Source organism: Lynx canadensis, chromosome C1 (genome assembly GCF_007474595.2).
Source record: "Lynx canadensis isolate LIC74 chromosome C1, mLynCan4.pri.v2, whole genome shotgun sequence".
NCBI lineage: Eukaryota > Metazoa > Chordata > Mammalia > Carnivora > Felidae > Lynx > Lynx canadensis.
The window spans coordinates 163,793,086-163,930,795 of NC_044310.1; the positions used below are offsets into that span (position 1 = coordinate 163,793,086).

The 137,710-nt window shown below is 49.9% G+C and overlaps 10 protein-coding genes and 2 long non-coding RNA genes across 18 annotated transcripts; 9 read left to right on the forward strand and 3 right to left on the reverse strand.

The window, feature by feature from the left end:
* Positions 1–2,461: 2,461 nt before the first annotated feature.
* On the reverse strand, positions 2,462–6,164 carry EVX2 (even-skipped homeobox 2). Its single transcript, XM_030323895.1, has 3 exons — positions 5,738–6,164; positions 4,518–4,813; positions 2,462–3,184 (listed from the first exon to the last, which is right to left on the reverse strand). Exons 1-3 carry the CDS (start codon positions 6,162–6,164, stop codon positions 2,462–2,464), a joined length of 1,446 nt encoding a protein of 481 aa, XP_030179755.1.
* Positions 6,165–15,173: 9,009 nt separating this feature from the next.
* On the forward strand, positions 15,174–16,993 carry HOXD13 (homeobox D13). Its single transcript, XM_030327913.1, has 2 exons — positions 15,174–15,942; positions 16,743–16,993. Exons 1-2 carry the CDS (start codon positions 15,174–15,176, stop codon positions 16,991–16,993), a joined length of 1,020 nt encoding a protein of 339 aa, XP_030183773.1.
* A 5,125-nt stretch (positions 16,994–22,118) lies between these two features.
* Positions 22,119–23,080, forward strand: HOXD12 (homeobox D12). Its single transcript, XM_030328333.1, has 2 exons — positions 22,119–22,692; positions 22,842–23,080. Exons 1-2 carry the CDS (start codon positions 22,119–22,121, stop codon positions 23,078–23,080), a joined length of 813 nt encoding a protein of 270 aa, XP_030184193.1.
* A 3,728-nt stretch (positions 23,081–26,808) lies between these two features.
* On the forward strand, positions 26,809–31,947 carry HOXD11 (homeobox D11). Of its 2 annotated transcripts, none has more exons than XR_004343934.1 (2): positions 26,809–26,898; positions 31,218–31,274. XR_004343934.1 is itself a non-coding variant. In XM_030327716.1 (2 exons), the coding sequence occupies exons 1-2, from the start codon at positions 29,684–29,686 to the stop codon at positions 31,451–31,453; spliced, it is 1,020 nt and encodes a 339-aa protein (XP_030183576.1). In that variant the 3' UTR covers positions 31,454–31,947. The 2 variants fall into 2 exon arrangements, 1 of the variants encoding a protein (XP_030183576.1); XM_030327716.1 differs by lacking the exon at positions 26,809–26,898 and adding an exon at positions 29,684–30,467 and having other exon boundaries at positions 31,218–31,947.
* Positions 31,948–39,124: 7,177 nt separating this feature from the next.
* On the forward strand, positions 39,125–42,308 carry HOXD10 (homeobox D10). The gene is made up of 2 exons (XM_030327715.1): positions 39,125–40,001; positions 41,346–42,308. Exons 1-2 carry the CDS (start codon positions 39,257–39,259, stop codon positions 41,621–41,623), a joined length of 1,023 nt encoding a protein of 340 aa, XP_030183575.1. The 5' UTR covers positions 39,125–39,256; the 3' UTR covers positions 41,624–42,308.
* Positions 42,309–45,134: 2,826 nt separating this feature from the next.
* HOXD9 (homeobox D9) lies at positions 45,135–47,313 on the forward strand. Its single transcript, XM_030325951.1, has 2 exons — positions 45,135–45,996; positions 46,342–47,313. Exons 1-2 carry the CDS (start codon positions 45,198–45,200, stop codon positions 46,581–46,583), a joined length of 1,041 nt encoding a protein of 346 aa, XP_030181811.1. The 5' UTR covers positions 45,135–45,197; the 3' UTR covers positions 46,584–47,313.
* A 4,050-nt stretch (positions 47,314–51,363) lies between these two features.
* Positions 51,364–55,270, forward strand: HOXD8 (homeobox D8). 3 transcript variants are annotated; one of them, XM_030325584.1, is made up of 3 exons: positions 51,364–51,437; positions 53,280–53,427; positions 53,816–55,270. In XM_030325584.1, the coding sequence occupies exons 2-3, from the start codon at positions 53,403–53,405 to the stop codon at positions 54,109–54,111; spliced, it is 321 nt and encodes a 106-aa protein (XP_030181444.1). In that variant the 5' UTR covers positions 51,364–51,437; positions 53,280–53,402; the 3' UTR covers positions 54,112–55,270. The 3 variants fall into 3 exon arrangements, with proteins under 3 accessions (XP_030181444.1, XP_030181442.1, XP_030181443.1); XM_030325582.1 differs by lacking the exon at positions 51,364–51,437 and having other exon boundaries at positions 52,830–53,427; XM_030325583.1 differs by lacking the exon at positions 51,364–51,437 and having other exon boundaries at positions 52,830–53,427; positions 53,819–55,270.
* A 999-nt stretch (positions 55,271–56,269) lies between these two features.
* LOC115520852 lies at positions 56,270–60,146 on the reverse strand. Of its 2 annotated transcripts, none has more exons than XR_003970876.1 (3): positions 59,802–60,146; positions 58,036–58,152; positions 56,270–57,673 (listed from the first exon to the last, which is right to left on the reverse strand). It is a non-coding gene; the product is annotated as an uncharacterized LOC115520852 (long non-coding RNA). The 2 variants fall into 2 exon arrangements; XR_003970875.1 differs by lacking the exon at positions 59,802–60,146 and adding an exon at positions 59,311–59,377.
* A 12,675-nt stretch (positions 60,147–72,821) lies between these two features.
* On the forward strand, positions 72,822–75,873 carry HOXD4 (homeobox D4). Its single transcript, XM_032594443.1, is given in 9 exon segments — positions 72,822–74,366; positions 74,368–74,436; positions 74,439–74,475; positions 74,478–74,596; positions 74,598–74,709; positions 75,247–75,278; positions 75,280–75,364; positions 75,367–75,497; positions 75,499–75,873. Coding segments are annotated over 9 exon segments (768 nt in total). The 5' UTR covers positions 72,822–74,273; the 3' UTR covers positions 75,589–75,873.
* A 14,318-nt stretch (positions 75,874–90,191) lies between these two features.
* HOXD3 (homeobox D3) lies at positions 90,192–94,176 on the forward strand. The gene is given in 13 exon segments (XM_030325585.1): positions 90,192–90,279; positions 90,894–91,516; positions 93,347–93,396; positions 93,398–93,485; positions 93,488–93,544; positions 93,547–93,597; positions 93,600–93,632; positions 93,635–93,732; positions 93,734–93,790; positions 93,792–93,855; positions 93,858–93,923; positions 93,926–94,041; positions 94,043–94,176. Coding segments are annotated over 12 exon segments (1,236 nt in total). The 5' UTR covers positions 90,192–90,279; positions 90,894–91,023; the 3' UTR covers positions 94,106–94,176.
* Positions 94,177–95,530: 1,354 nt separating this feature from the next.
* LOC115520851 lies at positions 95,531–109,115 on the reverse strand. 3 transcript variants are annotated; one of them, XR_003970874.1, is made up of 3 exons: positions 109,039–109,115; positions 98,968–99,428; positions 95,531–98,662 (listed from the first exon to the last, which is right to left on the reverse strand). It is a non-coding gene; the product is annotated as an uncharacterized LOC115520851 (long non-coding RNA). The 3 variants fall into 3 exon arrangements; XR_003970873.1 differs by lacking the exon at positions 109,039–109,115 and adding an exon at positions 108,614–108,735; XR_003970872.1 differs by lacking the exon at positions 109,039–109,115 and adding an exon at positions 108,568–108,735.
* HOXD1 (homeobox D1) lies at positions 109,027–111,125 on the forward strand. Its single transcript, XM_030325580.1, is given in 3 exon segments — positions 109,027–109,456; positions 109,459–109,671; positions 110,043–111,125. Coding segments are annotated over 3 exon segments (978 nt in total). The 3' UTR covers positions 110,378–111,125.
* Positions 111,126–137,710: the final 26,585 nt, after the last annotated feature.

Below are 137,710 nucleotides of genomic sequence, written 5' to 3' on the forward strand. Positions count from 1 at the left end.
CCAACGGACCTAACATAAGATGAATTTATGTTCATTTTACCAACCAGCATTCTCATCAATCATATATATTTTGGGGGGAAATGTAAACATTATTGCCTAGAGTACCTTATATACATCTGATAGCTGATCGTAAGAAAGGACTTTAACAATCTATAAAGGTAAAGCTGATAAAAGGGTACCATATTTTGGTTTATTTTATTTAGCCTTAAATTATATATTAATATTTTAATGTAAACTCAGTAACAGCTGGCATAATCAATATTTAACATAAGTAGTCTCATCTCTTTAAAGAAAAAAGAAAACAAAAAGTTGAGCTGTAGATCATTTCTATTTCATTAGGAAGTTCTCTAATATTTTATGGGAATATTTTAATAGACCCCAGGAGTTTTGAAACACTGTTTCCCCTTGAAATATTTTCCATTTGATGAAAACAATAAATTCTCCTGGAAAATGAATTTTCTCAAAAGTTTCCTGAAAGCCTATTTTTAGGAAATGAATTTTTAAAATCCAGTGTCTTTAAAATAACAAAAATGTCAGAACACGAATTTGAAATAAATCACAGAAAATAGTGCCAATGGGTATATATGAATGTGTGCGCATCTCTTACATATGTATGTGCTTAAGAGAATGGATATATATGTATATACATACATATACATATATACATACATATATACACAAGGATATGTAGGTAGCACACCTACATTTTAATACACACACATACCCACTTCATTGGGTCTAAACATGCACTAGCAAGTTATTTTAGGGCTTCAACTCTTCAGAAAATCTCATTATGTGAGGAGCGAAGTGGCTCTGCGGGGAGCATTATGGAAATATCTGGGCTTGATTTAATGAGGCTGTTCACATTGGTGGAATATCAACTTAACAGAGAAAAGTCTACCCAGGGCGTCCGAGTTACCAAAATGAAAATTGGCAATTGAGATGATAAGAACGTGGCTTTCTTCTGCGAAATCACTTCAGGTAACAGAGATAACATTAAGTAACATACATTCTATGCACCAAGAACAATGTTTTATGTACCGAGTCTCTTATCCGTCTCTCCTAATGACTTCCCTTAGCGGGTTGTTAGTACTTGACAGCAGGTCTCCGTGCGGGGAACTTTTCTCCAATTCCACATTCAAAGGAGGTCCATCAGAGAGCATGATTGGCAATTTTCGTCATAATCTGCACATTATTAGCATCAAAATTGACGTGGCAGTTAACACTGGTGGGTTTTGATGTGCCTTTCTTCAAGTTCAAGGAAACCCCTCCAGTAGCCGGGGTTGGCAGAATGGGTCTCAGCAACCCATCCGTGGCTTTGCAGAGGCGAAAGCGCAATAGACATGCGTGAGAAAGATGCCAAGAACCATTTTGCCCGAGCAAAAGGAAAACGAGGAGGGGAAGGAGTGAGGGGAATCGAGTTCGAACTTAGAAAAGTGTCTAAGGAAATGCTTCAGGATAATATATATCTAGAGATTCAAGTATTTCCCAGATCGAGTGGAACCCGGTAGTTGGAAAACTGAGCTGGAAACGCTTCTTCAAACATTACAACGATCTGTCAATCTTACCCCTCCCCATTCTTTCGTTTCTCTTTCCTTTTCTGGCCAGGCTGTGGCACCCTTATTAGCCATTGCTTTTTGCTTAAAATATGCAAGACGCCTGCATCCCACACCAAAAGATCAAAAGAGAGAACAGCGGAGGGCCGAGAGGGGAGGCGAGACCACCACTCCTTCCTGCCTCGGCTTTGCCCTTCCCCGGGCAGGAAAGACCGCCAGGGCCCCCGCCGGCCTTGCTCCCGCACGCGGTAAACCATCTCACGAACACCCGCAGCCGCCCGCGCTCTCCGTCCGCCCTCCTGGCCTTCTCAGACCTCCCTCCCTCCGCTCCCCGCGGACAGGGCCCCTAACAAGCTCAGGCTGAGAGAAAAATTGCCACCTCTTCTCACCCTCGTGTAAAGAAAAGAAAGGATGGAAGAAAAAGAGCAGCCGCAGGAACCTCGGGGGCGACTTGCCCTTCCGCACAAAGCACTAGCGCACAGCATTCCCCCCTCTCTTTGTTGTGGCTCTCCGTTGCTTCTGGCCACGTGGTTCAGGAGGGCTTACAGCCAGGACCCCAAACCTCTGAGGACCAGTTTGAGGGCGAGGGGATTGTCTTCGGGAAGACCAAGAGCTCCGGACAGAGGCGGGAAACGGGGCATGGGCGGTGGGAAACACTTAGAGGAAAAGATGCTGCTGGGTAGCCAATACAAAAATAGAAATCATTTGAGGGCACACCGCCGGGTTTTTTGCGCGGCTCTTTCCCCCAATTCGGTCGGGGCAAGTTCCCTTCGGCCTCCCGCGCCGGGGCGCCCCCTGGCGGCAGCTTTGGCAGCGGGCAGCGCGCAGAGGGCACGTAGGCGCGCGGAGGGCGCGGGGGCGCTCAGGGGACCCCCGGGCACGGCCCCCTGGCGGCGGCGACGTAGTTATCTGGTGAGCGGTGCCTCGTCCCTCTGGTCCGGCGGGCTCACGGCGGTCTTGCTAAGCACGGCGGCTGAGTAGGGCAGGAAGCCGCTCTCGGAGCGAGGAGCCGCGGCGCTGCAACCGAAGTCCGAGCCGCCGGCGGCCCCCGCGCCGCCGCCGCCGCCACCCCCGCTGCCGCCGCCGCCACCCCGGGAGCCCAGGGCCGCCGCGGCCGCTGCTGCGGCCGCCGCGGCGGATTGACTGCTGTGGCAACTGAGGCACGAGCAGGGCGCGGAGCCGCCGCTGGGGGGCGCCCCGGCCGCAGCGGCCGAGGAGGCCGCAGCCGCCGCAGCTGCTGCAGCCGCGGCGGCCGAGGCCGCGCTGTTGAGCCCCGCGGCGGCCGCGGGCGTCTGGTAGAGGCCCGGGTGGCGGAAGCTGCACAGCAGCTCCGGCCGGGAGTAGGGGTGCGAGAGGGCACGGAAGGTGTCCAGCGGGCGGATGGAAGTGGCGAAGGGCGACGAGGCCGCGGCCGCTGCGCCGGAGGCCGCGGCCGCCGCGGCCGCAGCCGTGACACCCACGTGCGGGTAATAGTGCAGCGGCACGTGCGAGTGGAAGGGGTAGGGCAGGCTTCCGGTGGCGGCCGCGTGCGTCATCATGTAGGTGTAGAAGCTGGGGTCGGCCGGGTGCGGCCACGACATAGCCAGGCGCTGCCGCTTGTCCTTCATGCGCCGGTTCTGGAACCACACCTGAAGGGAGAGCCGCACCGCGGCCCGAGTTAGGGAGTGCCCTGAGGCCTCAGCCCCCTCCCTGGGCCTCTGCACCCTTCTCGGACCTCCGAAAGGCCTGACCTACTCCCCTTCGACCCGGCCCAGTTTGGAGACCCCCTACTCTCCCAGCTGGCAGTGAGGGAGGCAGTGGGAACAGGAGTGGGCACACCTTCCTCAGCAAAAATAATCTTCTGCCTTGTGTCCGACTGCTGCAGCTCCTGCTCCCTTACTCTCCGCTGCGTTTTACGGTTCCCAACGCAACCTTCCCTCTCCTTCCCGCCACCCACTGGTGCCCAGCCTTGCTGAGCACCGGTCTCTCAATCCCAGGATTTGCACGGGATTCTAGGCCACCGTTGAAGAGGGGCTACCGCGGCAGCTTTTCTAAAAGGTCGCCGCTCGAGGTCTTGAGTCCTCTGAGCTGCAAGGGCCTGCCCCAAGGGCACGGGTACGATTTTGATACTGAAGGGATGATTTTTGTTGGAATCGTTTGCCTCAAGTGAGTGGCGGGAACAACATCCTCTTAAACTGGGAAAGGGACTGTTACACCCCTCCCAAGACAGTCTAATGAAGACATCACTCGTCACAACTCTAAATTAAAGAAAGCCCGATCAAACCAAAGGGAGACTTCCACAACCTCCCTTATCCGTTGGAGCTTCCTCTTTGCTTTTTCTAGAGTGTGAGATCCTCCGCCAAGGGTTCGCCAAATCGCCCAACCTCCCAGCTATCGCTCCCAGGTTAATAAAATTAATCACTTAGAGATATATAAGTAAGGACAATTTCGTTGTAGTCTCCCTTCCCCAGGAGGTTGCTTTTTTCCTGCTGCCCAGGAGAAAAAATGTTTAGGAAACTACTTTCTGAACCCAATCGATTTTTAAAATACAGTATTCCTTCCTCCATGTTGTAACGATTTATGTGGAAAATAAATCTCCAAGATCAAGAGCAGATGAAAAGTTTCACCTAGGGTTCGTGCCAGAGGAACAAAGACCAGCCGGCTTTGCCGCCGAGGGGAAAGTGGGGCCATGGACATGGGCTAGGGGCACCTGGGCAGGCGGCTGGGCAAAATTGAACAGAGGCCAGTGCTTCCGGCATCAGCTCCGCCATTCCCCGGGCTTCCCAGGTCAGCCAGGCCGGCCAACCCTTCGGATGCGGCAGCTGAGAAACAAATACACCAATTCCGTTGGTGACTCTACCCCGCAGATTTTCAGGCCCTCAGCTAAATGTGGCCACCCAGGAAAGAGAAAGGAGAAACAAAAACCAACCCAGACCCCCCCCCCCCGGGGAGTCTAGAAAAGGCGCGTGCTGGAATCGATACCTTGATGGTGGTTTCGGGCAGGTTGAGCGCAGCGGCCAGCTCACACCGGCGGGGCCGCGACACATAGTTCTCCCTGTAGAACTCTTTCTCCAGGCGCGCGATCTGTTCGCGGGTGAACGCCGTGCGGTAGCGCCGCACCTGATCCGCGCCAGAGCCGGAGCCGCCCAGCGACGCGCCCCCGCCGCCGCCGCCGCCGCCGCCGCCGCTGCCGCTGCCGCCGCCTCCATGCAGGCTGCCAAGGCCGGAGCCCGACGCAGACGTCGTGGTGCCCGCGGCGGAGCCGCTCTCCGAGTACCCTGGCAAACAAACGGCCGACAGCGCGAGAGTCACTGTAGGGCCGAGATCTCCGCGCTGGAGCTGAGCGCGGATGGGGGAAGCCGGGAGAGAAAGGCAAGAAGCTGCCTGAATTGATGGGGTCTGTCATGCTTACAAATTGCTGCCGTGAATGGAATCAATAAAGTTTGGGGAGCCCTTCTTAACCAAATAATAGGAACTCAATTAGGAAGTTTCTTTTTTTCTTAATAATTAGAAATTTTCAACTCAGGAGGAAAAGTGGCCAAGGGAAAATGCCTACATCTAGGCGTAGTTTGGTAAACTCTAGGTTTACCATGGTCAGGAGATGGCAGGGCAGCTTTCTGTAGGGTTTCCAACCATTCTTTGATGGTCTTTTGGGTTTGGTTAAAAATATTTTTAGAATTCAAAAGACAGCAGCAGCTCAAACCCGAACCATTAGGGGGTGGACTCTACTTTTCAACTCTTTCTCCCGCTGACCCAAGCGGGTCTCCCAGAGGCGCCCGGCGAGGCTCCCTCCGACTTACTCAGGATGCCCCCTCCACTCGGCCTTGGGGAATCAGGGGCAAGGGGGGTTCAGAGCAGCTACCCGGGGCACCCTTCCCTTAGCGCGACTCAGCGGTTGGCTAGAGGTCGGCCAGCTCGCATGGGCTTTTAGACCAGCCCGAAGAAACATTTTCACAGACTCGGGCGAAGGCGGGCGGGCGGGCGGGCCTGGAACCTCCCAGGCCTGCGCCTCGCTGGGAGGCTCAAGGAGCAGAGCAGGAGGGCAAGGTTCCCAGCATGCGTCCCGCCCCCGCTCGAGCCCGCTGGGTGCAGCTTGCCTGCGGAGGGTCGGTTAGGGGCAAAGGCAGTAGGAAGGACCAGCAGGGGCCGCGGAAGAACCGGGAGGATAGGACTAGACAGCGCGGCAAGGGCGGCGCGGTTACCTTTGCCATTGTTTTCCTTGAGCGGCGCGGCAGCAAGGCCGCCAGGGGAGCGCAGCGCCGAGCAGCCCACCTCCACGTCGCTGCTCATGTCCGCCTCGGCGGCCGCCTCTGAATAATGACCCGGCTTTTTACGGCCTTCGGCGGCGGACGAGATTTCGGAGGAGACGGTGCTTTCGCTGCCCGGGTGCTGCAGGTTGAACAAAGTGTCTATTTCGAATTTGCCCTTGGCAGGGAGGTCTCCCAGAGCGCCGTGCAGGGGGGCGGACGGCAGGCGCGGGCTGAGGCGAGCCGGGTGCTGCGAATTTTCCAGGGCCTCGAGCACAGCATTGCCAGCCGAATCGGATAAATTGGAGAACCGCTTGCCGGTCGTGGGGCTGTGCAGCCCCCTCTCCATCAGAATCATCTCTTTTCTTATTCTTTCCATCATCTCAGCTTTCTAAAAAATGTCACAGTGGCCCGGCTGTCCCGTCCTAATGATGGGCTGCGCCTAGGGCTAATTCTCATTCAGCCCCAGCGAGCGCCTCTAAATATTATTATCTCTTTTGGAGGGAGGCGGAAAAATTGTGGGATGCCAGAGCGAGGGAATGACTGGTCAAAATGACCCATACATCCTTCCGAGCCCGAGATGTCATTCATCAAAAAGTAGCGCTCGCTCGTCATTAAGGTACGAATGACGCCGTTCGAATAATCATTTATTGTAACAGGTTTATAAGCAAATAAATACACGCTCCTGTCAGTGGGTAATGAAGGCAGCTTCGGAGCAGACAAATAGATCCAGGTAGGAGGCGAGAAGAGACAAGAAGTGAGGAGGAAGGCTCCGGTCCTTTGCCCGCTCAGAGCCGGTTCTGTTCGCCCGGGGGTTTGGCCTCGGGGGTGAAATTGACAGTCTGATTAATAGAGCGCGCCGCGGCACATTTCCCCCTTCATTTAGGGGCATCATTACGCTCTCAGTTTGCTGGGTTGCCCCTTAGGTCCTAATCATGCAGCGCCTTCCTCATTTTTCCTCGGACACAGATACGTGTTAAATAATAGATAATGCTTTGATTTTCCAGAGTAGATCGTCGGGAAGGTTTTTTTTTTTTTTTTTTTTAACATTTACAAGCGGGAGGGGGTAAGGGAGGGGACAAGAGGGAGGATGTAGAAGAGTTGCGTAAGGAGAAGACCTTGCGCTCCTGTCTGGATTACTTATCTTTCGAATTTTAGAATCAAATATGTATTTTATTTAACAAATAGGATGCCTAATTTTCTCTCTCCCCACTGCTTCGCCTCAGCGTGGCTGTTCTCCTCCCACCCCAGCTGAGAGAGAGAGAGAGAGAGAGAGAGAGAGAGAGAGAGAGACTGGGAGAGAGACAGAGAAAGGGAAAGGAAATATCATAGAGTTTTGAAAGCACTTTAGTGCTACGTGGCTGGGGAGGTGCGTTGGGCCCGCGCCTCCAAACGGAAATCATTAGGTCCTCTCTGATTTTTTAACACCGTTTGCAGAGTGAGTACTGAACTTGAAGTCCTGGGTTTTTTACTTTTATAACCCTGCTGATGGATAGGCTTCTCGCCTACGCATTTTCCCTGGGGGAAATGAACTCGGCTGGACGATTTCATAGTAGAATTCGACAGCTAACTTTAAACACAGTCGCGATTTACAACGCCATATGGGCCGCCCCAGATCCACTTTTTGCGTTGCCAACTTTCCCCCTCCCTCCTCAAATCGAATTATTTGTGGCAAAGTTGCCGAATTTCTAGGTCAAAGGGGGAAAGAAGGGACTTAGCTTCCTTCCCCTACCATCCCGCTATCCTCCCTTCTCCACTGCTCTTTCTTCTCTCCTTCCTCTCCTCCCCCAACCAGGCCTCTTACCTGTGGCCCTGAGTATTCCCGGTGCTGAGCCCGGGCGCGGAGAGTCGCGGACCAGCCTTGCTGCTGCTTCTTGCGGCCTGAGCTTGGCGGCTGAGCCTCTTGGCGATAACTTTGATGGTCATAATGACGCCGGTGGCAACCATTTTAACGAAGATCAATCTTCACTCAAGGCCGTTGCACATCTCCTCCTGCGCTTGCGCCCCACCCTGTCCGGACCCCCAATGCGTGCGGGTCTGCCAGCCAGCAGCAAAAGAGGAGAATCCGCGGCCACAGGCGGGAACGAGAAGATAGGAACAGGACACAGAGGTCGCCTGCAAGCTTCCGAAGCGGCCGAGAGACCCTGGCAATCTGGGCGCCCGGAGCGGGTCTTGCATCCTCGCCTCGGCGCCAATTCAGACCCCAACCCAGCCCCCCTTCTTCCTCCGTGCCGCCACACCCAGCACATTGGGGTGTGTTAGGGGCAAACCCAGAATCTATTTGCCCATCTCTCCGTTGGCGCTTTCCTTTTAACCTTGAACCCGTTGGGGGCGCGTCAGGAATGTAAGGGGAGACGAGGTGTTAAATATATTTATATACATTTATACACATAGTCAATGCCAAAAGTTTCTCTCCTGTTCCCCTCGGCGCCAACTTACTTCAACAACGCGAGCTTTGCTTAGAAAATCAATTCCACCTCTTTAGGTAATAAACGGAATTCTCCCCCAAGGTGAGAAATGGAAAGCTGGATAGGCACGCGGTGGCTACAGAGTTGGGGGGGGGGGGCCGCGGAGGGGGCGTCGGGAACCCAGAACATGACTTGACTCAGCGTCCGCCTCCCACCCTATCCTCGAGGCCACACGACTCCGAGCACTATGACCCCTCCTCGAGCCGGCTTTCTGGCCATTAACGCGGTCAAAGATTAGTCTTGTGGACACCCCCACCTCTCCCTCCTTGCTCCACAGTCCAGGCCCCCAGTTCTGCCACCTCTGGTAGGGTGCTCCTGGCAAAAAGAAGTCGCTGTCCCAGGAACCTGGGAAGGGTACCCTCTCCCTAGTCCCACTTGCTTAGGGAAATGAATGGGACATTTCGGTCCAGGCTTGGGTCCGTGGGTGGCCAAGGCCCTGGCGGGGGTGGGGGGGTGGGGGTGTGATCTGCGGAGGCGCGACCCCGGGCGGAAGTCGCAGATGCCTTTATTGCTGTCGTTTGGCGCCCCCGTCTGTTTTATTCGCGGTTTCGGCAGCTGAGAGCTGCTTTCAATCGCAGAAGCCGCCGCTGGGGGCTGGGGTGCGGACGGCAACCCCTTCCTCCTTCGCTCAAGGCTTCTTCCCTTCCTCTGGGACCTCACGCCTCTGGTCCCAAAGCCTTCGCCAAACCGGACCTCAGGCTGTTGAAAAGGTAAAACACCGTTTCTAGGCGACACCTTCATTCATTAGTGGGTTTGAAAACTATTTTGCACCTTTTAAATAAAAGTAATATTTCATATTCTAGCACGTTTATTATAAAAGGTACACTGGAGACCATGTCAGAGAAACTATTCACAGTAAAAGACACATAATTTTCCCCTAAACCGTGTTTAGCAATGTTTCACGGGAGACAGTGAGCACTCCGTTACAATATTTAATGTTCCTTAATTTATTTAGATTCCATACCTACTAGTATAGTAATATTGGGCAATTTATTTATAGCTTTTACACTAAAATTACATGTGCTTTTTACATATATTATCTCCTCTAAAGCTCACAGCAATTCTCCAGATCCACTCTATTACCCTTTTACTGAGATGAGAAACTTTCCACACAGAGAGGTTGAAGGACTTGCTGATTTAAACTTTTCTCTGATAATATCCAAGTTATATATCCAAGTTTAAAAGCTTTGGGGCAGCATTTTTGGTTGATTTTTTTTTCATTTTACATATTTCTTCTTTAAATACAGGCCCACCTCAAAAACATTGAGCGTGTATAGAGGGTAGTGAGAAGATTAACATTTGTTGATGTTTGTTAATGAAATGCCCAAACCGTGGACCTCTCTCCAGATTGCAGAGGTTGAAACTGAGAATGGGCCTCTCAAGTGTTCCTAGTTTTTAGACGTAGAGTCCGGGCTATATCAAGGCCTCCTACCTACTACCAAGGTACAGGACTCACTCAATAAAACAAGACAGGAATCCAACCCATGCCCCCGTGGTTTGGCAAGAATTTTTAAGGTGCATTGGGGGGGGGGGTTGGGGGGGAGGAGGGCCTGGGAAGGGCTTTCTCCAAATGGACTGAAAAAGCACTTTTTGGTCGAAAGGAGGAATTACATGAAAGAGGTCTAATTTTTGTCTGTGTGTTAGGCTTCCAGACTAAATATTTGTTTCTTGAGCAGCAGCAGGTCCTCCGAGGTGAAGTGGTAAACACTTTTGGCCTTCGACTGAAGGTAATAAAAATTTGTCCAGGCTGCCCGAAGGGAGGGCGCCGGTAAAACCGGAGTTGTAACGGGAGATCCGCGTCCGCCCGGGCCTGGCTTCGGTCTTCCGCACGGTAGGCTCCCGGCCAAGAGGGCCCAAAACCCGCGGGCCCGCATCGGGACGCAAGCTCGTTCGGGGACTGGGACCGCCTGGGTGTGGTGGGACCTCAGAACCGCTAAAGCCTGGGCTTCGAACCACTGGTACATTTTCTTTTGGGTAAATGCAGTCCCCGCGGCTTAAGGCTCGGAGGTTTCGGTTTATAAGGGAAGGAGCCTCGGCTTCGGCGACTCCAGGCCAGACTCCTTAGTGGCAACTTTTTGCTGCCATCCCTCGGCAGGTCGTCCTCACGTTGTCTCTTATAGGTCTCTCTGGCTGCTTCTGGTTGTCCTCTTCCCGCTACAATTGCGCACCCTACCAGGGATGACCAGGGAGTGGAGGTAGGGTACTTTCTCCCTGGACTCTGGGGCTGGCCGCCTGAAGCTTGTGCGCCCTCGGACGCTACAGGAAAACTTGCAGGGACATCTAGCGCCAGGCCTGAGGAACTGCGAGCTGCCCGGCCGGGAAACTAAGCCTGACCACTTGCCCCTCCCCCTCCCTTCCTGCGCGCCCCCCCCCCCACCTTCGTAGTTAGGCATTTCCCTATCCTTCATCCCTTCTCCCTGCTGGTGACCACACGTGGATTCCTCATAGAGACCGCGGGCTCTGCGTAATAGACACACACACACACACACACACACACACACACACACACACGCAGAGAGACGGTGGGGAGAAAGAGAGAGAAACATTTATTTTCTTTCATCTCCAAAGGCCCACAGAGTGAGCACTTACAGGACTTTAGTTAACAATGACATTGCTAGAGAAGTGTATCCCGAGAACAATCCCACACCTTGAGATACAGGACAAAACAGTAGAAGATTGCAGTCCCAGCTTTTGTTGTGGAAAAAAGCAGCAAGTCACCAGTATCCTCGAGCTCTGGGCCCACCCTCCAATGCACTCTTCTCCAGGAGATTAGTGTTTCTCTAAGAGGGAAGACTCTTGCTGTGTTTAATTTTTGCCAGGGCTGAAGGTGTTGTCTTCATCCCAAACAAGGGCCCACTACCCTGTGGGAGGCAGACCTGGGTTCATCAAATAGCGCTTCAGGTTTAGAGAGCGTTCTGTTGTCGCTGTTGCAGACAATTTACATTTAATATAGACTAATTGTATTGTCAAATTCAAATGGAATACATCTCAGACATAGAAAGTGCCCAAACTGAGGATTCCACTGTCTGGCTTTTGCTAGAAACCCCTTTCTTTACCCTAGATTTGTTGTTTAAAATTTAAAAATTATATATCCAACCCGAAAGAAATTGGGTATTGCCTACAGAGAGAAAATTCACTTCAAAGTTGGCAGGGTACAGACTTGGTTGAGAGTTAGGACATTCTCCAGCCAGTTCCGCTGGATTTAAGACTTTATTTTGGAATTAAGACTTTATTCCTACACTGAATTGTTGGCTTCTTATGAGTTAATTAGGAAGGTGTCTTGCCTTTCCCGGTGTGACCATCAAGGAAAACACTTTCAAAGGAATTTCCAACACCCCGCTCTGATGGGACTTGGTAATTGTTATCCTACCCTAATGGTCAGGATTATGTGGTTAATTGAGCTCACTGCTGTCTTGGCTAGCAGAGGAACTTATGTTCATCAATAAATCTAAATCGCAGCCTTCACCCACCCATTCCCCAACCCAGGACAAGGACATGATTTGAAAGATCGTCTAAAAGGAGGACAAGGGAGGATGTAACTTTCAGAACCTTATTAATTCCCAAAAAGGGTGCCTATGGAAAGAGAGGAGAGAGAAAAGCAAGTGATGGGAAAGGAAGGCAGAGCTGACCTCTCTCTCCCTCTCCCTGCTGCTCCCTTCCCTCAGTGGGACCTTGGGCAATGAAGCGTTTCTCACTCAAATCAGGAAATGTGACAAAACGGGTTTCACTGAGTAACACATCAGTGTTTGGAGACATTTCTGTCTGGTGGCAAAGGATTTTCATTTAACAAAGATTATGCCTGTTGTTAAAGCCCCAACATGATGCACCTCCACACATACACAGGGTTCAGTCTGTGCTCCTGGCCAGTAAAGAAAATTATTCCCATTAGGTTTAAACCTAAGATCAACTCGGACACAAGGGTACACAAGCTAAATGAAATGTTTCCACAAATTCAGCCTCAAAATTCCTCCACTACCTACCACCCCTGGCTTGTAACCTATGTGTCTTATTAGTTCATAAACACAGCAGCCCTGACTTTGCTTGGTACTCAACCACAGCCCTATGATCCAATAGTAGCAGCTGCCCTGGGGTGCTGGGTCCAGTCTGAACCTCTTTCCTAAGGGGAATCCCAGTAGTGTCCAGTCTGAACCTCTTTCCTAAGGGGAACTGGCTCCCCCAGTGCCGCGACTTCGAAGGCTGTACTGGAAACAGGTTCAGCGGCAGGGTAGCAAGAGCCAAAGCTCCTTGTTGTTCAAAACCTCCGTCATCCCTGAACATCCACCAGGATGGGCAGAGAAACCCCAAATCCTGTGAAAGTCCCCCAAGGCAATTGGAGGCAGGGCCATCATTGAGAAGCCTCTTTCAATTAGAGCATTAATGTCTTTCAAAAAGAGCATGAATTGGAACTTTACTCCCAGTCCTGCACAATTTAATTTGCTGCATGGAAAATCAAACCAAAATTGAAGGGCTGTCTCAAATCAGCAAAACCTGACAAATTCTTCCTTCCTAGCTTAATTTCATTTTCTTCATTTTTTTGGCGTATAATCGGCTAATAAAGTGTATCAGATAGAATATGGCATAGAGGTCCCGGTGTGCAAAATCACAGGGATATTTAGTTTTAAAAGACTGAAAGTTCATTGGTGCCTGTTATGTCTTAGAAATTATTTCAACAACTTTGCTTTTTGAGGTCGCAGGGAAAAAAAAACTTTTAAAGATGCCTGTATTTTCTCTGAGAAAAAGCAAGGAAGACAAAGGAAAAATAAGTGTTTCAGGGCAGCATTCCATGACTGGTTTGGTACCAAAATTGTTGGGTAAAGACGACCCAGCCAAACTCTTTCAAAAAGTCCGCAACTCTGTCACCTGGCCCCGCTGGTGTTTTAAAAACGCCAATTCAGCTTCCGTTACTAACTTTTGCCTCCTTGTTTCAAGTAACCAAAATTGCTCTCACCAGCAAACTTCTATTCCCTATGACTTTCTAAAAAGGCTCAGCCCCCTCTGACTCAAATTTGATCATGAACACATCTAGGACTTCAAAAAGGTCAAATTCCCCTGCTTTTCCTTTCCAGCGCCCCTCTCATAACTTTCCCCTTTATTTGAGCCTTTTATGGTTACTGCGTTTTGCGTGTCAACACTCCCAACACCAGCAGCCCACCCTGCAATGCCAGGCCAGGCCCAGGAGGGCCTCTTTGGCGTTTTTACTTGCCCCATCCAGTCATGTCTTGGGTCCAGGAATGGCAGGGCTGGGTGACAAGCTGGCTTCACCAATCAAGGCTCAGGGGAACAATTTTCTTGGAGATGGGCTGACCTGGGGAGTTGATGCTACAGAACCAAATGGGCTCACTCTGAGGGCTCCTGAACCCCACCCAGCACCTTCAACTCCTCAAATGAAACGTTGCTCCTAAGGTGTAGCCTTAAGTCTACAGCCGGACACATACCAGCTCCCCATTAATGGCTAAGATGGGGGGGGGGCGGTGCTGGGGCTCTGTGTCTGAGAAATGGCACGAAGGGATGAATCCGGTCAGGGCTGTGATGCTTGTCACAGGAGCCCACTTTATCCGGGAGACCAGACCCACTTGCTCTGGCTGCTCCTATCGGGAGCCCCAACTTTGCTCGCGGGGGAAAAAAAAAACTACCTTCCTAATTTGCCCCTCTCAGTTCTCTGCAGTTGGCAGCTTGGAAAAGAAAGCGAAACAAAGGTCCCTGGGAAAGTGAAGTTTTCAATTAATTGGTGTGAGTAATGGGCGGGGGTGGGTGGTGGCTGCAAAATGCAAGAGGCAGTTGGGCTGCAGGGGAGGCGCAGAAGTTTCGTGGCGGGCAGCAGAGTGGCTTTCTCCAAGAGCTTTCCACAGGGTCTTGCTGCTGGCCAGGGGAATCTGAGCAAGGGCCGGGGAGCCCAGTTCGGGAGGCGACTCCCGGCAGGCCTGAGTGTAGAGGCGAATAGTGTGGACCAGGCATCCGTCCTTTTCTCCCTGGGGCAGATCGTCACGTTCGCCGCGTCAAGGCCGAGTCTTTTCGTCCGCTTGACTTACTTGTAAGTCTCTGTCCCGGCACCAAGGGCGCTTCGTGGGCATTTTCCTGGTGGACGGGGTGTGTGTGTGTGTGTGTGTGTGTGTGTGTGTGTGTGTGTGTTTGTGTGTGTGTAGGGAGGGTCTGCTCCAATTGGTCTTAATTCGGAGGATCCTTTATGAGAACATGCGTGAAATGCCTTTGCCCGGTAGCAATGCTTAACGTAGGGAAAATTAGCTCCCTCGGGTTTGGGGTCTAGGTCAGCTCATCCAAGGGATCAAGCAACAGGGTAAAAAATCTGGCTGTTTTCACATCATTCTGACCATCTCTGTCCTTCGCCTTCGTTTAGTTGTACGGCTCGGGGATCCGAGGAGAGGTGGCAAAAACAGCCGTGGCCGAAACAAGCGGCAGGCCTCGGCGCCCTTCTCAGTCGCAGACAGGGCCTAGGATGGGCGGTCGCGCAATCAGCTCGTGGGGGCTGGCTTCGGCGCAAACGCCAGGGTCCAGAGGAGGGCGGGAAGGGGCGGTGGGCTGCGCTAGGGGCTGGGAAGGGGTAGGGGCCGGGGTGGGTGGGTCCTGCGGGGCGCGGGCCCGGAGCCAGACTCTCCCGCGCCCCCACCCCCACGTGGCCCCGCGCAGCCAATGGCGCGGCCCCGAGCGGGAGCCCTCGGGGAGGGAGGAGGCCCCCCGACCGGCCCAGGCCCCCTCCCAACCTGAACTTCGTTTTTATAAACGTCCCGCGATGAGCTAACCTGTTGGAGGGCGGGCGGGCGGGAGGCGGGAGGCTCGCAGAGGGAGAGAGGGCGAGAGGAAGAGGGCGGGAGCCAGAGAACGAGAGAGAAAGGGGAGGAAGCGCGCCGCGCCATGGTGTCCTGCGCGGGGCCGGGGCCGGGGCCAGGGCCGGGCCGGGCCGGGCCATGAGCCGCGCCGGGAGCTGGGACATGGACGGGCTGCGGGCGGACGGCGGGGCCGCCGGGGCGGCCCCAGCCTCCTCCTCCTCCTCCTCCGTGGCGGCGGCCCCCGGCCAGTGTCGCGGCTTCCTCTCGGCGCCAGTGTTCGCCGGGACACACTCCGGGCGTGCGGCGGCGGCAGCGGCGGCGGCGGCGGCGGCGGCGGCGGCGGCCTCGGGCTTCGCATACCCGGGGACCTCGGAGCGTGCGGGCTCCGCCTCGTCGTCGTCATCTTCGGCTGTGGTCGCAGCGCGTCCAGAGGCTCCCTCCGCCAAAGAGTGTCCCGCGCCCGGCGCGGCCGCTGCAGCGCCTCCGGGCGCCCCAGCTCTGGGCTACGGCTACCACTTCGGCAACGGCTACTACAGTTGCCGCATGTCGCACGGCGTGGGCTTACAGCAAAACGCTCTCAAGTCGTCGCCGCACGCCTCGCTGGGAGGCTTCCCGGTGGAGAAGTACATGGACGTGTCGGGCCTGGCAAGCAGCAGCGTACCGGCCAACGAGGTGCCCGCAAGAGCCAAGGAGGTGTCCTTCTACCAGGGCTACACGAGTCCCTACCAGCACGTGCCTGGCTACATCGACATGGTGTCCACCTTCGGTTCCGGGGAGCCTCGGCACGAGGCGTACATCTCCATGGAGGGCTACCAGTCCTGGACGCTGGCCAACGGGTGGAACAGCCAGGTGTACTGTGCCAAGGACCAGACACAGGGCTCCCATTTTTGGAAATCCTCCTTTCCAGGTAGGGGCGACGGGGGAAAGGGGTGGCCGGGAGGGAGGGAGGGAGGGAGGGGAGGGAAGAGGGAGAGAGAGAGCGCGAGAACGAAAAGAAAGCGCTAGTGGTGTATGCCCCTACTTGGGAGCTGCGCTAGTCCTCCTGGCCGGCCAGGGTTAACCTATGGAACAGTTCGTCCAGTTTGCCTGAAATCTGTACATTTCTCCTTTGATTTCAACTGTCTTTCTCACAACCCTTTTCTTCTGCGTGCGGGTACAAGCCTGTTTTTCTCCCACAGTTGAAGGTCTTTGCGTGCCCTTTGCCCAGGCCTTGGCCCCTCCTCCCCAAAGAAGTGTCAGTGTTGGGCCCCACTTTTGAAGCACAGGTCTGCCCCAGGGTGACCACTAAGCTTCTAAGAGCTCACAACCTCCAAACACAGGAACACAAGAAATCAAAGCTTGAACAACAACAACAACAAACTGGATTTTTAAAAGACTGTTTGTATGTATGCCACAGGCATTTGCAGAAACTGTCCTTGTAACTGTCCACAATAACCATGCCATAAAATTGAAGGCTTGTTAAGATGCTGGTTTGAGAAACCATGATGATCCATCAGCATCAAATGGCCTTCACTTTGAAGTGTAAATAATCTTTCTTTAATAATGTGTAAATAATATGTCTGTGTAAACAATAATAAAATGCAAACAGCCTGGTTTTCTTTATTCTCCATACCCCTTCCGAATGTACACACACAGTCCCCAGTGGTGCCCCCAGAAACCCTGGTCTAATTTTTTTCGTGCTTTTTTTTTTTTTTTTTTAAATACCAGGGGATGTGGCTCTAAATCAGCCAGACATGTGTGTCTACCGTCGGGGGAGGAAGAAGAGGGTGCCCTACACCAAACTGCAGCTCAAAGAACTGGAGAACGAGTATGCCATTAACAAGTTCATTAACAAGGACAAGCGGCGGCGGATCTCAGCCGCCACGAACCTATCCGAGAGACAAGTGACCATTTGGTTTCAGAACCGAAGAGTGAAAGACAAGAAAATCGTCTCCAAGCTCAAAGACACTGTCTCCTGATGTGGACCAGATTGGTCAAAGAGAATTTAAATGCTTTCAGTTGTCTCCAAAAGACCTTCGGAAAGACTTGAATATGTATTTAATTCCTCCCACCTCCCTGCCAATCATGGCAAATTTTGTGAATTGTTTTTCTCTCTTCCTCTATCAGGCTCTAAAACCTTTTGCTACCCCAACCTGACTTTGTAGTTCTGTTTCTTACTTGCTTATTATTGATTTTGTTCTTGTCTAGGTTTATTTTTTATGATGTTTTTAATGTTCTGTTTCTCCCTCCAGGCCAGTATAAAGGACTTGAAGTACTTTTGAATAATACCCCCCCCAAAGAATTTCAGAAGTGCCATTATGATTTTAGGGTTTTATTCTCTTAAATTACTTCAAATGCCTGTTTCCAGCACTGATTATCTTCATAATCTATTAGGGCAGAACGATTTGCAGTCATTCATATCCTGTGATTGGGCAATTTAATCATTAGCTCTCAGCAGTCACCCTGAGGCAAGTGGAAACAGCTCTGGGCAGGCAGCGCTCTAAGGTCACTGGGAAAGTCTAAAAACAGGCGGCTGGAGGTACTCTGATGGCTTTAAAAGCAGCTACCTTATTAAATAGGGTTTGTATCGATATTGAAATGAAGACAATCTTCCCTACTTCGGATCTTTCATTTGCTGTTGTACTTCTATGTGTTTAGTATATGTCGTCGATTTGTGCTTTTATAATCTTTAATTTGAAAATAATTTGTCCTCACGGATGCCTTCATTTCCCCAGCTCTGAATGCAGATATTTAAATGGCTGCAAATGTGAGAGTAATCCATGGATGGTATAAATGCACACCTTCTCCTTGACCCTGGGTCTGTGGGACTAGAACTGAAGTGATCTCCTCAGTCCCCTGAAAGAGAATGAATCAATGTGGCCAAGGGTGGGAACTTTTGTCCAGAACCCAATGAAGAACTTGACTGTCTGAACAAATGTATTGAGCCCCTCTTGGAATTTTAAAACATCTAACAAATATGAAAATGTGGAGCTCTAAAGTTCAAGGTGGAAAAAAAATGATGTGATGATAAGTAACTACTTTTTAAAGTGCTGCATATTTATACAACCAAGAGATATTTTTGTAGATGAAATGTCTGTGAGCTGGGATATGTGTGCAGTGCTTCAGGCATTTAAAAATGATTTTTTTTTATTCCTAGGGAGATGCAAATAAACAGAACTCTCTTGTTTCTTCGTCTTTTATATATTTTCTTTTTCCAAGCTTGTGTTACCTCTTGTGTTCTTATTTATTATAAAATCTTGTTGTCCTCAATATTATGATGTTCGCTATAGATGAAGGAAACTCAATACCAGTTCTACTCTCTGAAACTCCACTCCATTTCCGCCACCCCTCTCCACCCTTTTCCCTGTGGCTTTAACATAAGTAGTGATGTCTTTAAATGAGAATATAATTTGCGGTGTCTGAAATGGTATTTTTTACCGGACCAAAAAAAAAAACATCTCCAATAAAATTTTACTTCTCTTTCAATATTATCACTTTATTCAAATAGTTTTATTTTTTTAATCAGTATGTATGTTTGTGTCTGGGTGTAGGAAATTGTGCTCACTTGAAGGTGTTCTTCCTAGAAAGGCTGTTATAAATATCTACTCTTGGAAGATCCTGAAATTAGACACATCCATATTTGGCAATTGAAAAAGAAACATTTCAGGCTGATCCCTTATCGCCCTTTCCGAGCAGCCTCCAAACAGCGTTTGAGGACTGAAAACCATAATTATACGCCCTAAACCTCTAGACGCAATTTTTAGGCCCAATGAACTTGCTTTTTTGAGGCCTTTTTGCCACTCAGGGAAATGGCCGCTGAGGAGCTGGGTGCCTCGTGTTGTTAGCGCCTAGGCACAATCAGTTTAGTGGTTGCTAACTTTTTGGTATGTTGGTTAAATACGCATGTTTAAAACCTCACACAATATGTAAACTCTTATGGCGGGAGGGCTCCCTTATGGATCCGCTAGAGAAAACGCAGAGACCCAAGGTCCGGAGCTACTTTCGTTTTCTCTGGCCCGGCTTGATTTCTTTCATATCTTGCATCGATGGTTGGCTATGGGCGGCCAACTTCGTTTTAACTGGCAGAGATAGAGAGACACAGAGGGAGACAGAGGCAAACAGAGAGAGAACGGACTACGACTCAAATTCTGGAGAAGTAACCCTGAACAGAACTAACCCTGGACATAACTACCCCGACCTTCCACTTTAAGGAAGAGTTTCTAATTAGCATGTTGCTTTCCTCGCAAGATGTGCTTTCATCTGAAGCAGGCCTGTTTTCCCTTCTTTTCCAACGTCGTTTTCCCTCCTTTTTGGTAAATTCCAGACTCCAGGGCCGCACTCCATTTCCCAGGTCCATTTCTGAGGTTTCCTGTCGGATGCGGGGATTGCCTGGAGGTTTTCCTTTCATCCGTAGTTTGCTGGTCAGTTTACTCTGCCTAGGAGAAATGGGGAGGTTTGCTGAAGATTAAAACTGCTCAAATGCTCTCCGGTGGAATTTGAATTGATGGCTAAATCAATAACAGATGAAGACGTTGCTATTTATATGCATTCCTTTTATATTCCGAATTGAGGAGGGAGGAGAGGAGCCGGTAGGTGGCCGGAGCGCTGGTAGGGAGGCCCACAGGGAGCAAAGGCGAAGGGAGCTTGGGAGAGAGGCCTTTCTTCGGGCGGAGACCGAGAGGCCGCAGGGAGGACGCGTCTGAAACCTAGCAGGTTTGGAGTGCCGCTGGTGGAGACTCCAGGCCCGCGCGTCTACGCGTGATCCAGGAGGCGAAGGAGGCGTTTGCAGCCGGGACGCACCGCCAGACAAAGGGGCGGCCGCGACACTTCCCCGTGTCTGGCAGCCTGCCGGGTGCCTCTGACTCCGCTGTCCCCGCCAGCCTTGCTGCCACGATCTCCGGCTTTCCGAGACGCTTGGCGGAGCCTGGCAGCGGGCCGTGACCGCACGGGCTAGCGACCCCAGGCCGGCTGTGCCGCCCTTCACTGTTGATCTTGACCGTGCGGCGGCGCCTCGCCAGGCGTGGAGCTCGCTCGCCATCTCCTGGGCGGTCGGCGGCATTGGCAGAACTCGCGGTTTAGCTCCGCGGCCAAATCCTCTCCCATTCTCCAGCTCACCAGCCAAGCCTCCTGCCCTTCCCACCAACACCCCCACCCCGCCCCCGCCCCCGCCCCGCCCCGCCGGCAGTCCTCAGCTCCAAGCTCTTAGCTCCCAGCGTACAACTTTGCCTGCTGGACCTCGGAAATTACAAACCCAGGAGATAAGGTGGGGCAGATGGACACCATTCTGAGCCAAAGAGAAACGGAGGGAATCTAATTGTTCTAGTCTTTCATTGCTCACTTAGTGCCTTTATGTCTTTAGTCCCCAGGAGTAAACCGCTGCTGTGCGGCTGCCTAAGGGTCCGGAGAAGACACCCTTGGACTTGGAAATACCGGAGCATCGCTGCATGCTGAGACGGGAGGAGATGAGACTCCAGGGATCCCTGGAGCTGGAGCTTTTGGGCCTGGGGAGTCTGTAGCTCCTGGAAAACAGGGAGAGTTTCCCAAAACGAGAGCCTGGATCCCTTAAGCCCCTAAGAACTGAGGTTGCAGCTTATGGCTACACCTCCCCACGCCCCCACCCCCAAGGACGGGGAGTGGAGTTTTTTTCCCTCTGTGTCTGAGCTGGTAAGGAAACTCTGACAGAACCCTGAGGAGTCTCGGACATCCCCATCCTGACCCCATACCCCCGCCCTAGAGCGGGAGGAAGAGACCGACTGCGTTCCCCAGAACCGCCCAATTGGTCGCCATAACTCACAATAAAGTCGCAGCGCGGTGGTCAGCCTTGCCCTCCGGCGGCGCCTGTGTGGTCTCCGTGCCGGAGCTGGCGGTCTAACCAATTCCAGCTTGGCTCGGGGACCACGAGGAGGGCTGCAGGTTGGGGTGGCCGCCAGTCACGCGGCCGCTAGGTTTCTTGGGACCGAGGCAGGGGAGGAGGACCCATAGCCCTCTGGCCAAGCTAAACCGGAGGGCCTGCGGAGGGGGCTGCCGCATTGCCCCCGACGAGGGAGCGCCGCCCCTCCTGCTCAGGCCCCTGTTCTCCAGAACCCCGAACCCGCCAGCGGCCTTGGAGGCGCTGAGCGGAGCAACGCCGCTAGCCTGCTGCCTGGGCGAGCCGTGCTGTTCCCCGCCGAGTGACTCTGGCTCTTCTGTCCTTCCACACCAAGTCCGGGGAGCTCGTTCTGCTCTGCCCGCTGCAGAGGAGATGAACAGCTTGGAGTTCTGGTTGGCAGGACGTAGTCGCCAAGGTGACTCCTGGCAATAAAAGGAATGTAGCCTTTGGCCACGATTGGCCAACGCAGCTGCCCCTTCCTGGGCCAGCATTCTCCACGGACCGGGATGGCCGCAAATTTCCTGGGAGCAGAGGACTTGGCCATAGAGAAGCACACCAGAATTGGTTTGAAACCACCTTCCTGGGCACCAAACTTGGGCAGAGTTTGTGATGCATTTCTCCTCCATCAGCAAACCTTTGGAGCATGCCGGGTTGAGGCCGTGTGTGGGTCCTCGATGCAACATGACCAGTGCAGAATCCTCTCCAGAGGGACAGGGGCAGGAAGAAATCGGCCTAGGAGTAGCATAGCTCAGGCCTAGGGACAGAGCTGGTGGCCCCACCAGACAGTGGACTCTCTAGACAAGCCTAGCCAGAGGTGCACAGCGCTAGAAAAGGCCTTGGCTGCAACTTAAAGCTCGTGGAAGCAAGCCTGGTCTAGGTAGCCAGTGGGAAGGGGGAGTGCAAAGCCAATCAAGACCAAGAAGGATCCCAAGGGACATTGGGGCAAAGGCACCCAATGTCCCCCGCTCCTGAAGCTGAGCCCGGAAACTCACAGTGGTTTCACCTTCGTTCCACGTTCTTCTGCCTGGCAGCCTCCTCCTTCTCCATCGAATATTGCGGGAGTTATCATAATACCCTGAAGGGGGGGAAAACGGGTCGGGGGATGTAGGCGGTGCTGAAATGACCGGCTTTGAAGAACCTGCAGGCAAAGTTTCGTCCAATCGTCTGAGCCTGTCCTCTTATTCCCGGTTGTAACTAAATACTGCTGCGAGCACAGCCGAAGCCCTTTGTTGGAGATGTGTGAGCGCAGTCTCTACAGAGCGGGCTATGTGGGCTCGCTTCTGAATCTGCAGTCGCCTGACTCCTTCTACTTCTCCAACCTGCGGCCGAATGGCGGCCAGTTGGCCGCGCTCCCCCCCATCTCATACCCGCGAGGGGCGCTGCCCTGGGCCACCACACCCGCGTCCTGCGCCCCAGCGCAGCCTGCCGGTGCCACCGCTTTCGGCAGCTTCTCGCAGCCCTACCTGGCCGGTTCCGGGCCGCTTGGTCTACAGCCCCTGGGCGCCAAGGATGGACCCGAAGAGCAGGCCAAGTTTTATGCGCCCGATGTGGCCGCTGGGCCGGAGGACCGTGGCCGTGTGCGGCCGCCCTTCGTCCCCGACTCTAGCCTGGCCCCCGCGGCCGCTGCTCTCAAAGCGGCCAAGTACGACTACGCGGGTGTGGGCCGTGCGGCAGCGGGCTCTGCAGCCCTGCTCGAGGGGACCCCCTGCGCTGCCGGCTTCAAGGACGACACCAAGGGCCCGCTCAACTTGAACATGACAGTGCAGGCGGCGGGCGTCGCCTCTTGCCTGCGACCTTCGCTGCCCGACGGTAAACGGTGGCCATGCTCCCTGGGCCAGTCTGGGCTGGGCTGGGAGGTGGGGTGCAGGGGAGAGTGTGCAGAGGGAGGGAGCCGCTGGGGGCGGGCAGACAACTGGGAGCAGCCGGCAGGGCTGACTTGGGTTGGGGCTGTGTTGCAGGCCTGCCGTGGGGGGCGGCCCCAGGGAGGACCCGCAAGAAGCGGAAACCCTACACCAAGCAGCAGATTGCGGAGCTGGAGAACGAATTCCTCCTCAACGAATTCATCAACCGCCAGAAGCGCAAGGAATTGTCCAACAGGCTGAACCTCAGCGACCAGCAGGTCAAAATCTGGTTCCAGAACCGGCGTATGAAAAAGAAGCGCGTGGTCCTGCGCGAGCAGGCGCTGGCGCTATACTAGCCCCCCGCGTGGCCTAGGCTGGCCAGGCCTGCCCTTTTAAGCCGAGGCCTGGCGTGGAGGAAGAACTGGGACTAGGGGCTTTTCCTTCCGCTCCTTCTCCGCTGGTCCCAAGTACCCTCCCACTAAGTCTACAGCCCAGGAGCCCTGGCCAGTTGGGCCTCCACGCTTTCCGATCTCTGGGAGGGGCCTGCAGAAGTTGCAGCACAACCTTGGCCTTGAGGCTTCCCAAGTGGGGGCCTGGGGTCACCTGTCCTAGCTCTTGTCCGGGGCATTTACACGGGGGCTCACTCTAGCACCCTTGTACTTGGAATTCTGCTTCCACCTAGACTCCCTTTCCTCTCCTCCCCAGTTCTTTTTGAATTTAGCAGGCACCTCACTAGAGCGCAGAGTGGAATTGAATTTAGGAAGGCCTCCGGGAAGGAGTAGAAAGGGCTGCGGGCCCAATTCTCTTTGCCACCAAAGCCGCTTGTGGCAAAGCCAGAATCGTGGCTCTGGAGTGAGGAAAGGGTGCCGCCCCTCTCCTGTCTGCCCTGGCTGCTTGCGGAGGACAAAAGCTACCCTAGACCTTCAGACTTGGAGAGGAAAGGCAAGGGGAAGAAGGCTGGGGTGGCTGGACAAACTCATGGACACCTCGGAGTTTGGGCTGGGCTGACCCTTCCAGCTGGGCAGAATGGGGTGGATACTTCCTTCCCATGGATTCAAGCAGGGAGGCTGAGGCTCCACCACAAACTGAAATCTCTAGACTGTACTGGTAAAACTCCCCTACGTCTCCTATCTCCTCATACACGCCTAGGCTAGAGCCCTGCACTCTGTAACTGGACTGAGCTCTGGTGAGGACAGCTGCTAGTCTGCTTTGAGGCTGGAGTGCACTAAGAGGTGGGGAAAACATCCAGGGGGAGGAGAAGGGAGTGAGCAAGGATAAGGTTGTCCTACATTCCAACTGTAAATATGGCTGTCCTGTCGAGGTGGGTAAGGGTGCGGACATGTCTTTCTTGAATTAGGATAATTAGGCAGAGGTGAGAGGCCCTCCAGTAGTCAGGGGGTGAAGGAGGAGGCCCTTCAAATCCTCAGCCCCTGGTCACTGCTCTAGACCAAGTAGAGAGAAGTTCCTCTCTCTCACCCTCATCACCACCAGACAACCCCACTGGGGGCCTTTCTGTGCCTCAGCGCTATGCCCTTCCTGAGCCCATGCCTGGCCTGCCTCCATGGAGCCTGTAAGGCCCTGGGCCCTGCTGGGCTTGCTTTGTTGCAGCTAGGGTTCCTGAATGCCAGGTAGAGGTGTTTTGCATGTGCTGGGGTGTCCTGTCTTAACCTCACTGAAACCGAGCACCCCCCTCCAGCTCCTTCTACCATCCCCTACCTCTTTTCCCTCTCCTTCTGAGAAGTAGCGCCCCCCAACTTCAACTGAGATGTATGACAGCCAAAGAGTTGATTCCTTCCCAAAGTCCGATGACTTGTTTTTAGTGGGGGACTAGGCCCTAGATGGGGAGTGGGCACCCCACATAGCCCCAAGCCTCAGCCCAACTGACCTCAGTTGATGTTTTGACTAATTGCATTTTCTCTGCTATCTAATAGTTGTTGTGCATGTTTTATGTTGTTTTGATTTTGTCAAAAAAAAAACCCACAATAGCTTGTACATATCAGATACATAGAAATGTTTTGAATGGAAATAAATATCCAAGTCCCAGCCAAGTTGTCAAGGGACTGATGTCAATTTTTCTAAACAATTCAGATTCCCTCCTAATGATTTTAGGCCACCAAATTCGTTTTTCTTTTCTGGTTGTGGTTTCACTGTGGGTGTTGACTGTTCATTAAATGAGAAAATGGCTTCCAAGTCGGTCAGAAAATGGTGCATAAAAGCCCATGAATAAAATGTGTATGAAACATCCAAGTGGGAGGAAAGGGGACTGTAGGCAGACTTGAGCTCGTCTCCAACCTTAAGGGAACTCTCAGCTTGTTGCACACCAGGGCTTCTGTATGTTGCCTAAATTCCTCAATTTTGAAGCTTGCTGTTATGGGGAGGGGGTGCTTGCCAAAATAGGAGGTTCCTCAGATCTCAATACAAAAGATCTCCTTGCCATGTTTTTGGTCAGGCTTCTTTCAAACAGGCTATGCCCTGTGGAAATTCTCCATGCTGGCACCTTTGCCTGGAGCCCAGCATGGTCCCTTGGGAAATGTGGCCTCGGCACCCTTATACGCCTTAGGAGCCTCCAGCTGAGGCTGGGAAAGCTGCCATCCTCTTGCAGACCCCAACTCCCAGCTAGCTCTGAGATGGAAACCAGAGAACTGTTAGCTTTAGCAAGTGGAAGAATTAGCAAGAACCACTAAATCTCTAAGACCAAGTGTTCATGGGTTCCAACTCCCCTTTCCTGAAGCCAGTTTGATGTGTATGTTAAAAATATTTTTAAAGTAGCTCCTTTAAGAAAAACACAATGGTGGGGGGGGGCGGGGGGTGGGTAGGAAGCCAGAGGCTCCTGAGGCCCTGTCTTTAGAAATGTTTTCCCACCTGATGGGGCTCAGGGAAGTGGTGGTACCCGGAGCCGGATCTCTCTCCCAGAACAAGGGAACAAAGGCGGAGGCCACACTCAGACCTCTCAGACCTCAGGTCCGGAAAGCTGGGTAAAAGACTAGGAAATCAGACTTAGATGCAGACCCTACAGTAACACAGAGAGACAGTTTCTTTCCCATGTATACCATTAAATCACCATGTTCTTTCTCTTTAGCCTGGGATGTGGGGTGGGAGGAGAAATTCATGGAGACCACTCCCCAAAGAGATCGAAAGGATTCTAAGTGTAAAATCTTGACTGTTGGTTGGGGCTTCAGCAGTGTTTTTTCAAATCTATCCCTTTTACTGACCCGCACAAATACAAAGGCAGTGGTGTCCTCTCTCCTTTCCTAGCCGAAGTCCTATCAGGGATTTGGAACCACGACGAAATTCGTAAGAAACAAACGCCGAGAGAAATGATGCTGAAATCTGAGTGCTCAACATTCCCTCGCACAAAGACAAATGCGTCCTCCGAAATGCGGCAGTCCAGGCAGGCCTCTTGATCAAGAAAAAGGGTTTTAAACGAGAAAAAATGGCTTCGTCTGGCATTCAATCGGCTGCGAGCTCAGAGGGCCGACCGGGGGACTCTTAAGGCCTGGGGGCTCTTCCCGAGGGAGGCGGGCTGGGGAGGCTTCCGGGAGGCCGGCGGGTGGAGGAGAAATTCAGAACCGTTGTAAATATTCATGTCTGCGGGGGTGGGGGGGAGGGTGCCTCTTCACCCCGCCTCTCCCAGCTGCATTCACCACCACCCCCCCTTCGTCGGGGGGGGGGGCACAGCGCCTGTCCGATCGTCCTTGGACAAAGGTGATCTCCCCACATTTTTGTTCTCCGGTCATTTGACTTAGGGAGTCCATTCCAAAGGTTCTGCTGGGAAGGGACTGGCTCTGGGTGTTTTCCCCCCGCGTTTCTCCTCTTCTTTCGTTTCCTAAAAGAGCATAAATAATTAAAGTTTGGCAGGGAGGAAAAGCTTTCTTGCAGAACTGTAGTGGCAATAAATGAAATGACTCAGAATCCCTTCCCCAGTCAGCTTTTACGAGGGCTGCCAGACAGTGTCTGTTCACGTTCTCCAGATACCAGGGGCGCCCTGACAAAGTTAAGGTCAAGTTAGTGTCTTATCTTGGGTGGCTCAAAATTACCGCATCGCGTCTGGGCGCTGCGCGGAAAGCTACCACTCGCGGAGCAGCTGGATGTGCCGGGAGGGTCGGATGCGCTCTCTGTGCTTCGAGTGGGGCCGTGCAGGCAAGGACAAGGCCACAACGCCGGAGTCTTCATGGTAGGTTCTCGCGGGACGCGCGGGTCGGGAGGCTGCGGTTTTCCTTAGGTTTTGGGGTGAGGATCGAGGAGGGAGCTAGGGCAAAAGGCCGTAGCGGGCCGGGCGGAAAATGAAAGCCCAAGGTTGGGTGTGGGGGCGGGGGTCCGCGCTAACGCGCAGAGAGGGGTCCGCTGCCCCTTCCCCTGTGCACCCGCGCGCCGCTGCAGATGGCGCACCCTCCCCCGCCAAAGCGCGGCTCCAGCCGGAGCCGCCATCGCCATGTCGTTGAACTTGAATGGTTCCGTCCTCCCCATTTCCCTCTTCGGCGGTCAGCAGGCTCCGCTTTGGGGGCAGCAGGCTGCCTGCGCCCCACCCCGTACGAAGAGAAGGTGCGAGAATTTTCCGCACTCCCAGACCCATAAAGACTCGGCTGCGGGGGTGGGGGGGGGGGTGCAGCCGCTGCCCTGGGTCCTGAGCGGCCGCAGGGCCAGTGTGCAGTGTCCGGGGAGCCATTTTAGGAGAGAGATCCAGGGGCGTCGACCACGAACGAGCCCGAAAGGGAGAGGCTTGGGCGGGGGATGGAGATAGGAGGCAGATAAGTGTGCTGGCGGTCTGGACTGAGGAGAAAGGGGCGAGCGGGAATCTGGGCGAGGGTGCCAGCTGGGAGGAAGGTGCACAAAACGATGGGTAGTTTGGGGGGCTGGGGGAGCCTCCTTGCCCTCCAGTCGCCACCGACCTGTTTGCGCAGCGTTCGGAGGAAAGCAGAGGTGGGAGGGGGGGCGGAGGAAGAAGAGTGGGAGGGAGAAAAGGAGGGAGGAGAAAGAGGAAGAGGGGGGGACAACGGCCAGAAAATAGATATGAGCTCCGATCACCCGCCTTTTCTCTGTCTGTCGGCATGGTGGGCAGAGCTCACCACACGGGCACTGCGGCAGCCGGGGCCAGGGAGGGAACCAGCTTCTCAGCCTGCGTCGCCCGCCCTGAGCGTAGGGTTGAGGCCCAGAACCCAGTTCTGGGATTGCCTGGGCAGAGGAATCTTGGGTGCAGGGGCAACTTCTTGCCCTCGGTTCTGGGATTTGGGTTTGGGGAGCTTCTTTCTGAGAGACTGATTCTTTCCTTTGGAGAGCGCTGGCTCTCCCAGAGGCCGGAGTCCAGGCCTCGCCCGGCCCCACGGGCTAGGAAAGAGGGACACAGCGGCAGCGGAGGAAAGTGAGGCCTTGGGGCAAATGGATGGGGGGCCCTGGGGGTCAAGTGGTACAGGGAGGCTCAAGCAAGGAGGAAAGAGCTGCTGAGAGCACTCCCCCCTCCCAGAGCCACCGGACCACCTGGAGGAGCCCCTCAGTGATCATGCCGGCCCCAGGGCACCGCAGGAGCCTGGGGGAGACTCGGCGGCGTAGACGCGTAGGCCTTGGAGGGGCTCCGAAGCAAAGAAGGGGCTGGATGTGAGGCGGGCTGGTCCCAGTCCAGGTCAAAAAGCAGAGAGGGTGAGGAGGGTGGAGGCGCCAGTGGTTTGTCTCCGGTTGGTAGGGAGTGGGAGGCCAGGCACCTTTAGAGTAGGACTCCAGATCCTTTTGTTCACCAGACCCCCCACCTTCTAGAGGGGCATGGGGCGTCTCCGCTGGCTGAACTTCCTCCTTGCGTTAGCATTGGGAGAGAAAAGGCAGAGAGGCGACAGGGAGAGCACAGAGGTGGTGACACACAGCTAGGGCCAAGGAAGAGAGAGGATCAGGGGACAGAGAAAGGAAAGGAAACGAGGAAAGTAAGAGGAAGGAAGAAGGCAAGAGGATCGAGAGTCAGATGTTCTGCTGACTGAGCCAGCCAGACACCCCAAGGAAGCAAGAGGAAACAAGAAAAGGGAGTGGGAGAAGAGAAGACAGGAGAGAGAGATGTGAGAAAACTGAAGGGAGACGAAGGAAGGAGAAAGAGAGACAGGAACACAGAGAGGAGGAGAGAGGGCGAAAGATCCGAGTGGGCACCGAGGCCCTGGCCTGGGTGAGCTCCTGGTAGGGTTTTGGCGTGGGTTTTTTTCTGAGGCTGGCACTCGCGTTCCCGGGGTCAGGAATGGAGAGAGCCAAGTTATTCCGCGATAAACGCGCAGGGCTGAGAAATATGTAAATCAGGGCTCCTCGCGCCCCGAGAGTGGCGCAATTACGCCCCTTGAGCAAGAAGCAACAAGCTCCTGGCGGGCAAGCTGCAGAGGGTGGCGGCGTCGCGGGGGAGGGAGCGGCTGCAGGAAGAGGTGTGGGGGGTGGGAACCTCACAACCTCACACCTAGTCCCCTGTGCCCTGGGCTGGGGCTCCCCCCTCCGCTCTCCGCTTCTTTCCCTTCCCCCTTCCTCCCCCTTCCTCCCCCTCCCTCCTCCTCCCCGCCGGCTTCGGTCCGCGTACTTAAAGCGGCGCGGGCGGGCGGGCGCGGGCGGGCGGCCCAGCCGGGCGGTGGCAGATGCACCCAGCAGTGGCAGCCGCCGGCGGCGCACAGGTGACCGGCCTGCGGCGCAGCCTGGTCAGGGGGCGCCCGGAGAGTGCCGGCTGGAGAGGAAGACCGATCCGCCCCCAGCGCGCGCGTGTCTCGGCGCCAGGAGCCGTCCCGGGGCGTGTTGGCGAGAGCTGATATAGATATAAGGACATTTCTCTCCATGGCGTCACGTGACATAATTACCACCAGAATCAATCAAGATGAATTGCACGTCAGCGCCCGGTGGGGATTTTTGCTTAGTTGATCCTGGCCCAAGCCTCTTGTGCAATCGATGGCTCAGGTTGGCGGCGCGGGGAGCGGCCCGGGGCTCGCCGGCGCGCACGCCGCGGAGCCATGAACGACTTTGATGAGTGCGGCCCGAGCGCAGCCAGCATGTACCTGCCGGGCTGCGCCTACTATGTGGCCCCGTCGGACTTCGCCAGCAAGCCGTCTTTCCTATCGCAACCGTCGTCCTGCCAGATGACTTTCCCCTACTCTTCCAACCTGGCGCCGCACGTCCAGCCCGTGCGCGAAGTGGCCTTCCGCGACTACGGCCTGGAGCGCGCCAAGTGGCCGTACCGCGGCGGCGGCGGCGGCGGCGGCGCGGGGGGCGGCGGCGGCGGGGGCGGCCCCGGCGGGGGCGGCAGCGGCGGCGCCGGGGGCTACGCTCCCTACTACGCGGCAGCCGCGGCGGCGGCGGCGGCGGCGGCGGCGGCTGAGGAGGCGGCCATGCAGCGCGAGCTGCTCCCTCCCGCGGGCCGCCGGCCGGACGTGCTCTTCAAGGCGCCCGAGCCAGTGTGCGCCGCGCCCGGGCCGCCACACGGCCCCGCGGGCGCCGCCTCCAACTTCTACAGCGCTGTGGGCCGCAACGGCATCCTGCCGCAGGGTTTCGACCAGTTCTACGAGGCTGCTCCTGGGCCCCCGTTCGCCGGGCCGCAGCCCCCTCCGCCTCCTGCGCCGCCACAGCCCGAGGGCGCTGCCGACAAGGGCGACCCCAAGACGGGGGCCGGTGGCGGCGGGGGAAGTCCCTGCGCCAAGGCGACCCCCGGCGCGGAGCCCAAGGGGGCGGCAGAAGGAGGCGGCGGCGACGGCGAGGGGCCCCCGGGGGAGGCGGGGGCTGAAAAGAGTGGCGGCACAGGTAGGCACCCGGTGCGGGGTGGGCGGCTGGGCCGGGGGGCCGCGGGCGCGGGGGGGTGGCGGGGGCCTCCCTCTGCTTGCGCCGTTTTATGTGCTGCTTTATAAGCGTTCGAAGGGGTTTATACATCCTATAAGATTTCCCGGGCCGTTGTAAAGTGTGTTTACGATAGGAAACCAATTTAGGTGGGCTTAAGGTAGACTTCGAGGGGACATTAATCGCTACAGAGAGCTTTTCCCCAGTTTGGGGGGGGTGGGGTGGTGCTAGAGACCATGGAGTGAGGGAGGGGAGATTTCAAGCCACTTGGTGAGTGTGGACACTGGAGCCTCCTGCTTCTAAGGGGGGTGGGGTGGGGAGATCCTTGAACTGGACTTTATCCAAGCCTCTGGCTGACGCGCGCTGCTGGCTGGAGTCGGAGCAGATGCCCCGGCGCGCTCGTGTTTCTCTCCCTTAGGGTTCCAACTCAGAGCCTGCCTTGCCCTCTGCTTCTCCGCCTCTGTGCCAGTGTGTGTGTGTGTGTGTGTGTGTGTGTGTGTGTGTGTGTGTGTGTCCGGGCGTGTACACACGTCCACGCCCGCACTCTCCTGTGCCCGCCCATATATCATCCCCCACGACGCAAGCAGGGTCTTTCAGCTGCGGCAGGGGACGTCCCCAACGGGCCGAGGCCTGGCCCTCGCTTGGGCCTGGGCCGCAGGGCGGGTGGGGGTGGGCAGTCAGCGGTCTCTCTCACCTCTTGGTTTCTTTGCCTTGCAGTGGCCCCCCAGCGGTCCCGGAAAAAGCGCTGTCCCTACACCAAGTACCAGATCCGCGAACTGGAACGCGAGTTTTTCTTTAACGTGTACATAAACAAAGAGAAAAGACTCCAACTCTCTCGGATGCTCAACCTCACTGACCGGCAAGTCAAAATCTGGTTCCAGAATCGAAGAATGAAAGAAAAGAAACTGAACAGAGACCGTCTGCAGTATTTCACTGGAAACCCCTTATTTTGAGAGCTCCAGGAAGCACCCCTCTCCCCGAGCCCCACTCACCCACCCTCCTCCCCAGCAACCTGCCCTCGGCAGGCCCAATGTCCTTGGGTTTAATGACGCCTCTTCTCTGTGGAACTCCACGATTCCTTCCCACGGTCAACTCGGGACCTCCCAGCGACCACTGCTGCCTGCGGACGAGGCCGGGGACTTGGCCGAATGGATCCTAATAAGGGGAAAATGGTAAATGCAAACGTCCCTTTACAATTTTACCGCCAATGTGCTGTTGTTCTCCCTCCCTCACTCTGAGTCCCCGTGGGGACGCTGTGGGATCTGTAGAGAGTTTAGGCCGCTGGGTTGGTTGGAAGGCACTTGTTTTTGTTCTGAGTTTAAGGGACCCGACCTTCCCCTTTGGTGAATGCAGATTATTTAAACTCTGGGAAATGTACCTTTGGTCTGTCGTATCAAGGCATAAGTCACTGTGTTTTGTGTGAATAAATGGTTTCTAGTAAAATGGAGGTTACAGCTTCAACACACTATATGATTTTTTCCTCTTTAAAGAAGTTTATTGTCTGATTAGGGTATTTTAGTAGCCAGAACCTTCTCCCATATGCAACTGAAAATCCAAGTGAAATGCTTTTTGATCCTGCTGAAATAAGAGTAGCTCTCTCTCACCTTCTCTAGGTTACACTCATTTTAAAATTCACTCTAGAGATGAATTTCTGAATCGAGGGTGGGACCCAGCCATGGTGGTGCTCCTTCCTCCAGGCAATGAGGCTGGGAGAGCAGGACCTAGGAAGGACGTCTCCTCCCCCCTATTTCCCAGCTTAGTGAACTTGGAATTTCTGAAAAGGCAAAAACCATTTAAAAAAAAACTTGTTAGACAATCCAAATTCACTCTTAACAAGCTGTCAAGGAGCCAGGGTCCCCCTCAAAAGAAACCAAGATTAGAAACCTTCATTGAAAAAAAAATAATTTGCCACAAGGAAGTTACCAATGGTGGAGAGGGCTTGGGGTCCTTGCTAGTGTCACAGCGGGCCTGCAGGAGAGGAGGTAAGACCCCTCCCTGCAATAGGGCCTGAGGCTGCAGACCCACTCCTCACTGCATTTATCGCTTCAAGTTAAAGAATGTGGTGGGGGCTGAACAGCACTTTATGTTGCAGGGCCAGGCCAGGCTGTTTACAAAACCTTGAACTGTCTAGACAACACCATAAAAGCCAAAGTTCTAAACAGCTTAATTGGGTTATATTATACACCTTCTGGTGGGCCCAAAAGAGATTTCCGCAATGTGCAATAAACTGTAGGAGTGAGAAAAGCATCTCTTTCTCTGAAAAAAGTAAAGTGAATCTTATGACTCTTAACCTCTCCTAAGCCCAAAGTCAAAAACAAAACAAAACAAAACCATAAGGTGTACAGGACCCCATCCATCTTCAGAGGAGGTATGCATTTCCAAATGCAAAATTTTTTTAATTGCCAAAGTTTGGGGGGGGGAAGGAAAAACATAAGTGCATAAGTGTATGCCTTTGAACTTCCAAAATGTCAAGGTCATCACCTTTAACCTTTCTGAATAATTAGGCGCCTTAAGGTTCTTCTGTGATATTCAGCCGCCACCCACTCTCACACACACACATGCTTACACATATCCAGACCCCCACATACATTTATGACCACACAGAATCATAACAGGGGCTCACCATAAATCTAAGCAAATTCCTAATTTCAGGATCAATAACCTTAATTTCCCTTCAAACATTTGTGTAATTCGATAGCAATTGACTTCTTTTTTAAATACTGGTTAGATTAAAATGTCTACCAGCATGCTTTTTATACAGCTGGTATATACTGAGGTGGGTTTTTTCTGGGGGGGGGAGGGTGTCATAGATAGCAGTCCCCTTTGCTGTAATGAAGAACCATGACTTTAAAAGCAGGCGTCTGAAAGAGGAAGCTCTAGTCAGATTTACACCTTCGCTATATTTGGGGGGGGGGAACTGTTGCCCCGTCAGATAAATTATTGTACTTTATGGAACAAAACTAAAAATATTTGTGCTGTTTTCTAAAGTGCCCCCTCAACCTTTGGTGAAAATTGCAAGAGAAACAAAGCCTACAATTGAATAATTTCGTTCGGAAGGGGATTCCTTTGTGTGGATTTCTGGACGTCCGTTAAAATGTCAGTGCCCTAGTAGTATGATCGTTGCAGGATCTTAAAACTGGTTTATTTCTCTCTCTCTCCGTCTGTCTTTTTTTTTTTTTTTTAACTGCGTCTAAATGTAGCAAGCTTGTGTGTCCACCCTCTTAGGTAAGCCCAACCGAGAGATACCGTTTCCCGTTTGCATGGCCTTGGAGAGCCACACGGGGGCGTGCTCACGTTCCAGAAGCCGCGTTTGGCGGAATAGGCCGCGGTACCGTATCTTTCCAATACTGGATTCTAATAGGCAATCTCAGCCCGTTAGAAACCGGCGGCCCCTAAGGTATTTGTTTGCTGTTTGTTTGTTCTCAGCAGCCACGAGGTGTGGGAAGTTGTATAAAGATAGAGAAAAGGGAGCTACCCGGATTCCTGAAATAGACAATCACCTAATCGTTGTCTTCCTAAAGATAAGGCTGTCGCAAAGAATACCGTAGTATAACCTGGTGGTGTCGAGGAGAGATTTTTTTAGAAGACAAATATGTGCATTTCGAAATAAGCCATGCCACTGCGAGTTAATTAAATTAGAGAAAATCCATTTTCTTGTTGGTTTGAGTATGAAGAAGGATACAGGGTAGGACCAACTCCTCCCCAAAACAGCATCCGCCTGGTACGCTCTCCGACCGCCTGAGATGATTAAAAGGCTTTTGTTTAAGACAGATGAGGGCGCCGGCAACTTAGCTGAGTGTGGTCTCAGAGAAAATGAGCCATGAGCCGCGTTGGGACTGAGGGGGTCGTTCTGGGCAAGGGAGTGCCCCCCAGTTGAGCCGTGCCTGGCGCCCGGTGATGGGAGGCTCTGGCAGAACTATGAGTTGGGGCGACAGGGTCAAGCTGGGCTTGGTGGCTTCGGGTAGCGGCAGACCATCCCGGGGAAACATTTACACTACAAGGTGGCAGAGAATGGGGGTTGCATTTGAAGCAAACGAGCTTTGCCTTTGACAGAATCCTGGACATTCTTCCCAGCTGCCTGCTGGCCTTGAGCACGGAGTTTGATTTTGGCACCAGCTCTTGGAAGCGGTTTTCTTGCTGCGTGTCCTCCTTGTGCCCCATCCCCCTTTTGCAAAGCCCCTGACTTTGGGAAGGGTCTCTGTCACCATCCTTGTCCAAAAGGGAGGTTCCAGAAGGGAGGGCTGCAGGACCTGGGCCGTTCTAAGGGAAGGTGGCTATGCCTTCTTTCCCGAAGTTCATTGTGAAGCGCCTCCATCCCCCAGAATTAGTGCTGGCCTCTTCCGCTCCGCTGTCTCTCTCTCCTTTCTCCAGACCCTAGACCAAAGGCCCTGGGTCCACCCCTGGGAGCCGGCATCGGCTTCAGTGGAGGCTGGGGCGCCACGAGCCCCCAAGTGAGGCATCAGCCAGAGGCATAGGTGTTCCCCGCGGGCACCCCTGACTCCTGTCTGTCTGACCGCGGGTCGGTATCGTGAAGCGACATTTCTCGGAGCCTGACCTGGGCCTCAGTCCAGGTGGGGCGAGAACTCTCCTCCCCAAATGTCGTTGTGTTCCTCTTTAGGCAGCAGCAGCGGGGGTGCACGTGGCCTTTCGGGGGCGGGGGTCTCTTGGCCTTGGCTGGCAGCCTTCCTCAGACAACGGGTACTCGGCAGTCCGCAGTTCCCTTCCTACCAGCAGCGCCCTACATGGGCCTGAAAAAGGACAGAGGATTGGACCAGGACTTAGGGGGGCTGCAGAGCCAACCCCTCCTGACTGTTCAGAGCTGGTGGCGCTCGTGGAGTGTGGCCATGTATCTTGAGTCACCGAGGTCTCAGATCCTGAAGTGGAGGGAAAATGAGCCAAGTAGGAGTCTTTTGTGTCTGTAACGGAAAGAGGCTCCCCAGCGGCCAGCCTTTTTGCACAATCTCCACACACTCTTCATTGAGGTGGTGGTGGCTTCCACAGCCTCCCCACTTGCCCCCCTGATTGCTTTTCACGTTGCCTGGGAGGTGCACAGTGCAACCCAGAGGGGCTCCCTGGGGAAGAAGCCTTTAAAATTTGTCCCCATCCGCTCTGCCCCCAAAGAGTGACACAGCCCTGAGGCCACTCAGGGCCCGAATTCAGGGTGAACCTAGGAGTCCCCAGGTCTACTCAGGCCCAGGGTCACTGCTCTTCTTCCTGGTGACAGAGGAGCGCAGATGCAAGCCACTTCTTGATTACAAATGCTAATTTCTTGCTAAAGCGACCCTATTAATTTTTCTCTGGGAAGAGCTGTGCCAGGGAGAAGGATGTCTCCGCACAAATATGGATATTCATCTCCTTTATAGCGCGATATTGATTTATTATTAATGGTAACTGCTCCAACTGATCTAAAGATGATCGAAAACAGCAGCTATGGACCTACATTAAATACTCGTAAGCAAAATACAGGCTGGCCCCGAAAGCCACTGCCTTTTCATTCCATTTGCCCCATGTTAGTTAGCCTTAGAGTCTTAGCCAGATGTTCCAGCCTCCCAGGTCCAGATCATCCTCCTGTATTCTATTTTGCTCAATTTTTATGATAAAATCGCCCTGAAACACTGGAGTCTCTGGCCTCAAAGAATTGGTCTGAAGGCAGATATTTGAGAAAGAATAAAATAGAATTTTGTGGTAATAGATTCAAAATTATATCTGATACACATTTTCTGTGAATGAAGAGGACCTATTTAAAGCTTCCAGTGCGGGGGTGACTTAGAGCCCCAAGCCACTGAGAGTTGAAACAGAAAGGCCCCCAAATTCGGAAGGCAGATCTTGTTTGTTTTGGCTCACCGCTAGACCTACCCGCTCCGCAAGGAATTGCTGGGTTTTCGCCTAATGTTTTCTTCGTGTATAAATAAAGATTATGAAAGGGCATTTGATGGGCATAAAATTCCCGATTAGATTAAACAGTCTTGTCTCACGAGTGGGATAGGGAGAATTGGACATCCGAGTTCCAGGCAGCTCCCCTGGCTGAGATGCAAAGGGACGACAGTCCTGGAGCGCCAGGCTGGCGTCAGGGTGCCTGCCGAGAGTGTGTGCAGCGGGCACTTTGTCCAGCCTTGGGCACGCTTAACCGTGGCCGGGATCATGATCTCCACCTTGTGATAAAACCATTTTGGGGGTGATGGTCAGCGGCTGTTAGCTTTGAATAGGACTGTAGCAGGCTAGAGTGAAAAGTTGGATTTTTTTTTTTCTCCTGCTTTTCTCACCGCCACCTCCCCATCCTCAAGCTTAAAATCAGCCACCCCTGCGGAAAGGTAATGTTTAAACCCCGGGCTTCGCCAGCCGGCATCCCGCAGCCGGAGCAGTTAGAGGCGCCAGGCTTTTAACCTGACAATGATGTTGTATTTGAACAGCTGCGTAAAGGTTTAAAAGGTCTGTCTCATTGCCACCGTGGAGTTTTTTAAAAGGGGTTATTGTTTGGGCGAGGGCACTTAGAGGGGACAGGCAAAGTGGTCCCAAGGCCGAAAATAATGTTCAGCGCCTGTTTCCACCAGGCCAGGGGAGATTCCTTTTGGGGAGGGGGGACAAAGGGTTTATTGGAAAAGGTTTTTGTGAAGGAGTGAGCAGGCTCCTAGTTCCCCAAGAATGCTGAGACGCGTTAATGAGCATCGGGCTCCAAAGAAATGTTCTGCTGAGGCGGAAACCCAATTTGCCCACAAGTTCAGTCTCTGGGCCTGAAATCCAAGGCCAGCCCGCACAAGGCGAGTGTGGAGAGAAGAAAATACAGACGCCTTCCCGGACCGAGAGAAACTGGTTCCCAATCAGGGTTTCTGGGGCCCTTTTCCTCTCTCAGATGCTGGGAAGGGGATCTGGGAAGCCCGAGGACGGCTCCTGTGCCCTGGCCCGGCCCCTCGCCTAGGGCAAGCCTTTGGAAATCAAGGTTAAAGCTCCCCGCTGCTGCCCCGAGGCCGGGGCTTCCGAAGGGCGGCTCACCCGCCTGCAACCAGAGAACAAGAAAGGAAGTTGTTGGAGAAGTTTCTCATAAAACTCTGAGTTTCCATGGTGGTGATGGTGGTTGTTCTTTAATGAGCTCGACCACAACCCCAGACCAAATCCTCTTTATAGAACTTTCCGTCACCAAAGGAAACAGAGGACTAAGGTTCTCCCACCTCCTTTTTTTCTCCCTCCCCTTACCCAAGCAAACCGGTGTCAAATAATTTTAGGAATTGTCCAAAACTATAAAACTCAACTTCTGACAAAAGTATAGCTTTTAATATTTGACGATTTGTGTTAAAACAAAAATTGACCTTCTTGGTTAGTAGCGAAGGGGAAAAATCAATAGTATAATTTTCAATAATTCATAAAGCGAACGCCATTATGCTAAATCTTAACTATTAATCTTATCCTTTACAAAGTCTCGATTGATTTGTTAATAAAATATCTTCCCGTGTGTGGCAACAGCGGGTATAACTCTTTAAAAACCTTCAGAAGCAAGAAAATTACCAAGTAGCCCAAGAATGTAGATGAGAATTTTATTGATCGCCCTGATTCTTCTTAATATGTATTAATAAATTCCACAACCTTTTGTACCTTGCACTTGTCAGAAACCAATGCTTTTACAAAATCCATAAAAGGAAAACATATTTTTCTTTGCAGAAGAACCAAATGACACCTTTGCATCTCTCTCTGTCTGCTACTCGGCCCAGTCAGTTTTCTAAAACTTCTGGAGTCTATGGGCGAGAGTTTTCCCCTTTCCTTGCAAAAAATTCTTTTCTTTCTCCCTCCCTTCCTTCCTCTTTGCTCATTATTATCAGGGTGTGTGGGGAGGGAAACCTCGGTTTCGTTCTCCCGCCGGGAACCGGAGGGACGCTTTCCAGGATAGCCCGCTGCTGGCGAGGGATTGTCTCCGGGCTGAAAGCTCCCAGCGGCCCGGCCGCAGAGGTCGGGGTGTGGTTCCTCCGACTGCCGAAGGCTCCAAGGCTCGGAGAGCCCACTGGGGCGCGGAGGGGCCGGGAGCCCGCATCTCCCTCGGGCCGGAGGAGGGAATGGACAGCGCCAGAGCCGGCCGGTCCTCGGGGCTCCGGGCTGGCCAGCTGCTTGGCCTCTTAGCCCTCGCGGCTCTTCTCGCCTCCGCTCCCCACCATAACTTGGCCGCGTCTTTGCGTGAGAGATCTTTACTGTGGCTCCCTGGGGTGGGGTGTCGCAGAGCCCGGGGAATCCGACTCACCTTCCCAGGCTGCCCGGGAGAAACTGAACCAGCCGGGCACCCACCCCCCGCCCGTGCCCCCGGCTCTGGGGCGCGTTCTGCCTGGGTGTGTGCGGGGAATGCTTCTGTGAGCTGGCGCCACGGCACTGCGGCTTCCCTCCCCGCGCGTGTCCTCCCGGAGGCCCCTCTGGCCGAGACTTTCCTTCCGCCAGCGGGGCCCGGCGGCCGGAGCGGGGGGACGCGAGTGGGGCTGGCCGGCCGAACGAGCCCCGGGGAGGCTGGCGGGCGACGGAGAGCGCTGGGCCGGTTGTCTCCAGCGCGCACTATCACGGGCGCGTAGTAGATGTCGCTGTTGTCCGTGCTTACGCGGCCGGCCGGCCGGGCTCTGGAGCACGTGACCTGCGAGGAGGCTGCGGCTCAAGGCCATTTTCAAATCTCATTGGCTTGGTTGTCATGTGGTCGGCAGAGGCATCCACAATTACACGGGGAATGTTTTCCTAGAGATGTCAGCCTACAAAGGACACAATCTCTCTTCTTCAAATTCCTCCCCAAAATGTCCTTTCCCAACAGCTCTCCTGCTGCTAATACTTTTTTAGTAGATTCCTTGATCAGTGCCTGCAGGAGTGACAGTTTTTATTCGAGCAGCGCCAGCATGTACATGCCACCACCTAGCGCAGACATGGGGACCTATGGAATGCAAACCTGTGGACTGCTCCCGTCTCTGGCCAAAAGAGAAGTGAACCACCAAAATATGGGTATGAATGTGCATCCTTATATACCTCAAGTAGACAGTTGGACAGACCCGAACAGATCTTGTCGAATAGAGCAACCTGTTACACAGCAAGTCCCCACTTGCTCCTTCACCACCAACATTAAGGAAGAATCCAATTGCTGCATGTATTCTGATAAGCGCAACAAACTCATTTCTGCTGAGGTCCCTTCGTACCAGAGGCTGGTCCCTGAGTCCTGTCCCGTTGAGAACCCCGAGGTTCCTGTCCCTGGATATTTTAGACTGAGTCAGACCTACGCCACCGGGAAAACCCAAGAGTACAATAACAGCCCCGAAGGCAGCTCCACAGTCATGCTCCAGCTCAACCCTCGCGGCGCGGCCAAGCCGCAGCTCTCGGCCGCCCAGCTGCAGATGGAAAAGAAGATGAACGAGCCTGTGAGCGGCCAGGAGCCCACCAAAGTCTCCCAGGTGGAGAGCCCCGAGGCCAAGGGCGGCCTTCCGGAAGAGAGGAGCTGCCTGGCTGAGGTCTCCGTGTCCAGTCCCGAAGTACAGGAGAAGGAAAGCAAAGGTCGGTATGAGCAAGTTGCCACCCCAGCGGGGCGTGCAGCCCGGGAACCCGGCAGAGAGGGAGCGCCTGGGTGCCCAGCGTCGAGCCGGGGCAGCTGAGGCGGGGCCCGACTGGCAGGTGCTGCTCCTCCCGGCTTTTAGAGGGGCAGTCTCAGTCTCGAGAAGGTCCCAGCTTCTCCCCGGCTGCCCTGGCCCTCCTGGCTAGTCCTGGCCCCACGCTGATGGCGCCTGGGCAGAGGAAGGGCTTGCCGGGTTTATTTTTCCTGAGCTAGACCTGAAATGCAACAAAAGAGGGCAAATGAGACCTGCGGCTCGTAAACACGGCCCCAGAACCTCCTTTCTCCCGCTCAGATTTGCAGTCCCAGCTTTGCCTTTCACCCAATGATGATTTTAAGGTGGTCCAAGGCACCGTGTTCGTGTTCAAGTGTGTGCACCCCGCATCCTGCGAGCTTGGGGGCGGCAATGGGAAGGAGATGACTGGGCTGATTGGCGCTTGGGCTGGGGAACAGGGCTCCCTACCTCTGCGGGGCTGGGTAACCTTGGCTTTGTCTGGGGAAAGTGCCGCAAGCTTTGCAATCCATTTGCAAAGGGGGCAAAGGCTGAAGGGAGGAGAATGGAATCTGCATGGGCTAGGGCAAAGAGCCAGGGGCTCTGGCTTTTTGAGGAGGAACCCTGCCCCAGAGCCTCTCCCCCAGTGTCCAGAGGTGGGCCACAGTAAGAAGCTCGGGGAATGCTTTTGTGTGGAGACAAGAAGGTATGAGAATTCAAGAAATTCTGGGGAGTACCTCAATGCCCAGGCAGGTCGGAGAAGGTGCACTCAGTTCCTTGGTTATCTTTTGAAAGAGAAGGGCAACTATAAACCTGGTTGTGGGGCTCCCCGCCTGCACAGGAGAAGTGGGGAAGAAGTGGCAGCCTTGGGGATGTGAGGCAGCAGTGGGGTTGGCAGTCTTGTTCAGGCTGTGGTTTGTTTCTTCCACTCCAGCCCTGTTGTGAGCTGACCACTTAGAACGTTGCTGGGGAGATCCTGAAAGTTTACTATTGTACTAATGTTTTGTGCAGGTCAGAAAGTTGAGAGAGAAAAAGAGAGAGGGAGAGAGAGACAACCCTACTAGCATCGAGGGCGAGAGTACCCTCCATCGTGTCGTTGTGGGCATTTAAACTAATCTGGCATCAATTACAAATCCCTTCCAGGGCCCACCTCATAAGAGGAATGTTTAATACCAGCATTTCCCAAAGCGGCCTGGCTGCCAGCGGGGTCATGGCCAAGGGTACATTTGAACAGGCTGAGAGAGAAAAAAAAAAAATCTTGATTTTTTTTTTCTTCTTCTCCCTTTAATTTTGTTAGAGGAAATCAAGTCTGATACTCCAACCAGCAATTGGCTCACTGCAAAGAGTGGCAGAAAGAAGAGGTGCCCTTACACTAAGCACCAAACGCTGGAATTAGAAAAAGAGTTCTTGTTCAATATGTACCTCACCCGAGAGCGCCGCCTAGAGATCAGTAAGAGCGTTAACCTCACCGACAGGCAGGTCAAGATTTGGTTTCAAAACCGCCGAATGAAACTCAAGAAGATGAGCCGAGAGAACCGGATCCGAGAACTGACCGCCAACCTCACCTTCTCTTAGGTCCCAGGCCCGTCGGAGGCCAGGATCGGAGAGGGGGCACCGCGTTCCAGGGCCGAGTGCTGGAGGACTGGGAAGGCGGAAACAAAACCTTCATTGCTCTTTGTTTTTTGTTTTGTTTTGTTTTGTTTCCTGCTAGAATGTGACTTTGGGGTCATTCTGTTCGTGCTGCAAGTGATCTGTAATCCCTATGAGTATATATATTAAAGAAAACTAGCACGTGTAATTTATTATTTTTTCATCGTAATGCAGGGTAACTATTACTGCGCATTTTCATTTGGGTCTTAACTTATTGGAACTGTACAGCCTCCATCGGTCCATTCATCCATCCAGCAATGTGACTTTTTCATGTTTTTCCTAACACAAAAGGTCTGTGTGTGTGGTTAGTCCATGATCTCATGGCGTTTTGAATACATCCAGTACTTTAAAGTACTTAAATTACATATATATTTAAAAAAGATTACGAAAACCCACAAGCTTTGGGGGGAGGGGGACTAAAAAAGCACATTACAATGTATCTTTTCACAAATGAACTTAGCAATTGTCCTTGGTGAGATGGAATATTGACGACTTATGCCTTGTAGCCTTCCCTTGTGGTGCATCTGTGGTTTGGTAGAAGTACAACAGCAACCTGTCCTTTCTGTGCATGTTCTGGTCGCATGTATAATGCAATAAACTCTGGAAACGAGTTCGCTCCCTCTGCTTTCTGAAACGGATGTATGTTTCGGTGGAAATGAAAGCCTTTGGTGAGATTATCTTCCTGTTAAACTGCTTGTTTGGGGGCAGTCGGGGGGGGGGCGGTGATAGAGGGCAGGGGGAGAAAGATAGGAGAGGCTGGAGGAGGCCTAGGGCGCTAAAATTTGGCAGTGGCTGGGGGAATGATAATCCAGCCTGGGTGTGCTGGCTTCATAGTTGGGAAGAAGGGGAGTCTTCTCCCCGCCTCTCCCACCCTCCCCCCCCCCACCTCCCCAAGGTAGTAACAGAATTGAATTCTAGATGGGTGTGAGTTCCCCTCTAACCAGAGCCTGGTAAGTAAGCCTGTGCCCACGCTGCTTTTTTCTTCACAGCACCTCATTTGTGTGTTTTCCTGTCTTTGGTTTTGGTTGTGTTATTTTTTAATACTTTTAGTGGGGTCTTGGCGATTTCTGGCTGGCACGCCATCGTCAGGGGCTAGGTTGAAAGCGGTCTTGCCCACCTGGAAGCCGCCGGGCCTCCATTACAAGAACAAGGACAACCAGCAGCTAGCATTGCATCGGATCCAGTTCTGCTCCCCCTTCCCTCACCCCCACCCCTATCCCAAGCGCAAGACAAGCCAGGCCACAGCGAAGCCGAGGATGGGTGAGTTTTCCCATCCCACTTTGCCCTGGTTTCCTTGTGGAAGGATTTTATGTTCAGTCATTACCTTTTAGGGTCCCACACGAAATTTTCTTAAAGGAGGAAATTTTTTTCCCCCAGGTAATGCTCTCTCTATTTAATTACAAAATGCTGGTTGGAGCCACTGTCTCTGGGAGGCAAGAAAACGTACAAAAGGTGACTGAGAGAGAATTTGCAAATGAACATGACTTCCCATGAAGGCCAATGTTCCAGCTGCCGACACAGCTTGGAAAACTCCAGCCAGCCTTCACCGAGAGAGTCCAGACTTATCTAGTGCTGCCTGGGAGAAGGGAGAAGAGCTGACAGAGAATTCGTTTCCCCAGGTTGTGCTGTGGTTGCAAAAGCTCTCCACCAGCTTCAAGCAGCCTCACAGAACACGGCCTTTTCACTTCTTCCTTTTTCTCCATAAAACTATCTATTGAGGAGCTCTAGGCCTTACAGTTCTCATCCAGGGAGTCAATGGGAGGCTCCGTATTTATTCAGGGTTGTAAACCTCCTCCTGAAAACCAAGAACCTTCCTCAGTTCCAAGACAGAACCCTTTAGGGGAGCCATTTCCTAGGGGTGGGAGAGAGAAGGCTCGGAGTCAATGCCAGGTTGGGAACACTGGGATAGATTTGCCCAGACCTCCATTGGTTGGGCAGGAGAAGGAGGGCAATTTTAACTTATCCGTTTCCTCCGCAATGTGGGGAGCGCCATTAGTTGTTGACAGGGGGCCGTGTCTCAGAGGAAAACCCGTGCTACAGGCAAAGGCATCTCTTCTGGAACAAAATCAGAAAGCCATTGGCAAAGGCAATCAATCAGGCCATAAGTAGCCATTTACCCCCTTCCTTTCCGGGGCTCGAGGTGGGCTGGGATCCCTCCAAGGGTGCTCTGAGCAACTTGTAGAGTGAGGAATATATTCTCTGCCGCCTGCTCTGGGGCTGCTTTTGTCTCGGCTCCCAGCGGCGCTTCCGAGGCTTTGTACCATGGATTTGGGAGTGACAATGGGCATTTCCCTCAGATTCAAGGCTGCCCAGCCTTACCTCTGGGGGGGGGGGGGGGGAAGGAAGAAGAAGAATTCAGAAGACAGTGGCCCAAGGACAACCACAAGAAGCGGTCCTGGCCCCGGGGAGATGCGGTTCCCGCTGGCCTCTTCAAGGCAGGGTTGGGGCGGTGAATGGGAGCGGGCCTGCGCTAGCATTTGGGTTCTGCCCTATGGCGTGTTCTCTTCCAGGGCCTTTCCGGCAGCCCCGGAGAAGACAAGGCACCCTGGCCGCCACTGTCTTCGCGGTGCCTCCTCGACAGCCTGCCGGCACTTCCGAGGGCACACAGAAGCCCCACCGGTGGCCAGCGAAGCACCCAGTCGGCGGGCCAGGCCGCCCCAGCTCACCCTTCGGGCCGCGGCGTGTGCTCAGCCTCACGTCGGGGGTGTGTGTGGCTGCGCGGGCGTGTGTGAGTGTGGTAGGGGGAGGAGGCCCTCGAGCTGCTCCATCCGTCCGTTTTATTAGGGACACATTAATCTATAATCAAATACACCTCATAAAATTTTTATTGAAAGGCATAATATCATTACAGAGGTCTTCCACCTGTTTTAAACAACACGACAAGCTGTGAGAGAGCGTGTGTGGGTATGTGGAGGGAGGGGCGGGTTTGGGTAGGGAGAGAGGCACAAGGAAAAAACTCCCCTCGGGCGCCAGGGGGCCGCCTCGGAAGGCCGGCCCGGCTTGGGCCTCATCCCGCCCTGCGCTCCCCGGGCTGCTCCGGGCTCTGGCCAAGCGCTCGGTGCGCCCTGGACACGCTGCCGGTGGCTCGAAGTCCAGGCGCCAGGGAGGCAGCGTCTCGGTTCGAACTGCAGGACCGAGGACGGCTAGAGGAGACGAACAAATAGTCCCCAGCGCCTCCTCCGGCCACGGTCGGGCGTAGTGGTTCCAGCCACCGCCCGGCTGTCCGAGCCCGGCCGGACCGAGCCGGGCGCACGGACCGGGCTCACGCGCTCTAATTGCGGCGTTTATGTTGATGATGATATATATATATTTTTTAAATCACAGCAGCCCCCAGTTTAGCGGACTGATTTACTCCCGGTATTGGTAAATATGATCACGTGGGCCGCGCGACCAATGGTGGAAGCTGCAGCCTGCGAACTAGTCGGCGGCTCGGGCGCCGGCGGGGAGCGGCGCCGCGGCGGGCAGTGTAACCTTGGGTGGGAGCGCACGGCGCCTCAAAATGTCCTCCAGTGGCACCCTCAGCAACTACTACGTGGACTCGCTCATAGGCCATGAGGGCGATGAGGTGTTCGCCGCGCGCTTTGGACCGCCGGGGCCCGGCGCGCAGGGCAGGCCCGCAGGTGTGGCCGACAGCCCGGCCGCCGCTGCCGCCGAGTTTGCCTCGTGTAGTTTTGCCCCCAAATCGGCCGTGTTCTCCGCCTCGTGGTCCGCGGTGCCCGCTCAGCCCCCGGCGGCGGCGGCGATGAGCGGCCTCTACCACCCGTACGTGCCCCCGCCGCCCCTGGCCGCCGCCGCCTCCGAGCCCGGCCGCTACATGCGCTCCTGGATGGAGCCGCTGCCCGGTTTTCCGGGCGGCGCGGGTGGAGGCGGTAGCAGCGGCGGCGGGGGCGGAGGTGGCCCGGGCCCTGGTCCCAGCCCCGGCCCCAGCGGCCCACCCAACGGGCGCCACTACGGGATTAAGCCTGAAACCGGAGCGGCCCCGACCCCTGCCGCCGCCGCCGCCGCCACCTCCACCTCCTCCTCCACTTCCATGTCTTCCTCCTCCAAACGGACTGAGTGCTCCGCGGCCCGGGAGTCCCAGGGGAGCGGCGGCCCCGAGTTCTCCTGCAACTCGTTCCTACGGGACAAGGCAGCAGCTGCGGCTGGGGGAACCGGGCCCGGGGCAGGGATCGGGTCCGGGTCTGGGGCAGGCGGCTCTTCGGAGCCCTCGGCTTGCAGCGACCACCCCAGCCCAGGCTGCCCACTGAAGGAGGAGGAGAAGCAGCATCCGCAGCCGCCGCAGCAGCAACTTGACCCAAGTAAGTGCAAAAGAAATTGCCCCCTGATTTATTGCTGAAACCTGTAAGGCTCGAATGTGCAAAACTGATAGTTTTACTAACCTATAAAAACGTCTAGACGCCTACCCTAGCCTAGGCGAGCAACACGCATCCATAAAAAGCTTCCCATAACCACCTACCCTAGGCGCGCGGTTTGTACGGTAAACAGAGCGCGGGCATTAAGGCTTTTTATGATAATTCCCCCCAAGTTGTGAAAAGCGGCCATCCTTGGTGAAATTAATTTAACGACCTCTCTCCCCCACCCTGTCGTCTCTCCTTGCCTCCCCTCCGCCCTCGATCCCCTTCTCCAAACCCCCCTCTTCGTAGACAACCCTGCAGCAAACTGGATCCACGCTCGCTCCACCCGGAAAAAGCGCTGTCCCTACACCAAATACCAGACGCTAGAGCTGGAGAAGGAATTCCTCTTTAACATGTACCTCACCCGGGACCGGCGCTACGAGGTGGCAAGGATTCTAAACCTCACAGAGAGACAAGTCAAAATCTGGTTCCAGAATCGTAGAATGAAAATGAAAAAGATGAGCAAGGAGAAATGCCCCAAAGGAGACTGACCCGGCGCGCCGCTGGCGGGACCACTCTGCGCTGCAAAAGCAGCGGGTTTTTTTGGTTTTTTTGTTTGTTTGTGGGTGCTTGATTTCCAGAAACTCTCCAGCGATTCGGACATTCCCCCCCCCCTTTTTTTTAGGTAGAAGTGACTGTGCGGTTGGTCTCTGTGAGGTATTTGGGGGACTCTGTATTTTGCTCGCTTATGTGTTGGAGAAACGAAGTGGCTTTGGGGTTTCGCCTTTTCCCGCTCCCTCCCTTTCCTGACCCGTTGGTTCCATAGGAAATGCTATATTTTGTGAGTGCACGCTGGATTGAAGAGCCCTCTCTTGTGTAAATGTCCCCTATGTTTCTGAAAAGTGCTGTAGTTTAGCCCCCAGAGCTGCTCAAGCAAGGGCCAAGTGCGCCCCACTTCTGAGAATGAAGGCAGAGCGACAACCGTGGGGGGCCCGCCCAGGTTGCCCACCAGTTAGTGAAGTCCTCTTCCCTCAGAGAGCCCGCGGGCCCTCCGCTGAGACCTGAAATGAGGCCGAGAGAGGAGCCCAGGGCCTCTGGTGGGTCGGGGGTTTATTCTCAGTGCACTGGAGGAGCCGCTCTCTCCTGGGGAGGGCTAACCTCGCGTGGGCGGCCGCGGGTGTAGGCCCTCCGGGTTCCTGCCTGAGGACCAGTTGTAAATGTTACCGCTTCCTACCAATAAATGCTGACCTGATCAAATGGAGCCCAGACGCTGGCCCTGAACACTGTGTGCCTGCTTTCTCTTTTTCTCTGCAAAATATCACCCTCACAGGACTTCTCCCCCATCTCTGGGAGGGAGACACTGCTAAAAATCTGGAGCCCTTACACCTGAGAGGTCTGTCTGATGTGCCTCTGAGTCTCCCTTTGTGTGGGCAGAGGCAGCCAGAGCACAGCCTCTGGGGGGCCCTTGGCTGCTCTGTCTTTCCCCCAGCCTGATTCCAGCTTCTCGGCGAACTCTGTGCCCTGGGCCCAGTGTCAGCCTCACGGCAGTGCCCAGCAAAGCCCACGCCACCCCCCCCCCCAAGCCAGGCACCCTCTCGCTGGAGCTTTGGCACACTGCACCCCACCTCTCCCGCTGCTGATGAAGTACCAGCCATCCACTCTCCTCTCTAAACAAGGGAAAGGCCAACTCTGTACTCGGGAGCAACTCCCCCCAGCTCATCAGGCTGGCTGGCTCCCGGAGGGCTGAGCCAGTTAGGCTGGGAACTTCCGCCCTACCCTCAAGAGCCCCAAAGTGACCTTAGCAGATCGAAATGGTCAAGTCTCTCCTCCTCAGCTATCCCCACCCCTTCTCAACGCCCCCTCCCCCCCAACTCAGTTTCGGTGACTGTTTAGCCCCCAGCTTGGCCCTCAGAGGGCCGCCTTCAGAGACTAAAATGAAGGTCATTGTAAGTGAGGGTTCGGGCCCAGCACAGCCTTTGCAGGCCTGAGGGGCGGCGGCGCCGTGTGGCCTGGGCTGGGTGGAAGGCGGGGGCAATGGCAGAGTTTGGGGGGATCCTGATGAAAGAGGGGACTTGAAGAAAAAGCAGAGGGGGGCTGGGAGGGAAAGCCAAGGCCCAGATCCGGCAGAAGGTGCTGCTTACTCCCGCCCCGGCGGCCAACCCGATACCTAGGGCTCTTTGAAAACAGGAAGAGCCAAGGTGTCATAAAGCCATCGAGCCGGCGAGACGTCTGGAGGTAATGAGTTTACGACAGGCTCGGCGCTTCGCTTTGAAACCATCTCATTTTGATGTTGTGTTTGTGGGAGGAAGGGAGAAATGCAGACAAAACTGGGTCTTAAAATCTGGACAATAAAATATAAACAAGACTGTGTCGGACCAAGAAGGCAGGGGCTTGGGAGCCCCCGGTGAGGTGTGAGCACCTAGGAAATAAAAATGGGGGAGGGTAGGAAGGAGGAGATGATGTAGTTCTGATTTTTAAAATGGGCCTGGTATTAGAATTAGCCTACGGCGGGTGTCTCTTTACAATATTTCACTGTGGTCTCCGTCTAGCTCGTTCTTTTCTTTCTTTCCTTTTTAATTGGCCTGTTATTTGGAGGTGTGAGAGTTCGTGATCTTGAGTCATTTACTCCGGCCGATGGGTCTCCCAGCGGCATGGTTGCAGAGCCGGCAGGGAAAAATGAAGTTACTTACGTGTCCTTTCATAAAAATACCTGGCCCTCCACTCCAAACTTTGCTGCAAAAGTACTGTTGGAAATTATATCTACTTGCTTATAGAAAATGTAATTCTTACAGCTGAATTAGAAGAAAACATTTTTGAAATTGAGAAAAAGACTAACCTGGAAGGAAACAAGCTGATTAAAGCTTTGCTTTAACAAAAATTCAAGTGGAATGCTTAGTCAATTCCTTTCACTCTGTGACTTTTGATGTAAATTTAAAATCTCATTTATTGTGTATAGAAATTCCAATAAACACAGCCCAACAGGGCCTTTCCAGATAGCTGCTCAGAGATCCAGCAGAAAGCTTTTAAATTGGTTTCTATTTCTGCCTCTCCTGCCCCCAGATTGCCCAGCGATATGGGCCTGAAGGATTAAAATTAGGAAGTTAAAGTAGCAAATATTCAGGTTTTAATGCTAAGAGTAACATCTTTAAAAGAAAATAATAAAATGAGCTTGGGTCATTTCTTCGTTTTCGAAGTGCTTGGCTCCTCTGACCAAAAACAAAAACAAAACATGTTACAGTTAATATTTAGAACGTTGTAATTTGTTCGGTCTAGCCCGTCCTATAATTGTGGGCGATTACGGAATGGGGACCTACTGTGTCTGGCAAAAGAAGGGCTGGAAGCTTTTGAAAAAGACTATTGGAAGCTCTCGGGAGTACAAATATGTTTGGCGTTCAGAAGCCCCAGCTTGTTGCACTTGACTTGTTGACAATCAAAGGGATGAAGCATTATTAGTGTCAGCGATCCAAGCCCCAGTCAAACTAAAGAACAAGATTAGAACTGCTTTGAGTCGAATAAAGGGAAGTTAAACTCGGTCAGTTGGAGGCGGCATTTTGCCACTAGAGGGCGCTGTTGCTCCACTTTGTGATCTCGTAAAGCTGGCGTTGCGGCGGCGGATGGTTTTGATTTAATATATTTACAATCTTATTTTTAATTTCAAATTAGGATAAACTTAAGCAAAAATAAGCAATGTACACTATTAAGTTCTCCAGCCGTGTTTTTGTTAGGTATAAAATTTTGGATTAGTCAGGATTTCAGAAAATTTGAACTCCGGCACGGCTGAAACTATAAAATGTTATGGTTAAGTTAATGCATTCTATCAAAACAAACGTGTAGAAGCATAGATCTTTATTTCCAAAGTTAATCGTGCCCTTTTCCCATTCAGATTATGAATAGAATGCTTGGGGGGGCGGTGAAACTGTTTTGTCCCAAGAGGAAATGTTAGTTTGTAATGTTATCTTAATTAGGCCAGAACATGTAGAAATGAATTTCGTAGTGCTTGTGTTTCTTTTTCGCCCCCCACCCCGAAATCACACAGTTCTGGAAGGTGCCTTGTATAATTGACATCTGGGCTCGTTCTTCTTTTTCCCCATTCTATTCCAAAACCCACTCACTGGTCCAGAGTTTTAGTACGCATACACACACATGCCAAACATTGAAGTTAAAAAAAAAAATTACAAAGTTGGTTCCAGGGCTTTATTGAGAATACTTCTCTTTTAACTGGGTATTTGCAAGATTGGAGTACAAGTCGTTAACTATCAGAATCTATTTGTTCGCCTTCGGATCTCAAGGAAGTTTTACCTGGCGATATCCAGCAGAAAACAACCCCCCCCTCCCCGCCCCCAGTCTCCTCCACTCCATGCTAATTTAAAAAATAAAGCATGCCCTTATCATCTGGAAATTCATTAACAATCCGTTTACCTTAACCATTTCCAGGCATTCCCAGTAGAAACAATTGAATGAGTATTACATACTATCTTGTTATGCCTTTCCATCTCGACTTCATTTTCTCCATTTGCAAAATATGATTCAGTCCTTTTGCAAAATATGATTCAGTCCACAAGGACTGACCTCAGGATCGCACTCCCAGACTGGACCAACCCACGAGTAGGGGGTAGTTGAAACGACTCGCCTGCTGCGCTTTTGGGGGCCGTCTCGGGTTTTTAGACATTTGTATTTGGCGTGAAAAGCCGGCGTGCTGTTTTAGTTTTAGCCGGAGCGTCCTCGGTGGGCTCGGGGCGTGTTTCCGAGGAGGTCGGTTCCCAAGGCTGGTGTGGGCCTGGTGCCCTCACAACAATGGGTTAACCCTGAGTGAAAAGGGTTCGTCCGTCACCCAAAGAACCCACGGAAAAGGCCGAGCAGGCGAGGGAAAACTCCCTCAGCATAGACTCATTACATTTATTGGACATTAAAACGGGAGTAGAGAGGGGAAAAAAAGAGATGTGGAGGTCAGAAGATAGTTGGTGGTGTAACGCCAAGCGGCATTAGACTGAGCTTCTAAAATCAGGAATATTTTGCCGATTCACACTGGACTTGCCCACATGACTCGGGACGGTTCTCTTCCTCACCGCTCACAAGCTAGGATCAGCCTTCTCTTTCCTTGCTTTTGGAAAAGTTAGTAACTTTTTAAGCTGAGTCTAGCGCCCGCTCTCAGCAGAAAGTTCACAGGCTTGGCAGATGGACTAGAATCGTTAGCAGACGATGGGCGCCGCCTTCAGCTGCCTGGAACCGGCGCGATCCGAAAGCCGGCCCGGAGGTTCGATGGGGGGAGGGGGGTGGGGGAGGCACTTGCAGGCGTCGGCCCCCTGTGCTCCGCCCGGGGCCACTGCCCGCCCTGGTCCGCTCCGTGCCGGGGCTGGGACCCCGGAGCCGCGCGTCCTGCCCGAGGAAACACCACCCACCCCAGCGTGAGTTCTCCTTCCCGCCTCGGAACATTTCTGTCCGCTTTTCTATTTACTCCCTCAGCAATGCTAATGCCTGTTTCCCCCCCCCCCCCGCCCCCACATTCTTCAGCTTCCCCCCTGAGCCTACTGCTGACGTCTATCAAGGGTGAAATGATGGAAACTATATTCATGGGCATGATTTCCATTAAATATCAATTAACCTGGGAGCCTCAGCCAGGCGTGCAGTGCGTCAAGGGTAAATGTACATCTCATTTCCACAAGGCCTGCTCGCCTGGAAAAGAAGGGACTAGATTCGCTTTGATAATGCCAGGTTTTGGGGTCACCCTTGTGGCCTTTAATCAAACCACTTAGGACCCAACCCAACTGTACGCGGTCCGGCCTGTCTACACCGTTTGCCCTTGTTCCCTGGGCTGCGCCCGCGTGTCCTGAGGTGCAAAAGCCACGGCCAACCTCTGGGGGGCTGCTCTAGGGGCCAAGGGAGGGAGTCATTTGCTCCTGTAGCCTCTTGGGAGTGGCCTCCCTGCCTCCCCCAAGTGTAAGGTTCTCTCGCGCCCCCGCCTCGCCGGCCGCGGGCCGCTTTCCCCAGGCCCAGGGGGGCAAGACGAGCCCTTGGCAGTGCGGCTTTATGGGCCCCCTTTAAGGCCGGCGGAGGCATCTCCCGGCCAGCGTGAGACGTCCCGTCGGGAGCGACGGTGTCGCCTCCGCGCGGATCCCTCCGCGCGGTTATCTCGCCCCCATCTTCTCCTCACAGTGGCGTGGTGCGAAAATGCCTCGCCGGGGCGCACCGGGGCGGCAGCCTCGGCGGCGGCGGCGAGAGCGGTGGGAGGGGGCCGCGGGGGGGCCGAGGTGAGAGGTGGCGGCGGGTAGAGGGTGTTTTTTTCTCTTCCCTCCAGAGCGGGGGTTTGTAAACCGAAGCCAAAGAGTGTCCCCGTGGGCCGGGCGCACTTTTTTTTTTTCTTGTCCCGGTGCGCTCAGGGCCGCCTGGTGCCTGAGAGGAAACAGTGGAGGCAGCGGGGCAGGTCACCCGGGGCGTCGGCGATTATATTGTGGCCCAGCCGGCGCGCGCCGGGAAAGGCCGGGCGGGCGTGAGCGCGGGGGCTGGGCGAGGCCCCGCGACCCGCGAGGGAGGCGGTGCGAGGCCGAGTCGGCGGGCGCGAGAGCCGGGCATGAACGCCCAGTAGCCAAGTGCCCGCGGCTGCCGGGCCTCAGAGGCGACGCGCGCGCAGTCGGGCGGGTGGCAGCAGCAACGTAGCCCGGCGGCCCCGGCGGCGGGAACAGCCGCCCCAGAGGCCCCCGCGGCAGTGCGGCCGCGCTGAGGCGCGCTCCCTGCCAGCTCCGCACCGCCCGCCCGGGGCCGCCCTACCTCGGCCCCTGGCCGCCGCCGCCGCCGCCCCGATGAGCTCTTACTTCGTGAACCCGCTGTACTCCAAGTACAAGGCGGCGGCCGCGGCGGCGGCGGCGGCGGCCGCGGCGGGCGAGGCCATCAATCCCACTTACTACGACTGTCACTTCGCGCCTGAGGTCGGCAGCCGCCACGCCGCCGCCGCCGCCGCCGCCGCCCTGCAGCTCTATGGCAACAGCGCCGCCGGCTTCCCGCACGCGCCCCCGCAGGCGCACGCGCACCCGCACCCGCATCCGTCACCGCCGCCCGCCGGGCCGGGTTGCGGTGGTGGGGGCGGCCCGGGCCCCGGCCAGGACTACTTCCACCCCGGCGGGGGCAGCCCGGCCGCAGCCTACCAGGCTGCCCCCCCTCCTCCTCCGCATCCTCCGCCTCCGCCTCCCCCCTGCGGCGGGATTGCCTGTCACGGGGAGCCCGCGAAGTTTTACGGATACGATAACTTACAGAGACAGCCGATTTTTACGACCCAGCAAGAGGCCGAGCTGGTACAATATCCTGACTGTAAATCGTCCAGTGGTAATATTGGCGAGGACCCAGACCACTTAAATCAGAGCTCGTCTCCTTCTCAAATGTTTCCCTGGATGAGACCACAAGGTTGGGATGCATTTTTTTTTTTTTTAATGCGGGGAGAGGGGGAGAAATCTGCTTTCATCTCACGTTCTAGCTTTAAAAACTACCTTTTCCTCTCTCTCTCCTTTTCCTTCTTGTGTAGCTATAGTGGCTCTTATTCATAAAGTAATACTTTTTTTTTTCCCTTAAAGTAGAAACCGCGTAAAGATGATGGGGACAGTAATTGTGAAGATCTTCCCTCTGTTGCTCTTGCCTGCATATCCTATATATATCAGAGCTAAAAAGACTTGTGTATGTTTCATCCTTTAGACCTGTTCCAGAAAGCTCCAGCAACCTGCAGAGGCACCATTTCATTTCTAAAACGTTTATTTTCCTCTTTTTTTTTTTTTTTTGGTTTGTTTATTTTAATCAGCAGCTCCTGGTAGACGAAGAGGAAGACAAACCTACAGTCGTTTCCAAACCCTAGAGCTGGAAAAAGAATTCCTTTTTAACCCTTATCTGACCAGGAAGAGAAGAATTGAGGTCTCCCACGCCCTAGCCCTCACGGAGAGACAGGTAAAAATCTGGTTCCAGAACAGGAGAATGAAATGGAAAAAAGAGAACAACAAGGACAAATTCCCAGTTTCCCGACAGGAGGCAAAGGATGGAGAAACCAAAAAAGAAACCCAAGAGCTGGAGGAAGACAGAGCCGAAGGCCTGACAAATTAACTTCTACCTTTAAATTTTTACCACAGACTATTAAAACTAATGATCAACACATGCTGTTGGACACCATCTATTTTCTTTGTTGGAAAGAACTTTACCTGTATTTCAAGCTACCTTCATGTCACTGCTCTTGAGGTTTCTGCGCTTTGAGAGGGGCTTGGGTGTTAAAAAAAAAAAGTTTCTAGTATCGAATAGAAGCAGCCCTTGAGCTGTCCTATGTAAGGGTAATTTGATACTGACCTTGTTGCTATATTTTTATAATGGTAGTTTTTAATGTCTGAGCTGGTGATTCGCCTCAACAACATAAACTTCCTAATGATTAGCACTAAATAATTGAATATAAAATGCTTTATTAATCAAACAAGTGCACTTGAACACTTAAAATCATTTCTTTATGGTGAGTAAATTAAAAGAGTCTATTAATTTTTTTAAGAATTATGCCTGCAGAATATTACTTTATGTTATTAAAACATATTTATGTTTTATTTCTGCTTTTATAATGAATGGTTCGGGTGCCTTTTGTTTACTCCTTAAAGGTTTCTTTGGGTATTTTGTAAATGTAATATCTCTGGGAAAAGTCTGGGCCAAATATTGAAAAAAGCACATGTTAGCTGAAGAGTGTAATGTGTAGTTCGGCTCTGCAGCTTCCTTAAACTTGGGGAAAAACGTTGGGCCAATGAGAAAGTTTCAGGAAAGTGTCAAAGTTGACATTTGATAATTTTTCATAGTGTATACAAATTATGGCAATTTAAATCATCTAGAGTGAATGATACTTGAAAAGCCAATATAACATTTTCACTCATTAATTTTTCACTCTGGCTAGTCGCCTTGTGGAATGGCCCCTCATTTCTCAACTTGCTTTCGTTTTTGAACTGCGCTTGGCATTGCTGAAATCGCTAGGTCTCTGTGTTGTGGCCGCTGCTGTGATTCCGTTTCTCTGAATAGGTGCCATATTTATTTGTATTCCCTTCGCTCTGTTGCACGCCCATTTTGAGCCATCTTGTGTGCGTCTCAGATGTCGGTTGGTACGTCCTCTGCTGTTCTCCAGGGATGGCCCTCACCTATTGAAACAAGCCCCGAGAGCAAATGCAGAAAAATTTGAGTGTAAACAACCGCTCCAGAACATAGCTAGCTCCTTAATAAAGAAATGAATCTTTTTCTAGAGCTAGTGTCTTTGAGCGCCGCACATAAACCCTTTCCCTGAGTCAGGAAATACCTCCTGGGCTCACTAGAAGCTGTAAAGCTTCCTGTTTGATTTAAAAAAAAAAAATAGTAGTGGGGATTACAGGCACTGCGCTGCTATAAAGATAAATAAATAATGCAGGGGATGGGGTCTCTTTTTTCATTCCAAACAGGGCTGGCAAGGCTATCCTAGCTTCCTCTTGCTGTAAATAACCTTGCCAAGGTACTGTGAAAGCTTTGAACTTCGCAAAGGATTCAGAGTTGTGGGACCAGTGGGGAAGACCCAGAGTCCGGTTACACCACAGCTTATTCCGCTGAGCCTGTCGATGCTGGGGTTTGGGATGTGTTATTAACAAGATATCCATTTTCCATTGGAGCTTCTCCTGCAGCTGCCATTTTATGAGGGAAGAGGAGGGGGAAGAGGGGTAGTGGAGAAGAGAAATTCAAGGTGTACCAGTATTTCTGCCCCCCAAACGGACAGCACCTCATCAGAATAGACATTGAAGAGTTCTTTGCTTTCTCTAGATGTTTTTATTTTTAAGGAGGTACATTTTGATTTCCAAAGTGGTTTTTATTGCACAGGTGAAAAAAAAAAAACCCGAAATCTGTTTTGGGCCTGAATCAGCCCCTCAGGCATTGGGGGGCTATTTGCCTGCCACTTCAAGGACCGGGGAAATGTCGGCATGGGTGGGGCCAGAAGTGAGGCACCACCTAGCTTTCCATCCAGGAAGAGGCCGTAGCTGTGGCATTCGCTGACCTGAGCCAGAAAAGGACAATTTTAAGTCCACGGGCGGCCTGCGGCTTAAGAAACATTTGCACAAGAGGAGACAGCTGCAAATGTCCATGCTGGATTTGGAAACGTTCTGCTGTGTGCCGCCTGAGACTCTGCTGTTGGCTTCTACAGAGCAAGGGTGCCAAGCGCCTGAAAGCGTGGCTAGAGAACAGCCTGTGGGGGTGGGGGTGGGGGGGGGTGGCGGTGGTGGGGGTGGTGGTAGCAGCGGCCGTGGTGGTGGCAAGTGGCTAGAGCTTCTCGCTGGCTAAACTCCGGTGCCCTCCATTTAGGGGACTTCCTCTGTTAGCAAAATTCGCCGTCTCCTGCTCAAGAATATTCCCCAAATACCAGTTTTAGAGTCACTGATTTGGGGCAAGACTCAGGTAGGAGACCTGGTACGTGAATGGATGTGGAAATGAAGGAATGAAGGGGAAGTAGTAATGTCCTCATTTCCTCCGTATTCTGTGTTGCTCTGGAAGTGTTGTACCTTCTTGTCCCATTGGCCCCAAATCCACAGTAAAATGGTAGCTCTTGTACAGAAAAAAACTCTGTTGCAGTAATTGGTGCATTAGAGAGTATTTGTACATACACAAATTTGGTATTCTGGGGGTATATATTTGGTGTATTTGTACATAAACATGGATTACATATTGCAGAAAGTATTGGTCATAAATGTAGGTATATATGTTTCTTTTTGTAGCTGGGAAAATCATAGATCTGCTTCCAAATAAAGAGTTTTGAGGAATTACACATCTGTCTCTCTCTGTCTTCCTCTCTCTCTCTCCCCCACACACACACCCCACTGTCTTTCTTACAGTGGCTAGAAATCCCCCCCATCATGGTATTTCATGCAGCCGAGCACAGAAGATACCCTTCTAATTGGCTCAAATCTGTAAACATCCGAGGGGTGCGGCAAAAAGCGAGCAAACATTTTTGCTGCAGAAATTTGCATAAACCTTCAGAGAATCCTTTGCAAACCCAGACGATGCTTTTCAGCCCTGGATTGCTTAGAGTCTGCTTAGAGAGGTCTGTAAACCGTTCAGAGAAAAGGACCCTCCAATGTTAACACTGAATGAAAGAACCAAGCCTTCGAAATGATTAGGTCTCTGTTTTTGAGAACCAGGAACACACAAAAGAGGGTGTGGGTCTCAATGGTTTCTAGAGAAAAGTCAGTTCAGGGACTGCCATTTTGTGAGGTTCCACAAAGCCCAGCACACCCCGCTTACCTCTGCACAGGAGAAAAAGTACAAATATGGCTGCCTATTCAACAATGCAATGTCTTTTTCCCATCCCTCCTTCCCCAAGCTGAAAAGGAGGGTAACAAAGCTCCGCTTTTATTCGGGCAGGAGGAAACTGACAATTGAGATTATTTCTTAGAATATTTTAGAAGTGAACAATCTCTGTTCAGTTCCACATGTACAGACCAGTATAAAGTGTTCTAGCTTAGAAAGGGCCCCCAAAACTTGCCCCACGTATTTTTACACTTTTCTTACACATTTTCTTTTGTAATTAAAAACATTGTTTTATTATTCTTCAGTGCAGAAGGTGTTGCTATTTCACATCCAAGCTTGTGTCCTCTGCTTCCCTGGTGTTTGCTGAATGTTCCGGCATCTGGGGGTAGACAGGGGAATACAGAGGACATTTTAATGGACTTTGGCTACTGCTGTGGTTCCCTCCAGCAAAACTAGAGCACACTGTTTCTAGAAGGAATATGACTTTTGCTGACAGATGGCAACAGAATTCCTTTAATAAAAAACATCCAAGGTCATCGGAACCTTTTCAAGGGATACAAATGGCCTGCTCCAGAGGGTGCTATGTATTTCCTGCTTAGGTCTACGTCCACTGAGGTACTTACTGGGTGTGAGGATGTTAATAGCAGAGAACCTACACATACACATCCAATGAAAATATTTATAAATGCATTACTAGAAGTTCAAAGACAGTGTCCTTGAAAGCTTAGAGGGATGGGTTACCTCTTTCACACAGGTTCTGAAGCCTGGATGGCCATGCCTATGAATGCATTAATGATGAGGAGAATGCTGGGGACCTCAAGGACATTTACTTTCAGCTGGTGTTCTCTGCAGCAGCTCCTATCAGAAGTGCAAAAGGAATGTGATTCCTGCCTTTGAAGAAAAAAGACTATTTTTTTCCCCCAAGGTTGAAATGGGGATCAGCTCTTTTCCCGAACAAATGGAACCCCTCTCCTCTTCAGTGTTGCATTGCGCAGGCTTTCCAATGGTCAAACATTTTGGGGACAAGGCAAGAGGGGGAAATTAAATTGCATAGAAATAAGAAGTGCACTTAGGGGAGACACAGCAAGGGGTTTCATAGGGGATCCAGAAAGACTGCTTCTCCTTTAACCCGGTACTGTCCAGGAGGATATTTCTGCCAAGATCAATTGCCAAGCATTGGGAGTTCAGACTGTTATCTTGGAGAACCTGACAAGTAACCTAAAACCATCACCAGGATTTGAGCTGGTTGGTACCTCTCCTACCCCCAGAAACCCAAAGAAATGGGAGGGACCCCAATTTATGTTGGAGAGGGAAAAGGAGACGGCGGGCTTTCTTGGCCTGCAGAGCCCAGGTTTTCTGCGCAAGATCGCTGGGGGGGCTGGCTTGCCTGCAGATAGATGAGAGGGGCAAAAACCGAAAGTGCTTGGCTGCCGCTCCGGAGCGGGCCTTTCTGCGAGGGGAGGGGAGGAGAAGCCAAGTGACCCGCGCAAGGAGAGTCAGAGGGGGGTGACTGCCAGGATCAACTCCCCGAGCGCCTGGGCAGTACACCGCATTCATTTCCCCTCTAACACAACGCCCTATTCAGCAGAGGTTTCGAGCCAAATCAAAAAAGAGCAAAAGAAATACTTCCTAGAAGAGGTGAGAGTCAGGACCCATGGAGGCAAGAGACGCAGAGACAACAGAGGGGAGCAGAGAGGAAGAAAGAGGAGAGGAGGAAGGAAGGAAAAGGAGGAGGAAGAGAGAGAACAGAAGAGAGCGGGGAGAGAAAGAGAGGAAAAAACATGGCGCTTGCGAGCTGTATGTGCAAAATCCGCAAGGAATTGCAGCAAATTCCTTTTTGTTTGAAGAAAATTTACAACTTGGTAATAGACCTTTTTATGACCTATTTGCGGTCGTCATTGGCTGCGGCTGGTCATGTGCAGGCGCCGCTCGCCTTCACGGCCTTTTTCCTGATTTCCCAGGCGAATTTCCCCCCGCATTCTGCCTTCCTGGAGCCTCACCCCCTCTTTTTCTAACCTTTGTCTCTGCAGAGGTGGGATCCAGTCGCCGGCTGCGGGATTGCGGGGTCCGCGGCGGCCTCCGCTCCCGCCCGGCGCCCAACGTGGCCCCACCGCCGCTTCGCTCGGGCCGCGCCGCTGCCGCCTCCGGAGCCGGTGGGGAGCCCGGCGGGCGGGAGAGCCCGGAAATAGCCCTGGGCTCGGAGGCCCCCGCCGGCGCCGACAACGCTCGCCGGGAGCGGCCGGCCTGCTCCGGGTGACTGCAGCCGCACGGTTCCGACGCGACTCCTTCCCCAACACGAGCGGATCCCTGCCGCCCCGAGTGCGCGTAGCCCGGCAGCGCCCAATGGATTACTGCAGCCGCCCTGGCCGACCGCCGCCTCCTGCTCGGCAGCCTCCGGGTAAGAGTCGCCCCTCCCCGCGCCCCTGCACTGCCACCGAGGAGCTCCAGGCGCCCACCCCTTGGGCAGCCCAGTGAGCCTGCCCCGACTCCCTATACTTCTCCGGGACCTTGGGGTGACTGCGCCCCCGGCTTCCTCTTCACTCCATCTCTGAGCAGGCATCCCCTGGGGCCCCGGATGGGGTCCAGCTGAGCTCAGAAGTCGAAGGGAAGCCCCATTTCCTCTCGAGCTTCCGAGAGGTGGAGAGCAGCAGATAGGACCCCACTGCCTGGATGGAGAGCTCCTCAATCCCCACCCTGGGAAGAATGGGTAGATGGTTCCTGGACGGCTTAGCTTTGCTGTGGATCACTTGAAGGCATTCTATAGTATAGAGCAGTGTTTTGCGGCTTGTCTGTGGTCAAAGGTATCTGGGAGGCTAACAGGTGTTTTTTGAGGGTTGGGGCTTGGGGTGGGGGTGGGGTGGATTCTGTATACCCAAGATGTGTTTGGTTTGTTAATCTAGGCTTTGGTGAGTGATGCTGGCTGATTTCTAGGCTTTATTGAGCTTTATGTATGAGATGGAATTTTAAATATTTTAAACCGTTTCTCTAGTTTTTAGAGAATTTTTGTAACGAGAACGTTTCCCCCCATATCTAATAATCTGTTAGGTGAAATTGGATTATTTTATGTCGCAAAATGTATACATGTTTTGGGAGGTAATAGTATCAGAAAAGCTGGTGCAGGTCTTGGGTAAAAAGCAATAGATATTTAAGAAATGCAAACCATGTCTAAGTTCAAATATCGCGTGTCTTTCTTATTTGCCAGAAGAGGAAAAGAGTAGATGTTTTGCTTTCTAAATGCACTGTCGTGGTGTTTGCCTACAAATAAACGTTGTATAGCAACATTTTACCCTCTACTTCAAAATTACTGAACTGAAACATTATCTATGCATCAAAAGAAAATCCTTTGCAGAAAAAAAGAATGCTTTTATCCCACCCATTTTGAACAGTACTTAAGGATGCAGTTCTCAAAATCCTCTTGACTCTTCCCTCTTGAACACCTTGCGAAATATTAAAACCTGTGGACAATCTGCCGCATTGCGCATGGGATGGACCTGCGCACCGCTGAATATCTTCCCCAAAGCACCCAGCGGCGAGTCCTAGTAGTCCAGATATTCCTTTGTAATCGTTTTGACCATAAATGTATTTCTAAACAATAAATGACATCTTTGTAGAAAGGTATTTTTAGCAATTCACGATGGAATCACGCTGGTTTCAAAATGGAGGGCCACTATTTGTGGCCAGTTGATGTCTGAGGGATTGTGGTGGATCACTATGATCTCACAAATAAGAAACTGAATGATATTTTTTATTTGGAATGTCTGCATTTTGTAGCTATTTCGCCACTACGGTACAATGGCTGTTGAGATCATTGTTTCATATTGGTAAAAAGCATTGCCTATTGAAAAGCAGGCCCCTGGTCAGGCACGTAGGCCTGTCCCCTGGCCTAAGGAGCCCCCTAGGTGGGCTGGGACAAGTGTGGGGGTGGGGAGGAGTTGTGGCTGTGATGGCCAAGCCCTAGTGTTCACTTTTCCCTGGGTTCGGTGGCTGAGTGCGCCCAAGTGACTAAGAACTTAGGCGGGCTGCAGGTCCTTTTAAGAAGCAGAGGGTGAGGTCATGGGCAGATATGGAGGACTGAAGGGTTCTTTGTAACTCCTGTGGTAGCATTAAGAGTTTATTGGAACTAAGTGGTCGGTTGCATTTAAGGGAGTAAATAATCTGCAAATCACATTTGAACTCGGGCCAGAAGGAGACCAGTTAACGCTTTTGCTACTGCCGGAAATGCCCCCATTGTTCCGGATAACCCAAAAAATTAAACCCAATTTTTAAAAATTAAATAAGAAACACTTGGATTGTAAGAGCTCACAAGCCGGGAAGTGTAACTCCCAGCGTATTCAGTGGGAACCTCCATCCGTTTATAGTTCAGGCAGCCGGTGGCATGTCCGGGCCTTGGTGTTTACCGGTCAGGCTGTGAGCTGGGCTTGCACTCTTCACGGGGACCAGCGAAAAGAACGAAGCTCGCTCTTATAAATGTGGCCAAGCACCAGGGCTAAAAACCAAACGTATTTTCTTATCAGATGCTCCTCCAAACAAGTATATTTAGCCAGAATTCTTTCTGAACTAGAGAAGCAGGGGAAAATCGGAACAAAGACAGTATTTCACTCTGGGCAGGCAGGCAGCTGTTAGAGGTATTTACGGCCTTGCCGCAGTGCGGCCGCGGGGCAGGGCACGCGAGGGCACCGGAAGCTAGGGAGAAGCCACCAAGAACTCGGAATTCCGATGTAAGTCCAATTTGGGGCCACTTTTTCCGGAATTGGTGTGAACAGATACCCTCTTTCTAGGAAATGGTCCCTTAGACTTGATGGCTGTGCAGAATGAGGGATAAGTTGTGCTTTCTGACCATAGGGGGTGATTCCCCCCCCCCGCCTTGATTAACGACTCAAGAGAAGCCGTGCAGTAGATGTGAAATTGCTAATCCAAATGACAACCTTGAGAGTGTTCGTTGACAACATGGCGATTTTGTTGGTTTGGCGGAACAGAGCTTGCAAATCAGAAAGGACCGTTGGGGGTTTTAATACAGGTTTTGCTGAAGAAAAAAAAAAAAGGAAGGAAGAAAGAAAAAGTACGTTTTCTGCCTCTCTCAGACGGGGTGTCCAAGCTGCTCTGCAGGTAAGCACGCAAGGAGTGCGCGGTGGCACACACCGCAAAGCGCTGCGCACGCTGCGCTTACCGTTCAGGGCTCTAAGCGCCTGCCACGCACGCTCGTTTGGCGTGTGGCGCATGTGCAGTGAAATAGCCCAGCCCGGGGATCCAACCATAAGGCGCAGATGGGGGGAGGGGTTGAGCGGACTCAGAGCAGGAAGATATAACCTGATCTCGCCACTCCTCCCTCCCTCAGAATTCGCTACTCATCTTGCCTTTATTCCTGCCTTCATTCTAAATATAGCCAACCACATTGTCGTTGATTACGTTATTTTCAAGCATCTTGACTCACCACCCCATCCCAATTTAAGTCTGTACTTTAGAAACAGCCTGCAAATAGGAACTAGTGGCCAAAGGGAAGCCAAATCTTTCAAGGTGTTAAAAGAAACACACACACACACACACACACACACACACACACACACACACACACACACTTTTAACACTTAAAAGAAGATTTATATGTGTGATCCTCGGGGAAGTGTATAGATTTTTTTCCAGCTTGGTGCCTCTGCTTGGGAAAAGGCCTTTCCTCCTGGCGTCTACTCAAACCGCCAGACTTCGGGCCAGTCCTTCAGGCGGACCATTCCCGGATTTTGTTACCCTAGAGCAGCACGTTTGAGGGCTCTGAGGGGGCCAGTGGCTCAGCATAGAGCGGCCAAATAAATAAGTAAACGACAAACTGGAGGGATTTTCCGCCTGGACTCGCCTAATTAATAAGGGATGCACTCTCCTGGGCCACAAGCTGGGACGAGGTTGGGGGTGGCATGGGAGGCATTCTCTGGATCCTTTCGACTTCTGGTCGCCCCAGGGGACACTGAGGGACCAGCTCAGAGCCTTTGGTGCGGAAGACCTCCACCCGCGCGAAGAAGCCTCAGAACGCGGTTTCCCGGGCAGGCTCAGTCCCCCTGCTCGACTGTCGGCGCCTTGTCCAGGAGGAGGCGCTGTAGGACAAGCGTCTCGCCCGCTGCAGCGGCGCCGGAGATGCCCCGGGCGCGGGCGGGGGTAGGGAAAGACATGTGACTCCCCTCCCTCCTCTTCTAATCGCAGGGTGCTTTCGGCCTCGGAGGAGGGTCGGAGGTACGGCACCCACCCCCAGAGGGCCGCTTCCCTGGAGGGGCAGCCGAGGCAGAACTGAGGCCGCGGAGCCTGAAGGTAGTGGTGGCAGGCCACCTCACTTCCTCCGCCTTCCCGGAGGTGGCGCGATTTCTGCGCACTGGGCTAAGAGCAGGAAACCAGGGTCCCGCGGTTGGACAAGCCGCGTTTAACCAGTCCCCTGAGGCTGGGCTGCTGTTCTTGCCACTTTTCCTTACTGTGATCCCTGATACCCAGAACGGACAGCCTTGAAAAGCACTGCGTTCAGCGCCCCCCATCCCGACGCGGTCGGAAGGGCCTAGATTTGGCTTTCCTACGACCGGGCTTGGGTTCCGGGATTCCCTCTGGCCTTCCTTGAGGCTCTCAGAGGGAGAATCTCATTGACTTTGCAGGTTGAGGACACTGCAGATTGTCATCTCTACTCTCTTCCACACCCTTTTTTCACCACTGCGCCCATTTCAGGACTTTGGTGGGCTCCACGGGGTGTTTCTGGCACCACTGTGACACCCACCTTCAACATCGGGCTCTGATCCAACCCCACTGATCCTCCATGGCAATGCAGTCTTTTTCTTCCCTCTTTTCCCTACTTTAGGCCAACGATTCTTAATGAAGGCCTGCATTCAAATTGTTAATAATTTAGGTTTCTGGGTCTCAGGCCAGACATTAAATCAGAATATCTGGGACCTGCATTTTGTAAACACTCTCTCCCAAGGCAATTAAGAAGCATGCTTACATTTGTGAACCGCTGGTCAAGAGTCGCTCCTGATTCTTCTATGGTTCTTTGGTGTCCAGGCACCAAGTTCCCTTTACTGCTCAGCACCCCCATAGTTCCTGGGGGTCCCTCCCTAATCAAGTTTTTAAATGTCACTACCCCATAGGCTGATTAATTGCTCCCATTTAGGGAAGGGGAACACTGACTTCTTACTAACTAAAGATTTTAAAGAGAACAAAAATGTTCTCAGTCCGGACTGCTTAGGTTCAATTCTTTACTACTAACCTACTATGTAACCTTAGGCAAGTAAGGCCTGTTCCCTCATTTGAAAAGCAGGAATAAGAGTACCTTCAAGGGTCGTTGTTATGAAGATTTTTACTTATACAGCAATGCTATGTACCATGCACTATTCTCACCACCTTGCATACATTAACTCACTGGTTAAGTACTTAAAAACAGTATTTTGACACATAACAAACATTCAGTATGTGTTATTTATCATCAGTATCCTTTTCCTGCTCAACAATCAGGCCTAGACTTTTAGAGCTGAAAGAGACCTGGTTCATTCACCCAATTCTTGAATTCTACAGAGGAGAAGACAGGCCTAGGCTGGCTCACCCAGGAGAACATAGATCTGGAACTCTTCCTATTGCTGTGGTGGGCCTTGTAGGCCCTGCCCCCTTGGGTCTCAGTATCTGGCATCTGCCTATGGGTAGACTTCAGGGCCACATTCAGAAGGAAAGTGCCCCTAGCTCCTCAGTGGGCAGATGTCAGGTTGAAGAGGCCTTGCACCCACACAGGCACATCTCGGGCTTCTACAGAAGGCTGCAGGCCTCCCACTATGCAGCTCCTAGAGTCACCTTCTCCACCGCCACCTATCACTGACACCCACCAGAGCAAGTCTCTTCTTTCTAGTCTCTGACATCTGGGATGTCAGAAGTGTTCCATTCCCTCTTAATCGGCTTATGTTTCAAGATCTTGGCCTCAGAGCCATGGCTGAGCCACAGCTCCCAACTTGGGCCACAGTGATGCCAAGGTAGATCTTGGAGTGGCCTTATCCCCCCAGATTTCCATCAGCTCTTGCAATTTTTTGAGATTCCTTATATCTTTTAAGAAGAGCTATGTAAGTGCTACTTCATGCTACAACCCATGTACACGCACACACCCCTTGTAACCAGGTTCCACCCCCTTAGTCCTGGCTTCCATGACTTATACTTACAGATTTTTCCTAACAGGGCTTCTGAAGCCATTGGCCAAACTGCTTCTCTTGGCTTAACCAGGAGTTCATCTGGGTCAGATTTTCTCTCAAAACACACATGGTCTCTTTAGCTATCAACCACATCAGATGAGGTTTGGCCCATGGCATAGGGCAGTGCTGCATTCCCAGCCACACCCAACCCCTGTGCCATCTAACCTCCACTCTTGTTTCTCAAAGTACTAAGGTGACCACCCCAGACCCTCCCTTTCTTGGGACCACTGGGGGCTTCGTCGCCCCCGGCTCCATCATCAGAGATCTCAGGGCCCATTCTTTTGGATCCCATCTCTCACTATTGGAGTTTTCTTCTGGGGGTCACCTTTTCTTCCCAGAGAACACCAAGCCAGACCTCCAATGAGAAGACTCCATTGTAGGGGGCAGGGGTGAGGGTAGTGGGAGAAGTGTTCCTCTTCCAGTGATAGAATACAGGGCCAGGAATATGGGATCATATTTCTCCCCTGCTCGGGACTTCCTGCTCAGCCCTTCTCTGGCTCTACCCCCATCCTGTGTTCCTAAGTGCCAGGCCTGTGTAGTCTCCTTCTTCCAACTGCCCCCCATCCAGGGATTTCATTCAAAGTCCCATCCCTACCTATCCTGGTTATGCAGACACTTAGCTTAAGAGGAGACAGGACACCTAGGTGGCTCAGTCAGTTCAGCATCTGACTTTGGCTTAGGTCATGATCTCAAGGTTCATGAGTTCAAGCCCCACATTGGGCTCTGTTCTGACAGCGCAGAGTCCGCTTCAGATCCTCTGTACCCCTCTATCTCTGCCCCTCCCCCACTCATGCGCGCGCGCGCGCGCGCTCTCTCTCTCTCTCTCTCTCTCGCTCGCTCAAAAATAAACATAAAGAAAAAAGAGGAGTGCTCAACAATACCTCTGGGCAAGAGGCCTCTTAAAAGTCAATGTCAGAATATTCTTTCCTGGAGCCACATAGCAAGGACTGTTAGGGTGGGCAGAGGGTAGGCCTCATTACATTTGGACTATAGCTGATACCTGCTGGTGCGCCTTCACTTTCTCCTCCTTCCTGGAAAAGCTGCTCTGGCTTCTAGGTTGGTGGAGTCCTACACGGGACCCTACCTCATGGGAGCTCTCTGGGCAGGAATTCCCAGGACTGGCTCTTTCTAGCCAAATGGGGAGGGGTAGTGCCCAGAGTCCCACTTTCCCCCAAAACTAATTCCTTACAAGTTGTAAAGAAGGCTTCAACCTCTCCTTCCCCACTTCTTCTTCCATTACCAGCACCAACACCACCATTGAAACTCCTTGAGAAAACTCCAGCAAACTGGCCCAAGTTAGTATGTTGTTAACCCTGATACTCAGTCTTTTTATTAGATCAAGTTTGTTCTTCCCTATCCCCACTCTCTCATTCATTCACAGACGCCCGGGACACTGGGGGCCCTGGGGAAGCAAAGACTGTAGGAAGGTGGACACTGTCTCCTTAATCATGTTCCTGGCTGCTCTAAGATTAGAAAGTAATTGAAGATGTCTGCCTTAATGTCTTCCTTTCCTCCTTTTCTGTATGCATAGCTAGTTACTTTCCTGTTATTATCTAAATATACAGAGTAGTCTGTGTCATTTTATTAATCTTCCTGTGTAAGCCGCAGTAAAGACTGCAAGCCCAGTCACCATCCTTCATTACCATTCATTCAGAAAATATCTACTGAGCCCGGATTAGGTGCCGGGCATTGTTTCAACCACCTCCTCAGCCTGGTCTCCGCCTTATATCCCACCCCCCATGAAAAGCTCATCACAATTGCCTGGAAAGTCATATATCCTTTGATTAATTCTGTTTTATTAACCTAAGGAGAAATAAAGCTTTTTTCAACCTCTCAAATTCTAATTATTTTTTTACAGTGGATTAACTGGGACTTATTTTGAAACTGCTCACCTAGTCCTAACAGAATCAGAAATCAGTTTTTAAAGGGTCGATCTTTGCTCATACTTTAAAGACAGATGCTACCAACTGTAAAAGAAAAAGGTGGTCCTGAGTGGCTAATGGGGGAGGGGGGGGGAGAAAAAATGTCCTACGGTAGGTAGGTCGGAGCTAACAGCTCCTGCTTTCTAGCTGATGAAAAGTCAAACCAGGAAATGGGTTTAGAAATACACAGCGAATGGGTAGAAATTAGGATGCAAAGAGATCTTTGTAGAGAGGGGTTTCTTTCAGGGGCTTGGTTGGACTTGTTGATGAGAGCTTTTGCAACTGAAGTTGACTTAGAAATCATATGTGTGTGGGCTTTACAAACCTACACATAACACCTATGCTTTTTTAACCAGAATAGTCAAAAACACACGTATTTTCACACTGTTTGGTGGAAACTCTGGCGGGCTATGGAAGGGTGCTGGGGTCACTTCTCGTTTTATTTACCCCCCTTGGTAGGAGCTGGGGGCATCTTTCCCACCCCCACCTTGCCCAGCACAGAATGTCACATCCTCCTGGAGAGCAGCGCTCAGGCCCAAGCTCCTTTTCTGGGCTTTCTCAGCAGGAAAGTGCTCTCCCTCCTCCTCTCTTAGGCTCTCCCTCCAGTGGGAGTGGCGGCGGCGTAGGGGTGTAGCTTTGTGCTCAGGTTTGGGCTCAGGGACTCCAGCCCTGTGGGAGTAGGGACATCTGACTTCCTGGGCTTGGGTTCCTTGAGAGCCTCATTTGCTTCCTCACACCCTGTCCCCTTCACACCAGGGCTGTTTTATTGTTTTATAACCTTCTTTAGAGTTTCAGTTGCCAAAGATTCCGATGGGGCTATTCTCCAGTTTCTCACTTTACCAAACCCCAAGTCTTGCTGTTTTAAGCAGTTTGGTCACTTGCAAAGGCTCCCCTTTCAGATCTAAGCAAATTATAGAAACCTCTAGGCATGTGGCTACCTTCACCTTTCTCACTGAGTCCATCCACAACAATACAGATCCAAGTGTTAACTCCAACTGCCCCCCACAAGCCCACCCAGCCTCTCCCTCACCACCCTTTTTCTGTTGAAGTTTGAACAAAATCTCAAATAACTTCTGGTATAAACAAGTAAGAGGTAACCTTTGATTTTCCTCTTTATTTACCACATCTAGAGCTAGAAAATGATTGAAATAAAGGAGCTGATGGTACTCACAGTGAATGCAGCCAAAGAATCATAAGACATGCCCACCAACCAGTCTTTTCGAAATAGCCCTATCTCCCAACTTAAAGAGACTTCTCTGAAAAGATGCTATTTGAAAAGCCCAGGGTATTGATATGAATATGACCCCCCTTGCATCCTGAATATTTGGAACTATTTAAGTGTGAGAGAACAGTTTCAGTGAACCTTTATTTAGTGAATAAAAGTTTAAAGCCGAAGGTTATTTATGGTTGTGCAGAGATGAGACCTGAGTGGCTATTTACGAGCACGTGATTCCAATAAACTTTGTTTTATGGCTTGAGAGTTGACAAGCCAAAATATAATTCCCACCATAAATTAGGTTAAGAGCATACAAGTGCAGATGCTTGGTTCTTGGAGCAGCGATAGGGAAGTGAGAGGCTCCAGCTAGCGCCAGGCTCAGAAGGAGACAGTTCGACTCCCAGTTCCCCTGCCCACTGGGAGAAAAAAACAGTAAGTCACTTACTACTTTTTCCAGGACAACTCCAGGGGTGGGGGATTTCTCTGCCTTGTCTTTTCTGCCTGGGGTGAGGAGAAGTCCCATCGAAATTAATGTTCATTTTAGCCTAAACCTAAATTAACAAATAGAATGGGACTCCTGGGCTCTTCCCCTCCCTTCGGGACATAGAAAGTTAGGAACTGAGGGCTCCTACCTCACAAAAGGGACTTACTGTCTCTCTCTTCCTCATAATGGAGCATCTGCTTCAGACGGGAATGAAACTGTGGTAGTCTAGGTGGAGAGAGTGGCGGGGGGGAGGGAGAGAGAGAGAAAGGATAAGGATGGAGATGGCTTTGCCTCTGAGATTTCACAGGGAAGACTGCCATCATAGAAGGGATGAAAACTTAAAGCTGGACACCAGCCCCTGTGAGGATCACCGCTTTGCTTTGTGGGCTCTCCAGAAGCAATACTGACAAAATACTGCCCGGTCCATAGAGCTGCATAACAATCTAAAGCATTGCCATTTACCTTCAAACCCATCGATTTTCCTCCTCCTTCGTTATCATTTGAATCCTCATTTCCCTTGGAAATTGCTCTTTGTTTTGAATTGGAGCAGGAGTGGGAAGGCAAGTCCCAGTCATGCCTGGTCCTTCTTTGGGAAGGAGAAGACAGGTTTGGGGGGCGCTAGTTGGGGCTGAGGAATTTGAAACTAATCTGAAACTGGCAAAAGGGGTTGAATTGCTCCCAGCGCGAGGCAGACAGGGCGCTGGGGCAGGGGACAGATGCAGCGGCTGCCCCCTCCCCAGTGGACTTGCGCCCACCCGGCTGATTGTGCAGAAGGAAAAACACAAAGGCCCATTTTCTCCTCGCTTCCCGTTTTCCCACTGGGGAAACCCTGTTACAGGCAGCCCGAGTCTGGCCAAGCAACCAGTAAGGTTTTGCCCAAGGGTGCATGGAGTGGGGGAGGTGTTGGGGACCATACTCTGCTACTCCCCGGGTCTGCCCTTGAGGACTGCGGTCTCCCGCTCGGCTCCGCGGAGAACTTGGCGCAGTTCCTGGGGGCGGCACCCGAAGCAGGGAGGTCTGGGTATTGGTGGGGTGTCTGGGCCTTGTCATTTTTCTGTGTATCCTGTACGTCTGCTTCATTATCCTGTGGAATTTAAGTGACCCCCGTTTTCATTGCAACAGGTTCGGGACCATGAGAGGCTGCGGCTGTAAGTACCTTCCCGTTTCTTCCGAAATGCGAAGAGGCGGTATTGATAACTGGGGAGGTGTCGGCAGAAGGGCCGCGCCAGAAGAGTAGGCGGTGAAGAAGGGCCCTGACTGCCCTGGCCTGGCGGTGCAAGGGAAGCTCTCTCCGGGGTTGGAGGGCTCTAAGTTGATTGAGCTCCTAGATGGATTTTCTGGGGCCTAGTTCACAGTCACCTATCCAAGAGAGCACACCGCAGGCTCTCACCCTTGTCTCCTTGGGCCTCTCTGGACCTTCTGGGCCTCCCCGGGCCTCCCCAGCTCGCACAGGTGCAGCTCCGCAGCAGCCTATGCTTCTGTTAGGAGCTTGCAGCTAATTAGCAGCCCGCTCCATTAACAAGTTGCGGCGAGCATCGCTTTCTGCTTGAACCAACCTGCTAAACACCAAAGCAATGCGATTCTCTTCCGCCCCCCACCCCAGCCTAGCTTAACCCGTTCCAGCCTGGCGCAGTCTTCTCTTGTCTTCTTTTGTTTTAATAAAAAGACGAAGGAAAGAAAGAAAACGTAACCCTCTACGGCTCCGGGTGTGTGCAGTTGGCCCGCTTCCGGGAAGGAAGGGCTGCGAATTCTGAGCTGTAAGTGGGAATCCCTCCTCGCGCCCCTCCCCCGGCCACAGCTCCAGACGTTTGGGCTGTGGGCTGGGGACACGGGCTGAGCAAGGAGGGAGAGATACGAAGCTTCTGGTTCACTTCTGTTTCTCTGTAACTGCAATTCGAGAATTTTCGCTCCAGAGCCGCTAGTGTCGCAAGCAAACGTGGTTTTGGTGGTGGTAGCGGTGGTAGAGTTGCGGTGGGGGCAGAGATTCTTGGGGTCCTGGGCTCAGAACTTTGATCTTTCTGAGTTGCATGTGCCGCGGAGACAGGTACATTTCTGAGGAGGCCTGTGGGGTCTCCAGGAAGACTACCATTAAGTGGATGGTAGTGGCAGGAGAACCGAGGAAAAGATAGTGACCCTTCCCTTACTGCAAAATGGAGATGACTTTATTTTAATGGGAGATGGAATGAAGGAAGGCGGTAGGAGCCAGGCACCCATCCTCTCTGGTGAGACACCCTCTCTTCAGGTGGAAGAAACTGGTGCTTGGCTCGGGGCCAGGTTTCTTTGCCTTCCAGGATGGGCAGCCTAGTTGACTTCCTGGGGGCTGTGTTCACTCCCAGGAGTGGAGATACCGCCCAGTTCATAATTCCTCTCTATTAATCAGGCTGGCTTAAGTGAAACCGACTCTGGCTCCAGGCTGGAAAATCTGGTGTCCCCAGGACACCCTGGTTTTGCCCCCTTCCTGCTGCTGCCCCTGCTCTGGGTGCTTATCTCTGCCAGGGCTCTTCGCTTGCAAACCCATTCGGCACCCTGTAGCTGAACGCAGCACAAAAAGCCCGAGAGATCAAAAGCATTTGTATGGGCAGTTGAGCGGGAGGTGAATATTTAACGCTTTTGTTCATCAATAACTCGTTGGCTTTGACCTGTCTGAACAAGTGGAGCAATAAGGTGAAATGCAGGTCACAGCGTCTAACAAATATGAAAATGTGTACCCTCACCCGGGTCCCCACCCGGCCCAGCAGGCTCCCCCAGTTTGTCTGGATAAAGCCTAGGCCCAGTGTCCCCAGGCAGGTGGGTATGTGGGAGCACTCGGCATTAGGGGAAGTTGGGGGGAACCACCCCCTTCAACAAGGAAATTTGGCTTGGGGCAGCCTCAGACTCTGGTTAGAATTGGCACCCAGGAAATCCCTACAAAATAGCCACAGCACTGGAACCAAAGGATGGGGGGGTGGGGTGGGGAGCATGCAAAGTGCAGAGTAGAAGCAGGCAGCCAATTTTGCCAGGCTGAGAGGCAGAAAGGCGTTTCTCTGCTCTACCCCACCAGATGAAGGCTGAGGCTGAAACTAATTTTTGAATCACAAGGAGGAAATTAAAACAATCAAAAAATTTTTTCTAGCACCTCTGGCCTATGCTCACAGATCCAAAAGCCGGACTGAGCCTGGGGCATCCTTCTGCCCCTGAAATCCATCCCGGCCCTGAAGTGAGTCTGTGTTCTTGGTGCCCTAAACCGAGGGGTGAGCCCTAGACAGCGCTGAGGCACTGGGGCGGGCGGGTGCAACTCATGAACTTTTGTACTCTTGTGTGCTGCTGTCGGCAAAGCAAAAATAATGAAACTTTGTGATATGTTTGTAAATGATTTCGAATGACCCCTCGCCCTGCCCTTCACCATTAGCACGCCGACCCCAGCCCAGGGCAGCTTGGTGCCTGCAAGCAGTGCCTGCCGCAGGGTCTGCAGCTCAGGACGGAGAGGCCAGCCGGCACAGGGCCCAGGAAGGTAAATGCAAGACCTCTTGGGGAACTAGCTTTGTCAGCCAACCTGGCTTGCCCCTGCACTGGGAAGAAGAATGGGCAGAGGATATTCTCCTCTTGCATCTTTTCTCCTGCCACTAAGGGCATTTGCTCCTTTCTGGAAAATACCACTTGATAAGGGGGAGGGGGTGGATCTAGAGAGGAGGGTAATAAAGCCCCCATTTCTGGGATGGATTATTTTTTCTTCTTTTCTTTCTTTCTTAAGAAGAGTGTCCTGTCTCCTTGGCTGCTCGGTAACTCCGGCCCTGGTGCAAGGATGGGAACTCGTTGCTGCAAATTGTCACCGAGCTCTTCAAGCTACCTGAACCCTCTCTGAAAGTGCGAGTGGCTGCGTCGGGCCGGTGATGGCTCCGAGGAAGAGGCCGGGGCTGGCCAGCGGTCTGGGTACCCACTCTAGGTGAAACCCGGAGGTAGTAACGTTGTCTATATATACCCTGTAGAACCGAATTTGTGTGGTATCCACATAGTCACAGATTCGATTCTAGGGGAATATATGGTCGATGCAAAAACTTCATGTTTCTCCGAAATAGCCATAGTCGGAAGCTGAGGCCAGAGGCAGCCGGGTGCGGGTCAGTTTCCTTTCTGTTTTATTACCTTAGACTCCAGGAAGATGGACTGAGCCTGGTGACACGGGGGGGGGGGGGGGAGCCTTTTCCCCGAAGCCCCTCACGTTTAAACAGAGGTTCCCGTGTAAACCCTTAATTGGTTGCAGAATGCAGGGCCAAAGGGCTAGCTTTTGGGGAACTGGGGAGCAAGGTGGAAAGCCAGGTAGCCCCAGCCCCAACTCTGCCCTCAAGGAGCATGAAGTGAGGTCAGAGGGTGCCCAGTGAGGAGGCTCACAGGTCGTTGACTGCCACGTGGGAAAAGGGAGTGCAGGGTCCTTTGGAGCCTATCTGGGTGAGGTGGGGGTACCATCATCACCTTCCAGGCCCACCCCTCAGCTGTATGAGCTGGGTGGAGGGCGGTCTTGCCATACCTGTAAGACCGACTTTGGCTAAAAGCACTCCATCCTGGGCACTCACAGCAAGCTTGGCAGTTACTCATCGCCTGATTTGATTCGGGCCCGCCAGACTGTTGTAACTTTTGGGTGACCCTGAGGAAGACAAAGCCGGGACTCGGCCTTTGTATGGCAGAGTCCCCGTTCCCGCGGGCGGGAGCCCTGCCTGCCTGGGGTACTCTGCCCAACTCAGAGGCTGCCTCACCCACCGGCCTTTTGTCATTCTGCAGCCTGACAGAGTTGGGGTTTCACTCCCCCTTGAACTGTACCCATTTTGGGGGCTGTATTTCAGCGGGGGTGAGTGGAGAGGACACTGGAGGTTAACAAAGTCAGTGGCAGACAAAAGCTGGGATTACCTGCCAGGAATGAGGGTACAGGGAATTGGAGAACTACACTAACATCTGGCGGGGGCCCTCAAATGTGCCATGGCGAGCCACTTGATTACACGTATGTTATTTAGTTAAATTTGTGAAAATTATGAGATGCTCACCAACCCGGTGATAAACTCGCTTCCTCGCTATTGGCTGGCTTGGTCACATGGCCGCCAACTTTATTCAGTTGACAGCAAGTAGGAGGGCCCTATGGAAGGAGAAAAAAAGACAACACGAGAAAAATTAGTATTTTCTACCTTCTGAAATTAATGGCCATGAGTTCGTATATGGTGAACTCCAAGTATGTGGACCCCAAGTTCCCTCCGTGCGAGGAATATTTGCAGGGCAGCTACCTAGGCGAGCCAGGGCGCCGACTACTACAGCGGAGGCGTGCAGGGTGCAGACTTCCAGCCCCCGGGGCCTCTACCCACGGCCCGGACTTCGGTGAGCAGACCTTCGGAGGCGGCGGGCCGGGCCCGGCTCGGCGCTACCCACGCGGGGTCACGGGCAAGAACCCGGCGGCCCCGGTGGCCATACGGCGCCCCAGGAGAGCCGTGCCCACGCCGCCCCGGCGCCGCCGCCCGCGCCTCTGCCCAGGCCAGGGCCTGCAGCCAGCCGGGCGGCCCCAAGCAGCGCCCCCCGGGACGGCACTCAAGCAGCCCGCGGTGGTCTACCCAGGGATGAAGAAGGTGCACGTGAATTCGGGTAAGGCATGGTCCAGCGACCTATCAGTCCCCACCCAGCCTGGAGGCCTGGGCCCCCGAGAGGGGGTGCGATGTGGGTGGGGGCTTGTGGGGTTCAATGGGCGCCGCAATTACTCTCTCCCATAATTTTTTAGATGAGGGAGCAGGCGGGACCATGTGGCTGGCTGCTTGGCTGTGGGCGAAAAAGGGGGTGGAGATGGGGGTGGGGTGGGGGAGGACTCCATTTCAGAGCGGACGGAACCTGGTAGAGGAGGAGAGGGGGTTTTTCCAAAATGCTAGGGAATTCCGGAGCTCTCGGTGGGCCAGGGAGATGGGAGCAGTTAAGGGGATCCCCGCCCGGAGCCTGGGGGAGTGGGTGGGTGGGAGTGAGCGGGTGCGGGGTACAGAGGACGAGAGGGCGGGAGGGAGGAAGGGAGAGGGCTGGGGAGTGCGATGGGAGGGCGCGGGCCTCGGGCACGCAGGAAGTGAGCGGGCAGTGGCGAGGGCCCTAAGAGGAGCCGGGCGCTGACCTGACCGTGCTGTCTGTTTTGTCTCGCAGTGAACCCCAACTACACTGGCGGGGAGCCCAAGCCGGTCTCGGACGGCCTACACCCGGCAGCAAGTCCTAGAACTGGAAAAAGAATTTCATTTTAACAGGTATCTGACCCGGCGCCGTCGGATGAAATTGCTCACACCCTGTGTCTCTCTGAGCGCCAGATCAAGATCTGGTTCCAGAACCGGAGGATGAAGTGGAAAAAAGACCACAAGCTGCCCAACACCAAAGGCAGGTCCTCGTCCTCGTCCTCCTCTTCCTCCCTCCTCCTGCTCCTCCTCAGCTGCCCCAGGCCAGCATTTGCAGCAGATGGCCAAGGACCACCACACGGACCTGACGACCTTGTAGAAGTGGGGACCCTGGGCCCATTCCTCCCTGCGCTCCCGGCTGAGCCGAAGCTGCGGGGGCAGGCCAGGCTTGCTGTCACCTCCCTGGGCTCTAAGGTACTGTGGGGTGGACCTGGGATACGCAGGCCGCCCTAGGACCTAGGTTAGCATCTGCCCGAGGGCAGCCCCCTCCCTGAAGCGGGTATGGGGGTGGGAGGGGGGCGGGATTCTCTCTCTAAGTATATTATCATATGGCAGGAGCTACTGAGAACATAAACCTTGGCGAGTCATTAAACTTATGAAAATCTCTGCTGTTGGATTTTGAATTTGCAAATGAAGGTTGGATGCTTTATCCCAGTGTGAATTTTGAACATCCTCCCCCACCCACCCCTCCAGGGATCTTGGTGGCTTAATAAAGTGGGGGAGTTGAGGCAGCAGGTTGGCCATCCCTGTGCTAGGTGCTTTCAGTGGAAACAGGAAAGCTGGGCCAGGATTTCTGAACTTTCTGGGTTATCTGTATAATTTCCGGTGTGAAAAAATATTTGCTCCCGGTGGCCCCATGCCCAAAGAAATGAGTCTAAGAAGGAAGTGGAAATGGGTTGGGTTATTTTATGTTTAGATATATTTGCTTAATATTTATTTGTTGGGGGATGGGGGACAGAAATAACTGACATCTTAATGCCAAAAATCTTAAGAAGGTGAAAGGGGCTGAGTTTCAGGGAGAAGAATCAGAGATGTGTGGACTAACTTCTGGCTCTAACCGGCATTTTGAACTCCACCCTCCCCACTCCCCGGAAATGTGGTAGGGGGCCCTTAACCCTTTTTAGAGGGAAGCAAAGGGTCCACTCAAAGTTGAGTTCTTGAAAATATATTTCCACATGTGCTTTTTTCAGCACTGTGCTTACAACTAGTTCTGGGTGATTAAAGGAAAGGGAAAAGAGAAAGAAACAAATGGTCCAACATTTTCCTTCTGGGGAAAGAAAACAACACCTCTATGTTCTGGGTCATTAGATAGTGACTGAATTTTCTATTCCAACTGGATTCCAAATGCTGGATTCCAAATAACCCATGTAGCAGTATTTTTATAGGAATTGGTGTACGGCCTCTATGGGAGAGGGGGTGTGTGGTGGGGAGAAAGTGGGAAGGTGGGGAAATCTTGCTGTAAAAAAGAAAGAGAACACTAATTGAATCTAGAAGCCCACAACAGTTGGTCTTAGGGTTTTTTTTCCTGAAGTTTTTTTTATTTTTTAAACAAGTGTAAGAAGTTTTTCTCAACCATGATTAGAAGCAGAGATTGTAAAAGTATAAAAGTTTTAGGCCCTCCTCCTTGCCTTAAGAATAGTGGTTTCATAACAATCACTCTCAACAACAGAGGAGTGATGTCTTTAGTCATTTTTCTTATGCCTTGCCTGAGGATTCAAGGCTCATTTTTCTAAAATGCTGACCCTTAAGGCTAAGGGGTGGGGGGGGGAAGAGTCAAAGGGAATGGCCAGAGTTCATATACTCAAATGAAACAGACTTTCGAAGTTTAACCCCAAAGCTGTGGGCTCCAAAAAGAAACCCCTGGTTGTAGCTACCAAAAAGTGACAAAAGAGGGGAGGGAAAAAGGATGAGCTTGAAAGAGAGATTAAGAATTGGAGCTATTTTTTTTTCAGTGCTTCAGAATGCTTTATAAAGTTCAGAGATAATTTTTTAAATATATTTAAGTGGAGGGAGAAAAAAAAAGACTTTTTCTGCACTCATGTTCTTTGGTGTCTCCTGAGAGCTGAGAGCAGGTATTCACTGGAGTCCCTAGGCTGAAATTCCACTTCTCTAAAGTATCTTCCAAGCCTTGGTCTTTTGTATTAGACCCTGGGGACAGCTCTTTGTTCCTCCTTGGGGTGAGCCTGGCTCTCAGACTTGCACATGGCAATACTTGAATATCGCCACGTCGGGATATTAAAGATGGATATTCCTGCATTATTCGCATCATTGTTTCTATGACAAAAGCAAAGAGTTCATACATAGTCAAGACGTCTTTTTTTCTGACGCCCTCACGTTGAGAAGCTGAAAAGGTATTTTACTGAAGTTCGGCTAAATTACAGAATCAGGTTCATCCAGAGGACAAATTTTCTATTCGATTAGCTGTATTTCAGCCGGGAGGACTGACCTCTAAACCCTTAACCTTTTGGACTCTAACTACCCTTCTCTTCTTTTTTTCCCCCTCTAATGGGGGAGAGCAGTCTTTGGATGTAGCATTTGAAAAGAGCCGCTATCGTTAGAGGCAAGTTGGAAAGTTGCTAAGATTCTTTCCTAAAGCCCAAATCTGTGAATATATTGAACCTTCTCCTTGGGAGGAGGGAAAAGTATATATTTTCACGACACCCAACTACATATGTATTATAAAGATTATTATATAGATTTCCCCATTCCAGAAGTTCAGGTTATCTACCCAGCTTCAGACCAAATGCCAAAACTGCTTCACTGACTTCACCCATGTCCCAGAGGAAAGCCAAGAGGCATGTTTTGATGAAGAAAACCCACCTTCTTCTCAAACATAGCTTCACTACTTTGAAAAGTAACTTAATCAGAGAAACAACTTCTTTGTTTATAAGTCTCAGTTCTCCTCAGTTTCCAGGGATTGTCTTTTGAAATGTTAATGGAGCTTGGATGGCCCAGGGGGCAGTCCTCAACCCTGTGGTCCCAATCGGACCCCAGCGTCCATTTGGGCCCACAGGAGTGGGGCAGGGGAGAAGCAGCAGCACCCCCCCCCTCCCTTCTCAAAACCACCTAGGGCAGGGAAGGAAATGAGTTTCCATCTGGGAACATACTCTGGAGAAACCTAGATGTGGAAAGGCTCAGTGCCCATTTGCTTTCATTTGTTTCCAGTTTGTTCCCCCAAATATGAGCCAGAAGTGTTTGTTTTGGTGTTGTTTTTTTTTTTTTTTTAAGCTGTGTTGGGGTCGTGACTGGGGAGGAGTGAAGTGTTTACCGAGGACATTGCTCCTCAGACTCCATCTCACTTTGTCCATTGCAGCCTTTTGTTGGGAGAGACATTGTCTGTCAGCCCATGGTGTCTGTTCACACAGGATGCTTTTTTAATAGAATTGACCAATGTTCTGCTGCCACTGATTAAAGTATTATTTATACTAATTGTTGCCTGTAGTTTTGATGTAATTCATTGATCTATATTTGAAATAATAAAAGGTGTAGCGAAACTTCCATCCTGTTTGGTGCCTCCAAGAAGCATTCTTCATTAAGTCTTCTAAAAGCTAACATTCAATATAAACAATTTATTATTTTCTGCATTGTGCCTGACATGTGAAGGTTAAAGTGTGTAAGGGTTAGCAAATCTGTCATTAACCTCTCCCCCACACATACACAGTCCCAATTTGGCCACCATGTTTTGTGAGCATTGGGAAGCCTAACGTTGCATTCAGGCTGCAGGGCGTTATTTTTTGGAAGAAAAAATAAGTAACTTCCCAGGCTAGAAGGAGGCTCCAGGTTGGCCCCGGTTAGCTCCAGACACCTCCAATCTCTCTTTGTCTTGTGGTGGGTGAGAGACCTCCCTGCCCCCAACTCTGGGAGAGTGCTGGGTTCTGGACCAAGCTGAGACTGGCCAGTGGCTGCTGGGACCAAACCCCTCTGGTCTCCAATCTTGGACTCCTACTTTCCTTGTGCTATTTAGTCCCACTGGGGCCTCCAGCACCTGCCCCTCCTTCCCCCAGAGCCCCCTCTGCCCTCCAGACGACAATAAACACTCCCCACCATAAAAAGTGGCGTGCGCTATTTTTTTTTTTTTTTCTGCAAAGGCTTTTTCTCGTCTTTGCCTTGCCTTGGAGAGTGGGCCAAGACAGGAGTCCCAAAATAGCTGGGGGGGGGGGGATTGCTCGCGACAGGAAATGAGCAGAATGCATAAAATCAGACATGTGTCCTTAATATATGGAAGGGCTCGCCTCAGACGCGTGGACATGTGTATTTATAAGTGCGCAGACAGAAGTTTAAATATTCAGACACATTTTATGATTGTCCTCTGCCCGTCTTCTGGTTAATGGCTCCTCCTGTGCCCACCAATACATCAATACCGTTGTGTGTATTGAATCACGGGCAGGGACGAGGAGGAAGCGAGTCCATAGCCGAGCCCGCTTGAGTACAGTACAGTAAATCGGGACCCTCGGCAGAAGGCGCTTCCCGCCCGCCCGCCATGTTGGGGAGCCCTCCCTGCCCCCCGCGCCTGGCTGGGCGGCCGGGGCTCGCCGGCAGCCGGGGGAGGGCCTTTCATAACCCGGAGAATTTTCAAAGTGCGAGGAAGATGATAAGAATAGATTTCTACAAGTCCCGACCACGTGATTGGCGAAATAATTAATTCAGCACGTCCCTTAAGAAACACGGAGTCGTCATTAATCTGCCACGCAAAGGGCTCTCTCCGACTTGGAAAGTGCAGGGATCCCAAGAATATCACCCGCCGAGGGGGGCTGCGCGGCGCCCCCAGCCCTCCACCCTCGGCCCCCAGTGGCGGGCGCGGGAGCGCGGCCAGCAGGTAAATATTTTGGCGACTTTTATTTCTTCGGATTTAAATCCTTAATGAACTTAGCTGTCAGGGCCGCTGACAAATAGTTCCCTTTGCTTCCTGATTTGGAACCGCGCGCCGGCGAGAAGTTGTAGTGGCTTGGATGGTGACCTTTGGTTCAGCAAAGCTTTGCACTTATGAAAAATTACTGAGAGCGGCCGAGTGTGTGTATGTGAGCGAGAGAGAGGGTGTGTGTGAGCATGTGGGGGTGGGCGAGGGGCGAGGGGGCGAGGGGCGAGGGTGCGCGCGGGCTGCTCCGAAACAACAGGAGTTGTTTAAAAAAAAAAAAAAAAAGAAAACCCGCCCGGCTGTGGGGACGCGCCTGGCGCACGCGGGCCGAGGTTGCCCGGTCGCCTGTGTCTACCGGGAACAATGGTCGCTGTCACGGCATCTGCTGCCTATTCTTAAACCGGTGAGAAAAGGCCCCGGCCCTCTTTTCAAGCGAGGGTCGTAAATTTTTCTTTGCGTCATAATAGAAGGCTATAAAATCGAGTTGAAATTTTACCCCAGGCAGGTTTTAACCAACAGATAATGATTTCCGAGTTGCTTCTCCCACTCCCCTCCTTTCCCACCCCAGCTCTGCTGTTTCGGCCACCCCAGCAAGGAGTTTTCTCCTTCTTCCTCTTTATTTTTGTATTTTTTAATTTGGGGGAAGATGGAAAATAAAGGCGCGGGTTAGAAGTCCCTGCCGGCAGGGTGGGAGACCCTGGGGCGAAGGGGAGCCTGGGGCAGGGATGTGCGAGAGAGGCCAGGGAGAGGTGCAAAAGCTGTCTGTCCGGTTGCCTCCCATTTCAGCCTTTCTTCTCCCACACTCCAAGGAGATTCGAGGTCCCACTCGCCACTACGCTGCCACCCCACCCCACCCCCAGCTTGCCGGGGTCTGGGTCGGGGCGGCAGCGGGCATTCTCCTCCTTCAGCTTGAAACCCAGGGCCGGTGCCGGGGAGGAGAGCCTCTTTATTCGCCTCCTTCCCTGTCGTTGGCTTTGAGGATGATTTCCGCTAGCTGGGGCTGGCTGCGTTGGTAGTTGTTGTGGGATTGTGTGTATGTTTTGATTTCTGTTTTGGTGTGTGTATATTTCCCCGTCAGGACAGAGACAAAGTTTCCTCCGTTATGAATTATACATTCAAACAATAATACATTAATTCAATTATTCAAAGATGACAAATGTTTATGTGCTTTGCAAGTGACTCCGACGCAGATTCCGGGCGCTTTCTTTGAGCTGCTTGCGTTTTTCTCAATGAGAATTGGCTCCCCTCCCCCCCCAACCCCACCCACCCCAAGCCACCACACCATCCCCTGGTAGGCCCAGAGAAGGAACCCACAAAAAGCCTCCCCAGCCCCGCTGGCAGCCCGGCAGCCAACAGCCTCCCAAGTCCTGGGCTTGGCGGGCACCGGCCCGGGCTATTTTATCAGTGTGACAATTGCCCGGGTTGATGTGATAATCATCGTAAGTAATTCCTGAAAGGGTGCGAGGCTGTTGGGGGCCGGGCGAGGACTGTAAATCTTTCCGGTTTATTGCTCTATGAACATATGCTCCGATTGAAGAAGGCTTAGATCCTTTCCTGGAGACAAATTCCCGCAAAGCGGCCCCCCTCTTTGGCAGGAGATTAACACTTGCTGCGGGCCCGTTGCTCGGCCCCTGGCGGGAGGCTAGGGGGCGGGATACTCCGGTGGGGGTGAACTGGGGGCACCCACGGTCCGGCTCCAAGAGGCGTCCGAGTGGGCCTCCAGCCAGGCCCGTCCAGGTGAACAAAAGGAGGAGCTCCCTCATAGGTCTAAAGGGCTCTGAGCAGCCTGTGACCTGTCTTCCGGGACTTCCTGTGCCTCTGCAATGGGGATGAGGAGGACTTTACCCCCTTCTCCCCGGCTCTTCTGGGGCTGCTGAGCACATTCACAATCGCCTTCGTCGCTCGGAGACCTCGCCGGCGGCGACAGGGCATCTGCTCCGTGCCCGATGCCGTTGGGAAGCAGAACTGGCCGTGAAAACCAGACTTCGGGGATGGGGTGGAGACTTCCGCATGGTGCGGGATTCTGGGGAGCGGGTCGGGCTGGGAGACTACCTTAGGGACTCGCGGCAGGCCGGGGACCTGGAAGCCGGTCGCTCACCCTGGCCGGGAGCTTAACTCTTTCTCACACGCAGAATTGTTACCGTAAATTCCGCCTGACCACTCGGAGAGTGCTGGGAACAGGTCCCGATGTAATATTTCTAAAATAGAAGCTCCCAGGACTCCCAGATAAGCCCGGCTAGGGCTGATTTCTCAGCCACCTCGCCTTCTTGGAGGCGCCGCAGGAAGCGGGAAGCCGCGGCCTGGCAGTCGCCGGGCCTGCGGATTCCGTGAGCCCTGCACAGGTTTGGAGGCGCGCGCTCTCGGCAGACAGCAGCTCGGCGCCTTGGCGGCTCCACGCCGCGCGGAACCCGAGTGGAGCGCGCAAGACGCAGAGCAGGGAGACCGCTACGGGTCCGGTCGGCTGCTTATGCGCCCTTTCTGGCTCTGGGGAGTGGCGGCTCCTCTGCCGAGTCTGCGGAACGAGCCAGAGCCCCAGCGGGGTGGGGGTGGGGGTGGGGGGGGGGTTTCCCCGAGGTGACCGGCCCCGGTCTGGGAGCTGGAGTCACCCACCTTAGGGCTGGAGCCTGCGCTGTGCCACAACTAATTGCCTCGACCGGGGAGGGGGCGAGCAGCCCGTCCGCCTAGGCGGAGCCTGGCCCGGGTGCGTGCGGATGAGAGGTATCGGGCTCGACTGGGGAGCTAAGGGAACCCTGGGCCTCCGAAGCTCCATAGGCACCTCCGGAGACGCCTCTGAAAGGCAGCCTCTAAAATTTCCAGTCCGCGGGCTGGTCCGGTGGAAGGCTGGGCCAGGGTCAGAGGTCGTGGGGGGTGAGACTCTCAGCGCCCCTCATGCCACTGCCGGTGGCCGGACTGGGGCTGGGTTGGACTCGAGCTGCGAGATGAGGGCTTTCTTTCAGCTCCATACCCACTCATGCCTGCTCCGGGGAAGGGGCCCGGATCCCACGCTTCCCGCCCCTCCTCCTAGCCCCCAGGCCTGGCTGCGCTCCGGGGCTGGATGGCGTGAAAGTTTCAGCCTCAATCAGTACAATCTTCCCTTGGGGTCACGTGAACAAATATGCTCGCATTTGAAGGCAGCGTCTGTATTTCCCGACCATGAGGGGGTTTCCGGGGCTCTCTCCAAATCCAGAAAGGGCCCATTCCGAAAGCAAAACAAACCCCGAGCTCTGGGGGGTCTGGGAGGGCTGGGCAGGAACCCAGGAGTGGGTGGGGGCGCGGGTGGCCGCCGCTCTGGGCCTGGGAGCGGACAGGCGGGCGGGTGGACCGACGGGCGCGCATCGCAGGCGAAGCCAGCTCGGGGACTGCGAACTCGTTCCTCCTGCGTTTATTGGTAGTTGAACCTCAGCCTGGTTCCGTTCTACCGGGAATTCCGTGTGCTCGGGTATATGGCCGCGTCTGCGAGCGCGCAAGACCAGGGTTGGGACAGTGTTGTCTGCAGACAAAGGGGGGAAGGCTAGCTCTGCCCCCCACTGGCGCCCACTCTGAGGCCGAGGACACCAGGTTTATGATAAATTGGGATCCAGGTAAGCAATTGCATGACAAAATGGAAATCTTTGGGCACCGGGCTGCTTGCTGCCCTGAGGCGGGATACTAAATATGATTTATTTTGTGTAATCTGTGATCTTGATTATTGCCAATTGGTGAGGCAGTCCGCGTAGACCTAGATACACTTCTACATATACATTGAGGACGGTGATTAATCGTAAGGAGGTGCGCTTTGTGGGGATGCTCCCCGCCTACCCAAAGGTTAGGAGGACACACTAGCTTGCCAGGCTTGGGGGGTGGCTGATGGCATGGTGGGGGGGATGTGGCAGTTTCAGGAGAGGGTCGGTGAAGGGGTTGGGGGCTGGAGGAACTATTTTGGGGTAAATGTGCAGTTATGAAATGGGCTGGGAAATGAAATGAATAAAAAGAAACTTTTTTTACACTGTCACTGCCAAAGTAAGATGGAGCGTCATATTAATTCTGTGTCTTGGGCTGCCTGGCCGGGCATAGGCAGGTTGATTTATATGTATTTAAATAAACTCTGTGACCAGCCAGCTCCCTGCATTGTTCTGGGAACTAGCTCCATATACGCACGCCTTTATCTCTTGCTGTTGGCTTAATATTTTTTTCCTTTAGAGGTTAAAGTGCTTCTCCAGCTTCTCCCCCAAATTCATGAGAACCCCCAAACTACTCAGAAGAGTTTGAGAGGCTCCTCCAGTACATGCTCCCTCAGTAATCTGGGTTTTGACTTCCAGAGTGGCAGAGAAAAAAGGTTTAGGGCTCCTGGTTTCTTCTCCCCAAAGAACCCAGGATGAAAGCTAAATCATTATTTTGGCTCCTGCTTCCCATCCATCCTTTTGTTTATGGGATCCTGTGGCTCCTGGCTGGAGGAGGACAGGACAATTCATCCTGGATTTTTCCGGGGCCAAAGCCCAAGTAAGCAGCTCCATGAGTCCGAAGGAGCGGCTCCAGGCTCATGGGAGCGTCACACAGCCGGGCCAGACTGGGCCTCTGTGGGGAAGGGTCCCAGAAAGCAAGGAGCAGTCCCTTCACCTACGATGGGACAGGCCCCAGCTGGAGAGGGACCGACTTCCAAGAGGACATCGCCATCAAAGGAGAGCAGTAAAGCTGTTTTGTCAATCGCCTGCTCTTGGCTCCATCAGAACTTAAAGTCACTGGACATTTTTCTTCGCCTGCTGCCTTGGAGCAGCGCGCCTGCCAACTTAGTCAGCTGAATCCAATTACCGCGAGCAGCATTCATTTGGCCCCGTGGAGCACTCACTTATAACTTCCCCGAAAATTTCAATAATCCGCACCAAGGCTCCCTATCCTAAAGACTTTTCCCGGGGATGCTGGTGGGGGCTGGGGTATAGGGCCCGGCCTGCCGCGGACCAGCTCTCCGTTGACAGCTCCCAGATGGGTCTCCCTCCCGCTACCCCAGTTTCTGGCTGTGGAAAGGGTACTTGAGCTGGTGGCCCAGAGCCAGCAGGGTTAAGCCCGCGATTCTGGTCAAGCAGGAGGCTGAAGTTGGGCTTGTGCTGGAGGGTGGGTGGGCTGAGCAGGGAGCTCGAGAGAAGGCAATGGGGACTCTGGGTGGCCTAACGTTGGCCACCTTGGGGTCCTCTTTTCTTTCCCTTCCCAAGCCTCCTGAGCCTAGAGCACAGGGTGCACAGGGCATCCCAGAATGCCCAGGAGCAAACTTACCCTGATCATCCACGGCTGGAAAAACAAAATCTAGCTACAGGCATCGTGGGATCAGCCCTGGTGGTCTTTCAATTTAGCCCTCTTCTGAGGGGGAAGATCCTACTTTTAAAGAACCCCCTTTTTAAAAAAAAAATAATAAAACATAGTCAAGCGGCGAAAGTTGATGTCTGTTCACGTGAACGTATCATATAAAGTAGCTTCCGGCTCGCTGATCAGGTCTGAGTACCTGCGTACATCGCACACCCACTGCACAGCCCTCAAGGCGGGCCTAGCGGCCTGGGCCCCCTGGGCCCAGACCGGCTGGGAAGCTGAAGCCTGGGCTCGATATTAGGAGCCCTACTGGCTGGGATCTCTCCGAGGCGCTTCCGTTGGGTGTTCATTAAGGGGTGAGTTATTGCTGTCTAAGCCAAAGGTCACTTCAAAGGCTTATGACTGTGCGCTCTGGTCTTTAGAAGGGACTGGAATGCTTTGTGTGGGGCTTTCTCCTGCCCGGTTTAGTGTTTGCAAACTACTGAGTCGACAAATTGCACAGGGCAGATGCAAGAGGGGGGATTGTGTCTCTCCTTTCACCTGACCTGCATGGGCACCCGCTAAGTGCCCGTAGTGGTGGGCAGCTTGGTCTGTTGGGTGGAAGGGATGTGTGTTTCTTAGATTGTTTGCAGCCTAATCCCGACCCAGGAGTGGGCAGCCCAGGCCAGGATTGTGGTGGGTACCGACTGGAATAAAATAATTCAGAGGAACCATGCAAGATACAAAGTACAAATCAGGAAATAGCGCCCAGCTCCCTTTCCACTGGGGCTGAGTAGGGCAGCCATTGACTAGGACCCACCCAGGCCCATCTTTTTCAGGTGTCCTATGCTGTAGCCTCCCGCCCACGCCAATTTTGTACAGTCCTTCTCCTTTACTCCTAGGAGGTTTGGGCTCAGCCTGGGAGACTAAGGCACCTGGAGCACTAAGAGCTTGGCTGAAGCAGGGGGAGAGGACAGATTCCCCTTGTGCCTTTGACCCACTTGGCTCACCCGTTGCTTGAGGGTCTGGCACTTCCCTCTGGTCTGAGCTCCTCCTTCCCCATCCAGCCAAAGATTTTGGTGTTAAAGGCCACTCACTCCCTAGAAGCCAATCAAGTCTCCCTTTCTGCCAGGGAGAAGGTGCCTGGAATGGCTTTGGGCAACATATACAATAGTCACATTGATTATGACACCCTTAAAGGGGAAAGCCTCTCAACATGTGTGCGTTAGAAGCGGCTGCCACTGAGAGTTTTCCATTTTGTTCCAGATCCGCCTCAACAGAATATCAAAAGGACCCTGAAGAACCTAAAAAGAGTTACAGACAAAATTCAAGAGCTTGCGCGGGCACACACACACACACACACACACTGTGGTGAGTAGTGTGATTTAAAAAAATAATTTCCACTACATTTCCATCTGTCCTGCAACTCAAGGTAGCCATCTCAGGATTCATACATCAAGACATAAAACAAAGGGCGGCTTTGAAGTGGATCACCTCCGTGTGAACTGCTGCCCGTTACATGATAACCGATCATCGGCCTTCAAATTTATGGCGCTTTAATGGGGTGAGCCCAGTGCCTTAAATGGAGGGTGTATTACGTATTGAGTTATCTGGGCTAAATAAGAATGATTTAGAAGGCGCGTCCAGGGCTTCCCATAGGGTAGAGGAGGCTCAGGCTGAGAGATCGAGAGAACTCGGGCAGAGAGCGAGCCCAGCTCTGCAGCAAATATATCCCCACTGAGCAAACCCGAAAAGGAGTGGTTTCGGAATCCCCCAATAGTAAAGCCAACAGGGAGTGAAGAATCGTTGCTATGTTCCAGTGAATTAACGGAGGTGCCCAGCACAAGTCTTGTCTGCCAGAAAGAGATGTGTGGGTTTCCGAGGCCCTGGTTTAGGAAAAACAAAAACAAAGAGAGGAGCCAACTACAACCTTAGAAACATTTGAGAGCAACAGAAGCAACCGGCACATCATCGCCTCCCCCTTCTCTTTCAACTTGCCCTGACTCTACCGGCCCATAATTTAACTGCGACTGCCGCGCTAGTCACAGCCCAGGCGACTGCCGCCCCCTCCTTCCCCGAGCCCCTCGGTCTTTGACGGCCCCGGCGGGAGAGCGAGCGCCGGGCCGGCCTCTGAGCATCCAGCGAGCTTCCCGGCTTCCCAGGCAGCGGCGGGCAGCGGGTCTTCGGCCCCGGCGGAGGTGCGCGCGTCCGGTCCTACGTCCTGGCCGTGCAGCGGAGCTGTTCGGAGAGACCGGCACCGGCCACTTTATATAATCCCCCAGCTCGCGGGGCGCGGGGCCGGGAAAAGTGCGGAGTAGGGAATTCTTTTGCCGCTCTTCCTCCTACGCGGAGCCTGTTTTCCACTTCTGAAAAGTGCCGGGCCTTGGGAAGTGTTTTTCTTTTCATTCCTTACTGAAAGCGTTTACTGCCGCCGTGCTTGGCAGTCATAAATTTTGTTACAAACCACAATGACAGGTGCATTGATATGCACCCGTGAGAGCTCCAGCTGCTTAATAACCCCGTCCTCTGGCCGCTGTGAGCGCCTTTTATTTATTCGGTATCATATTAGGTATTGATCCCGGGCAGAATTAAGTGCAGTGAGCAAGTATCAGGGTTCGGCTGTTTCAGAGGGCGCGGCGAGTGTGGCGGTCCAGCGCGGCCCAGGCGGCGGGCGGTGGTCGCTCTGAGGCCGCCTTCCTTCCGTGTGGCTAGGAATCCTTTGGCCCTGCATTCCAGCCTGCGGTTGGGCCTCCAAGCTGAGTTGGGCAACTTCCCGGGACCGCAGGAAGGTCGAGTCAGACCCTGTGTAGTGCCCTTACTCTAGAAGGGGCCAGGCTGGTGCCGGCGGGGTTCTGGGGAGCTGCCCTGGCTGGTGCCCTGGGGGTTGAGGGGAGGAGGAGGAATGAGAGAAAAGGGCAGCTGAGGACTTCGAAGACTGCCCCTCCCCCGACACGGGCTAGTCTTCACCCCAAGGCATTTGGGTCCCCGAGCAAAAATGAGCAGAGATACCAAAGGGCCAGGAAAGAAAGCCTTTAAAGGGGGGGGGGGGGGATCGAAAAGATGAGCCAACTGAACAGTTGACCATTGTCCAAGTGATTTATGACCCATTCCTGCTTTTTAGGTTCAAGCAGAGTTCACAAGGAGTAGGATGTCTAGAAAGAAATAGCTTTTTTATTTTTTTAAACCAGTTTTGTAACAATATTCTCAGGTTCTGTTTTAGGAGAGGTGCTTTTTGGGGGCATTATACTGTGGAGGTGGGGGGAGTCTGCAAAGCCTTCCTGGTGAGGAGAGGGCTACTACCCTTGCTTCTGGGGCAAATAGACATTGGAGTGGTGGATCATCACTGAGTGGGCCTTGAAATCCCTTAAGACAATGAAAACACAGGCAGAACAGACGCTGTGGTTATTCATGAAGCTGCCAAATATTTACACTTTAAGGCCCAGGACACAGCTTTTCCTAAGAATATACCATAGGAAAAATATATATGTAAAGCCATCTGTTTCAAAAACCTGGTCAGTTCCTAAAGAAGCTATTTTAATGTGACTGGTCCACCTATCAAGATAACCTTGGTCAACCTGGGAGGCAAGAGGGAAAGTATTTTGCTTCCACACTTGTAAATGAAATGACAGAAGCAGCAGTGACTTCTGGTGGGTTGAGTGTCAAATGTGGCCATTCCGATATCCAGAGGGCCCAAGGTTTAAGACTGGAAGTAGGATCCCAGAAAAGTCCAGAAACAGCTAAACCAGTCCTTTGGCTTGGGGGCAAACATATATAAATGTTAGACAGAGGATGAGGCTGTAACTTTCTATTTGATATTCAGGAACTTTAATAGTCAGAATGACATAGAAATTGAATGAAAGAAAGATTACGTCAGCTTTGCTAGGTAGATATCTTAACCGCATACATTTCAGAACAATAATAGAAACAATTCCTAAACATAACATCCTAGTATTCTATTATCCCATTGAAAAGGGTCTGTGTCTTATCAAGATAAATGCCATATTCACTTATTCTTTGTAACAAAATGGGCAACAATACTACCAAACAAAGGCTAATATAAAGGATTTTAAAAATTGGGTTAGGCTGTTTGGTGAAAGTGGAGGGAAATGAGTGAATGGCGAGTGGTTTTGGTACCAGTGGTCAAATCCTTTAGGCCACGTAAGTTGTCTAGACAATGTGGTCCATCATGATGACCATGATGGAAGCCCAGGGAGTTTTGAGGAAGGAAAGGTGCCTGAAAGAGGAGATCAAGAATTAAGACTAGGGAGCTGACCTATGAGTTTTCTTTATCAAGCACACAGAAGTGGTTGAATGCTATTAGTTATACTTTAACTCCTTAGGAGCCTTTCACGAGATGGGGGTGGAGTGGTTGACAAGGAAAACTTCCATCAAGAGTCAGAGGACACAAAAGGGAAGAATTTTTCTTAGTTTTTTTTTTTTTCTTCTTCTAATTCTGGGTCCATTCATCATGCCATGAGAGGTTCTCTCATTGGTTGTAGAGTGGGTGGAGGTGGGGTGCAGTGTATGATCCAGAGCAGAGGTCAATAATATCTGTTCACACAATTAGATGCAGGATAAAAATGATAAAGTTGTAACATGAAGCATTCTGCATTTACCCATGCTCCATGCATTTCAAATTCTAATCTCTTTACCAAGTTCTAGTGGTATCCACTTAAAAGTAGTGGAGGACAAAGTAAGAGTCTAGAAAAATGTAGATGAAAGAGAAGAAACATCTTTCTAACCTCAAAATAAGTTTGGGAGTCTTTAAGTGTTCTTGGTTTTTATCTCCTGGTAGATTTCACAGTGCTGACACACAGAGTTAACTGGGTGGATTCTCATCCCGGCACCAGAAAGTGGACTGTCTGGTCTCCATGAAAGATGCTGTGATTTTGAAACCAGGTGGGGGAGATACTTTTCTTCTTCTCCTCCTTCTCCTCCTTCTCCTCCTTCTTCTCCTCTCCTTCTCCTTCCTCCTCGTCCTCCTTCTTTTGAGAGTTCTGGCTGTTCTGAACTTTCTTTTTTCATCAAAACTGTGGGATGACCCAAAGATTGATTGATAGGTCCATTATTCACTCATTCAATAAGCATTTATTACACTTACTACATGTAGGGCACTGGGCTGGGTGTTAAGAATATATAGATGAATAAGACACAAGGAGCTCAAAGTCCAGTGGGAGAATCAGCCATTAAAATGTATGAATCCATAAGTGCTTTCCTATGCCATATCAAAAGCTATTTGACAATCTTGAAGAAAGAAAACATTATCTGGGGGGGGGTGGGGGAAGCCCCTTCTCTTGGATGGAGTTGAGCTAAAGAGTGGGAGTGGTCTTTTCATGTTTATAAGAAATTCCTTCTGACTTTTTCAAAGGTTCAAATAAGTTGAACTTCATAAAATCTCAGCTCCCCACTCTGAACTGGGTGGGCAGCAGAGAGCCTGGGCTAGCTAGTCCTTATACATCGACTGTCCTGTCAGTTACAGTCTCTCTGGGGCCTTTCGCTTTTCTTCTCCACAGGTCACCTGGTGCCTGCGGCTACCCCAGCCCTCTCGGGATTCGGCAGACAGTGGAGGTGGTGGTGAAGGAGACAGTGGTGGTCAATGTTATTGAGCAGGGTCAACAGACCCTGGAACTTCCTGAGTGCACGATGCAGAAGGCTGCTTACTATGAAAACCCAGGACTCTTCGGAGGCTACGGCTACAGCAAAGCCACTGACACTTATGGCTACGGCACTCCCCATCAGCCTTACCCACCCCCTGCCGCTGCCAACTCCCTGGACACTGATTACACGGGCTCCGCCTGTTCCATCCAGAGTTCCGCACCTCTGAGAGCCCCAGCCCACAAAGGAGCTGAACTTAACGGCAGCTGTATGCGTCCTGGCACTGGGAACAGCCAGGGTGGGGGGGGTGGCAGCCAGCCTCCCGGCCTGAACTCAGAGCAGCAGCCACCACAACCCCCTCCTCCGCCACCAACCCTGCCCCCATCCTCGCCCACCAATCCCGGAGGTGGAGCGCCTGCCAAGAAGGCCAAGGGTGGGCCCAATGCTTCTGGCTCTTCAGCCACCATCAGCAAGCAGATCTTCCCCTGGATGAAAGAGTCCCGACAGAACTCCAAGCAGAAGAACGGCTGTGCCGCTGCAGGTAGCTCTCTGAGGGGGCTCATCCCGGGCTAAGTCTCCTCCCCCCCCCCCCCCCCCCCCCCCCCCCGCACTGAGCCCCAGAGGCTAGCTCAGGCTCATCTAGGAATCAAGAGACTGGGGGCTAGAAGCGCAACTTTGGAGGCCACATGTCTAAATTCCTACTCATGCAGAAATGTCCTTTCTTTTTAGTGTCCCTGATTGGACCCATGCCCTTACAGTGACAGGGTGTTCCATTCCGGGCTGTTGGTGCCATTGCTGGACAAGTCCCATAGTTATTAATAGATAGCTCTTCCATATATTGACTTAACATTTGTTTTCCTGGGTGGCTGGTCATAACTTGGCTCCTTCTACCATCCAATAGCTCTTCGAAACTTGTGATTCCCCAAGCCTGGGTTTTAGGTATCTTACATCACACGAATCCCGTTCCCTTAAATTAATAAGAACTAAAGTCTGTGGAGGGCTATGTTAAGAACCATGGTAAGCGCTTTACAAGCACTATCTAATTTTCCAAAGAACCGTTTGAGGTAGGTATAGCCCCCATTTTACAGATAAAGGGTTAGACAGTGCGCAAGATCACAAAACCACAGAATGGGGCACTCGAATCCAACCGGAGCCTGCAAGACAGCCAGACTCTACTTGGTCCACGCCAGCCCAGTTCTCCCCATCCCAGCAAATCCATAATGGGGAGGAGCATATCTTAAGGGAAGGGGATATGCTCTAAAACAGGAGCAGCCTTGGATTTCTCTCCCTGAAAAGGGAGACCCCAGAGTTGGGAAGATCTTCTGTGGGTCTATTCAGGGTGGGCAGAAGAAGATGGGCAGGGCCAGGAGCTCTGAGGCCTACTGCCTCTCTCTGTTTAGCCTGCCTGGTCCCTAAATTTTCTGGCCTCGTGTCGTTTGATGCATTTTATCTTCAGATAGATGAATATGCTTCCAGGTCCAGGGCCAGTTTGAGGCATGGGATGTAACTACCTTGTTATCAAATCTCTGGTTTGCCTGCAACTCTCTGGGGCTGCTGCTCTTGGGGGAAAGTGCCTTCCAGCCGGTAAGCTCCTTCTCCTGCCCTCCCTCCCAGCTGCAAGTCCAGGCCCCTCCCTCCCAGGAGAAATCCATTTGTGTAACCAAGGAGGGAGTGGACAAGCTGCGGAGAGGTGGCAGGGGTACTGGAAACCAGTGTTCAGACTGCTGCTCCTAGCACTGCAATACTCAGAATGCACCCAGGCTGGTCTTGAAGCCCCTGAAACTCTGGAGAAGTATTTTTATGGCTTATCACTTCCCTGGGTTTGGGTGCAGCTGAGCTGGGGTGAGGTGCCATGATCTCATTCCATGCTTCCTGGGTGCCTTGCCCAGAGCCAGCCCCTCAGCCCCGGCAGAGGCTGGGAAGAATATTCAGAGAAGTCTGTTCCTTCTTTAAGGGGGTTGGAAGAGGGGGTAGGCCCTACCAGCTGCTACAGTTTCTCATTAAACTCCTCCACAGCCTTAGCCTTAGGGACAGGATGATGGACTAGGCTGAAGGGGAGGGGGTGGCAGAGTGAATCGGGACCTCAGAAGGCAGATGTGTGTGTGTGTGTGTGTGTGTGTGTGTGTGTGGCGGGGGGCGGGCGGGGGGGGGGGGGCTGGAGTTCAGGTGGCAACTCATAGGTATGGCTGGGGCCTGTGAAGTCCCGATTGGAATCTTACGTCGCAGACGCCCCTCCCTCATTCCAGCCAGCATTAAGATGGGAGGAGGGGGGAGGAGAGGAGGGATCCAGGGAAGCACCCGCTTTGGCCCGGATTGTCCTCCCCATCCCCCGCTCCCGCTCAGCGTCCCCTCTGTCTCCCTTCCTGCCCAGGAGAGAGCTGCGAGGATAAGAGCCCGCCGGGCCCAGCGTCCAAGCGGGTTGCGCACGGCCTACACGAGTGCGCAGCTGGTGGAGTTGGAGAAGGAATTCCACTTCAACCGCTACTTGTGCCGGCCACGGCGCGTGGAGATGCCAACCTGCTGAACCTCACGGAGCGCCAGATCAAGATCTGGTTCCAGAACCGGCGCATGAGTACAAGAAGGACCAGAAGGCCAAGGGCATCCTGCACTCGCCAGCCGGTCAGTCCCCGAGCGCAGCCCGCCTCTGGGCAGCGCCGCCGCCACGTGGCCTACTCGGGCCAGCTGCCGCCCGTGCCCGGCCTGGCCTACGACGCGCCCTCGCCGCCCGCCTTCGCCAAATCTCGACCCAACATGTACGGGCCTGGCCGCCTACACGGCGCCGCTCAGCAGCTGCCTGCCACAGCAGAAGCGCTACCGCGGCGCCCGAGTTCGAGCCCCACCCCATGGCCAGCAACGGCGGCGGCTTCGCCAGCGCCAACCTGCAGGCAGCCCGGTGTACGTGGGGGGCAATTTCGTCGACTCCATGGCGCCCGCGTCCGGGCCCGTCTTCACCTGGGCCACCTCTCGCATCCGTCTTCGGCCAGCGTGGACTACAGCTGCGCCGCTCAGATTCCCGGCAACCACCACCATGGACCGTGCGACCCTCATCCCACCTACACAGATCTCCTCGGCCCACCACTCGTCCTCAGGGACGCCTGCCCGAGGGCCCCCAGAACTGACGCATCTGTAGCGGCCGGCCACCGCCCCGAACTCGCGGCGCAATTACCTCTCTTGCTTTGGTGGCGGGGGTGGCGGGCGGGGGCCCGCGGGGGCAGCTCTGTGACCCCCTCCCCCTCGCTCTGGCCCGGTTGCCGCCTCCTGGGTCTCGGGCCAACAGCGGCCGAGGCGCAGGCGACTGGGCCTCCCCTCCAGGCGCTCCCTCCTTTGGGTGACTCGCCATAAATCAGCCGCAAGGATTGTCCTCTGTAACCCTGACAGTGCCATATACTGCGGACCGAGGGACTCTAATCTGGTAATGGTGTCCCGAAGGTAAGTCTGAGATCCACCGGCGGCGCGCTCTGCAGAGGGACCAGAGCCCGGACAGCCCCGGGCCTGGGCCCGCGTCTAGCTTAGTTGCGGAGACCTTAATTATATGCTCCTTCCCGTCCCGTAAGGATTGCATCGGACTCAACGACCGTATTTATTATTTGAAGCGAGTCATTTCGTTTCCCTGATTATTTATCCTCGTCTTAATGTATTATGTGTATATTTGTAGAATTCTCCAGCCGAGCTTAGGAACGCGCTCCCAGGCCGCGGGGGCCACGTCTCACCTCTTTAGTCCCCTTGCTCTGAACTAGTTGAGAGAGTAGTTTTGAACAGTTGTAACCGTGGCTGGTGTTTGTAGTTGTAAAGGATTAAGACCGCAAATTGTCCTCATGGGTATAGAGTCAGGCGGCCCCGTGGCGTGGCACGACACCCGTTACTCATTTCTCACAGCCGCAGCCCTCACCACTCGACACAGTTTATTGATTTCAAATTGTCTGGTACTATTTGAACAAATATTTAGAATAAAAAAATTTCTCAGTCGGAGTGTATCTGTGTTAATCAAGCACACTGGGAAGTAGATCGCTCTGCCTTTTATCTTTTGCACAATCCAGCAGAAGGCCCCCGAATAGGCTGACTCTTTGATATATCTATTTTTCATTTATTGGAATCTGGTATACGAATTGGTTCTGGGGATACTTGATTACATTGCAGCTATTGACATTGGTGGGGGGTGGAAATCTGAGGATGCAAACCCAGAAATGCCCCGGGGACGGGGCGGGGGGGGGGGGGATAATCTGGGTAGGGGCTTTGTGCTGTGCCTGCTATGCTATTTCCACCACCTTCTTTTTAGACATAAATCGACTTTTTAAGGTTGCATTTACACTGGGGAGGCCAGCTCTCACGTTTTCTGCGCTAATAAAAAATAAACTTTGAAAGAAAACTGACAATCAAAGAAAAGACACAAGAGAAGTTGTAAGAAAGAACTGAGCTCTGAAAAAGCTAAGGTGCACAAAAAGAACGATCATTTGGAGACACGCACCTAAGCTTTTTCTCTAGGAAATGCTGTCAGGACTTTTCCTTTATGATGGTTGGTGGTTCATTTCTCAAGTAAACAAACGTCCCCACGATGTAAAGTAATAAAAGTTTAATTAATGGAACACAACAAGTATAAACACCTTGTTATTCCGGTTTCTTTGTACAACACACGGGCAAAAATGTCTTCAAGGATTATATCCACTTTGTAATATTAGCCTGGCTTCGGCTAGGGGTGGACAAATGTCCACCCGCTTCTCTAGGAGGATACACTTGGAAAGCGCCTTCAGATAAGGTTCAAGTCTTTGTATTTCAGCAAAGTCAGCCCACGCATCTCTATTCGGTTTGACAAATAATACAGCTCCTACTACATCCCCCCCGTGACACGAGGTGAAATTCCCATTGTGTGGAAATAATTTAACTTCTAATCTTCTGGTGGAACAACAGTCGTTTCTATTTGGATGGTTGTGTTTCGCTAAATAATGATAGCTCAAATAATATCTAGTTCCCTTGTTCCTTGTTTTTAAAATGGCAATGTTAGATCGGGGTGGTAGGGATTATCCTTTGTGCAAAATTTCACTTTATCTGAGCAGGTTTAGAGTATACATGTTGTACAAGTGTATCAACAGAATAATGACTTCAACTGAAGGGATATTTTACCCATTTGCAAGGTTTAAAATTGTTTTCGATGAAACTTGCATCCATAGGCAGAATTTCTAATTGTCTTGTAAGAAATTATTTTTAAGCTATTAGGGAAGTCAAAGAAGAGCTTGCTGCCTTGCAGGGATTACAACAACCTTTCTTAACTGGCTAAATATTAAATAGATGAATTATCGGGCTGTTTAGATTCAGCCCGGTTTTCCCTCATCTCCTCTTCCTACCATAAATAATAATAAAAATACATAATGCATTATGGCTCCAGGCGTTTTCCAGCGCGGTGTGTTACCGCAGGAGTATCTGCTGAGTCTGCGGGTGTCTGCAAGGCCCCAAGTGTCATCTGCGGCTTAGGTCTCATGGATTAGACTTTAAACGGTGTCTAGGCCGGCTGACATCAGCTTCCTCTCACACTGATGCTCCAGAGAGGTGCGGGTCGGGGCTCCCTCTCCGGGCAGTTACCCGGAGGCACCCCTCTCTAACGGGGTGGGGGAGTTCGCTTGGGACAAATTGACTTTCTCTCACCTTTGGTGACAGGTTTCCTCGGGGCTTCCTAGAATGGCTTGGATTCTTTCCTGCCCTCGGCGTGTCATGTGATGGGCACACTCCCGCCGCTCCTGGCGCGGGGAGGAGGGCGCGGTGGCGAGTCTGGGGAGGCGCTTCCCGCGCGGCCGCCGGCCAGGGCGAGAGGAGGGCCTGCAGCACAGCCATTTAAAACTTCATAAATTATAAACAAGCCGCCTTGGCCTTCGCCATAAATTCTGCTCCTTTTGAGCCCGCAATTAGTGTTAGGAAGCACCGGAGTCTAAACACAACCAAACGCCCTCTGAGGCCCAACTGCCCAAGGTTGCAAACCTTTATTTATTTCCCAGTACCACCCCCCTCTGCACCCCGAGGTCTGCGCATACAGTCGCCTCCTCCCCCGCCAGCGGTACACTCGGTTGGGTTCCCGCTCGGCGAGGGAAGGTCACAATAGCTGCTCTATCGGCGGAGGCGCCCGCCTCCTCCCTCCCGGGCCTCGGGAAAGCAGAAAGAAGAGCGTGGGGGAGGGGAGCACCGGCTGGGCAATGGCGCTCTGGGCCCAGGCCTCTCCTTCCCGGGGAAGTGGGGGGGAGTGTGTGACCTGGAGCGGGAAGGGGCATGCTGGCAGGAGACGGAAACCTCCACCCCAGCCGTGACTTTCGCCCGAGACGGCCGCGTGGGGTACAATGGGGGAGCGCACAAGGCCTCGACTGTCCGGCGCTAGGTTGAGGGCGCCGAGCAAGCCGGGCTTCCAGGAGCGGCTGCGCCTTTGTGTGCGCAGCTTCCCCAAGGGCTCCGCGTCGGGAAAAGGCCTCACAATGGCACTGTTGGGCCTACGCCTGGAGGTGGGGAAAGGCCGGGCCTCGCTTTGGGCATCGGTCTCTGGGAGGTTTCCCCCCTTTGCTGCTCCAGAGGGGGACGTGGCTCTCTGGCTCAGGCCTTGACCAGCTCGCTTTTTTTTTTTTTTTTTTTTCCCTATAGAGGCGGCGGGGAGCGCTGGGGGAGGGGAGGGATCAGCGAGGTTGTGGGGGATCATCCTGAGGCCTGAAGAAAGGGTCCATGGATGGGGGTGGCAGCGGTTTGGGAGCCCCTGTTGTTCTGTCCAGGCAATCAAATGTTAATTAATTTGGGTAGAGAGGAGGCTGCAAAAATGGCCCGCAGTAGAATGGGAGGTGGGAGTGGGAAAAGATTTAGCTATAAGGAGACCTTGCCGTGGCTACCAGGAGAAACTCAGGCCCAGCCAGGAGTGGGGTAAGAAGACCCAACTGAGCTAGCCAGGGGTACGGGACGTGTCAGAGGAAAGGTCTGAAGAGCAGTCCTGGCCCCTGGAAAGGCGGTAAGAAAGGGCGATTAAGTAAATGTTCTGCCTCCTGGCTTTCAGACCTCAGCCTCATCCTGGGTCCTGACAGAGAAAAATCCGCCTCTGATGGAATCATTAAGTTAACCATCCATTTGTACCATTTCTTTGTACAGGCTTTCAAATGAGAGAGAATGATAGAATATAGAGTGAGTACTTTCCCCCTGGTGCAGCCCCAAGCCTAGTCCCTATCACAGACACATCAGCCAAATCGGTTTCCCAGGCCCCAGAGGCTGCTAACAGGATTTTTTGGATTTCTATCTGTAAGGAGTATTAAAAGACAGTAATTACCTATACTAGCTTCCCATTTCTTCTCCCTCCCCCCATTCTGTACAAGCCAACCCACCTTGAGTGAAGTGCATCTTCTCAGTCATAAGTCTTGGGAGCCTAGGCTCTCCATCTGTTGAGGTTTGTTCATTAGGGAGGGACAAGGGGATGTATGTGGGTGTATGTTTGAATAACAAAGAAGAAACCCAACATTCTAATGAAAAGTGTTGCTCTGCTTGACCTGGAGGAGCCAGAAGCTTGTTTACACTGTCAGTGTTCAAGGGACAGTCACAGGCCTGTTTGCTTTTATCCTGAGGATTAGTTGAAACTTTCTCTCCCAGTAAAGAACTGGTTAATCCCAGTTACAGATCCAGGAAGGTCCTCTTCATCTGGGAGTTCTTGGTGTTACTTCCGTCCTTCTTTCAGAAACTGTAAGGGAAAAAAAGGGGGGGAATGAAGAGAAGTTGGTGAGTATTAAATAAAATAAAAAGAGGGGCAGGAGGCCCCAGTTCCCACAGGCCTACAGCCTCACCACTTTAGGGCACTGTGCCTTCCCAGAGAGGATATAGCTACCGGTGAGCAGACTTCTCCCTAGACACTTTGGACACAGTTGAGACACAGTTGAGACTGAGTCACCAGCCATACCCTCCACCATCTCTGAGCACTGGCTCACTCTTGCAGAGGGCCCGGATGGAGAGGAAAAACGACTGGGTAGGTGAATCCTCTGTACTTACAGCATTGTTTGGTACTGGTGGTGGGTGAAGATCATCACAGAGGGTGAAATTTTAGTTTTCACTGTTCCCCTCTCTTCTGGTGCAGCTACACATGCCCTTAATCCTTGGGGCCCAAAGTTGGTACCAAATGGATTTACACACCTGGCCCAAAGTCCACGCCTAAACACCTCCCTCAGGTCTCATAAACCACCTTGGCAAGTTGGAATGGTACAAGGGGAATTCAAGGACCCACTTTCATGCCATGGGCAGCCTGAAGCACAGTGAACAAAAGTTTCCTTCCACACATGAAGAAGAGGAAATGTAAATGGATGTCCAATCATTTGCAGTAGCAGAAGCAGTGAAAGGTCCCTAGGAGATTTGCAAGGTGGGCAATAGTAGGTAAATCCTCTTGTCCTAATCCTGTGGCAAAATATCTTGACTGGTTCCTATGGTAGTCTGGATCAATTTATGGAAGAATAAATCTGGAAAATAATGAAAATGGGATGTTTACATCAGTAAGAGTCCAAGGAGGAGACTTTAAATAGGATTTGTGGATAACAGATGAAGTGTTTTTACTGGAAAGCAGGCCTAAAATCAGGCCAAGAGGACCTGTTGGGCCACGGCCTTTCCGAAAGAGGGGAGAAGAGCCTAGCTGCCTTGGAGGAGACCAGGGAGAAGGCCTTTTGATGGCTCTATTGTTCCAAGCGCATGCCCTACAAATACCCCATCCCTCCCCGTCTCTTCCGCAAGGGCAGAGCGGGGAAACTGGGTCGGTCGGTTGGGCCGAGCTCGAAGTAGCGACAGCGCTGGCACCAACCTCTCGGCCCTTCTGCGGCCCCTTGGGGCGGCAACGGCGCGCCATTCCGTCGCAGGCCCAAAACACACAAAGGAAGCCCCCACCCGTCCTCAGATGTGGGGACACTCTGGGGAGGAGGCTGGCGTGGACCCCGAGTCTGAGCACCTCCCTCCCCCGCGGGGAACAATAGCCGCCGCCTCCCCGGGGCGGCCGGGCGGTCGCGCGGCACAAAGGCCGGCTCCGGGCCGCGCCACCATGTGACGCGCGCGCTCGTTCCGCGCTCTCCGGCCTGCAGCCCGGCGCAGTCAGCAGAGAGCCGGAGCGGCCAGGCTGCCTCAATCCACCTGGCACACTTTCCGAAAGACAAACGGTGAGTTAATCACCCAACCGGCTGGCGGCCGCGTCCCCTCTCGCCGGCGACGAGGCCTGGGGAGGGGTGGGGCGGGGGGGGGGCTTGGGTGAAGGATTTCTCAGTGTGTGTCGAGGGTCGGGGGGGGGGGTGGGTGGCGGGAGAGGTTAGTCCTATTAGAATTCATCAATCACCCGGTGTGCACTCTTCACTCGACAGCGGTTCCTCCTACTTCAGAGCAAGTCTGGGCCAGCTGGGAGCCGACCAGAAACCGCAAGCAGAGGAGACACAGGCACCCGGGGTGAGCGCTCACGGAGGGCGCGACCCGCTGCCCCAAGCTCTGCGGCGCGAGGCCGGACACCCCCCCCCCCCCCCCACTACCCGGTACTCCCGGCCGCCTGCCGGCCCGCCTCCGGACCCCTTGCAGCCCACGGCTCTCCTAAGGGGCGGCCCCCGCGCCCGCCCCAGACGCACGGAGACTGTATACCCTGCCCCCCCCTGCTCCCCGCCCCCCGTCACACCCTTAGCGCAGCTGTACCCCTGGAAAGGGAAGAGGAAAATCCCAGGTTTCACAGACACTATGTAAGAGTCTTAAAAAAAAAAAAAAAAAAAAAAAAAAGATTCCCAGGGGACTAGAATTCAGGGATGGGGCAGAGCTAGTTTAGTTCTCTTATTTACCTGCAGGAGTAATTTATTTGGAAGGAAGCAAGGGTATCCCTGTTAAACTTGGAACTAAACCTGAATGCCATATAAAAAGAACAATTAAATATACGTAAAATGCCAACCATAATGATATGCCTCTCTCTTTTCAAGTGTGAAGGAAGGACTGGAGTATTTTTACTTCAGCTCTTTTGGGGTTCATTTTAGAAATACCAGAAAGGGATAGACTGAAAACTGTGAGCGTTGGTGGAGGGAGAGAGAAGGAGGTCATTAGCATTAGAGCTGTTTGCAGCAGGAGGTCATGGGTAAAGTGGGTGGTGAAGCGTTCTTACGGTGGTGCTTGTAGTCCTCGGTAAGTTCTAAGAAAGTTTCAGGCTACCCCCTCTTTTACCCTCTTTTTGAGTGACATCAGCTGAGAAATTTCTGACGTTAGTTAAAAGTTGTTGCCTTAGCCTATAGGAAGAGCCCCTGAAAGACAAAATCCCAGCTCCTCCCTCCCTGTCTTCTCTCTCAGCATCCTCTCAGGTGGAAATTAACTTGCTTTGGAGAGATGTTCTACTATCATTTTACTTTAGATAGATAGAAGCTGTAGCATTAAGTCTTGCACAGTGTCCTGAATTCTTTAAGCAATTAAAATACTGGTCCTCTTGTCCTTGGGTCAGAGTCTCTCTCTCTCCTTGCCTTTCAGCAATACCTGCTGAACAGCTCCTGTGTGCACTGTGTTGGGCTTTGAGATCTAAAAATGGGTCACTAATAGTGTATGCCTTTTGATCTACTGGGGAAGAAAAAGAATCCTAAAACTGTGACAGACGCTAGAACAGAAGTATGGCCTAAAGGTTCCTGGAATAAAGAGAAGGAGCCACTAACACAAGTGTAGTGTCAGAAAAGGCTTCTCAGAGGAGGTGAATTTTGATTCCTGAAGTATGAGCTTTTTAGGTCTAGGAAGGAAGGACATACTCGGTGGAAAGAGCAGCACACGCAAGCAGGGAGGGAAGAAAGAACAAGGTCTAGACCTGGAACAAAGAGAGTTTGGAGTAGAGTATCTGGCTGGCAAAAGAGGTTGTATGAGGTCCGTGGAAAGGAGTCTGGAATTAATCTGCAGGCAGTGAGAAGCCACTGAAGTTTTTAAACTGGGACATGACGTTATCTATTTGGAAAGCTTGCTCTTTGGGAGGGATGCTGTGTCTGACTGGAGGAGGGATAGGAGGCAAGAAGGAAAGAAGAAGGGGAAGCTGCTGCAATAATCCAGCCTAGGGAGGAACTAAGGTAACGAGGATGAAGAGGGAAGACATTTAGGAGGACAAATTCACAGGACTTGCTGACAGTTGGACAAGTGAAAGAGGAGTTATGGATGTTAATCCCTAGGCTTCTATTTAGAGGCCCTGATTGGGTAGCCAGGTCATTCACCAAAATGAATACAGGAAGGGGAAAAAGAAGATTTTGCAGGGGGAAACTAAGGACTTCTGTTTTAGGTCTACACTGTATTTTCTGTTTTGCTGATACATTGTATGACCCTAAACAATACACTTAATCTTTCTGGCCTTCAGTTTCATCTTCAGTGAAACAGTCAATAGATATCTACCTCATAAGTTTATCAGTAAAGTTGCGTGTGTGTGTGTGTGTGTGTGTGTGTGTGTGTGTGTGTGTGTGTTATCTTCACCAGGTATCTTCACCAGGTCTAAATGAGAATCACAGGCAAAGCTAAAACCGAGGGAAAACATCCTCTTACCCACACCATGCTGATCAATAACTTAGATCCTGGATGTCCAGTGAGAAATAAGTCTCAGGAAAATTAAAAACAACACCTACTGCTTCCCAGATATTGAACACAGGCTAATGCTTAGGACTAGGTCAGATCATATTGCTAATTAGAACTCCTCTGCTTCCGGAGGGTACTCTCCAGGGACACATGCAGAAATGTGGTCTTGGTATCAGACCACTAAGGAGGAGGCCTCTTAGCAGATGTCGGAAAGCTTTTTTATATCATGTGTCTTTCAGGGAATGCTTGAAGCCACCCACTCTCTCTGAATCTCCTTAGGCTTTCTCGGGGCACAGGGCAGTACAGGAAAGAGTGCTGAACGTCTGACCTTGGCCATTTACATTGGGTGGGATAACGACCAACAGTTTATCTTTTCTGTGTCGCCATTACTATTTGTAAACTAGAATTATGAAAGGATCAAACAAGATAAAAAAGAATGGCATTTTTGGAGATGCTATAAGGATAAGTAAAAGGTATTATTCTTTATTTATCAGACTGGCAAAAATAAAAACTTTTACTATCCCACTGACTTGGCACGGGTATGAGGTAACAGGAATTCTCATATGTTGCTGGCAGAAGCATAAAGTGATTCACATCTAAGGAGAGCAATATGGCAATCTGCGTCAAGATTGCCAGTGCACATACTTTTGACTAAGTAATTCCATGTCTGGGGATTTTTCTAATAGGTTAAAAACTTGAACATGTGTTTGTAATGGGAAAACAATGAATAATAAGCGAAATATCCATTAATAGGGGATTAGTTAAATAAATTGTGGTAGGTGTGTACAGCAGAACAGCATGAAGTTGTAAAAATAAGCCAGGAAGTTCTGTATGCATTTATAGGAAATGATCTTCAAGATACAACAGGGGAAAAAACATGGTGCGAGAGAGTCTGTCTGGTACACCATCATTAAGCAAAAAAACCAAAAAAAGAAAAAAAAACCAAAAAAAAAAAAAACGTGGGGGGATTTATAGATAGATAGAAACGTATAAGGTATCTCTGGAAAGACATGTAAGAAACTCTTAACTGGTGCCTATGTTGAAGGAGAACTAGGTGATGGGAGAAAGATGCTCACTGCATACCACTGTGTACCCTTTGAATCTTGAACCATGTAAATTTCAATGTATACCCTATTTAAAAAATAAAGGAGAAAAAGATTAGTACAAGTGTAACCGACCTGGGTATACCTGTGTTCACACGGTCCTAAATTTGTACTATCCAGTTACATTAATGGAAAGACACCTCTGGTTTTGATCCCCTAGGGGTCAAGCTCAGCAGGAAATGAGGGGATCCTTAACCCTTGCGTGGTGGAGGGGGTGGGGACCCAGATCCATCTCTGCCTTCTCTAGGAGTAGCTCAAGGTTGGGCCTCAGAAGTCTGGAGCACCAGTTCAGCAAGTTGCAAAGGGAGGCCAGCAAGCCTCCCAGGCAGTCACACTGCCTGTGTGGCCTCCCAGAAACAAGGGTGTCTCCTTCAACACTGCTCTGCTTGCTCAGCATTGACCCTGCCACAGTGCAAAGGAGGGGCTGTTTTACTCTTTCCTCTTCGTACACTGTGGACAGGCAGCAGACTGTAGACAGTCGGGAGACCCAAGTTAGTTCCCTCATTTTTTGCAGGGTAGTTTTGTCTTTTTTTTTTTTTAATGTTTATTTATTTTTGAGAGAGAGAGAGAGACAGAGCAGGAGTGGGGGAGGGGCAGAGAGCAAGGGAGACAGAATCCAAAGCAGGTTTCAGGCTCTGAGCTGTCAGCACAGAGACCGATGCGGGGCTTGAACTCACAGACTGCAAGATCATGTCCTGAGCCAAAGTCGGATGCCCAGCCGACTGAGCCACCCAGGTACCCCGATAGTTTTGTCTTTTAACCACTGAGTAAAGTTACTTCCTCTCTGAAATGAGGGGTTCAATGTCACTCATCTCTAAGGGGCCTTCTTGCACTGACATTTTATGACATCTTGATCTTTAATCAAAGGAAGAGTTACAGCTTAGGCCAAGGGACATTTCATTCCCTCTGGCTCCCCGGAGCTCAGATGTTCATTCCAGACAATTTGGGAGAGGTGGAAGGAAAGAAGAGTTGGCTCCGCCCTCTTGAGACTCCTATTCCTACTCCTCCTTCCTTCTTTCCATTACCTCAGAACTACTCTACATTTTCTCTAAAGAGACTGGGAGAGACAAACGCCTTTCACTTCCTACCTTACTGGCATCCCTAAAGCCAAGTTAGGAAGGTGACAAGGAGCGGAAGCCAGGTCTCTGCAAAGCACTATTTTATCAGCAAAACTTGGGAAAGTTCTACTGACTACTACTTAAGGATATTTTATAAAACTTCACCCCAACTAGACTTAGGCTGCCAAACCAAAATGTGAGAGCCATTTCACATTCTCTGCCCCTACCACCCAAGAGGCTTCTGGGCACTGTTCAGGTATAATGTTCCCGCTAGCCATGAGCTCTCATGATGCTAGCCAAGGGCCCCTCCCACCGAATTACCCCTCTCTTCCCACATTGCCCACCTCAATTTCTGAGAGGCAGAAATTCTCAAAATATGGTTCCCAAGAACCCTGCTTGAGAATCACTCAAGAGGCTTATCACAACTCCTACTGGAGTCAGGCATAGTAGATAAAAATCTCTTGGGTGGGCTCAGGAACCTGCACTTTTAAAGAAGCTTCTATGCTGATTTCCACCCACATGAATTGGTTTTGGGAGCCGTTATCTAAAGATATCTTTTATCCGATATTAGTCATGGTAAAAACACACCATTCTGTCCATTTTTATTTCTGTCCAACAAACATTCTTGTATGTTACTGTGTGCCAGGCAAGGGCTTGACCCATGAGCCTTTCATTCACAAAGCTCTCAGGGAAAGGCACAGCTCTCCAAACTGTTTTCCTCAAGGAGGGTCCTGTTATCAGGCTTCTGATAGGTTTAGAATTCCTGTCCTTCACCCCCACTTCCATCATGGGATGACTGAAGGCTTCTGCAGAGAACTACAAATCTTGCTTGAGAGAAAAGCCCAGAATCCACCCCCCATTCCCCCCCCTCCACTTTTCACCCCAACAAGCAAGAGCCCTTCTACCCTTTGGGGCTGTGGAGCCAAAAGTCTGCATGTGCTCAAAGCGTCTCCAAGGGTAACATGAAGAGGCTCGTGGAGAGGGGTTGCAAGAGGCTTCTTAGGAACAACTGTAAACATACAGAAGACCAGAGTGTCACCCTCCCTCACTTCTGTCTTCTGTCTGCAGGAGAAAAAAAAGTTTGTTGTTTGAATGAGAGACAAAGGTTGTCATGGGGGGTGGGGTTTCAGGGTGGCTGCCCTGGTTAGCAGTATGGGAGAGATTTCAAAGCATTCCTACATCAAACACAACCTGGCAATCAGGCCCCTCTGCTGTCACCTCCTGCTGAGAACTCACAGCACCCGGACCTGGCAGGGCAAGTGACCCTTGGGAATTCATGACTTGAACAAGCAATAAAATTAGTAAGACATTTCTCCCATACTCTGTGAACATCTAGGAGACAAACTTTAAAGTTACTCAAAATATCCTATGTTCACATCTTTCTGCATATAGCTCCTCCAATAATATCTTCCAATCTCTCCTTAGAGAACTATAGATTCACATTCTTCTGGAGTAGATTTATAGCATAGTCGAGACCTGTGCCAGAAATGAATCCCTTGTTCCTTTGGTTTGAGAGTATCTTTTTTTGTGCAGCCTAGACCTCCCCTAACAAAATGTTCTTACACAGTAGGTCCTTGGGAAATGATGAATCTGAGTCTGAGATGACCAGAGTCTCGGCTCCAATATGAATAAGTCAAGGACCAGTCCAGGAGTTGAGATGGCAGCTCTTGGCCCAAGGTGTAGGATATGCCAAAGCCTGAGAGGTTAAAGGGAGTAGAGAGAAGGACGAACAGAATGTAGCTCTCTGTACGCAATGATCATTGAACTGCAATTGGGTCTGAACGAATATTGAACACCCTCCTCCCGGCAACTCTCACTCATAGTTCTGAAAACAAAACAATACAATTTTAAGAAAAAAATCTCATTCTCTTTTAGGACATTTTCTTCCACCAGCGAAGTTCAATCTCCAAAATTTTGCTTCAGAGAAACAGTGTAGACAGCTCACGGGTGGATCAAAGTCAATGCTTAATTGTGACAGGAAGGACCCAACCTTTGCCCCAAGTGCTTAGCAGCAGAAGCCTGGTCTCTGTTGCAATGAAGTTTGCCAAGGCACCTAGGCTGCCTGTTTTCCCTGAAACCTTAGAGCAAAGGCCCTTAGTGTGATAGGTTTTGGTCAGATCTGCCGGGCAATTAGGCTTAGTTTTCTGTCCTACATCCTGAGTTGCAGCCTGCAGGATGCCTTCTCCAAAGAGGTTTAGAAGGCCATCTTCCTTCTTGACCTGCTGGGCTTCTGGGCCTAGGAGTTGTGATTAACCGAAAACCTTTCGAGAGAAAGACTGATTTAGACAGAGGTGTGCATGCTAGGTCACTATCCTGGTAAAAACTGGCTCTTAAAGTCTAGCCAGGGGTGCATGAGGTGTTATGTGAACTCAGCAGCATCTGGGTCGCTGATATTTTTGTATGGCCATCAGAGTTGGGGACAGCAAAAAAATGTTTCTACATATAAGTCTCAGCTAGGTCTGAAGAGCTCTACCATTCCCTGTCCAGAGAGCTAGAAAAGAGACTCTATTTTTCTCTTTCAAAGAACTATTTAGGACTTTTGTCATCTGATTGGCTAAAGGAAAAGACTGAAGTAGCAACATCAAGTTTGAAGGGCCATCTTCAGCACAGGATTCCATTTCCCAACCAAATCCCAGAACTCCAGCAGTGCCGCAACACCAGAACTATTAGCTTTGTTCTCACTCCTAGCTGGGTACCCTCCACCTCCCCCCTCCCCACCTTGGCTCAACTTCAGCCTCACCAGGGTAACACTTCCGGTGTGGCTCTGTTTATTCACAGGTTCACATCCCTGTAAGGAACTGGCTCCCCGGACTGTGATGGCTCCCATTTTCCTGGCTTCCTCAGAGTGGAATTTAGGCAAGGGCTCAATCGCTCTTGCATGACAAGTGATCAGTGAAACAATAATAAAACCTCCGTCACCATAACTAAGAGGCTATAATAGATCAAATTCTCAAGGGCACTTGAATAAGTCAAGAGTAGACCGTATTCACACAGTTTTAGGAAGCCACCCTCTCTCATGACTGCTGTGTGTAAATAACATTTATTTATATAGTTTTGCTATTTTCCTGCAGCCCCAAAGAAATGTTCAAGGAAGTTGAAAAGTTTGTCCATGTAAAGCCGGTCTTTGTAACCTTTCTAGTCTTCATTTCCTGTGCCAGTTGCACTTTTATTTCCCGTCTCTTCCACGCTCAGTAAACAAAACCGTATTATCAAGGGAAAGACGTGAGCCCATTAACATTGTGAGCCCTCAGATTTCACTCGCAAGAGACGACGCAGCACTTATCTGATGGAACAGAAGCTTTAATTGCTTCAAGGTACGAGCCCGTCCAAACCTCTGAGATCTGACGGCTCCCTGGGAAGCCTCTGCACCCTCCAGCCAAGCGCCCAGCCAGAGCGTGCGCAGCCCGGGTGCGGGAGCCAGCCTCCCGGAGAGGAGCACGAGCGTTCAACCACAAGCAGATGCTGTATTTGGATAACCCAGTTATGGGGGAAGCCTGGTAAACTTCTCCGCAAGGCAGAAACCTTATCTTTTGTCCCAATCAAAAACCTGGCGCTCCAACACTCGCCCCCACCTTGACTCCACAAACGGTAAGAGCGGAAACTGAAGGGACTCTGCCGAAGTAACGTGAAAATCTAGTCTAAACGTGAAGATCTGATGCCGCCCCAGGTACACAGCGCCTAGGGCACAACATTCAGTCCGGTGAATCGGAGGCAGGCTGAAAGCGAGGGAAAAGTAAACACGTCCTCTAGGTTTAGGGGAAGGGTAACACCAGTGCCAGGAAAACCGAAAGCGCATAGGGCTCTGAACAGTGACCACGGGTCGAACTCCAAGCTCCCTTTTAACCCCTTCCCCACCTCAGTGCCCACTATCCGCACCCGAGGGATCAGCCACCCACCGATCCAGAAGAACAAGCGTCTCGCCCTCTATCCTCTCGTCCTCACCCGAGCGGCTAGTCTTGCCTTTCTCCTCCCGCTTCGTCCAGTGCCCGTCCCGGGGGGCAGGCGTCCGGCGCTCTCGCCCCGCCCTTCTCCACGCCGCCCCGGGGCCGCGCCCGCTCTCCCCGCGGCCCGGGGGCGCTGGACGGCGGCCACCCGCAGGTTTGGCAAAGTTGGCGGCGGGGCAGGCGCGTGGAGCAGCGCGCCAGTCGGGACCCCGTGCGGGGCAGGCGCCCATTGGCCGGCCAGCGCCACGTGGCCACCCCCGCTGCTATATTAGGCCACTATTTACCTCCGGCCCGCTAGCCATGGCTCGGCGAAGGCAGTTCGGGTAGAGAGGAAAGGCGGAACGGCGCAGCCCGCGGCGGTCCTGCCCGGCCCCGCGCTCGGGCCCCCGCTCAGGCGGGTGGGCCGGAACCATGAGCTCCTACCTGGAGTACGTGTCGTGCGGCAGCGGCGGGGGCGGCGGCGACGCGCTCAGCTTCGCGCCCAAGTTCTGCCGCGCCGACGCCCGGCCCGTGGCCCTGCAGCCCGCCTTCCCCTTGGGCAGCGGCGACGGCGCCTTCGTCAGCTGCCTGCCCCTGGCCGCCGCCCGACCTGCGCCTTTGCCCCCGGCCACCCCCGCACCACCCCCCGCGCCGCCCTCGGCCGCGCCCTCCTACGCGCAGTGCACCCTGGAGGGCGCCTACGAGCCGGGCGCCGCACCTGCCGCGGCAGGGGGCGCGGACTACGGCTTCCTGGGGCCGGGGCCGGCGTACGACTTCCCGTGCGCGCTCGGGCGGCCGGCCGACGACGGCGGGGCGCACGTCCACTACGCCACCTCAGCCGTCTTCTCGGGCAGTGGCTCGTTCTCCTCAGCGGCCAGGTGGATTACGCGGCCTTCGGCGAGCCCGGCCCCTTGACGGCGTGTCTGAAAGAGCCAGCCGACGGCCACCCTGGGACCTTCCAGACCGCGTCCCCGGCCCCTGGCGCCTACCCCAAGTCTGCGTCCCCGGCCTCCGGCCTCCCCGCCGCCTTCAGCACCTTCGAGTGGATGAAAGTGAAGAGGAACGCCCCTAAGAAAAGTAAGTATCTGGGCCTTGGACGGACGCGACTGGGGTTGGGATCGGAGCCTCCTCCGCAGAATTGTGCTGGGAGCGCGTTGCGGCTGCCCCTCTGGACGGCGATTTAGGATTTAGGAAGGAAATGCGTCCCGCAGCGCTGTTAAAGTAGGCGCATTCCATTGAGCGTGCCCCAAGTACACGCTCCGAAAATGTGCCAGGCATTGAGGAAATTTCGGGAAGGCGCTCTCCGTGGGGCGTTTCTTCTGGCACAACTTGCGTCTACAGAGACCCAGGAGAGCTGAGCTGTGATTTTGATTCTCACCGGCCCCGCTGCTCGCCCGCGTTCTATGTCCGCGTCCTCTCACCCACCGATGCCCTGTCTTATGTTGCAGGCAAACTCGCCGAGTATGGAGCCGCTAGCCCCTCCAGCGCGATCCGCACGAATTTCAGCACCAAGCAACTGACAGAACTGGAGAAGGAGTTTCATTTCAATAAGTACTTAACTCGAGCCCGACGCATCGAGATAGCCAACTCCTTGCAGCTGAATGATACGCAAGTCAAAATCTGGTTCCAGAACCGCAGGATGAAACAGAAGAAAAGAGAACGAGAAGGGCTTCTCCCCTCGGCCACCCCTGTGGCTTCCCTCCAACTCCCCCTCTCAGGAACGAGCACCACCAAGTCTGACAAGAGCCCAGGGAGCCCTTCTCAGGCCCAAGAGCCCTCATGAGGTTTAGTCTCGGGGCTGAGAAACCTTGGCCTGCAGAAGTCATAGGTCACCTCACCCCTGTCTAGACTTACTAGCTCAGTTTGGGATAGAGGTTTCACTTGGGAAACGAAGTATCCTAGTCGGCTTCTGAGTTCCAGGCTGTAGGTGTACAGATACCAATTTGAGGTCTCTTAAGCCACTCGTTTGTGTTTTATTTGTGTCTTATCAGGGAAAAGGTGCCCAGCTGCCAGCCCAGCCCTGCTGCTATGTCGCCTAACTTAGTCATATGCAATTCTTGGGTGCCGAGTGCAGAGTTGCTGATCTCTGACAACCCCTGATGTACTCAGAAGAACATCTACCCAAAGTTTTCCAGATTTTAATTTAAAGGACGGGCTACATGTATTCAGCTTGAGATGACCAAAGCTAGTTAGGGCCTCCTTGATGTAGCTAAGCTGCTTCAAAGATGATCTTCACATTTGCACTCCAGTTTTGTTGTTTTTTTCTTTAAAAAGCAGTTTCTACCTCTTCATGTGCCTGAGTGAAGATACAATCGCTGTTTAGTTAGTAGCTGAACAAATCCACAGGGTGGGTGAAGATTCGAACCTGAACTACACCTTGACACCAACTACTCAGACTTGAATGTAAATATATACAGTATGTATATATTTTTAAAATGTTTGCTTGCAATGAACTTCTACATGGCATTGAATGTCATAGCATGTAAAGAGTTCGAACTTTTTTTTTGTAATAAAAATTACAGAACCTGCTACTCTCTGTTTTTCCTTACGCTCCTTTCATTTCCATGATTTTTCTTAAAAGCTAATGGGGTTTCTTCAATTTGGAATTTCTTGATTCTGCTCTGGGAAATTTTTGACTGTAATAACTTTAAAAAGTAACAAACACATTTTTATAGGTTGTTTACACAAACAAGTAACGGACAATTATCTGAGCAGTTTAAGGTGAAAAAAACCTACTCTGCCAAATATTCAAGTAACTAAGGAGGTACTATACTTTAAGTGCCTGAGTTTTATGGTGAATACAGAGACTGCACATTAACTCAAAGGTGTCCACTGTGGGAATGTCGTAAAGCCAAGAAGACACTGCAGAATGACCTCCTTATTCTTTTACCTCTTGCTCTCAGGCAAGGAAAAGGCAACCTGAAGATTTTGTTAGTTGGTTTGCATTCTCTGAGAAAGGCAGCTGCATATCAAAAAGTTCTTAATGGCTGAATTCCCATTTCCAAAGTCAGGAATTACAAAGGAAGCTGGCAGAGACTTTCCACTTCCTGTAACCCAGACTAAGCATCTGGCCTACTAAGACAGCACAGAGGTGTCTCCGTTTTTAAAGGTGAAATATTTTCAAAGAATTCTTTGAAAGAAGCACAAATTTGAAAGTTGGCAAGAGGGTGGGTATGTGATAAACTTGTTTTCACCCAAACTCCTAGCTTCTAACCCTGAAAGCACTCATGGTTGACTAGGCTTTTATGCAACCTTACAGAAATATTATGTGAAAAAATGCAACAGTCATACCCAAAGCCAAGTGGATACTTGAGACAATTGTCAGGGCAGGTCCTCACTTTATGAATAGTTATAGCTGTATCTTTAAAATCTCTCTATAGTTCAACCAAAAAGCATAAAGGCCCAGATAATCCAGATAAGAACTTTTAAGCTCTCCTTTTACCCAGATTTCTAAATTCTAATGTAGTGCTTTTTTTTTTTAATGTTTTATTTATTTTTGAGAGAGAGAGAGAGAGAGAGAGAGAGCGAGCACAAGCGGGGGAGGGGCAGAGAGAGAAGGCGACCAGAGGATCCGAAGAGGGCTCTGAGCTGACAGCAGCAAGCCTGGATGTAGGGCTCAAATTCACGAACTGCGACATCATGACCTGAGCCAAATTCGGACGCTCAACCGACTGAGCCACCCAGGCGCCCCTAGCGTCACGCTTTAAATCCAATAATTCAGAAGTCTAACAGTTGTGGGTGATTACTATCCCTGTAAAACTGTGATGCGATTGTCTTAGGAGATTGAAGTTACACTTAAATTCTTGTCTTTGCACCCACGGTTTAGTGGAGTTGAAGAGATCGCGTAGAACTCAGGTCTGTCAATATTATTCTTTTTTTTGTTTTTCACAGTTTCACCCTCTTTTTAAAAGGTTTTTATTTAAATTTCTGCTCGTTAACATACAGTATGATAGTAGTTTCAGATTGTTGATATTATTCTTGTGTTTCACCATCTGCCCTCCATTGACTTGATGCTAATCAGATCTTGTTTGAAAAACAGCCCCACCTCACCCTTCCACTCCCAGCTTTGTAGCTATTTGAAAGGACTTGTTACAGGAGCTGTGATCTCCTTGCTCCAGCCACCTCAGGGCTTCCCTGCAGCGGTCTTTGACAAGACAATGTTTCCTTTTTGATAAGCATTAAATGTATACCTAAACAACAACAACAACAGTAAAATACCAACACGCTTGGTCATTTCCTTAATCTACCACCGTTTTCTCTGAGAAAATAAAGCTTTCCTTTTGAAGCTGTAGCTAGCACTTAACCCTGATGGATGTCTTCCTGGATAAGGTGGCTGTTTTGACATATGTATAATGTTGTTCTATGAATCAGACCAATATTAGCTATTTTTGACCAACCCCAGGGATCTTTAAAAGCTTTCTTAATGCAGATTACTATATAGCTATATTCAGTATATTAGGGAGAGTCCTGGCTGGAGATCGGGATGAACTAGGTGACCTCTGGAGGTACCCTCCAGCAATGAAAATGATACAGAAAACAGTTCAAAGATTTCTGCATATTTTATTTAGGCCTAACATTGGAAAAAAGTTCAGCTCTAAGAAAGTAAATGCAGTCCATGGGAATACAGTGATACTGTGTTGTTTGTACAGGAAAAGTGGATTGAAAAAAAAATTTTTAATGTTATTTTTGAGAGAGAGAGAGAGAGAGAGAGAGAGAGAGAGAGAGAGAGAAATAGAGCACAAGAGCAGGGAGGGGCAGAGAGAGGGAGACACAGAACTGGAAGCAGGCTCCAGGCTCTGAGCTGTCAGCACAGAGCCCATGTGGGCTCGAATCCACGAACCGTGAGATCATGACCTGAGCCGAAGTCAGACGCTTAACCAACTGAGCCACCCACACGTCCCTGGAAAAGTGGTTTTAGAGTTTGTTAAATATATCTTGTCAGTGGAGGTACTCAACCCTTGTGAATTGTTTATAGAACATTTCCCCTTCCCATTATTCAGAGCCTTGCATTATTTTGAGTCAGATCGTCCATGGAGTATGATGGTAGCTATGCACACTGTGAAACTGCTAGAACAATCCCATCTTTATTTTATAAAAATTCAAACTAAATATGCTAATGTACCCACCAGTGTTCCATTACAAGAATGAATACACAGTGGACCGTTCCGGCTGTTGTATAATTTACTGTTCAATGTTCTTTTGTCTTCACAGAATGACCATGTGTCTGTCTGTTTTTCTGGATTCAGGATAGTTAGGAATGAGGAAGAAGAATAAAGCATTTAATAATACTTAAAATTCCATTACTTGAGTACTAGCAAACAAAGGGCTTGCTAATGTAAAAACCTAAAGCATGTCACCTAAATCCTCAAAAGATTAATTGTATGTGAGTCTTCTGTCCCAGTCTTATATACGGTGAGGCCTGGGACCAGACAAGGTTATGTCCGATTATCATCAGAAAAGAGGGGCAGACTCAGGGAGACCTACAGTAGCTCTGTAGTTCTTAATTATTTCTTATGGCCTAACAAATGCTCTATATTTGCTGAATATTGAATTTAAAAACCTCAGGACCTAATCAGGTTCAGAGAGATATTTAGTCTGACCACAGACCTCTCACAAGAAAAATGCCGATTGTTAAAACTGTATTGTGGTTTTAAAGTGAAATCATACTGGACATAGCTCACAAATAATGATAAATCTCCACCTAAATAGAAATCTAGTTTTTCATGGTTTGACCTCTAAAGCATATTTCCAGAGCATGAACATGCAACAAACATACAAAATAGTTCTATTTTGACATCTCACTTGTAACTGCTTCTGAAGGTATAATTGTTATGCAGAAATATAAATTCAATAGAAAACTTTCAATTCAATAGCAAACTAAGAGGAAAGAGTTCCTAAATATTGGCATAAAAGGAAAGTCAATTGCTTAGGTTGTAAAGACTTCAACATTATCTCTTCCACTTCTACTAGTCTTATTGATATAATTTAATACATACAAAAGGGTGGCCAAAGACTGGTGGTCATTTGGACTTGGAAATAGCTAATACAGCAGGTTACTGACCCTTTGAGGCATTTCTAGAGAATGCTAGACTATAGCACCTTCTTATATTCCACTCTTCCACTATATTCCCTTCTTAGGGGTTTGTTGAAACTAAACTACAATTTGGGGGAATATCTTTAAGGAAAAAAAATTACGAATACAAAATTGCTAGGGTATCTTTCAGGACCTTAAAGGGCCCAAGTTAGTGAAGCTCAAGTTTTTTTCTTTCTTTTTAATTTTAATATTCTTTTTTTTTTTTTTTTTTTTTTTTAGTTTTTTAAATGTTTATTTATTTTTGATAGAGAGAGAGAGAGAGACAGAGCATGAGCAGGGGAGGGGGAGAGAGAGAGACAGACACAGAATCCAAAGTGGGCTCCAGGCTCCGAACTATTAGCAGAGAGCCTGACACGGGCTCGAACCTACCAACGGTGAGATCATGACCTGAGCCAAAGTCGGACGCTTAACCAACTGAGCCACGCAGGCACCCCTTAAGATTCTATCTTTAAGTAATCTCTACACCCATGTGGGGCTTGAGCTCACAACCGGAGATCAAGAGTCGCATGGTCTACTGACTGAGAGCCCAGGCGCCCAAAGTTTCTTTGGGTTCATGGTCAATCCCCATCTTCCCCTTCCGGAAAAAGGTTGCTCCATTCCTAGTATCCAGGATTGTTTGCAAGATGATAGCAGTGATTGCTTCTCTCCAACATCTTGGAAACAGAAGGTCTGTTTTCCTCCTCTTGAAGTACATCAAGTAGTGGCAGATAATGCAGACAAGAATAGGTTGGGGCTTTGTCCTCCATGCTGAGTATCTCAATCCCACTCTGCTCTTCTGGGCTACTGGCTGGCTGAACTATTTCACTGTCTTGGAAGGAGAGCTCTGTCTCATCCAGGAGGCTCCTTTCTGTTGTATTTCCTTCTCAGTGTTATAAACAGAAGAGAAATACAGAACTAGATATGGCACAGCTACACAGTTGGCTTCTAAGCATTTCCCAGAAGGATGGAATCACTGAAGCTTAGGTAAAGGACTGGGAAAAAAAGAGAACATTATTCTTCAGGGAAGAGATGCACATTTTAGCACCAGTTGTGTTTTCTTTCTTTCTTTCCTTCTTTCTTTTTCGTTCTTTCTTCTTCTTTCTTATTCTTTATCTTTCTTTCTTTCTTTCTTTTTTTTTTTTTTAATTTTTTTTCAACGTTATTTATTTTTGGGACAGAGAGAGACAGAGCATGAACGGGGGAGGGGCAGAGAGAGAGGGAGACACAGAATCCGGAAACAGGCTCCAGGCTCTGAGCAGTCAGCCCAGAGCCCGACGCGGGGCTCGAACTCCAGGGACCGCGAGATCGTGACCTGGCTGAAGTCGGACGCTTAACCGCTGCGCCACCCAGGCGCCCCTTTTCTTTCTTTCTTTCGTTCTTATCTTCTTCTTTCTTTCTTTCTTCAAACCCTTTCCTTTTTTTTTGTGTTTATTTAATCTATTTTTTAATTTAATTTAGTTTAAAAAATTTACATTCAAGTTAGTTAGGCATATGTGGCAACAATGATTGCAGGAGTAGATTCCTTAATGAGCCCTTAACCCAGTTAGCTCATCTCCCTCACCACAACCCCTCCAGTAACCCTCAGTTTGTTCTCCATATTTATGAGTCTCTTCTGTTTTGTCCCCTCCCTGTTTTATATTATTTTGCTTCCCTTCCCTTATGTTCATCTGTTTTGTATCTAAAGTCCTCATATGAGTGAAATCATATATTTGTCCTTCTCTGACTATTTCACTTAGCATAGTACCCTCCAGTTCCATCCACGTAGTTGCAAATGGCAAGGTTTCATTCTTTTGATTGCCGAGTAATACTCCATTGTATATATATGCCACTTCTTTCTTTATCCATTCATCCATCAATGGACATTTGGGCTCTTCCATACTTTGGTTTATTATTGATAGTGCTGCTATAATCATTGGGGTGCATGTGTCCTTTTGAAACAGCATACATGTATCCCTTGGATAAATGCCTAGTAGGGCAATTGCTGGATCATAGAGTAGTTCTATTTTTAATTTTTTGAGGAATCTCCATACGGTTTTCCAGAGTGGCTGCACCAGTTTGTATTCCCACCAGCAGTGCCAAGAGATCTCTTTCTCCGCATCATTGCAATATCTGTTGTTGCCTGAGTTGTAATATTCACCATTCTGACAGGTGTGAGGTGGTAGCTCACTGTGGTTTTGATTTGTATTTCCCTGATGATGAGTGAGTTGAGCATTTTTTCATGTGTCAGTTGGTCATCTGGATGTCATCTTTGGAGAAGTGTCTATTCATGATCTTTTGCCTCATTTCTTCACTGGATTATTTGTTTTTTGGGTGTTGGGTTTGATAAATTCTGTTATATATTTTGGATACTAACTTTTATCTGATGTGTCATTTGCAAACAGCTTCTCCCATTCTGTCCGGTTGCCTTTTAGTTTTGCTGATTGTTTCCTTTGCTGTGCAGAGCTTTTTTATGTTGATGAGGGTCCCAATAGTTCATTTTTGCTTTGTTTTCCTTGCCTCTGGAGACGTGTTGAGTAAGAGTTGCTGTGGCCAAGGTCAAGAGGTTTTGCCTGCTTTTTCCTTGAGGTTTTGATGGCTTTCTGTCTTACAGTTAGGTCTTTCATCCATTTTGAGGTTTGTTTTTTTTTTTTTATATGGTGTAAGAAAGTGGTCCAGTTTCATTTATCTGCGTGTCACTGTCCAGTTTTCCCAGCACCACTTGCTGAAGAGACTGTCTTTATTCCATGGATATTCTTTCCTGCTTTGTCAAAGATTAGTTCACTATACATTTGTGGGTCCATTTCTGGTTTTCTATTCTGTTCCATTGATCTGAGTATCTGTTCTTGTGCCAGTACCATACCGTCTTGATGATTACAGCTTGTAATACAGCTTGAAGTCTGGGATTGTGATGCCTCCTGCTTTGGTTTTCTTTTTTCAAGATTGCTTTGGCTAGTCAGTGTCTTTTCTGTTTCCATACAAATTTTAGGATTGTTTGTTCTAGCTCTGTGAAGAATGCTGGTGTTATTTTCATAGGTATTGGCCTTGAATATGTAGATTATTGTGGGTAGTATTGACATTTTAACAATATTTGTTCTTCCTATCCAGGAGCATGGAATATTTTTTTCATTTTTTGATGTCTTCTTCACTTTCTCTCATAAGCTTTCTATAGTTTTCAGCGTATAGATTTTTCACCTCTTTGGTTAGATTATTCCTAGATATTTTATGGCGTTTTGGTGCAATTGTAAATGGGATCGATTGCTTGATTTTTCTTTCTATTGCTTCATTATTGGTATACAAGAATGCAACCGATTTCTGTGCATTGATTTTATATCCTGCGACTGCTGAATTCATGGATCAGTTCTAGCAGTTTTTTGGTGAAATCTTTTGGGTTTTCCATATAGAGTATCATGTCATCTGCAAAGAGTGAAAGTTTGACCTCTTCCTGGCCGATTTGGATGCCTTTTATTTCTTTGTGTTGTCTGATTGCTGAGGCAAAGACTTCCGATACTACGTTGAATAACAGTGGTGAGACATCCCTGTCTTGTTCCTGACCTTAGGGGGGAAGCTCTCAGTTTTTCCCCGTTGAGGATGATATTAGCGTTGCGTCTTTCATATATGGCTTTTATGATCTCAAGGTGTGGTTTTTCTATCCCTACTTTCTTGAGGGCTTTTATCAAGAAAGGATGCTGTATTTTGTCAAATGCTTTCTCTGCATCTATTGAGAGGATCCTATGGTTCTTGTCCTTTCTTTTATTGATGTAATGAATCACATTGATTGTTTTGCAGGTATTAAACCAGCCTTGCATCCCAGGTATGAATCCCACTTGGTCGTGGTGAATAATTTTTTTTTAATGTATTGTTGGATCTGGTTGGCTAATATCTTGTTGAGGATTTTTACATCCATGTTCATCAGGGAAATTGGTCTATAGTTCTCCTTTTTAGTGGAGTCTTTGTCTGGTTTGGGAATCAAGGTAATGCTGGCTTCATTAGTTTTCCTTCCATTTTTATTTTTGGTATAGCTTCAAGAGAATAGTGTTAACTCTTCCTTAAATGTGTGGTAGAATTCCCCTGGAAAGCCGTCTGGCCCCGGACTCTTGTTTTTTGGGACATTTTTTTATTACTAATTCGATTTCTTTACTGGTTATGGGTAGCTCCAGTTGTGTTTTCTAATTGAAAGGGAACATAATTTCCCTGGTCTCAGTTTCTTCTATAAACAGAGGGGTTGGTCTGGGTGATCATTAAGTTTCCACATCACCCTATTATGCTGCTGGATTCCTTATCTTGCTGGTTATTACTGAAAAGTTTATTTAGCAGCAATGTAGCTGTGTAAGATTAGCATCAACAAGAACTTTACATTTTCATCTACTTGTGTGTGTGTATGTGAACCAGATGATGTTTCTCATTGGTCTTAACTGGAGCAAAAGAGCTAACAATGGTGATAGTTACCCCCAAAGTTACCACTTCCCTTTGAACAGATAAATTAGGGTCTAATAAGTTTTCAAATGTATGTCAGTGCTTCAAGTTAGGATTCTCAATCTCCTTATTCTTAATACTTCAAAGTAGACAGCTTTCAGAGCAGAGAAATAATTTGGAATTTCTCCTCCTTTAAGATATGTGGGATTCCAAAATAAATACTCTGTTCTGTTCAGGAAAAGAGATACAAATATCCAACTTGCTCCTGCTTTCCATTAGTCACACAAACCCTACTTATTCTTCCTTCAAATGTCTCATGCCTTCTTTCCTTCTCCATTGGTTCAGGCTTTATCATCTCTCAATCAGCTACGCAATGGATGCCCTGCTGACCTCCTTGCCTCCGGTCTCCTTTCTAGCCAATCCGTTTTAAAGCCCTGTCTTCATGTTGTCCATTTTAAATTCTTGGTAGCTCTTGGTTGCCAGTGGGAAAAACTCAAATGTTTTAACCTGAGACCCAAGTCCTCTCAATGTCTGTGTCCATTCATGTTATCTCACACCTGACATAGAAACTTTACCCTAATTAATGTTATCTCTTCATTCTTTTCCCCAAGGAAATTTATGCTTTTTCTGCCTCTGCACCTTTTCCTATGCCATTCCTTTCTCTTCTGCCTTTCTGCCTATCCAAGGTCATCCTTTATGGCACAGCTGGAATCTCATCACTGTGACATCTGTTTGCACCACCCAAACTTAAAGTGAACTCCTCTGAGCTTCTGTAGCATTTGTTTGTATTACTCATTCAGCACTTACAATATCCTGCTGTATTGTAAGATCGCTTTCTCTCTCTCTTTCCCTCTCCCTCCCTACCGCTGTCTCCTCATCCCCCTTCTCCATTAGTTTCTCTCCATTGTTATATATTTTATCTCTCACTGAATACCTGTTACATAATAGTGATTGTGTATTAGTTGCTGAATGTTGAATGCAGTTTTATTACATCATCACATACAGTGCACCTCTTCTGCCAGGAATATTATAAACAATTTGTTAAGTATTCCTTTTCTTTCTTTCTTTCATTTATTTATTTTTTTTAAAGCAATCTCTGTGCTCAATGTGAGACTCAAACTCAGGATCCTGAGATCAAGAGTCACATGCTCTACTGACTGAGCCAGGCCGAACCTCGTGCTAAGTATTCTTTCTTTCTTTTTTTTTTTCCAAAGTTTATTTATTTATTTTGTGAGAGAGAGAGAGAAAGAGAGAGTGCAATAAGCATGAGCAGGGGAGGGGCAGAGAGAGACGGAGAGAGAGAATCCCAAGCAAGCTCTGTGCTGACAGGGCTCAATCCCACAATCATGAGATGATGACCCAAGCTGAGATCAAGAGTTGAACGAGTAACCAAACCGAGCCACCCAAGGTACCTCCTTATTCTTTATATTTCATTATTCACAGAAGAACATGAGCTATTCTTGGCCACACAATAAACTACCAATAGGAGGTGAGGAAGTGAAGGAGGAACTATGAATTTCCCTTCTTGAGCTTCAAGGCACATTTTTTTTTCCAAGTTTTTTTTTTTTTTTAATTCATTTATTTTGAGAGAGGGAGAGTGTGGAGGGGCAGAGAGAGAAGGAGAGAAGAAAATCCCACTGTCAGCACAGAGCCTGAAGCAGGGCTCGAATTCAGAAACTGAGAACATGACCCGAGCTGAAAACAAGAGTCAGACATAACCGACACAGCTACTTAGGGGCCCCAAGGCACATTCTTTCAATTGAATATATTGTAAACCAACAGAGACTGTGAATGTTATCTAAAACTATCCCTTTTATCCTTATAGAATATAATGTATAATGCACTTTGGTTGTTATTTGGGGCTTTGTAATATACTGTATTGCATTCATTACTATAATTACTGAGTACCCGTTGTGGGAACTTGAGTACCTTATGGAATAGAACCATTGGAAGAGGAGTTTTGAAACCAAACGAGGTCTAGTATGGGGTTTCTCAAGAATGGTCTGGAGACAATTAAACATAGTGGTTACAAGAGTGCATCTTGGAGGCAGACAGTCTTGGGAGCAAATCCTAGGATGGATAATGCAATGTCACTTAGCCCTACGTTCCTCCCTTAAAGACAGGAATAATAATATCCTTATTTCATTGACTTGTGAGGATGAACAGAGGTCATTCATGCATATTGCTTCACACAATGTCCGATGCTTAATAAACATTCACGAATTATTAAACAGGATGGATGGATTATGAGAGTTGTAACAGGAAGCTAAGATGAAAGACACAGGCTGAGGGAGAGAAATATTCATGTATATATAAAACATATATTTATTGAGCTCTTAGGTGCCAGGCACAGAGAATTAACAACTAGAGTTGAAGAGATATTGAGAAGGGAACACGAATTACGGGGAATCAGGGGCGCCTGAGTGGCTCAATCAGTTGAGCACCCAACTCTTGATCTCGGCTTATGTCAGGGTCTCACAGTTGTGAGACCAAGCCCTGAGTCGGAAACCTGCTTAAGAGTCTCTCTCTCTTTCTCTCTCCCCCTCTGCTCTCCCCTCACACTCATTCACTCTCTCTCTCTCTCTCTCTCTCTCAAAAAAAAAAAAAAAAAAAAAAAAAGAATTATAGGGAATCAGGTTGGAGTGAATAAGTAAAGGTTTAGGGTTATTGATAAAATTAACAAAATATAGGTGGTTCATGATAACAGACTAAAACAAAATGGTAGTTAATGAATACTCGATGAGAGCCATGGCTGAGCACTCACTGAATTAAGATCCCAAGACAGAAGATCCCAGCCAAGGAGAAATAAAGGATGAAAGGGGCATTAGACCATTGACCTTGGCTTCCAATTTACTAGATCATTCCAAACAATGCAAAAAACTTAAGTCCATTATACTCAACTTTTCCCTATCCGAAAGGACATGTGAAATCGCATGCATGGCATTTTGAGGGTCAGGCATCATAAATTAGATTGCAGTGATAATTGACATGAGTTTCCTACATTGTGGCACTTCCCCAGGTTTGAATTTATCAACCTTAAAAATAGAGACTCTGGTTGCTGTGTTCTGTTGACATCAAAGTTAAAATAGGATCAACCTATTGATTCTGTTGCTGCAGAAAGAAGAAATTCCTCCCTCTACCTACTCTGGCAGTGGGGAATCATGAATTTTCTTAACTGTGCATAAACCTGTAACTATTTCCATTGTGGGTTTATGAAAGACTGCCCTTAAACTGGAAAAGAGAGAAAGAAAGAAAGGAAGAAAGAAAGAAGAAAGAAAAGCTTGCCGCAGAGGGGACATTTTAAGGCAAGATTATCCTATGTAAATAGAAAGTATCTTATTTTTCCTAAATGCCTATGACCTAATTGTCGAAATAGTGTTAGTATTCTATTGCTTGTATGAGTAATTACTCTATCATATATAAATGTTTATATCTCCTCTTACATTTCAAACTTGAGCTACGTTTCAAATTCATGAAGTGTTTTGGCTTTACTATAGGGGGCAAGGAAAGAAATTGCTAGCTTATAAAAGAATTGTAGAAAATATAGATTCAAAGTAAATAAATATAACAAGCTACAAAGGACGAGTTAAAAAATATAATATTTCTGAGGTGTCTGGGTGGATCAGTCGGTTGAGTGTCTGACTCTTGATTTCTGCTCGGGTCATGATCTCATGGTTGTGAGATCGAGCCCCTTGTCAGGCTCTGTGCTGAGTGTGGATCCTGCTTAAGATTCTCTCTCTCTCCTTCTGCCCCTCCCCTGCTTATGCTAGCTCCCTCTCTTTAAAAAAAAAAAGTTTAAAAAATATATAATATTTCTTATTCAGACAAGGATAATATACTATTTGTCCCTAAAAATCTTTAATCGACTTTAAAAAACAATTTAAACTTCCTTGGGTTACCTGCCAAGAAGCCCAGTTTATTCCTCTGTTTTGACGGCAAGTGAAAGCCCACATGCAACCAGAATAATCTATTTTTCTAGTAGCATATGGTTCCTTTGCAAACTTCAAAACCAGCTGTGTTTGTGTCTCTAAAGAAGCTTTGGAATTTGTTACATGGTGATGCTATCCAAGAACTGTCCAAGTCTACTTTTATTGAAAGTTTGTGATTTTTGGCTTGGCCCTGAATTTTTAAAATTATATAGGTTATAAAAAAATGTTAGGGGCGCCTGGGTGGCTCAGTCGGTTAAGTGTCAGACTTCAGCTTGTGTCATGATATCAGAGCCCGTGAGTTCGAACCCTGCATGGGGCTCTGTGCTGACAGCTCAGAGCCTGGAGCCTGCTTCAGATTCTGTGTCTCCCTCTCTCTCTGTTCCTCCCCTGCTCATGTTCTGTCTCTCTCTCTCTCTCTCTCTCAACAATTAAGAATAAACATTAAAAAAAAGTTTTAAAAAAGTTATAGATTTCTTAACTAGTCTCATACAAACAACTATTATAAGTTACATATTTTATTATACCAACAAACTGAAAGAACTTCAGTCTGAATGATCAAAGATGAATAAAAGTATTGCTTTATACTTGTCCCTAACGTTATATGCATCACAAAGACAAAGGTGAGCTAGCACCAGATTATTTGTAAGTAAAAGTTTCAGATTTTCCAATTCTGTTCCCTTCTAATTTTAATTGTAAAACACAATTAACATTTTGAACTCAGAACAAATAGAGTTAGCTTAAAGCTTTCTGAGTTAAGATTATGTAGTATTAGGGACACTAATAAAATAAAAAAACACATATGAGTTGCTAAAATGTCCAGACTTTTAAGTATTTTCCCCCCTTAGTGTCAGAAGGCTCTTCTAGAGACTACTCTCTTAGTGAAGAAGAAATAGTTACGTGTTGGGACACCTGGGTAGCTCAGTCGGTTAAGCATCCAACTTCAGCTCAGGTCATGATCTCACCATTCACGAGTTCAAGTCCCACATCAGGCTCTGTGCTGACAGCTCAGAGCCTGGAGCCTGCTTCCAATTCTGTGTCTCCCTTTCTCTCTGCCCTCCCCTGCTCACACTCTGTCCCTCAAAATAAAATAAACACTAAAAAATTTAAAAAAAAAGAAATAGTTACCTGTTAGTTTCATCTGTTTCTCATTTCTTAAATTCAATATTTTTATTTTAAAACTAACATGCACGGTATATCCCCAGTTTTAGAAAATTATTTCTGTGTACTAAGCTATCTCTGCATCTGTTCATCTATCATTCCTCCTGGCTGTGTGTCTACATAGATAGGAATGTCAAAAAAGATGTTCACCTAATGTTGACGATGGTTGTTTCTACACGGCAGGAAAATTTTGTTGATTTTTTCTTTGTAGTACTTTTTTATGTTGCTTAAAATTTTAAAATAATGGATCACTAAATGTAGAGGTAATACAGTCATTACTCTAAAATATATGAAAAAGGGAAAATTGCATTGGACAATCACAGTCTTTGCATTTATTTTTGCCAGTGGAAGACCCCAGAGGAATTAGGTAATGCATCTCATGTGCCAAATCCTGAATAATTAAATAAAAATGTCTGTCATATACATGGGTGTACACATGAGTCGAATAAATGATAGATAAGGTCTATCATTCATTTCTTCAACAGGGAATTCAGCACTTGGGTGTCACATATGTTCAATTTTCATCCTACCAGTTGGAAACAAGCTCTGAATCATGCTGATAAAAGCAGAATTCGTGATTAGCAGAAGAATAAGAAAAAAATACGTTTAGCTTAAGTAAAATGGAGAACCAAGAAATATGGGAAACGACACTCTATTCTATTGTATGGAACATAGTTTTTAAAGGGAAGTATGGTTGACACACAATGTTGCATTAGTTTCAGGTGTACAACACAGGGATTGGACAATTTAAAAAATTTTTTTTTAACATTTATTTATTTTTGAGACAGAGAGAGAGAGAGAGAGAGAGAGAACATGAACAGGGGAGGGTCAGAGAGAGGGAGACACAGAATGTGAAGCAGGCTCCAGGCTCTGAGCTGTCAGCACAGAGCCCCACGCGGGGCTCGAACCCACAGACCGCGAGATCATGACCTGAGCCGAACTCGGACGCTTAACCGACTGAGCCACCCAGGAGCCCCATGATTGGACAAGTTTATACGTTATGCTGTGCTCACCACGAGCGTAGCTATCATCTGTCACCACACCTTGCTATTATAATACCATCGATTATATTCCCTGTGTTGTGCCTTTTATTCCCTTGACTTATCCATTCCGTAACTGGAAGCCTGTATCTCCCACTCCCCTTCACCCATTTTGCCCATCCCCCAAACCCCCCCAAACTAGACTCCTGGTTATCATTTTTCCATACGTCTAAAGCAAAACTGAGGAAACGTTGCTTTTTATGTGAAAACCAAGTTTCCGAAGACGCGAGCAAACTTTTGATAAGAAGGAGTATTCTTAACTTGCGTTGCATTTTTCCTGGAGAGCGACACCAAAATATCCTTTGGTATCCATCGTCCATTCATGTTGTAGAAAGACTAATGAAATGTCACGGTGGTCTCTGAGGGAGACCCACCAAAAACTCAGGTCCAGTTGAGCCTCTGGGAGACTAGTTCAAGGTCCAATAACTACCGTGAGAAAATGCTAGCTCTTTCACTGGCTTTATTTCGGGTTGGCTTATTTTGTTAGCAACTTGATACCTCTAAGTTTTTGTGAGAAAATTTAAAATGGATACGTATTCCAACCGTATGAGGTGTCTTCATGTGGCCAAAAGTATTAAAATTCTGTGGAGCACCTGCATTGCGGCTGCTAGTGGTCTGGTCATTTTGGCTGACCTTGTGCCTTCTTCTTCTTTCTCCAACAGCTTTCCACTTTTTCGGGGGGTAAAGGAACAGCTGATTGTCCTGCCCACGGCAGCGAAGCCAGCTCTAGGATGGGTGCTGGCTTATATTGAGGGAGGTGTTCCTGGCTGGCTGGAGAGCCTCCTCTGAGCGAAGGTCTGTGAACCTCCTGGAGGAACCACACCTAATCATTTTCCCACCCTGTTTCAACTAACTTGAGTGGGTCCAATGTGTGCCTCTTAGAACCCTGTGTGATGCACTGCCCTCACGGAACTTAAAAACTGAGTAGTAAGGGAGATCAGACAAGTCCAAAAATAACTTTAAGTGCCTTATCGGAGCTTCACATGCTTAGGACTGTGTCTACACAGCACAAAACAAAGTGGCAGTCTGGCACGCGTCCAGTCGCTTTAACAAATTTGGCAGCCCATTGGATACATGAGGCTTCAGATCTATCATAAGATCTCTGGAGAAGGGATTCCACAACTTCCACTGGAAACTCATTGTGAGTCGCTTCATAGACTGGCATTAGAGAAATGGAATAGGTTTTTTCCATCCATCTTTTTTGGTTTCCAGGAAGTTTCTCAGCTCAAAGTGGGAATTTTGAACTAAATGATGGCAAAGATCCCACTGCCAATTGCTTCTTGCTTTGTTTCATAGTTCGACTAACTTTAATTCTATTTCTAAATCCTTCTGTCTTCCACTTGCATTTGTACACAAAATGTCACAATGATCTGCATCAGTGTCTGTCTCCTCCAGGAAAGGAGCTGTAGTATTCATCTTCCTAACTCTGGATTCCCTACCTTATCTGTTTAGTGTTAGGCTGGTTTTACACACCATAATTACTGAAGAGATTTTTGTATTTTTTTATTTTTAAATGTTTATTTCTTTTGAGAGAAACAGCGTGAGCAGGAGAGGTGCAGACAGAGAGGGGAACAGAGGATCCCAAGCAGGCTCTGCGTTGACAGCAGCGAGCCCGACGCGGGGCTCAAACTCATGAACCATGAGATCATGACCCGAGCTGAAGTCGACCACTCAACTAACTGAGCCACCCAGGTGCCCCTGAAGAGGTTTTTCTTTAAAGGAGTTGTCCATGTGTCCCACTCTGGTCCTGTTAGAAGGTTCTTTCGCCCATGCTTGGGTTAAGATGATAAAGTAAGAGAAATTTGTCTCTATATCTTCTTTTTTTGAGGCGCTTTCTGCTACTCCTCCATTTACCCGTGCTATCTAGTCAGTTAGCAACAAGCAGTAGCTGGCAATATTCTATCGCAACCAGGTTACATGGGTAGTTGAAATTACACACGAAAGCTTAATGTACCCTTCTGCCTGTTTGCTATATTTCACCATCAAAATAAGTGAGGGGTGCCTGACTGGCTCAATTGGTACAGCATGTGATTCTCAATCTTGGGGTGGTGAGTTCAAGCCCCACGTGTGGTGTAGAGTTTACTTAAGAATAAAATTAAAAAATAAGTGGAATAATGCTTGTTAAAAACGGGTGTCCAGCCTGGGTTTCCCTCTGAATGAGAGAGAAGACTGTTTTAATATGTGTGAAGCTTCTTCTAACGGCAAGAGTGAGGCCCTGAGAGAGTTAAACTCTCAGATGACACAGAAACCAGTGCTGTGAGACAGATTGGATGGGATGAGGCGGTATCCGTGAGGCCATTTAACGGGTTCATTTCAATAGACTACATGAGAGATGATGACGGCTTGAGGCAAGGAAGAAGATGGAAAAACATAAAACAGACACTTTGGAGGAAAAATGGGAAGGAGTTAGTGAGACCAGATATAGACCTTGGAGCTCTAGCAACAGAAACGATTAGAAAATAAGTTTTTTGTTACGGTAAAAGATACATAAATTAAAATCCACCATTGTATGCTCTTTCACGTGAACAATTCGGTGGCCATGACGTGCGTTCACATTGTTATGTAGCCATCACCACCATCCATCACCAGAACTGTTTCATCTCCCCAGACTGAAGCTCTGTGCCCATTAAACACGAACTCCCCATTCCCTACCCCACCCCCCGCTGCCCCAGCAACCACCATTCCCACTGCTGTCTCCACGAATTTGTCTCTTCCAGATACTTTCCACGCGTGGAGTCATGTGTTATTTGTCCGTTTGCGTCTGGCATATTTAAGTTAGCATGATGTTTCCACAACAGGAACGAATGTTGTTGTGCCTCACCTCTAATACGAGGCATTTAAGATAAAATCGTGTTTTTCAAAATCACACCAAATTATGCGTACCCTTAAATTTAAGAAAGCATATCTCTGGGTTTTCTGGTTGCAAATTTTGGATGATTGAAGCTAAACTTTTCTCCCTTTCTGCGTCAGGGTGTGGGTGGGATGTGCGTCCGCTCACCTACTGGGTATTCACCCGCTCAGGGGCCTTCCAACACCCGGAAACGCTGCATTTTCAGATCTTTCTCAAATGTTCTTTAAACATTTCCCAGCTAACATTCAAATTGTAATTAGGGATTTTTTTTAATTTTTATTTTTTTTACTAGACCTTAAAAATCCCTACAGACAATCTAGAAAGGGAAATTCAGGAGAGACGATGGGAGACTTTGGCCAGAGCAGGCTTGGGGCTCTCCCAAATCTCACATGCGGATGAGCACCTGGGATGGCTCTAGGGCCCCAGGACAGGCCACTAAAGGTGGCTGGTGCTTTAGGTGGCATGAAGCAAGGAGGGGAGGAGGAGCTTTTCACAACACAGAACTCACAACACACAACTCTGCTCGGGCCAGAAAGAGACTTAGTGATTTTCTGCTCCAGTCCCAAAACATGGGCTTGGAAATCAGAGGATTGGAGTTCGAATTCTGACTCTACTCCTTACTCTTTGCCCTTGGGCAGGCCGTTGGACCTCTCTCTTCTGTGCTTAAGTTACCTTACGGGGAAATGAACAAAATGGTATCTGCCTCATAAGACTGTGGTAAGGATTAAATACAACAATATATAGAAGGTGCTTATATGTTTATAAAGGTAGTGGTTTATTTAAAGCAACAGCAATCACCCGTGACCTCACAGTTTCTGCGTCTTGGGAATTCTGGAGTGGCTTGGCTGGGTTGTTCTGGCTCAGGATGTCTCACGAGGTTACAGCCAGCGGTGTAACCCGGGGTTACAGCCAGATATCAGCTGCTCTTTTTCTTCTAATTTCAGTTTTCAAAAATACCCAAAGGCTACGTTTATTACAGGGTAATGGACTGCAAAATCTTATTTAATTGCAATGAGCATATTTAGTGGAGTTACAAAAAGGAAAAAAAATACGTAATTCTGTGAACATCCATCAGTTTAAAAGAATCAAAACCACTGTTCTCACTCTCCTTTACCACTCCTTCCATCCTCATTCACTCCGACTTCACAGACCTTGAGAAAGCAGGAGACCCTGGGCCTCTACATTCAGAAGGCCTTAGAGACCCATGGCTCATGGAGTTGGATGTATCTAACATGCTTCAGGGGCGATTCTGATACAGGGCTTTTGGGTGGTTCACCACCAGCAATTTCCAGAACCTTCCTCCTCTGCAGACTGAGAATGCTCAGCAGACAGATTGTGTTGGGGGGGACCCTTGGGCCACAAGCAGTCCCACTGTCTATGAGCTATTCTGGTGCATTCCCTACTTACCCTGAAGACAGTGTGAGCATTTTCTGAGGTGATTAACAGTGGCCTCACACCAACAGTCTTATTTACGATTCTCGAATTGGAAGCTATTTTAATGGAAGAATTTCTCCAGACATTTAAAAGCAATAATTAAAGATAGATAAAACACACGAGTTTGGGAAAAGTTACTTCACTCAAATTCTTCTAGCAGATCCTGGTGCTATTACGTATATGAGTATATTTAATTCAATCTAAGATGATTACTTCAAACTGGATTCTCCTGCTGTCTATATCTGGTTCCTCAGGGATCCTGTGAAAAATCTGAGGAAATTTCTTGCTGATTGGGGAGATATTAAACGGCAACATATGGCCCACACATGTGATTAGTATTCCTCTAAGGAAAAATGTAAAGGATTATATTTAGAACACAGGGTATGTGTTCAGTGGTTCTGGATGACCCGGGGGATTATTAGGTTCTTCTTATGGAATTTTCTATAGTTAAAAGATGAACCCGGAATTCTGACTGTTTGGTGTGGACATGGGAGCTCATCTGTAAGATTTTGCAGGTGTGAGGCCTGCCAAATTTTCAATATCATGTAGTTTCCTGAAAGGTATTTATACTGTTCTTCAGAGATTTTCTGAGTTTAGCATCTCTACCATATATTTTAGAGGAGTCTTCTCACACAGGTGTCTTCTGAAGGAAAAAATTAATAATTCATGAGCAATATGTTATTGGCCCCCAAGTAAAATGGGTTGAGCCTGTACTGGCATTACCCGTTTTGTGCCTACAGTACCTTAAATGAAATAATCCCAGATCTCATTCTTTTTTGTTCTGACGTTTCACCACAAATGTGTTTTAGCACATAGTTGATCATGGAACTAAAGAATGGGACACGATTTCTGATAAAATTCTGACACTCACATCATGGTCCTGGGAGGCCGCAGGCAGATATCAAGATGGCTTGCTGCCTTGGTCCAAGGCCATGGCTAATCTGACCATCTCAGAAGCTCCATAGTCCCTTTTCGGTCTTCTGGTAAAATGTTCTGTATTGTAATATGAACTCCTTGTTTTGTATGTATCCGACTTCAATCACAAAAATCCTAAAGAACAAAAGGGCTTCCAACCACCTATGTGAGGCCTTTCCCCCTGAATATCCTACTATCCACTCAAAATCATATCCCACGCCCAATATGCCCCTCCAGTAAACTGGTTCTCCTTCCTGGTTACTCAAGTCCTGTCAGTTTAATGGTACCACCTTCTCCTCATCTCCAGTCACTCAGGTGAGAATTTTGGGGAAGTACAATTTTGTTCATTCTCTTACACTAATCTCTTTCTAAGTTCCTTTATTCATTTTTCTCTTCAAGCATTTGGATTCATTTTCCACATCCCCCTCCTTTGACATCACATGGGAAGCTCTGATTATATTTTCCATAACTCCGGTGTCCTTCCTGTCCAGTTCAGCCTCAATCCTGTCCAGTGATTCTTCATGAACCATCCTTCTCTCAGTTGTGCCACTGCCCTGGGCTCCAGACATGGACAGCAAGCTTACACTATTTTATCTCAAGGGCGCCTCTAATAGTAATCTATTCACCTGGCCTGATTTCCCACCGTCGCTAAAAAAAACCTTCTACTTCAATCAGGTTAATTTCCTTCTGTCTTTTCCCCTTTTTTTCATATTAAGCTCTTGTTCTGTTTATTTATTTATTTTTCTTCCTGGAATATTTCTCTTCCCACCTTTCAAATCTCCATATTCAGACTTCTGATAATCCTGCCTCCCAGTAGCTTCTTCTTTCTCTGTACTTAAAATCAACAAAAACATGCTTCAGAGTCTGTGTCTTATTCTTTCTCTGCGCCTCCCCCACTTGTGCTCTGTCTCTCTCTGTCTCTCAAAAATAAATAAATGTAAAAAAAAAGGGGGGGGTGACTGGGTGGCTCAGTTGGTTAAGCTCTGACTTTGGTTCGGGTCATGATCTCAAGGTTTGTGGGTTTGAGCCCCGCGTCGGGCTCTGGCTGACAGTTCAGAGCCTGGAGCCTGCTTCGGATTCTGTGTCTCATTCTCTCTCTGTCCCCCCACCCCCCAACTCATGCTCTGTCTCTGTCTCTCAAAAATAAATAAATGTAAAAAAAAAAAAGATTTTTTTTAAAATCAACAAAAACAAATCGAAACCACAAAAATGTGTTCATATTCTTCAATCTAGTAACACCATTTCTAGAACTGTATCCTAAGACATTAACACTAATAAAGTAGTGTTCACTCTTGTGTGAACGAAGTTCTTCCTCCCCTCTGACACTATTGATACTATTGAAGAAATGGAAACAAATTATATGTTCAAGGATAGAAATAAATAATTATCATACATCACTCTATGGAATACACAAAATGAATATTATAAATACTATGTAATTATATAAGATTTTAAACAATATAAAGGTAACTGGACAATAGCAAGAGAATATTGTGTGTATATAAACATTTAAAATCAGCCCTTAATATGCAAATTTTAAACAAGTTTGATTATGAAATGGTGAAAGGAGATAAATTAACCCTAAAGACATTACTGACATATGAAAAAAAAAACACAATAAAAAGCCGCATCTATTTACCAGTTTCTATGTAAATAAATTTGGATTTTTGTTAAAAAGAATCTAACATCTCTTATGTACCTATGACATTCTAGTTTTCTTATATTTCATTTAATCCTTACAATATACACCGTGAGGGAGGTATTGTTGGTCCTATTTTACAGATGGATGAAATAGGCTGGGAGAGGTTAAATAATTTTCTGAGGATCACACAGCTAGGAAATGGAAGGTTCTGGATTTCCACCTGATTTTGCTGCATGGGAGTCTGAAACAAATTTAAACACTTCTTCATTCCTAATAAAACTTCTGTTATTGAAGACTTGATTATTAAATAATGTGCTTATTGTAAACTTTAAGAAGTAGGGGACAAGAGAAAGAGAGAAGGAGTTTGGGACTTCTTCCTAAGAAGTAGTCAAAACAACACAGAAGTTAATGACAAAGACCATGCTGGTGGACCTTCTGGGTCCTTCTGGGAGCTCTGGTTCACCATTTTTAGCTTTAACATTTATGATTCAGAGGTGACAATGATAAAACTGCGCAAGCACTTGAATGATTTGATTTGATTAGGATGCAATCCACCCTCAAAATCAGATAGAAGAAAGGATGCTACCACCTTTCTATAGACTAGAGATTCAGACTCAGGTCTGTTTCTGGAGTGGAAGAGGATCCTGTAGTCATCTCCCATACATGGATCATAAGAAGCTATGAGATTTTGGCAATTTCTGACTGCAAGTAATAGGTCAATCTGCAGAGAATCTTGTAAAAATAATGTTGGCAAAAACCTAATTTTACTAGATTCGTGGAATTGGTAGCCACCTGGGAAAGGTTAATTTCAGAGATCCATCCATTTTCCCCTGGGACTTGAAAACTGAAATCCCAAACAGGTTTAAAAATTAAAATTCTTCATGTGAACAGCTTTCGCAGACAGGAAATGCTGAAATTAGCAAAGGTGCGTGGCATGACTAAGAACATCCACCAAGCCTCTATCTGACCACCTTGACTGCGTGATAGAGAAATAAATAAATAAATAAATAAACAAATAAATAAATAAAATAGATAAAAACATTAAAGAGAGAGAGGGACAAAGAACTCCAATGGGCTTTCTCTCTTTAATGTTTTTATTTATTTTCGAAAGAGAGAGAGAGAGAGAGAGAGAGAGTGTGTGTGAGCGGGGGAGGTGCAGAGAGAGAGGGTACACAAGATCCAAAGGGCTCTGTGCTGACAGCAGACAGCCTGATGCAGGGCTCGAGCTCACGAACAGCGAGATCACAACCTGAGCCAAAGTCAGATGCTCAACTGACTGAGCCACCCAGGAGCCTCTCTTTATCTTTTTTTACTTTTAAGCCTGCCTAAAGTCTCTTTTTATCTGAAAGGTTAGAAGCAGTATGGCTTCTCATCTTCAGAATTCTATTCATTTGAATGATTTTCAAGGTAGATAACTAGTGATTCATCTTGGTATTTTCTTAGCTTATATTTTCTCAAAAAGAATTAAATACTTTACTTTTGATGTACATCACATGAGTAGAGTATAGGTTAAGTATACTGTCTAGGGATTCTATCATGAAGAAATTTTAGAGTTTATCCTGTCATTTCGTTGTTACATGAATGATACTATTTTTAATAAAAGCATGGCTTTTGGCCATCGTTTTATTTCCCCTTCACTAGGATATAAGCAGCATCAGCCTTTCTTCAGATGGTGAAGAAAAAACCCTATTATTCTATCAGTGACCTTTGGCAAGAAACTGCTCTCTTGAACTGTTCATGTCTCTGGAGTGTTTGACTAAGGTTTCTTCTGGTCAGGTCATCGACAATCCAAATGTCAGACAACAATGTGGCCATTTTTCATCTTGAGGTAAGTGTTTCCCCAATAAGATGATCAATTAGTCTTATTCACATTACAACACACCTCCCCATGTATTTTTATAACATGCAAAGATCTCTGTGGTCCTATATTACCTTCTTCTTCAGTTAGATTTTAGGCTGTTAGAATGTATAATCAATGCAAACACACCCCATGTATGACCTGTGTGTATTGATATTCTTTATACCAATGCATCCTCCAAAGGTGGTATTAATGAAGAAAAAAATCTCTGTTCTCAAGGTTATGAACTAAAGTCTTTCATAGCAAATGTCTCACTTTTGATAGAACTAATGCTCTAGAAATGGGCTCTTCACTGAAGCAAAACTTGTATTTAATTATAATTCCTTAGGGTTTTTTTCACTTGGAAACCAGGCATTTCGTGGGATGTTTCACATGAAAATTCTAAAATTTGTTTGTTTTTTGCTAGAAGACACTTAAGATGCCATACTTGCTTCTAAAGAAAAGTCTAATGTGGGAAACATCAGGTGTACGTCTTGAGAAGAATTCTCAGAGCACCATTACATATTACTTTGGAAAGTTTTAACTGCTGTCTGGGGTTGTGTCCATAGAGCTGCTTCAAATACAGCCAGACTTTAAATATGAACTACCGCTTTTTGCTTAGTTTCAGTTAATGGCAACATCCTCCACATCTACCCACATTTTCAAAAGTATTTTACATTACAGTCGGCCAATTTGTAAGTCCTCCCCAAGAGATACCTGCAGTTTAGAGAGACCTATGAATGCTCTCATTTTTAGAGATCTTATTTTTAATTAATGAAAATTTAAAAGGCCCTTTCTGAGAATGTTACTTGGAGCTCAGAGTGCTCATACCTCTGAATATACTGTTTTAAATCGTTTTGGGGAGCATAATAAAAATATAGCACTACAGCAGCGCCTGGGTGGGTCGTTCGGTTGTGTCCAATTTTGACTTAGGTTATGATCTTGCGGTCAGTGAGTTCGACCCCGCATCAGGCTTGCTGTTGTCAGCACAGAGCCGGCTTTGGATCCTCTGTCCACCCCTCTCTCTCTGCCCCTCCCCCCCCCCCAAAAAAAATAAAACAGTAAAAAATATATAGCACTACATATATATGTGTATATGTGTCTGTGTATAGTGAGGAAGAAAAATCGCTCCATGTTCAGAATCAGTCTTTAGTAACACACTTCAGAAATTTGGAATATTTAATATCATCGAAACAGCTGGCTTAAATGGTAACAAAATACTTTCCTCCATTTGAAAGTGAAACAGCAGTTCCAATAAGCATTATAAATAGAATAATCTTCATTGGTTTATTAATTCATTTTCTTTTTCCTATGACAAGCCAGTGACAAGCACCTAATCTGGGCCAGGTAAGTATAAGGCACTGGAAATACAAAGATAAATGACAATCTGTGCCCTCCTGGAGATATTTTTCCTCCTGGAGTTTTAATGTTTAATTTCATTCGTGCTTTTATTAGGAAGGAAAGGCAGAAGAGGAGGAAAATGACTGTCTGAAAAAGGGGAGTTTGAGTCAGAAGCTATTATTCAGCTTTTCTTGGGAGATTCTGAACTCATTCCATTATTATAATGGTCTCACTTACTTTTCTATCTGAAATGAAATATACACACCCCTTTTCTCTCACACAAAGGTGGAATGAATAGTAACAAGGTAAGAGCATGGGATCTGGAGTCAGATAGGTCTGGGCTGGAATATTCATCCTGCTACCAACTTGATTGTACCTTTCCATAATTTACTTAATTAGCCTCTCTGTGGATTGGTTTTCTCACACAGAATGGGAATAAAAATATCAGCTGGTCCTTGCTAAAAAGGCTGTTTCTTTCCCCTTCTAGTCCTTTCCTTTCCCTTCATGCACTGAATATTATTGATCTGAAAATGAGGCACCACACAAAAAATTTAAAATAATTTGAAACCTGGGAATGTATCTTTCCAATGATGTAGCATAATCACTAACCCTGATGTTTTATAAGGCACTGGAGTAAAACTGATGTCAGGGCTCCCTAATCCCTCGGTCTGGCTATGCATGTTTGGCACAGATCCCAGACTAAATATAGCAAGTCTTGCTTCTTGGGTCAATATAATTTCTAATCCCTAGGTTGAATGAACAAATCTTCCCAGACAAGATTTAATTCACAAAGGCATTTACGTAGACACTGGATGTACCTAACAGTACATCATCAAGTGAAAACAGGTCATCAGCATTAGCTTGGCTAACGGAAAAGAAACTTGCATTAGGAAACCGGCAATCTCACCAACAAATCCTGCTGGGGATTGACTAAACATAATTGTTAATTGAAAAAAAAATTAAAAATAGAGTATTAGGGAGATATACTCCCACTGATAGTTGTACACAATTCCCTGAAGTGTTAATGGAAGCTTGGCAAGTGCATCATCAAGGAAATCTACCTCTTAACATTCACGTTCATCTGTCAGTCTCCATCCACAGACTCTCGAAGTGGAGTGGAAAGCAAAGGGAAAAAAAAATCCCATGGAATTTTCAAGCAGAAGTCCATCTCATCTCTTTGCACTTACCAATTCACCACACTGTAGCCTTAGCTTTAAAATGGCTAAACTATTTGGAATCATGTGTTGCCATCCCTGGAGGATGGACTTTGCTGTCTTGTTCTTTCTAGAATAGATAGATTAATGGGGCCCCATCTAACTTAACCCATGAAGGACAAGTTTTCAGCCAGGCCCCTCTTACTTACATGGAAATGAAAGGATTTTCCCTTCCTTCCTTCCTCCCTCCCTTCCTTCTTTCCTTCCTTCCTTCCTTCCTTCCTTCCTTCCTTCCTTCCTTCCCTCCTTCCTTCTTTGCCTTTGCCAAAACGTCACTGTATTCTTGGGACTTAAAGTTGAGAAGAGGCTTTGTATTCTCAGAGTATCGGTAGAAGCTAAATGTCTTTATTTTTTCATTCATTTTGGTTGAAATAAACAAGTGTATATTTTCCAATTTCTTCACTAACTAAAATCAATTTCTGTGGTGGATGAAAGTTACTATCACAACTCAGTGAGAGAAGTCAATGAGAGATTTAAGACTGCTCTTTCTGAGACTACTTCTAATGATTGCAATAGCAGGCTTAAACTGCTTTCACAGGACTCCTACAAGCCAGACCCCAAAGAATCCTTATATCTCTGTGCGACCCCTTCTAGTAAAATAGCCATTCAATCTAACTGAGACTGGATAAGCTACACTTCTGTGATTTGTTTGGCGTGTGGCTTGTATGAGTTTTCTATTACTGCCTTAGCAAATTATCACAAACCAGTGGTTTAAAACAACCCAAATTTATCATCTTGCAGTTCTGGAGGCAGAAGGCGGATGCAGGTTTCACTGGCTTAAAACCGCGGAATTGGCAGAGGAACATTCCTTTCTAGAGGCCTTAGGGGAGGACATGGTTGCTGGTATTTCCAGTGTCTAGAAGCTCTTGTGCTAAAAGACGTTGCTGAATCCTGTTCCCTGAAAGTAATGGGTCATGGGCTGGATGAGAAAAAGAAAAGAAGAGCTCTACTTCATGAGTCTTTTATTTTAACGACCACTGTGGTAGATAGCCTTTAAGATGACTCCAGTGATTCCAATTTCTCGAGTGTGAGCTGGACCTAATGACTTGCTTCCAGCAGACAGAATATGGCAAAGATAATGAAATTTTGGTTCTGAGGTGAGGCCACAAAAAGGCTCTGGGTTCCATCGCGCTTGCCTGCATGCATTTGCTCTGATGAAAATCAGCTGTCATGTTTTGAGCTGCTTTATGGACAGGCCACGTGGCAAGGAACTGAGGTAGGCTCCCGGGTAAGAGCCAGAGAATGGAAACCCAGGCCCTCAATGCAACAACCTCAGAAGAACCTAGTCCT

Bases quoted from the DNA above. Each gene is read 5' to 3' on its own strand.
- EVX2 (XM_030323895.1), bottom strand. From the start codon at position 6,164: ATGATGGAAAGAATAAGAAAAGAGATGATTCTGATGGAGAGGGGGCTG. The intron at 4,814-5,737 runs GTAACCGCGCCG...TTTGTTTGCCAG, and splicing joins CAAGGAAAACAATGGCAAAG to GGTACTCGGAGAGCGGCTCC. The intron at 3,185-4,517 runs GTATCGATTCCA...CTCTCCCTTCAG, and splicing joins TGCCCGAAACCACCATCAAG to GTGTGGTTCCAGAACCGGCG.
- HOXD10 (XM_030327715.1), top strand. From the start codon at position 39,257: ATGTCCTTTCCCAACAGCTCTCCTGCTGCTAATACTTTTTTAGTAGAT. The intron at 40,002-41,345 runs GTCGGTATGAGC...TAATTTTGTTAG, and splicing joins ACAGGAGAAGGAAAGCAAAG to AGGAAATCAAGTCTGATACT.
- HOXD12 (XM_030328333.1), top strand. From the start codon at position 22,119: ATGTGTGAGCGCAGTCTCTACAGAGCGGGCTATGTGGGCTCGCTTCTG. The intron at 22,693-22,841 runs GTAAACGGTGGC...GCTGTGTTGCAG, and splicing joins GCGACCTTCGCTGCCCGACG to GCCTGCCGTGGGGGGCGGCC.
- HOXD11 (XM_030327716.1), top strand. From the start codon at position 29,684: ATGAACGACTTTGATGAGTGCGGCCCGAGCGCAGCCAGCATGTACCTG. The intron at 30,468-31,217 runs GTAGGCACCCGG...TTTGCCTTGCAG, and splicing joins TGAAAAGAGTGGCGGCACAG to TGGCCCCCCAGCGGTCCCGG.
- HOXD9 (XM_030325951.1), top strand. From the start codon at position 45,198: ATGTCCTCCAGTGGCACCCTCAGCAACTACTACGTGGACTCGCTCATA. The intron at 45,997-46,341 runs GTAAGTGCAAAA...CCCTCTTCGTAG, and splicing joins GCAGCAGCAACTTGACCCAA to ACAACCCTGCAGCAAACTGG.
- HOXD8 (XM_030325582.1), top strand. From the start codon at position 52,830: ATGAGCTCTTACTTCGTGAACCCGCTGTACTCCAAGTACAAGGCGGCG. The intron at 53,428-53,815 runs GTTGGGATGCAT...TATTTTAATCAG, and splicing joins TCCCTGGATGAGACCACAAG to CAGCTCCTGGTAGACGAAGA.
- HOXD13 (XM_030327913.1), top strand. From the start codon at position 15,174: ATGAGCCGCGCCGGGAGCTGGGACATGGACGGGCTGCGGGCGGACGGC. The intron at 15,943-16,742 runs GTAGGGGCGACG...TTTAAATACCAG, and splicing joins TTGGAAATCCTCCTTTCCAG to GGGATGTGGCTCTAAATCAG.